The sequence below is a fragment of the Pipistrellus kuhlii genome, unplaced genomic scaffold (genome assembly GCF_014108245.1).
Source record: "Pipistrellus kuhlii isolate mPipKuh1 unplaced genomic scaffold, mPipKuh1.p scaffold_m20_p_1, whole genome shotgun sequence".
NCBI lineage: Eukaryota > Metazoa > Chordata > Mammalia > Chiroptera > Vespertilionidae > Pipistrellus > Pipistrellus kuhlii.
The window spans coordinates 83652913-83790591 of record NW_023425404.1 but is presented as its reverse complement, the minus strand read 5'-3'; the positions used below and the strand labels follow the sequence as shown (position 1 = coordinate 83790591).

General features: G+C 37.8%; 2 protein-coding genes and 2 pseudogenes across 3 annotated transcripts; all 4 read right to left on the bottom strand.

Moving 5' to 3' along the window:
* Positions 1-24553: 24553 nt before the first annotated feature.
* LOC118716508 (coiled-coil domain-containing protein 7-like) lies at positions 24554-122856 on the bottom strand. The gene is made up of 12 exons (XM_036433893.1): positions 122841-122856; positions 121182-121265; positions 102408-102491; positions 101421-101504; positions 91353-91445; positions 85360-85362; positions 83801-83872; positions 79369-79491; positions 58854-58976; positions 34557-34682; positions 32301-32396; positions 24554-24600 (listed from the first exon to the last, which is right to left on the bottom strand). Exons 1-12 carry the CDS (start codon positions 122854-122856, stop codon positions 24554-24556), a joined length of 951 nt encoding a protein of 316 aa, XP_036289786.1.
* Positions 62884-62989, bottom strand: LOC118709643 (annotated as a pseudogene).
* A 1538-nt stretch (positions 122857-124394) lies between the features above and the next one.
* Positions 124395-125887, bottom strand: LOC118727940 (pre-B-cell leukemia transcription factor 3-like). Its single transcript, XM_036454003.1, is given in 2 exon segments — positions 124395-124993; positions 124996-125887. Coding segments are annotated over 2 exon segments (1296 nt in total). The 3' UTR covers positions 124395-124589.
* Positions 125888-132982: 7095 nt separating this feature from the next.
* On the bottom strand, positions 132983-134388 carry LOC118727936 (annotated as a pseudogene). Its single transcript, XR_004990725.1, has one exon. The product of XR_004990725.1 is annotated as an elongation factor 1-gamma-like (transcript).
* Positions 134389-137679: the final 3291 nt, after the last annotated feature.

Sequence of the window (137679 nt, the reverse complement as noted above, 5' to 3'; positions counted from 1 at the left end):
GTGTCTTTTGATCTGAAGTGAGTCTCTTATTGACAACATATTTTAGGATCTTGTTATCCATTCAACCATTGTACATCTTTTAATTGGAGCATTTGATCTATTTGCATTTAAAGTAATTGTTAATATGTATTTATTGCTATTTCATACTTTTTTTGTCTTTTTTCTCTTAAAGTAGGCTAACATTATTTGTAATACTGGTTTGGTAGCGATTTACTATGCTATTTTTTTCTTATTGGGAAACTCTTTATCTCTCCTTTGATTCTAAGTGATAGCTTTGTTGGATATAATAATCTTGGCTGTTCATCCTTACTTTTCATCATTTTGAATATTTTCACCATCCCTTCTGGCCAGAAAAGGTTCTGAGAAATCGGCTGACAGTCTTATAGGAATTCCCTTGTAGATAACTTCTTTTCTCTTGTAGTGTTTAAGAGTCTGTGTCTTTATTTACTTTTGCCATTTTAATTATGAAGTTTCTTGGTGTGGACTTCTTTGTGTTCATCTTCTTTGGATCTCTCTATGTTTTTTGGGCTTGTATGTGTATTTCCTTCACCAGGTTAAGGATGTTTTCTGTCATCATTTTTTCAAAGAAGTTTTCATTTTTGCTCTCTCTTTTCCTTCCAGCACCCCGCTAATGCACATGTTATGCTTGAAATTGTCCCAGAGGTTCCAATATCCTCACTTTTTAGAATCTGTTTTCTTTTTCTTGTTCTGATTGACTGTTTTCATTTATATGATTCTCTGCTTCTGCATTCATTTCATTTTTGACTGGTTCTTTTTTGTTTATTTTTATTTCCTATCTCTGTTGAAGTTTTCACTAAGTTTTTTTTTTTACCCTTCCTCTAAGTTCATTGAGCAACCTTATTAGCAATGTTCAGAATTTTATCTATAGTAGATTGCTAGTCTCCATTGGGGTTGTGAGAGACAGGATTTTACCATGACTTCCCAATGACCTGGATCCTTGTATCAGCCCCTCCTCCTAAGTGTTTGAGGGCTTCTGAACCCGATGGGATATTATACTGTGACTTGCAGTACGGTGCAAGTTCAGGTTTTCTTTTTTTCTTTTTTTAAATAAATCTTTATTGTTCAGATTATTACGTTTGTTCCTCTCCCCCCCCCCATAGTTCCCCTCCACCCTGTTTCCACCCTACCCTCGCCCTTACCCCCACCTCCACTGTCCTCATTTATAGGTGTATGATTTTAGTCCAGTCTCTTCCCATACCCCCTACCCCTGTTCCCCTGAGGATTGTCAGTCCACTCCCATTCTATACCTCTGATTCTGTTATATTCACCAGTTTATTCTGTTCATCGCCCCTGGGAGGCATTTCCAGTTTCTTAGGATATGTTCCAGGAGTGGGATTACTGGGTCAAATTGGAGTTCCATTTTCAGTTTTTTAAGGAAATTCCATACTGTTCTCCACAGTGGCTGCACCAGTCTACATTCCCACCAGCAGTGCACAAGTGTTCCTTTTTCTCCACATCCTCACCAACACTTGTTGTTTGTTGATTTGTTGATGATAGCAATTTTGACAGGTGTGAGATGGTACCGCATTGTTGTTTTGATTTGCATCTCTTGGATAATTAGTGACTTTGAGCATGTTTTCATGTGCCTCTTGGCCTTCCTTCTGTCTTCTTTTGGAAAGATTCTATTTAGGTCCATTGCCCATTTCTTTATTGGATTATTTATCTTCCTTTTATTAAGTTGTATAAGCTGCCTGTAGATGTTGGAGATTAAACCTTTATCAGTGTTAACATTTGCTAATATGTTCTCCCATACTGTAGCCTTTCTTGTTTGTTGTTTTGTTGGTGGTTTCTTTTGCTGTAAAAAAAACTTTTTATTTTTATGTAGTCCCATTTGTTTATTTTCTCTTTAGCTTCTGTTTCCCTAGGGGCAGAATCAGTGAAGAAATTCTTTTGGCATATGTCTGAGATTTTGCTGCCTGTGGATTCCTCTAGTATTTTTATGGTTTCCCGTCTGATGTTTAAGTCCTGTATCCATTTTGAGTTTATTTTTTGTGTATAGTGTAAGTTGGTGATCTACTTTCATTTTTTAGCATGTATCTGTCCTATTTTCCCAGCACCATTTATTGAAGAGACTGTCTTGACGCCATTGTATATTTGTGCCTCCTTTGTCAAATATTAATTGAGCATAGTGATTTGGGTTGATATCTCTATTCTATTCCATTGATCTATATGTTTGTTCTTGTGCCAGTACCAGGCTGTTTTGAGAACAGTGGCTTTGTAATACAGCTTGAAATCTGGTATTGAAATCCCTCCTACTTTGTTCTTCTTTCTCAGGATTGCTGTGGCTATTCGGGGCCTTTTTTTATTCCAGATGAATTTTTGGAGAGTTCTTTTAGGTCTGTGAAGTAGGCCTGTTGGCCGAAATGGGTTTGGCTCAGTGAATAGAGTGTCGGCCTGCGGACTGAAGGGTCCAGGGTTCGATTCCAGTCGGGGGCATGTACCTTGGTTGCAGGTATATACCCAGTGGGGGTTGTGCAAGAGGCAGCTGATCGATGACTCTCTCTCATCCATGTTTCTGGCTCTCTATCTCTCTCCCTTCCTCTCTGTAAAAAATCAATAAAATATATTTTTTAAAAAAGAAAATGAAAAAAAAGAAATAGGCCTTTGTCTGGGAGGCGCCTGAGCCTCTCTTGGTGCGTTCCACTTTCAGCCATGGCCATGGCTGTGGGCCTGGAAGGCAGCCTCTCCTCCCAGGGGCGATCAGCTCCCAGCTGTGGCCAGAGCTGTACGCCTGTTAGCTGGGAGGTGCCCGTGCCTCTCTCAGTGCGATCCGCTCCCAGCGTGACCCGGGCCTTAGGCCTGTTGGCTGGGACCTGCATCCCTCTCCACGCTTTCAGCTTTCATCAGTGGCCAGGGCTGTGGCCCTGGGAAGCAGCCGCACCTCCCAGGCATGATACACTCCCAGGGCCATAGGCTTGGAGGCGCCCCTCTCAGCGTGTTTCGCTTCCAGCTGTGGCCAGGGCTGTGGGCACACCTCTCCAGTGCAATCCACTCCCAGTCATGGCCCGTGCGGTAGGCCTGTTGGCTGGGAGGCATCTGTGCTGCTCTAGGCACGTTCCGCTTTCAGCTGTCGCCAGCTTCTTCCCAACCTGCAAAGGGAAGAGAATAGGACAGGAAGTTCCCAGGAAACTGGTGACAACTGGTTGCGTGTGTGGACTGTGCTGCAGCTGTGTCCACGGCACTGTGGGAACACAGGAAGGAGCAAGCAGATCTGGCTGCAAGGATGGGGAGAGGGCCGCAGAGACCTGGCCAACCCTCAGAGGCTGAGTAGAACTTTCACAGGTAGGATTGAGATTATTAAGAGGAGAAAGGCATCTTGGAAGGCGTATTTCTAGCAGAAGGGGAAAAAATGGGCCAAAAGTTTGTGGGGAAATGGATAAGTACAGTGTTAGTAGACCTGTATGTGAAAAAGACACATTACTTAATAGACTTGGCTCCAATTGACTTTGCCCTTTCAAAATAATTTTTGGAGGGAAAGATGGACAGTTGATTACATGTCTATTGTTTATAAAAGAAAAGGAAAGTTTTAGAAAATATGAAAAAGTATGAAATCACCTATAAACCTTCTACTTATACAAATATAAGCCCAATAACCACGTGATATCACCTTTCCAAGATCTCATGAAATTCCTATTTAAAGAGTTTATTTTATGACACTTTTAGTTTGGGTTTACATTTTTACTGGTTTGTCAAGACCACGGCAAGTACACTGTCCAATATGTTAAAGAAAAAACCCTATCTAATAAAGAGGGAAAATGCAGGGGAGGGCAGTTGGGGATGATTGGGCCAGCAGGGAAACAGTTAGGTGTCAATCAGGCTGGCAGTGGAATGGTTAGGGGCAATCAGGCAGTCAGGCAAGCAGTTGGGAGCCAAAGTCCTGATTTATGAAAGTCCTGATTTAAATAGGCATTCGCACTTCTCCAGAGGGGTTCCAGATTGGAGAGGGTGCAGGTTGGGCTGAGGGACACCTCCCTCCCCTAGTGCACGAATTTCATGCACCGGGCCTCTAGTATATAATAGCCAAGATATGGAGGCAACAATGACATTTTTACATGGATAAAAATGTGATATATATTATACAATAGAATATTACTCAGCCATAAATAAAATAAAACCTTCTCATTTGTGATCACCTGGATGGACCTAGAAGGTTTTATACTAAGTGAAATAAGTCAAACAGAGAAAGACAAATACCATATGATTTTTCTTATATACTAGAAGCCCGGTGCACAAAATTTGTGCCTGGGTGGGGAGGGGTCCCCTCAGCCCAGCCTGAACCATCTCACAATCCTGGACTGTTGGCTCCTAATTGCTCACCTGCCTGCCTGGTCACCCCTAACTGCCCTCCCCTGCCAGCCTAATTGCAGCCTTGTCACCCCCCAAATGCCCCCACTGTCAGCCTAGTCACCCCTCACTGCCCCTCTGCCAGCCTAATTGGCCCCAACTGTCCCCCTTGCTGGCCTGGTTGCCCCCAACTGCAACCCCACCCCAAGGCCTGGTCACTCTTAACAGCTCCCCCCCCCCCCCCGCCCCTGCTGGCCTGGTGACCCTCAGCTACCCCTCCCCTCCTGCCTGATTGCCTCAAGCACCTGCTTGTTCAGTTGTTTGGTCGTCCCTCAGGCTGGCCCTGAGTAGCTGGGCAGCCAATATCCAAAGCTTTCCTGTGCTGCTGGGCAGCCATCATCCAAGGCTTGCCTGCATGTTGGGCTGGCCCTGGGTGGCTGGGGGTCTGAGATGACTGGGGGAACTCCAGAGGCAGGCACACGGAGCGGCCGGGTCTGGCCATGCTGAGTGTCTGTCGCCCCAGCAGGGCTGAGGGACTGGGCACACTATCTTGTGGCTGTTGGCACTGCCATCATTGAGGGTGTGGCAGTCAATTAATATATTCCCTACTTATTGACTGTGGGCACCACCATCTTTATGAGGGCATGATGGTCAATTAGCATATTCGCTCTTTATTAGATAGGATGGGATTTAAAACCAAAACAAATGTGGGAACCCTGTCGGATTACACTAGATGCAAAGCCAATTAGAGCAGCAGTCGCCAACCTTTTGGACCTCATGGACCACCAGTGGTCTGCGAACCATTGGCATAGTGGAGCAGGATTAACAAGTACTCCAACAAAAAGCAAACAAAACTAAGCAGTAATGCACTCATATCGATAGATATAGGAAACTTGTGGTTAGCAGAGAAGGGAGATGGTGGGGTGGATGTAGGTAATTTAGTTAAAGGCCTTTATGATGTACAAACTTTCAGTTATAAAATAATGGGGATGTGATGTACAGCATAAAGAATATAGTTAATGATATTGTAATAATTTTGTATGGCAACAGATGGTAACTAGACACCTCATGGGGATCATTTTGTAATGCATATAAAATATCGAATCATTATGATGTACACTTGAAATTCATAGGATGTTATACGTCAATTATATCAATAAAATATAAAACCAATAAAATTTAAGTAGAAAATCCAGCAATACTTCTGAATTTACATTAGTTCTTTGATGCTATTGTTTTTAAAATTTTAAATATATTTTTATTGATTTCAGAGAGGAAGGGAGAGAGAGATAGAAACATCAATGATGAGAGAGAATTATTGATTGGCTGCCTCCTGCACACCCTCTACTGGGGATTGAGCCCACTACCCCGGGTATGTGCTCTTGACCAGAATCAAACCTGGGACCCTTTGGTTTGCAGGCTGCTCTACCCACTGAGCCAAAACCATCAAGGGCTTATTTTTTTTTTTTTTATTTCTTTTGTTTTTTATAAGTTTTTATTGTTCATATTATTACAAATGTTCCTTTTTTTCCCCTCCACCATTGCTCTCCTCCACCAGGTTCCCACCCCACCCTCTGCCCTTTCCCCTCTCCCCATTGTCCTCATCCATAGGTGCACAGTTTATGTTCAGTCTCTTCCCACGCCCCTCTCTCCCCTTTTCCCCAAGAATCGTCAGTTCACTCCCCTTCCATACCTCTGATTCTATTATATTCAATAGTTAATATTGTTCATCAGATTTTTTTAATTTCCTTGGTTTTTAGATTCACTTGTTGATAGTTACGTATTTGTTGTTCATAATTTTTATCTTTGTTTACTTTCTCTTCTGAAAGAACCCCCTTCAGCAATTCATATAATTCTGGTTTGGCGGTGATGAACTCCTTTAGCTTTTTTTTTTTATTAGTGAAGCTCTTTATCTGGCCTTCGATTCTGAGTGATAGCTTTGCTGGGTAGATTATTTTTGGCTGTAGGTTCTTGCTGTTCATCACCTTGAATATTTCTTGCCATTCCCTTCTGGCCTGCATGGTTTCTGTTGAGAAGTCAGCTGACAATCGTATAGGTGCTCCTTTATAGATTACTACCTTTTTTGCTCTTGCTTCTTTTAATATTCTCTCTTTGTCTTTTGCTCTTGGAATTTTAATAATGATGTGTCTCGGTGTGGTCCTCTTTGGATTCCTTTTGTTTGGAGATCTGTGTGCTTCCTGGACTTGTAAGTCTAATTCTTTCACCAGGTGGGGGAAGTTTTCTGTCACTATTTCTTTCAGTATGTTTTCGATATCTTGCTCTCTCTCATCTTCTGGGACCCCAATAATTCTGATGTTGGTTCGCTTGAAGTTGTCCCAGAGGTTTCTTACATTATCTTCAATTTTCTGGATTCTCTTGCCTTCTAGCTTCTGTGGAGGAGTGTCTTCTGGCTCTTTATGTTCCAAATCTTTGACTTGATTCTTGTGATCTTCCCTTCTGTTTTTAGGACTCTGTAAAATATTTTTATTTCAGACAATGTATTCTTTATTTCTTGTTGATCCCTTATCATTTCTCGATGACTCCTTATTAATTCTAGTTGATCTCTTTTCATATCCTCATAGGCCTTATCCATCTTTTCTAGGAAATTCTTGAAAAACCTTATAAGCGTAGATTTGAACTCTATATCCAGACGCTTTTTGTCCTCCATTTCTTTCGTTTGTGATCTATTTTGTTGTCGCATTTCGCAGTTACTCAAGGGCTTATTTTTAAATTTTACATATAATTAAAATTTAAGAATATAAGTTGCTAAAATATTTCAGTAACTGAAATATAAAATGTTATATTTTTACCCTGACTGTGACTTTGAATTCTATTTTTATTGGAAAATAACTACATAAAATCATCTCCAAGCTTTAGTCTTTATTCCTCAGAATATTTTTAAAGCTTATTCTTGCTACATTTGGTCTCCAAACAAATGAAATATCCTTGAAAAGTTATAAATGAGAAAACATTATAAATCATTTTTATTGAGTAAATATTCACAGTATAAAATATGATAAGCATTTTTAACTTTAATTACAGTTTTCTCTTATAATTGTTCTATTTTATTATTATTGTTAAACTCTTACTCTGCCTATTTTTAATCTTTATTGTTGAGAATATTACAGATGTTCCCTCTTTTTTCCCCCCAATGTCCCCCTTCACCAAGTTCCTACCTCACCCCAAGCCTTCACCACACCACTGTCTACAATCATGGGCAATGCATATATGCATGTAGGTTTCTTTTTGTTAATCTCTTTTCCCACCCCTTCATGACTTCCCCTCAAGATTCGTGAGACTGTTCCATGCTTCCATTCCTCTGGGTTTATTGACTTCATTAGTTTATTTTGTTCACTAGATTCCACATAAAAATGAGATCATGTGATATTTGTCTTTCTCTCAACTAGTTTATTTTACTTAACATAATCTCAGGGTGCCTTTATGCTGTCTCAAGGGTAAGAGATACTTGTTTTTACAGCTTCACAGTATTCCATTGTATAAATATACCAGAGCTTCCTTATCCATTCATCTGATGGGCATGTCAGATATTTCCAGATCTTAGCTATTGTAAATAATGCTCTTATGAATAAAGAGGTGCGTATATTCTTTCTGATTCATGTTTTGGGATTCTTAGAATATATTCCCAGAAGTTGAATCATTGGGTCAAATAGCAGTTACATTTCTAATTTTTTCAGGAAACTCCACACTGTTTTCCACAGTGTCTATACCAGTCTGCATTCCCACCAGGAGTGTACTAGGGTTTCCTTTTCTCCACATCCTCACTAGTACTTGTTTGTTGATTTATTGATGGTAGTAGCCATTCTGGCATGTGTGAGGTGATGTTGGGTATTTTTTTTCACAAGTCTCTTGTCCATTTGTATGTCTTATGTAGGTCCTTTGCCCATTTTATCTCTCAGTTTGTTTATGTGATGTACCACTTTTATTGATTTGTGAATATTGTACCATCCTTCCATCCCCAAGATAAATCTTACTTGGTCATGGTATATGATCTTTCTGATGTACTGCTGGATCCAATTTGCTAGAATTTTGTTGAGAATTTTGGCATCTAAGTTTATGAGGGATATTGGCCTGTAATTCTCTTTCATTGAGTTGTCTTTATCTGGTTTTGGTATTAGGGTGATGCTGGCTTCATAGAAGGAGCTTGGAAGTGTTCCTGCCTCTTGAATTTTCTGGAATAGTCTGAGGAAGATAGGTTTCAGTTCTTCCTTTAAAGTTTGGTAAAACTCTCCTGTGAAACCATCTGGCCCCAGAGTTTTGTTTCTGGAAGCTTTTTGATGACTGTTTAGATTTCTTCCATAGTTATCAGCCTATTGAGATTTCTAGTATCTTCCTGAGTAAGTTTTGGAAGGTTGCATTTTTCTAGGAATGGGTCCATTTCCTCCAGGTTGTCTAGTTTGTTAGAATAGAGTTGTTCATAGTATTTTTTAAATAATCCTTTGTATTTCTGAGGGGTCTGTTGTTATTTCTTCTCTTTCATTTCTGACTTTGTTTATTTGGGTCCGCTCTCTTTGCTTTTTGGTGAGCCTGGCTAGAAGTTCATCAACCTTGTATATCCTTTCAAGGAACCAACTCTTGGTTTTATTGATCTTTTATAAATTTTTTTTTGTCTCTATGTCATTCATTTTTGCTCTGATCTTTATTATTTCCTTCCTTCTGCTCATTGTGGGCTTTTCTTGTTGCTCTCTTTCTAATTCTTTGAGTTGTTGAGTTAGATGATTTATTACCATTTTTTTCTTTTTTTTTGAGGTAGGCCTGTAAAGCTATAAATTTTCCTCTCAGGACTGATTTTATTGTGTCCCATAGTATTTGCATTGTTGTGTTTTTATTGTCATTTGTCTCCAGGATGTTTTTAATTTCTTCTTTGATCTCATTGGTAACCCAATCATTGTTTAATAGCATGCTATTGGAATTTTTTAATTGTAGTTTAATTCTAATATTATGCCATTGTGGTCTGTGAAAATTCTTTATATGATTTCAGTCTTTTAGAAGTTGAGGAGACTTTGTCTGTGACCTAATATGTGGTCTATTTTTGAAAATGTCCCATGTGCACTTGAGAAGAATGTATATTCTGTGGCTTTGGGGTGCAATGCTCTAAAGATGTCAATTAGGTTTATCTGATCTAGTGAGTCATTTAGAATTAGTTTCTTTGCTTTTTGTTTAGATGATTTATCCAGAGATGTCATTGGTGTATTAAAGTCCCCTACTATGATTGTATTGTTGTCAATCTCTTCCTTGATATCTTCCAGGAGTTATTATGTATTTGAGTGCTCCTGAATTGGGTGCATATATGTTTATCAGGGTTATATCCTCTTGTTGTATCAATCCTTTTATTATTATGAAGTGGCCTTCCTTATCTCTTGTTAAGGCCTTTACTTTGAGGTCTATTTTGTCAGAAATAAATACTGTTACCCCAGCTTTTTTTTTTTTTTTTTTTTTTTTTTTTCATTTCCATTTGCCTGATTTTTTTCCATCCCTTCACTTTCAATCTATATGAGTCTTTTTTTCTGAGGTGGGTCTCTTGTAGACAGTATATATATGGCTCATGTTTATTTGTACCCATTCATCTACTCAATGTCCTTTGATTGGAGCATTTAGTCCATTTACATTTAAAGTTATTATTGAAAGGTACTTGTTTGTAGCCATTTTTAGTTTTTGAGGCTATGTTCCTTCTTACCTTTTTATTTCTTCTTTTTACACCAATCCCTTTAGCATTTCTTGCATTGCTGGCTTGGTAGTGATAAACTACCTTAGCATTTTTTGGTCTGTGGAACTCCTTATTTTTGCTTCAATTTTGAATGATAACCTTGCTGGATAGAATATTCTTGGGTTCAGTCCTTTGCTTTGCATCACTTTGTAGATTTCCTTCCATTCTTTTCTGGCCTGATGTGTTTCTGTTGATAAATCATTCGATAACCTAATGGGAGTTCCCTTGTATGTAACTTTCTGTCTCTCTCTTACAGCCTTTAAGATTCTCTCTTTGTTCTGAATATTTACCATGGTAATTAGGATGTGTCTTGGTGTGGGTCTTTTTGGGTTCATCGTGTTTGGGACTCTCTGAGTTTGTGTGACTTTTTTCTTAACACATCAGGGAAGTTTTCTGACATCTTCAAATAGTTCTTCTAAACCTTGTTCTTCCTATTGTTCTGGTACTCCTTTATTCGAATGTTGGTTCATTTCATGTTGTCCCATATCTCCCTTAGGCTCTCTTCCTGTCTTTTAATTTTTTTCTCCAATTGCAATTCAATTTGGCTGTGGTTTGCTTTCCTATCTTCTAGTTCACTAATTTGGTCCTCTGCTTCTTCTACCCTTTTTCCACAAAAACAAGACAGTGTCTTATATTAATTTTTGCTCCCAAAAATGCGCTAGGTCTTATTTTCAGGAGATGTCTTATTTTTCCATGAAGAATACAGTACACATTTATTGTTAAATGAAAATAAAGGAAATTTATTACCTGTATACGGTACGGTAGTACGGTAGTTGTCAACACAAACCAGACAAACTGTGAATCCTACAGTATCAAGAATTTACTCATTTATTCAATGACAATCATGTCATCATCTTCTGGAACATCATCATAACAATCCAATTCCTGAATTTCCTGGTGAATTTCTTGTGACTCCATTTCTTTCAGAATCAGTGGACCAAATCTCTCATGTTTAGCAATAGCACTGTCTTTAAATGAGTACTTCACGTCAAGGTAGCCTGCTCGCAGTGCATTTGCAATGCAACTGTCAGTGATTTTCACCCATGAATTCTTCACCCAAGTCACAACTTCTTGCAGTTTAGATTTCACAAAGTTTCCACGCTGATTTCTCTCCATTCTATTTTCAATGTAGTCATTAATTTCCATGCGTAAATTGTCTTTGAATGGCTTGTTTATTGCAACATCAAGAGTCTGGAGGTAGGCCATCATTCCTGCAGGCATCATTATCTTATCTATTTTTCTTTCTTGAAGAAATGTCTTCCTGTCTTTAGCGTGGTGAGTGCTGGCTGCATCCCAGACTAGCAGACCTCTTTGGCTCCCTCGCATAACAAGTGGCAGCATTAAATCGACCCACTTCCTTATAACTGCTCGTGTGGCCCAGGCTTTTTCAGTTTCAAGAATAAAAATGCCCAAAACACGTTCAATCTTTTCCTTCTTGCCCTTAGAAATGATTAAAGGTGGGATTTTAGTGCCATCCAGATGAATTGCCAAAATACAGGAAACACTGCACTTTTGTAAGCAGTGGAGGGAATGTACACTAAGGAGGCATCCCACTGTTCAATTGTTGTTTGAGTTGATTGGCCCATAAACACTGCAGTTTCATCCATAGCAATCATGTTGGAAAGGTTGTATTTAGAGAAGTCAGCATCATCAATAAAGGACTTGAATGCAAGTGCTCGCTTAATAACTTCAGTATCTTCCAACCTAAACAATATTGTACCAGTAGATCTTTTTTTAAAAAATATATATATATTTTATTGATTTTGTACAGAGAGGAAGGGAGAGAGATAGAGAGTTAGAAACATCGATGAGAGAGAGTCATCGATCAGCTGCCCCTACTGGGGATATGCCCGCAATCAAGGTACATGCCCTTGACTGGAATCAAACCCAGGACCCTTCAGTCCCCAAGCCGATGCTCTATCCATTGAGCCAAACCAGTTTTGGCTCAGTAGATCTTTTAAAGACAGTTCAATTCACTGAAGGAAATTACCGTATTTTCCGGCGTATAAGACAACCCCCTAATTTTTACAGTTAAAACATAGGTTTAGGCCTATATTCACTGTATAAGACTAACCCCCCACTTCAAAGAAAATACTTACTTTGCCGTCTTCCACAATTCCTTTCTTGTACTCCACGGAGTAGCTTTTTCTTTTTGCGCTCATTTCTAGGGGTAAAAAAAGGGAATTGGGGTATCAAAGTGGGGGAGGGGGATCACTTAAAATAACACGGGGGGATCAGAGGGGGGAATCAAAATGGCACAGGAGAATCAGAGGGGGGATTACCATTTTAGTAACCCCTTTTGATCCTCCTGTGTTATTTTGATTGCCCCCTCTGATCCTCCTGTGTCATTTTAAGTGATCCCCCTCCCTCCATCCCTGTGCCACTGAACACCTTCACCAGACATCTCCCCTACCCTTTTATCAGACATTTATCCCCTGGGGCTTGCCTGGGGACTGTCACTGGGCTTGCTGGGGCCTGGATCTGGGCTGGAGCAGGGTCTGCCACTGACTGAGAACCTTCAGTCATCATGAGGGCGGCCGCAAGCATCAGGTAGTGTCACCAGAGACAGACAAGCACTCACCACCTTCACCACGTCCCGACCACTCTAATCCTCCTGTTCTACACGCATCTGCGAGTCTCCTCCTCTCTCCCTCCCCATGCTCACCGCTCACTCTGACCTCTGCTCCGCCTCCACACAGCAGTGACGTCAGGACTTTGCCTAACGTCACTGGTTGCAAGATGCCAGTAGGGGCAGCCCTAGCTACCAGTTTACGGTAAATTAATTTTCATTCTGAGACAGAGCACACCTCCATACGTCAGCTTTTCAGCGCTTGTGCACATCTCAATACTCTTTTCTCTTTCCTTATAGTTGTAGAGCTCCCAGTCAGCCAGCTTTCTCGTGGTTCTGGATTAAACGTTTATCATGTAGTTTTGAAGTTGTTGTGTGAGGTAGCAGTTTATCTATGCCGCCATCTTGGTTTCTCCTGACTCTGTCTCTTGATTCTAAGTAAAACTTACTCTAATAATCCCATTGAGCAATGTCACTTTTACATATATTAAATATATCATCATACTCATGGAGATAATTCTTTTGAAGCATTTTCAATGATTCTGATGATAATAATTAGGTAAAATTTTGGTGCCAGGCACTGGTCCCAAACCCTACTTTTATCATTTCATTTAATATCCTTTAAACCATTTTTAACTTTCATTCTAGCTTCAACGATAGAAATGAAATGTAAAGGTAGAATTTGACTGAATATTAAGAACCATTTCTGACCATGAAAGACTCTAGTTGAGAGTGAGATTAATAGAATGGAATGTACCTAAGTAGATGCCAAATGGTCGTCTTTGAAAATAGTAAGTAAAAGAAATTTTATATGGAATAGAAAATGCTGTGTATGATTTGCTACAACTCATGCTCTTATATTTTTAAAGAAATACATTCTATAAAATAAAGATAAAGTGGGATAAAATGTTATCTTTCACCTAGATCTCACATGTTTCAAATCAAATTATGCTGATGGAGTATGCATGTATTTGGATATAAAATGTGTATCACTGAGAGGCACCAAGGACATGTCAAACAAACCACTTTGAATCATCTCTGGGAACCACAATAATGTGTGTGTTATATGCTGAGATATATGTGAAAGATTAAATTATTAAATGTAGAAAGTATCTATTGAACTTTTTTCACTACGGCTGTAACCTATCAATGTAAGCATGTTTTGAACGAATGTAATAATTTTGGATTCTGGGAAAAAAGCTAATTAAATACACAAGAGCATTATTTCACTTAGTTTTTTTGTTTGTTTGTTTAAAGTTTTACATATCTTTCCATTTTCCCCAATTGACCTCCCTCCCACCACAGCCATTTCCACCTTGTATCCATAACCAATGGATACAGGAAAGCCCCCACCATCCCAGTGCCTGTATCCATTGGTTATGCTAATTTGCATACATACAAGTCCTTTAGTTGCTCTCTAACCCCTCCCCTCCCTTACCATTTGTGTATGGATTTATTCTTGTTCATCAAATTATGTTAATCATTATATCCCACATATGAGTGAGATCATGTGATATTTATCTTCCTCCAATTGGCTTATTTTACTTAGCATAATGTTCTCCAGTTCCATCCAGATTGTTGCAAATGTTATAAGTTTCTTCCTTTTTATAGCAGCATACTATTCCATTGTGTAGATATATCAAAATTTTCTAATCCACTCCTCTGCTGATGGCACTTAGGCTGTTTCCAAATCTTAGCTATTGTAAATTATAATTTTATGAACATAGGGGTGCATATATCCTTTTTGATTGGTGTTTCTGGTTTCTTGGAATATAGTCCTAGGAGTGGGATTTCTGAGTCAAATGGGAGTTCCATTTTTAACCTTTTGAGGAAACTCCATACTGTCTTCCACAGTGGCTGCACAAGTCTGCATTCCCACCAGCAGTGCATGAGGGTTCCTTTTTCTCCACATCCTTGCCAGCACTTCTTCACTTGTCCATTTGTTCATGGCTATCATGAACAAATATTATAGCTATTTGTTCATGATAGCCAGTCTGACAGGTGTGAGATAGTATCTCATTGTTGTTTTGATTTGCATCTCTCAGATTATTAGTGACTTTGAACATGTTTTCATATGTCTCTCGGCCTTCTGTATGTCCTCTTTTGAAAAATTTCTCTTTATATCCTTTGACCATTTTTTGATTGGATCGTTTCTCTCCTTTTGTTAAGTTGAATGAGTTTTCTGTAAATTTTGAAGATTAAGCCCTTATTGGGAATATCATTAGCAAATATGTTCTCCCATGCAGTGGGTTTTCTTATTGTTTTGTTATTTCATTTGAGTTTTCAAGTAGATAAAGAACCAAAATATTATTTAGTAATATATATAAAATATGAGAGCCCAGTGCATGAAATTTGTGCATGGGTGCATTTATGTCCCTCAGCCCAGCCTATACCTTCTCTAATCTGGGACCCCTCTCACAATCCAGGACTCTTGGCTCCCAACCATTAGCCTGACTGTTTGTCTGATTGCCCCTAATCACTTCTGCTTGCCAGCCTGATCACCCCCTAACCACTCCCCTGATAGCCTGATCAACACCTAACTGCTCCCGTGCCAGTCAGATTGCCCCTAACTGCCCTCCCCTTACATCTTGGTCGCCCCTAACTGCCCTCGCCTGCAGGCCCGATTGCCCCTAATTGCCTTCTCCTGCCAGCCTGGTCACCCCCAACTGCCCTCACCTGCAGGCCTGGTCATCCCTAACTGCTCTCCCCTTCAAGCCTAATTTCCTCCAATTGCTCTCCCCTGCTGACCATCTTGTGGTGGCCATCTTTGATCACATTGGGGCAGCCATCTTGTGAGTTGGAGTGATGGTCAATTTGCATATTACCTCTTTATTATATAGGAGGATTAGATGCTGATAAAATAGTCTAAAATTAAATTTTAAAATATGAATATAAAAAGAGGTACAAGATTAGTTTATAATAATAATGAAAAACTACCAATCAAAGGGTCAAAAGATAAAACAAGCCAAAACCGGATTGGCTCAGTGGATAGAGTGTTGGCCTGTGGACTGACAGGTCCCAGGTTCGATTCCGGTCAAGGGCATGTACCTTGATTGGGGGCACATCCCCAGTAGAGGGTGTGCAAGAGGCAGCTGATCGATGATTCTCTCTCATTGATGTTTCTAACTCTCTATCCCTCTCTCTTCCTCTCTGTAAAAAAAATCAAAAAAATATATTTAAAAAAAAAGATAAAACAAGACAACACAAAGACACTTGACTACTGAATCATTCAATATTAACACTTTTTCCTCTTCTTTTTAATGTGATTTTTAACATTAATATAAATTCACCTTGATGTTTATTAATAACATTCTCACTCTGAATAAGTTCTTTGACTTTATATATGTTTTTATAATCTATCTAGTGCCAGTACTGAGAGTTATAGTCTCAATAGGTTTAATAAATATATAAATAGAAAGATTTGTTCTAATCTCTTCAATGAATTTTCAGTTTTAATATGAAAAAACCTGAAGTGAGATATTTTATTTTCTAAATTCAATTTATTTACCTGGAATTGTAAGACATGTATGGAGATGACTTTTTAAAATAGTATCATGCAGAATAGATTTGGAAGTAATATGACACTTAAATAATTATGACATTATCAAAATATGCAGAGCACAAATTTTATTTAATTGCTTTTACACACCAGAAGGCATTATAGAGATATTAGTGACTAGAAGCAAGCTGTAACTTCAACAGAGTCCTTTCTTAAAATCAGCAACAAAGAGGTTTTGATCTTAGTGTTTCAGATTTGTTCCAGATAGTACAGAAGAGTTCTGCAAATAAACCAATTGTAATTTTTATTTAATTCAACCTCTAATATACACACATAAAAACATTTATGAAACTTTCAGTTTTGTGCATCTATTATTATTATTATTATTATTATTATTATTATAGTATACTAAACTGTTTACTGCTAGAGCCTGGTGAAGATTCGTGCAAAGAATGGACCTTCCTTCCCCTGTCTGCAGGCACTGCTTTTGCTCCCACAGCCTTTCTGCCTTCACTCCAGCCCAGAGTTGCTTTTCCATCTTCCCAAACTGCTCAGAGGTCCAGAGCTGAACCTGGGGCAGTGTGGAACACCTGCGTCATTGCTATGGCAATGTATCCATTCCTGGCCCCTGCTGTTGGTGGCTGTGTCAGTTTTGTTGAAATATTGTTCCTGCTCCAATTTTTCCAGCTGTTTTCAGTTGTACCCATCATTAATTAGCAGAAAACTTTCTATGTATCCCTCTAAGTAACTCAGTGTCTACTCAGGTCCTTTCTGACTGTTAGATCATTGATAATTCTTGAATTGTTCTGATCAAAATGGGAGCCACAAAGCATATGTAGCTATTTACATTCAAACTAATTAAAATTAAATAAAATTAAGCACATAAAATTTTCAGTCACATTAGCTGCAGTTCAAGAGCTTAATAGCCACATATGACTCATAGCTCCCACACTGGTGGGCACAGATATAGAGTACTCTTGTTATCAGAGGAAATTCTATTGCGGAGTGAGATAGAGAAGTCATCATTGCCATGAAAGATATGGCCTGGGAGAGAAACAGTTAATGAAGGCAATGCACACTGAATCTGTTCATTGGGCCCTCTATGCCAGGAGTTACAAGATCTAGATCACATGTGTCAAACACAAGGCCAGCAGGCCAAATCCGTCCCGCCAGGCCTTGCAATGTGGCCTGCACCGCGCTGTCATCACTACACTCCGCTGCGTTTCCATCACAATGACAGTTTATGACTGTTCAGTAAACCATTCGGCCCGCGATTTAGGCTGGATTTTAGATTTTGGCCCCTTCTCTGATTGAGTTCGACACCCCTAATCTAGATTGAAGGATATGGGATAGCCCAACTGATGTGACTAGGTGGTTAAGTATCCACCTAAGAACCAGGAGGTCACAGTTTGATTCCTGGTTAAGGCACATGCCTGGGTTGCAGACTCGATCCCTTGAAGGGGGCATACAAGAGGCAGCCAATCAATGATTATTTCTCATCATTGATGTTTGTATCTTTCTCTCCTTTTCCCTTTCTCTCTGAAATAAAATAAATAAATTAATTAAAAACAAACAAACAAAAATGGATACGGTACAAAATGATGGAGTAGGTAGAAGTTGCATTCACCTCTTACCAAGATCACAAAAAAATTACAACTAAATTATAGAACAATCAACCCGGAGAACCTTCTGAACACTAGTAGAATCAAGCTTTATAAATAAGGAGATATAGAAGAAACCACAGTGAAACTGGTGGGTGGGGCAGAGAAAGAAAATAGGCTCCCCTCTCTTCCCCCCACCCACAAATAAGTGTGGTGATTAAGAATCCAGAGGGGTATCTTACCTGCAAATATCCCTCCTGAAGAATGTGGGGCTCAACCCTACTCTAGACTCCCTAGCCCAAAGCACCAGTGCTGGGAAGAGGAGCCCACATAACATCTGGCTGTGAAAATCAAGAAGGTTGCTGGAAACTCATACATTCTCTTAAAGGGCTAATGCACAAACTTGCTTGCAAGCACTCATCCAGAGTTTCAGGCGAGGGATGGTGGCTCAGAGGGTATCAGAGTCATACAAGGTGAGGCTGGGCTGTATGGCTTTGGGGAGAGGGCTGGAGGGACAGCCCTCTCCTATGTTGAGTCCCTCTTCTGGACTACCCACAAACAGACACCATATTTCCTAGGTCAAGCATTCCCCTCTTAAGGCATTTGCCTAAAGAGCTACTTTAGCCCCAACCTGACAACTCTCAGAAGCCCCACTCTAACCAACTTGCTCACTGCTGGAAGCCCTGCTAACAGCAATCAGTCTAGGCCCCCATTTCAGCCTTTCTTTAAAAAGTCTCAAGGAATCCTGGGTAAGCTTGGGTAGTGGTAGGGCAGAGACACACAGGGAGAAACTGAGTTGTGTGGTTTTAGGGTGAGGCAAGTCTTCCCACATTCCTGACAAGTGCCACTTTGATGTGTTAAGTCCTCTCTCTATGCAGCCACATATTAATGTGCTTTAACATAATGAGTTCTACTAGCTTCACCATGAAGTCTGCCTGAGACCCCACTTCACTGAAAAGATCCATAGACCCCAGGCTGGTGGTGGCAGGCCTAGGTGTACTCTCAGACTTTTGCTGAGAGACTTCAGACCCAGCATTGATGCCAAGTTTGAATCTGTATTAACTTGGTGAACATCACTCTGCCCACACTGGTAACTCCCTGAAAATCTGTCTTATGCAATTTATACACCACCAGAGGCTTCTTCATTGATTGAGTCTAATAGGAAGCTGGCATCAATCAGTGGGTTTTGGGCTACCTTGGGACTTGTGCTGTCCTGTCCCAGGCCTGGTACTGGTGGCAATTAAGGTTGGCTGCTGCCACATGCATCCAGGACCAACCATGGATCACATTGTAGCTCCTAAAAAGTAGCCCATGGTGGGTAACAGGCAGCATCCGGCATTGACTGCACCAGAGTCCCTCCCAAGAAGCTCCCAAACCAACATACTAGTTGCCTGGCTTCAGACCACAACAGAAAATGATCTTACTATCTCTTCAAGAGGCACATTGAAAGAGAGGTCTCAGCAGGCATAAGGCACTCCTGGGACAAACTCTGTTTTGTGGGGACAGCCCCTGCAACAGCCACTTATACACTGGCCATGGCCAATCTTCACACCCAGCCAGCCTGAAGGTCTACCACATCTATGGACATGCCAACAATAATTGAGGCTCAACTACAACATAACCCACACAAAGGTTACTCCTGGAGCACCCATGTAAGGGGACCAGGGAGACTGTATGGGCTTCACAAGACACTAGCTACATTAAGGCCATTCTGCAAAGACTGAGAAACATAGCAGATCTATTTAACACATAGAAACAAGCACAGAGAGGCAGCCAAAATGAGAAGACAGAAAAAGACTCTTGGGAAGATGGCGGCAAAGTAAACACTTGTAAGTGCTGCCTATCACAACCATATCAGAGCTGCAACTGGGGATCTTATCTGAGACCTGAAAAAAACCACAACTGTGGAGACCACTGAACAGCTGTGGGGCCCCGACCGGTGCGGACACGCAGACTCCACAGAAAGGTTGGATTTTGCCGGGGATAACGTGAGGTGTCTGTGCCCCGGAAGCAAAAGCAGCAGGTGCAGAAGCTGCGGCAGCTATAGTGGCAGAGACAAAAGCTCCTGCATTGGGACCGCGGAAATCTGTGTCCACAAAAGCCCCCTGCTGTTGGGTCTGGCATGATTCGAGAGAGTGAACGGGGGTCCCCAAGGTTGCTAATAGTGGGGTTCTCTAGGGAGCAACCCATTCTGATCAGACAGGGAGGGAGAACATAGGAGTTGGAAAGGTATGCAGTCTGTTTGTAAGTGCGCACAGACTGGCCCATCAGGCTGGTTCCCCTACAACCCTTTGATTCTGATTACAAAGGAGAGACCACCCGGACTGGCTGGCCCAGAGATAAGACAGGGGGAAACAGCTTTTCTGGAAGCGGAGAAGCAGAGTAGGGAGAAATCATCCGGGATTCAGCTCCGAGGCAAAAAAACAACAACACAAAACGGTATTGAGTGCCATGGAAAAGAAGGCTGGAGCAGCTAAAAAGACAGGGACATCAATCCAGAAACACTGCCACCTAGGGTCTGGAGTACAAACTGACTGTGTTTATTACTAATTTTATTTGATCAAAAACCAAGAAACTAAGAAATCGCCATCTTAAAATGAAGGACTAGTTTACAACACTGAGGTGCAGTGGAACGCAGGGAACTGCAATACTGTCTGGACTGAGGAACAGGCGTGCCAAACAGAATAACAGAAGTGAATGGCCTTCACAACTGCACACTGTTTTTGGAAATTTTTTTATTTTTTATTTTATTTTCATTTTTTGCATCTTTTACTTAAGAAACAATTTTTTTTTTCATTTTTTCCTCACTTGATTTTAACTTTTTAATTATTACATTTTTAGGTTCAATCAGCATTATTACTACTGCTATTTTAAAATTTTTAAGTGCCATTTTATTTTCTCTTTATTTTACATTGGAATTAGTGTTCTTCATTCTATCTTCATTTCTCATTTGGCATCATTTACCCTATCTCAACACAACCTTTACACCATCACTCTCTTTCTAACCTCCCTTTTGCTAGCCTGTTTATCTTAACACTTTCCTGCTCTAGATTTTCCCTACTCTTTCTGTCTCCCCCCCTGCTAAAATTTCTACCCTACTTATATATCTAATTTCCAATCCCCTGTGCCAAGTGCATACACTCCCCTCCTGAGTTGTATTAACTAGCCAAAAAAAAAAAAAAAATTGTTTTTCTCTGTCCTTTTGATGCTGTTTGTGTGAATTTTGATTATATTGTATTTTTATGCTTTTTAGTGAGAGTATTTTGCTTATTCTTTTGTTGTTGCTGTTGCTTGGTATTTTTTATTTGCTTGTTTTTTTTTTTTCCCTTCTGTTTTCCCTTCCTTTACTGGATATTAGTGGGGGTGTAGATTGTATTATTCCTCAGGTACTGTTGCCAGCATTTGCTGAAGTTAGTGGTTGTTCTATTGAAATTCTCTCCCCATATATATAGTTTGTTCCCCTTTTCTCCCACAGTCTCTTTCTTTTCTCTCTCTCTCTCTCTCTCTCTCTCTCTCTCTCTCTCTCCCTCTCTTTTTCTCTTTCTCTTTCTCTCTCTCTCTCTCTCTCTCTCTCTCTCTCTCTCTCTCTCTCTCTCTCTCTCTTTCCTTCTTTTTTCTTCTCTCTGTTTCCCAATTTCATTTTGACACTCCTTTTTTTTTTAAATATATATTTTTCCTATCTTTTTCTTTTGCTCCCTCCCTCTTCTCTTTTTACTCTTCTTTCTCTCCTATCCCTAATTTGCCTTTCCCTAGTGGTCACCGTTATTGGAGGTTATTAATATCTCAAATACATTTCTGTTCAGTGCCTTGTGTGTTGTACCTGGTAGTGTTGTATTTTGTGCCTTTAAATCAATGCAGGAGAGAGAGATCTACATAACCAGACATCCTGAAAAGAGAGAACATGGAGAGACAAAGAAATAGCATGCACATGAAAGAAAAGCAGGCATCACCAGAAAAGGAAGTAAACGAGTTAGAGGCAAGCAACCTACCAGAGCAAGAATTCAGAGTAATGATCATAAGATGGGTAAAAAAAATGGAAAACAAATTTGACAATATGAGTAAGAACCAAGAGGAAATGAAGAAGAACCAAGAGGAAATGAAGATGGACCAAGAAGAAATGAAAAATGACATTGCTACTATGAAGAACTCAATAGAAAGCATCAAGAGCAGACTAGAAGAAGCAGAGTACCTCATCAGTGAGCTAGAAGACATGATGGAAAAAAATACCCAATTAGAGCAGCTTCTAGAAAAAAAAATTAAAAAGCAGTAGGACAGCCTAAGGGAACTTTGGGACAATACAAAACAAAACAATATTAGAGTAATAGGGGTTTCATAAGGAAAGGGAATTGAGGAATACATGGAAAATGTATTTCAAGAAATAATGATAGAAAACTTTCCTGAGATAGAGAAGAAAAAACCCACACAAATCCAAGATTCTCTCAGAGTCCCAAGCAAAATGAACCCCAGAAGACTTACACCAAGGCACATTATAATTAAATTGGCAAACATCAACGATAAAGTGTCTTAAAAGCTGCCAGAGAGAGACAGAAAGTTACATATAATGGAACCCCCATCAGACTAGCTACTGATTTCTCAACAGAAACTCATCAGGCCAGAAGGGAATGGGATGAAATATACAAAGTCATGCAAAGGAAGGGCTTGAATCAAAGAATACTGTATCCAGCAAGGCTATTAATCAAAATTGAAGATGAAATAAGGGGCCTCCAGACAAAAAAAGACTAAAGGAATTTATCTCCACCAAACCAGCAATGCAAGAAATGCTAAAGGATCTACTGTAAAAATAAAGAAATAGGAAATGAAGAAGGAACACAGGGGTACAGAATAAAAATGGCAACAAATAAATACCTATCAATAATAACTTTAAATGTAAATGGATTAAATGCTCCAATCAAAGACATAGGGTAACAGATTGGATAAGAAAACAAGACCCATATATCTGCTGTCTACAAGAAACCCATTTTAGAAAAAAAGACGTACACAGACTGAGGGTGAAAGGATGGAAAAAGGTTTTCCATGTGAATGGAAATGAAAAAAAAAGTTGGGGTGGCAATACTTACATCTGACAAATTAGATCTCAAAGTGAAGGACATAATAAGAGATAATGAAGGCCACTTCATAATACTAAAGGGAGCAATCCAACAAGAAGAAATAACACTTGTAAACATATATGCACACAATACACGAGCACTCAAATACATAAAAACAAACAAACAAACAAACAAACAAAACAAAACTGCTGGAGGACAATAAAGGAGAGATTAACAGCAATACAATCATTGTAGGAGGTTATAATACCTCACTGTCACCTTTGAACAAATCATCTAAAGAAAAAATCAGCAAAGAAACATCAATCCTAAATGACCCTCTAGACCAGATGGAATTAACTGACATCTTCAGAACATTTCACCCAAAGCATTAAAAATCTAGATTAAAAAATCAGTTGCAATCATTTGTATATAGGTTTGGCTATTAGTTGATTTCTCAACTCTGGCTGCATATTTGAATAATCTATAGAGAATTTGGTTTAATTGATCTGGTTATAGAGGCTGAGAAATCGTGTTTTTTAAAAGCACTTCAAGTGAATCCTATTTTGTAGACAGGCTTCAGGATAACTGATTGAGCACATATACTAGCTCATTTAGTCAAAAGATCATATGATTAACATATAAATAGCACTACTATCTGGATAGTTCATGGCAGCAAACTGAGAAGCTGGATTGGATCTTATTTAGATAATCCCAGCAATCTCCAGTCATGGGGGAATGCTGCTATGCTGAATTAAGCCTTGGAAAAATAATTCTAGAAAGAAACATAATATTTACATTGCTCACAACCCAATTGGTAAGCTTCAAGAACTAGTTTCCTATTCATTTCTGCATATATGCCTTCAAAACCCTCAAAAGAGTTATTCATTCATTTTATCTTCATATTACCTTTGGTATCTTTCAGTTTCAGAGAATAGATAGTCATTAGTAATAGATAGCCACTGATTTCCTATTGACTGATACTTATGCTCAATTCGTGGTTTCTTACTTTATAAATTTTACATTTTTACTATTATATAAAGTGTAACATAGCTTTACAATGAGAGATTTTAGAGTATAGCCATTATTTTATTAATTTTATATTACTTTATATTGTTCTATAGAAACCCAATTTTCTTATTAATTTTTTACATAAAACAGATCTCCAAAGTATTTAGATTAATACTATTGTTCATGGATCTAGTCCATGTTGGAGAAATATACTTACATTCCAGGTACAAAATAATGTTATATAAACTTAAATACCTATGCCAGTGATAATCCAGATTGCTTTCAATATAATCTCATATTTATGCTGTTCAGGCTACAATAAAAATGTGATTCAAAATAATATTTTAATGCTATTAATATTGATCAACAAAAATCATGTCTTTAAAATCTTAGCAGTTGTATTTGTGCCATTACAAATTCTACAGAATACGCTCTAGCACATTTCAATCAGGTTATGGTTATGAGGCATTTGTGTTTGCTTCTTTTCCTTTTTGAAATTGGTTGTACAATGTTCCAACATTAATATTTTGAATAGGCTTAATATTTTCATCATTTGTGATTTAAAAGATAGCTATAATTTTTTAAAAGAAAAAAAAGAAAGCAATGCAAATATATAAACTCACCTGTTGCAGATTAAGACCCTCATGATCTGAGCCTACGCTGTTTACTCAGGGTATTTCTCATTGTTGCTTAGTAAGCATCATCAACTTAAATCAGTGTTATTTTCATAAGGCTTCCATACTTGCACTTTTCATTGTTGTCTTCATTGATTTGTATATGTTGCTTAGCTTTTAATTCTCAAGAGTAAAGATATGTTGAATGTTTTCCAGCAGTGGTAGGTGGCTCTAAAAAAAAAAAGTTATATGATTTTAAAAATACTTTACTTAATTTCATTATAGTTTATGTAAATTTTATTACATAGGACATCATGGAAAACAGAATATCATCACATGTTAATAATAGTAACATTGGAAATGGAAAAGAAGTACATATCTATGATAATAAAAGCATAATATGCTAATTAGACTGGACATCCCTCTGGTTTACCTTCTGGACAAAGCTGGGGCTACAAGGGAAGCCCATGTCCTGGGTGCCAGAGGGAAGCTGGTGCCAGCAGTCAGGGAAAGGAAGGCCCCCTCTTGCACAAATTTCATTCATCAGGCCTCTAGTTTTAATCACTATCTATGTTTCTATAGAAATTATACCGGGACATACTTAACTTGGAACAGAGTATATAATATAATATAATGATTCTCCAATATTAGCCTGCATCAGAATTACCCAGAGGACTTGTTAAAATGAATTGCTTAACTCAAATCCCACAGCTTCTGATTCAGTAAGTTTGCAGTAGGATCCAATACTTTGTATTTCTAATAGCTTTCCAGTTAATGCACAGGCTGCTAATCCAGCAGTCAAACTTTTGAGAAACATTTATAGAAAAGAGAAAATTTTAAAAGTTCAAGTTCATTGCAATATTGTTTTTTTTGGTAAACATAACATGCGTATGCTTAATATGCTTATGGTTCTTCAAAAACATCAGTCAGTTTTAACTGAAAGCCAATTTTTGAACTGAATATATAAAATGTATATGTTTAATATATCTATGATTCTTTGAAAAGACAGTTTTAACTGAGAGGCCAATTTATGAACTGTAATAAAAGAGATCAAAAGAAATTAGTGCCAGGGAGAAAATAGCAGCAATTCCTTTTATGTAGTAGAAGCATTTTGAAATAATGGAAACCAAGACTGGATTATAAAATATTTATTTATTCCAATGATCTTTATTGCAACACTAGAGGCCTGGCGCATTAAATTTGTGCATGGGTAGGGTCCTTAGGCCTGGCCAGTGATGAGGACCAATCAGGGCCTTCTGGCTGCCTGCCAGGGCCTTCCTTCCCCAGCTACCAGCTGCTGGGTATGGCCAGGGCCTTCCTTCCCTGGCTGCCAGCTGCTGGCTGGGGCCTTGCGGCCTTCCTTCCACTGTTGTTGACTGCCAGCCAGGCCTTCCTTCTCCAGTTGCCAGCTGCTGGCTGGGGCATTTCTTCTTTCCATGCCGGCCCCTGGTGATCAGTGCACGTAATAGTGAACAATCGAACTCCTGGTCTCCTGGTCATACTCCAGAGGGGACACTTTGCATATTAGCCTTTTATATATATATATATATATATATATATATATATATATATATATATATATATATATATACATATATATATATATATATATATATATATATAGAGAGAGAGAGAGAGAGAGAGAGAGAGAGAGAAGAGGTCTGGTGCACAAAATATGTGCATGGGGGGTGGTGGTGGTTCCCTCAACATTGCCTGTGATCTCTCGCAATCCAGGACCCCAGGGGGGATGTCAGATCTAAACTGGCAGTTGGACATCCTTCTCACAATCCAGAACGCTATATGCACCAGTGATCATACTTTCCATATAGGTGAAAGGCACCTTGCTGTTGTATTGGCAGCTACATTTTTTGCCCTGATTATAAAAAGTAGTACATAACATGATCCTTCTGAGGCAATAATACCATTTCCCCCACCTTATGGGTAGAAAAACAGAAGCAGAGAGAAGTTAAGTAATTGGTTTGTCACACAGTTATAAGTGTCAGAATCATAGCTGACCATAAAATGTGCAAGCCAGAGTCTATGCATGTCATTGCTGCATCATCCTGATTTGTTAGTGTTAGAGGAGCCTTGCCAGGTTTTAATGTTTAAACCTAAGAGACTGTTCCTGATATATTGGGTAAGGTCCCTAGGCCTGGCTGGAAATCAGAGCCATCTGTGGGGAAACTGGCAGGCAGGACAATTGGGGGGCTCCCGCTGGCACCCACACTGGCTGGTGGCCTGACACTGCCCGCTGGCCAAACCTGCCCTTTGATTGTCGTTGCCAGTCACCTCCCTCTCTGGGGGCAGACATTCAATGCAGAGTATCTATCCTCTGATGGTCAGTGCACGCCATAGTGATTGGTCCTTCTGCCGGTTGTTCTGCCATTTGGTGGATTTGTATATTAGGGTTTTATTATGTAAGATTGTTTGTTATAAAATAACTGGAAAGAACCCATTTAACAGAGGTCTAGCTAAATATACTATAGTATGCTCAACTATAAAGGTCTTAAAAAGAATTAGATTGATTTGGATGTGCTGATATGAATTGGAAGATATATTACTATGCTTTAATAATTAATGAACAGGAAAGATCATGCTTTCTTGAATAAATAATAATAAAGGTGACATCAGCAAGATAGATGTACAGGAGGTCCCAGTGCTAATCTCTCCAACAAAAAACACAAAAACAATGAGTAAACAATGAAAATAGCTCTAGGAAGAGCTATTTCTGCCCTATAAAGAAAAGCAGCAGAAATCTTGAGGAGCTCAAAAAACAAAAATGGTTGCATAAAAAAGCATAGGGAGCATTTTGCCTGAGTCACCTTATCATCCAGTTCAGGGCAGCCAGGAGGGAATTCCTGGGAGAGATTTTACTCCAGAGGAAAAGGCGAGCAAGAGAACCACAGCATAACTCACTGCCATGGATGTTTGCAGCCTTTGCTATAGAAGATTCCCAGAGTGTTCACCAACGCTGATCCTAACTGATAGAGCTGCCTGGACTGCCTCCGAGCCCCCTATCTATTCATGGCTGAAGTTGTGGCTGTGATGAGAACTGTCCTCAGGGACACCTATAGCTGCTGCACCACATTTTCTGAGACTTGGAAGCCACACCATATTATAATTTATGGAACCAGAGGAGTTGCCACTGCTCTGAGCCTTACCCCAGGCCCTAGGTTGTGCCTTTGACTTGACATCACTGGTCAAGTTGCTGCTGATCTATACTACATCCAGGGGATGGCTTTAACAGACCATCCCCTGGACATACTGTTATTTTCTGTGACTGATCCCTCGGGCCAGAGTTCAGACTTCAACCCACCATTCCCGACCGTGATGCTACTGTATCCTGCTCCCTGAGCCCAAGCCACCACTGCACGCTGTCACCCCAGAGTCCAGATGGCTGCTAGGTTCCTTCCAATTCCTGCAGTGAATTCAAGAGACCTAGACTTTAGTTCTACTGGAAATCAGCATATGTCCACACCTCAGACACGAGTGCCACTGCCATTAGTACCTTTGTTCCAGGACCCAGGCATTGTGATAGCTCCATGTGCAACTGATCCCAGGATTGTCTCTACTGCTAATATGAGTGCTAGCACACCAGATCTGGCATCAGGAGGATCCCCAGTGAGAACTACCTCCTATGGGCAAAAAAAGGAGAAGACCACAGCAGCCTTTACCTCCAAGAACCCTAAGAGCCTTAGTTGCTACTGCCACCTACAGGACCTTTCCAGTCTTGGCCACAGGAGACTCCATCAGTGTTCCCCAACATTGCCTTCAGCTGGTGAAATGTTCTCCCAAGAACCATAGATAATGCACCCCTGCCAGTCAGTGACCTCACATCCACCTTCGAGTGAAAGAATTTATCACTCCTAGAACTGCCTTACAGAAATGCTGAAGAGAGTTCCTCAAGCTGAAACATGAAAAAAAAAAAAAAAAAAGGAAAATATAAAACTCTATAATAATAAAAGTGTAATATGCTAATTAGACCAGATGTCCTTTCAGACTTTTCTTCTGGACAACCTCCGGACAAAGCTGGGGCTGTGAGGGAAGCCTGGGTCCCAGGTGAACTGCCAGTGGCCAGAGGGAAGCTGGTGCTGGCAGCCAGGGGATGTTAAAAGTAGCTAGCAAAGCAATAAATTTGGAGGAGTTTAATAACCCACCTTCAAGAATAGACTATTTAGAAATAAAATTAATTAGTAAATAATGGACTTGAACTATACTTTAGACTATATACATTTAATAGACATGTAGAGCACTCAAAGCAACAGAAAAAAAGTATCTCTCCTACCCTGCCTCCCATTATTCTTAGATTTGGATGTGCTGATGTATTTTGGAAATAGCTCTTCCTAGAGCTATTTTCATTGTTCCAAGTGTACATGGAACATTCTACAAATTAGAGCATATATTAAGTCACAAAACAAGTCTTAAGAATTTAAGAAGATTGAAATTATATCAAATATTTTCTGATCACAATTTCATGAAACCAAAAATCAGAAGGAAAGCTGGGAAGTTCACAAATATTTGGAAATTAAACAACATACCAATTGGTCAAAGAAAAAAATCAAAGGAAAATTAAAAAATCTAGTAGTACACAAAAAAGAAAACATAAAATACCAAAACTTATGAGATTCAGCAAGAGCACTCCTGGTTTTAGAGACAAATGACTAGATCAAGAAACAAGGAAGCTCTCAAATAAATATCCTAAGTTTACATCTCAAGAAACTAGAAAAGAAACAACAAATTAATTCTAAATTTAGCAGAAGGAATTTAATAATACAAATTAGAGCAAAATGGAAAAAAGAAAAGAAAATGACTAGTAAAACAATAGAAAAAAAATCAATAAAATTAAGACTTGTTTTTTTGAAACATAAAATTGACCAACTTCAGGAAAACTAAGAAAAAAATAGATAGCTCAAATTAATAAAATGCTAAACAAAAGAGAAAGACAATACTACTTATACTACAGAAATATAAAAGATAATAAAGCTACCATTAATTATATACCAGCATATTAGGTAAGTTAGATTAAATGAATAAATTCCTAGAAATATACAATCTAACTAAACCGAATCATGAAGAAATGGAAAATCTTAATAGACCAAAATTAAATAAGGAGATTAATTTTTCACAGTAGCTTAAAAATCCATTTAGCACTGTTGGACACTTGGATTGCTTCTATCTTTTGGCTGTCATAAAATATCTGTTCATATCTCTGCATTTTATTCTTTTGGGTATATATCTGGAGTGGAATATTTGAATCATATGGTAATGCCATTTTTAATATTTTGAGGGATCACCATACTGTTTTTTTCATTACAGCTGCACCATTTCACAACCCAGCAAGAGTGCTAATTTCTTCACATCTTAGCCAACTCATATTTTTTCTCTTTTTCCTTTCCTCTCTTTTTTATTTCTTTATTTTCAGTAATAGCTATACTGTTAGGTATGAAGTGATATATTATTGTGGTTTTTATTTGCATTTCCTTAATGAATAGAAATGTATACCATATTTTCATGTGCCTATGGCTCTTTGTATATCTTCATTGGAGAAATACATATCTATTAAAGTTTTTTGCTCATTTTTTAATCAAGTATTTTGTTTGCAATTATTTTGTTTCATTGAGTTTTATAAGTTCTGTCTATATTTTGTATATTAGCTGATCAGATATGTTATTTATAAATATTTTCTCCCATTCTGTGGTTTGCCTTTTACTTTATTATTATTGTCATTTGTTAGGAAATTTTTAAATTTTGATGAAATTTGCCTATTTCTTCTTTGTTTGACTGTACCTTTGATGTCATATTCAAGAAAATATTGCAGCATTATTCATGGTGGCCAAAATTTAGAAACAGCCAAAGCGCCCTGCAATAGAGGACTGGATAAAGAAGATGTGGTATATATACACACAATGGAGTACTACACGGTCATAATGGACCTTTACCTGAATGGACCTTGAGAACATTATGCGAAGTGAAATAAGTCAGACAAAGCTAAGAACTATATGATTTCACTCAATTGTGGAATATAAAACTCAAACTTCTGAACACAAACAGCAATGTGCTGGTTGTCAGAGGGAGGAAAGTAGAGGGAGAATGAGGTGACAGGAGAAGATTTGACTTTGGGTGGTGGGCACATGGTCCTATATACAAATTTTTTAAATTAATAATCCACACACAAAACCTATATGTTCATGATGACTAATGTCACTCCAATAAAATTTAATTAAAAAAAGAAAAAGATTGCCATATGTTTTCTTCTAAGAATTTTATAGCTCAGCACTTATTTTTAGGTCTTTAATCTATTTTAAGCTAATTTTTGCATATGGTGTAAGGTAAAGGTCCAATTTCACTCTTTTGCTTGTGGATATCTACTTTTCTTAGCATGTTATGTTGCTACAATTCTCCTTTTCTCATTGAATAGTCTTGGCATTCTTGTAAAAAATTATTTCAGTATATATGTGAGGGTTTTTGGTTTTTTTTTGAGTCCTCTATTCTATTTCATCGATTATATATCTGTATTTATGTCACTACCACACTGGTTTGATTAATGTAGATTTGAAGTAAGCTTTGAAATATGAAGTACCTTAAGATTGCATATAAATTTTAAAATGGATATTTCTATTTCTTCAAAAAATATCAGTGAAATTTTGATAGAAATTGCACAAAATCTGTAGTACAATACTTCTTAACAATATTGTTTGCCATTCTATAAAAGTCTAGTACTGACTAATATGTGGGAAATAAATCTTTTATGAATTTGCTAGGAGAATTATTAACTAAATTTAGTAAGTAATTTGTCAATATGTATATATTAAAATAAAGACACATATACCCATTAATACAGTAATTCCAGTTTATATGGCCTTTAGAAATACAATTATCACAGTATAAATATTTAGGCATAATGATATTTATTTCCCGATTGCTTGTAGTAGTAAAAATAATTTCAAAAAATTCTCACTAGAGGATACATGTTCCATTGATTTTTTTAAAGAGAGAATGTAGGGAGGGAGGAGTGGGAGAGAGAGAGAAAAAAAAAAAAACACATTGATGTGAGAGACACATTGATTAGTTGCCTCCCACAAGCACTTAAATAGATTGGATAGAGCCTGCAACCAAGTATGTGCAATGGATTCTAACCCATGACCATTTGGTCTGTGGACTAATACTCTAATCACTGAGCCAAACTGGCCTTGGAGTAAAAAAATTGGTAAAAATTATAAATATCATCCAATAGAGAAATGGTTGAATAGCACATTTATATTATAAAATATTATTCAATAATTTAAAGGTTCTGAAAGATTAAAACATATCTATATCCATATACCTGGATTAGAGATAAGGAGGATCCATGCATATGATCCTATCCTCTATAATAAAAGGCTAATATACAAACGGATTGAATGTGGAATGACCATCACTATGATGCACAGTGACCACCAAGGGGCAGACGCTCAATGCTAAAGCTGCCCCCTCGTGGTCAGTGCACTCCCACAGGGGGAGCGCCATTCAGCCAGAAGCAGGGCTGATGGCTTGCGAGTGCAGTGGTGGAGGTCGGAGCCTCTCCTGCCTTCACAGCAGAGTTAAGAATGTCTGACTGCAGCTTAGGGAGTGGGCTTAAGCCATCAGTCAGACATCCCCCAAGGGCTTCCGGATTGAGAGAGGGCGCAGACCAGGCTGACTACTCCCACCAAATGCACATATTTCACGCACTGGGCCTCTAGTTATTGTATAATTAGAAAACACACACACACACACACACACACACACACATACATACACACAAGTTTGAAGAAACGTTTGGAAAAATAACTTGGCTCATAAGATTAGTTGTCTGGGAAAGGGGTCCATAGTTTTGAGGTGATTAGTAAATAGACACTATGAAAACAGTACAATGCTTTATTTCATATATTGCATTAGAAGTGATTCTTTACCTTTATAGATAGATTTCCTTTGTTTAGGGATCACAACAGGCAGAGTATTTGTCTCTTCAAAATTTTTTTTGTTTGAGATTAATTTTTTTGGATGCCCTAAAAAATAAAATATTATTAATAAATTACCCTAGAAATGACCTAATTTGAACCTTTAAAATGTTAAAAATAAATTTTAATCCACTTCTAAACCATAACTTCCTTATGTTTTTCTAATTATTTAGATAACACAGCTTTACTAACAAAAATATTTTCTCTCTGCTTTTTCCTTGCTCAGTACTTGATGTTTATGAACATAACTAGTAAGAATGCAAATAAAGAAGATATTCTGCAAATAAAAATGCCAGGTAGATAACTTTTTTTTTATAGTAGGAAAGTAAAAAAAACCCCAAACTTTAATAATTCAATAAGTAAATTATCAGATAAAGTTGTTATTTCTATTTGCAACAGCATATACTCACTTAAAAAGAAATTTATAGTCCCATAGTAAAAAATTCAGTCTATAATAGAGGGAGTGATGCTTAGAAATGATGTAAAAATACATATTTTGAGCATTGTAATAAACGGTGCAATAATAAAAATAGTTTGAACATGCTCATTTAGAGAAAAATACATTATAAAAAAGCAGAACATGGGCATTTTGAAGAAACTTTTTCAGCTTTAATGTGAAAAAGTACTATCTTTTATGTGTTACTGTGTTGAATTCCCATAATGCATGTCTTGCAAAGAAATAGATCATTCAACTTTTCAATTTTAAGGCAAATATTTATTTTAAAATGTTTAGCTGCCACTACTTTTAGATTAAAAACTTATGCTGGAAAATAGATTCATGTATGTATCATCATTTTCATTCAATCCACACCATGCACACACACAAAAACACACACCATTATTATTGTTCTCTAAGTATGGAGTAAAAATTTGGATAGTGGATTATTTGTTAATTCTTACTCTCTTTTTTTTGTTTTGTTAGGCAATACTACTGTTTATAATTAATAATTCTGTCAAATAGAAGGCTTAGAAGAGAAAACCAGAATTGTAGGCAAAACTAGGAGGTACATAAATGGAAAGCAGTATTGTAAGTGATATAAAATGGATGGTGAATGTAAAATCAATTACATTTTTCTAAAATGTGCTAAAATATTCTGATTTCACGATCTTACAGTAAGTAGGAAGAAGAATATAGCTTATTTGAACATAAAAGCATATAATAATTATTTTTTAATTTTGCAGGTTTGTTTGCCTAATATATCTTACTTTAATTACCAGTCAAATTTAAGTTATCTCTGAATTATACAGGGTGTGCAGCGAAGTTAGTTTTATAGTTATTTGTATGGAAAATAGTACAAGAATTAATACATAATAATATGAGAATAAACTGTTTTGCATACTCATTACTGTAAACCTACTTTTGCCCAAACCTGTAAAACATAGATTCGTAAAATGTAAAATGTAGCTAATAGAGATGATAGTAAGAGAAATGGAGATAGAATAAAAACTGGCAAAAATATTGCTAGCATATATAATTACTAGAGTCCTGATGCATGAAATTTCTGCAAGGAGCTTCACCCTTGCAGCTGTGGCAGCTTCCTCAGCCCTGGCATCCCTGGCTTCATCTGGAAGGTCATCCAGAAGGTCGTTTGGCTATTTGGTCTAATTAGCATATTACATTGTTATTATTATAGATTTTGGGTTTTAGAGAACATAATAGATCAAAGAAATATCATCTACATTTAAAAAAAATTCAAATTCAATATCTGTAGGAAACATACTAGGCTAATGTTTAAGTAATGCTTTTGGAGCAATGGATAATAAATAGGGTCTGTAAATAAGTTAGATATTAGTAGATTAGATGGATGAGGAAATGGTAATGAAGGGAAATAAACTTAATGTTTATTTTTCTTCCCACCAATCCTCATGTTAAGTCTTTATATTGCAAACCCTATCTTAGATTGGATAAAAGAGAAACATATAAGGAAGAGGATTATAAGCTGAGTTTATCTCAGTCATCTGCAAGATCTATCATGGAGCAAGAAAGCAATGTTGCAGAAAAGGAAAAACAGTGTTTTAATTTAGTGATAGTGGTGAAGGAAGAGCCATGACAGACACTAATCATCCACTAAGAATGCATTTACCTCCACTTATGTTTTGCTAAACTATTATATTATTACTAAGGATAACACAATCTGATTGTTTTCATAATTAAAACTTTATAAATTTAAAAAGTCATATTTTACACTAATATATATTAATTCTTACCTGGAGATTCTTTAGTCAGTGAAGGAAAACGGATAGTTTTATAAATGCTTGACCTAGTACTAGATGTTCTCTGATGTAAGTATGAAGGTTCATTCATGTGGGGTGAAATTTCTTCATAAGTTCTGCCTAGAAATATTTAGAAAATATGTTAGATATAATATAGATTGTTTATAATTACTTTTAACACACAGTGAGTTAGTTGCCAATAGCAATATAACATTTAAAAATTTGGAGGTATAAGAATATTGGAATGTGATGGTTAAGGGGTGTTGAGGTTTTCTTCCCCCCATAATTAAAATGTTTCAAAATTGAGTATGGTAATGAAAGCACAACACTGTGAATGTGTACTAAAATCCATTGAATCATGCATATTAAATGAGTAAATTGTATGTGAATTATCCTATCTAATAAAAGAGTAATATTCAAATTAACCACCACTCCCTTACACCCACGAACCACGCCCACTAGCCAATCAGGAGCGAGTATGCAAATTAACCCAAACAAGATGGCTGCAACCAACGAAAGAGCAGGAAGGTGACTTGGGTTTCCCCGTGATAGAGGAAGCCAAGCTTTCAGACACCCTGGTTGGCCCAGGCCTCTGCTTAAAGCTACAAAATTTCAATTATAGAAGATAAATAAATCCCCTGTCACCATAGAACAGGCAAAAGGCTTGACTCTGCTCCAGGTTACAAAGTTTCAATTGTAGAAGATAAATAAATCCCAGATACCAGAGCTTCTGCTTGGATTTCCCTGTCCTGCAAACCACCACAGGCCCCTCACCAAGGTTGCCCCACACCCCAAGGGAACCCCCACTCTGATCTGGGACACTCTTCAGGGCAAACCAGCTGGCCCCCACCCATGCACCAGGCCTCTATTTTATTTAATAAAAGAGTAATATGCAGATTGACCATCACTCCAACACACAAGATGGCTGTCCCCATGTGGTCAAAGATCCTGCCCCATGTGGACACAAGATGGGCACCACAAGATGGCCAGCAGGGAAGGGCAGTTGGGAGGGACCCAGGCTTGCAAGAGAGGGCAGTTGGGGGTGATCAAACTTGAAGGGGAGGGCAGTTAGAGGTGACCAGGCTGGCAGTCAGACATTCCTCAAGGGGTCCCACATTAGAGAGGGTACAGGCTAGGCTGAGGGACACCCCTTCCCTGTGCATGAATTTCATGCACCGGGCCTCTAGTATCTCAATAAAACTATTAATAAGATTAACATCTGACTTATCATTACAAAGAGTGTAGAATAAAGGTAGTGGAATAATATTTTCAAAGTGCTAAAAACAAAATTCACAACCAAGATTTTTATACCCAGAAAATTATTAAAAATAAAGATAAAACAAAGTCATTCCCAAGTAAAAAGAAACTAAGAAATTTTGTTGTTATATTAGCAAACTTGTCTTAAAGAAATACAGGAGGAAATACTTCAGTGTGAAATAGAATGATATTAGGTGGTAACTCACATCTACATGAAGATATAAAAAAACAGCTTTTAGGTAATTATTTCAATAAATATAAATGACACTACATTTTTTACACTTTTCTTCAATTAACTAGTTAAAAGACAAATGCATAAAATTTTACTGCTGAACACATAAAACAGAGCTCAATTTTACTTCTATATATGAGAATAATCCAAAAACTAAATTAGATAAATAATTTTACTTTCAATAGCATTGCAAATAATGATATAGTGATAAATTTAACAAAGGAAAAAGGCTTATACTAAAAGTTCCAAAACATTCCTGAGGAAAATAAAAATTTAAATCAGTGGTTTTCAATCTTTTCCATCTCATAACATACATAAACTAATTACTAAGATTCTGAGGCACACACAATATATATATTGACTAAGGTATTATATATGTGTCCTTATCCCCTCATTATCATCCCCCCACTCATGTCCTCACCCCCGTGGCAAAAAAATATTCTTTCTCATCTGACAAAAAATGGTATAATTCCACCCTAGCCAGTTTGGCTCAGTGGATAGAGTATCGGCTTGCAGACTGAAGGGTCCTTGTTTGACTCTGGCTAAAGGCACATGCCCAGGTTGTGGGCTTGATTACCAATAGGGGGTGTGCAGAAGGCAGCCATCAACTATTTTCTTTCATCATTGATGTTTTTATCTCTCTCTCTCCCTTCCTCTCTGAAATCAATTAATTTTTTTTTCTTAAAAATATATAATTTTAATCCACTCATCTGCTGATGAGCATTTTGGTTGTTTCCAAATCTTGGCTATTGTAAATTGTGCTGTTATGAAAAGAAATAAATCTTACCATTTGCAACACCATGCATGGGACTGGAGAGCATTATGCTAAATGAAATAAGCCAGTAGGAGAAAGATAAATATGTACCTTGAAAGGCGGCCCTGCAAAAATCTGCACCAAAAGGGGAAAACAGCTCAGTGATAGGAGGAGAGAAAATCGTGGTTTCATTGTTGTTTTTGTTTTGTTGTGTTTTTGTTTTTATTCTTTAAATTCAGAAACAGGACCTTTCAGTGGCATCACCCACCTGAGGCTTTGGCACAGAGAAGGAGACATGGACTTGAGGTGCTGGAGGAGAGGTGGAGAAGGAAGCAGGGCAGAGAGAGGTAGCCAGGAGTCTTGCCTTAGAATATTCCTAGGCTTCCAAACCTAAGTGGCCATTTCTCCCCAGAGGATCTAGCCCCTCCCAGTAACCTCAGGGCAGGACATACAGCCTGCCATACCCTGCATTTTGAGCTTTACCAAGGAAACAAAGGCAAAGGTCAAGCTTATGGGTCTGAATAGTCTCAAGAAAGCCTTCGTGACTGAATTGGAAAAGGGGCTGCCCACCTGACTATTCTGGGAACCAGATTGACAAAAAAAAAACAAACAAAAACAAACAAACAAACAAAAAAAAAAACCCAGGTTGCCAGCCAACCTCATTAGTCTACCATATTTTCCGGTGTATAAGATGACTTTTGAAATGAAAAAAAGCCTGCTCAGATTGGCCAGAGTCAGAGAGGTGGTCTATTAAAAAAAGAACTGGTGTTGCCTCGGAAGTGGGGGGTAGTCTTATACAGCGAATATAGGCCCAAACCTATGTTTTAACTGTAAAATTAGGGGGGGTCGTCTTATACGCCAGAAAATACGGTACATACAAGGATCTCTGTTCAACCAAGGGCAGAGTAATGTTTTGGGCCACTCACGGAGTTGCTCTTGGATAGGAAAAAACTAAACAAAGAACAATCATATTCCCTGATATCAAAACTCAATTTCACCTAAAGCCCTAAAGCTTGGTCAGATAAAGAGAGCAGATTGCCCTTCCTGTTTGCAGCCAAGGTCTATGGATATAGAAATAAGCAGAGGACCAGTGGATTTCCTAGAGCTTCAAGCAGGGTGCTAAAAGTCAAAAGACAGGGCCTGACAATGATTAGCACCTAAGTAACAGGAAGCCCAGAATTGGCAGACAGACAGAAGAGTTAGGGTACTAAACCATCTCCCATGGGGCATTAAAATGTGGATGAAACATATCATTAAATTTTTTTTTTATTTTCTTATTATACACTAGAGGCTTGGTGCACAAAAGTCATGCAAGCGGGGGGGGGGGGGGGGGGGTTGTGTGTGTCCCTCAGCCCAGTCCGCACCCTCTCAAATCTGGGATCCCTCAAAAGATGTCCTACTGCCGGTTTACCGGGATCAGGTCTAAACCACCAGTCAGACATCCTCTCACAATCCAGGACTGTTGCTTCCTAACCACTTGCTTTCTGCCTGCCTGATTGCCCCTAACAATTTCTACTTGCAGCCTTATCACCCCCTAACCACTCCCCTGACAGCCTGATAGACACCCAACTGCTCCTCTGCCATCCTGATTTCCCCTAACTGCCCTCCTCTTACAGCCAGGTCACCCCTAACTACCCTTCCCTGAAGACCTGGTCACCACTAACTGTCCTCCCCTCCTGGTCTGGTCACCCCTAACTGCCATCCCCAGCTGTCCCAATTGCCCCTAACTGTCTTCCCCTGCAGTCCTGGTTACCCCCTAACTGCCCCCCCCCAATGGCCTGGTACCCCCAACTTCTCTTGCTTACCTGGTGCCCCCCAAACTGCCCTCCCTTGCATGCCTGGTCACTCTTAACTGCCCTCCCCTGCAGGCCTGGGTCCCCCAACTGTCCTCCCCTACAGGCCTGGGTCCCTCCCAACTGTCCTCTCCTGCAGGCCTGGTTACCCCACTGCCCTCCCATGCAGGCCTAATCATCCGAAACTGTCCTGCCATCTTGAGGCAGCCATCTTGTATCCATATGGGGATTGCCATCTTTGACCACATGGGGTGGCCATCTTGTGTGTTGAAGTGATGCTCAATTTGCATATTACCTCTTTATTATATAGGATTTTATTTTTAATTTTTCTTTTTTTTTATCCTGTTTTTCTTCTCCTTTGTTGGTTTTTTTTTTTTTTTTTTTTTTAAATATATTTTATTGATTTTTTTACAGAGAGGAAGGGAGAGAGATAGAGAGATAGAAATGTCGATGAGAGAGAAACATCGACCAGCTGCCTCCTGCACACCCCCTACCGGGGATGTGCCTGCAACCAAGGTACATGCCCTTGACCGGAATCGAACCCGGGACCCTTCAGTCCGCAGGCCGACGCTCTACCACTGAGCCAAACCGGTTTCGGCTCTCCTTTGTTGGTTTTAGTTTTCCCTTTCCTTTCTTTCTTCCCCCTCTTTAAAATTGATCTTTATTTGCTTTGTTGATGTGTTATAATTCTGGTCTCTGTTGGTTTATTAATATATATAATTTCCTTTTCCCTGATCCTACTCCATTTCCCCTCCTCATTTCTTTTTCTTCCTATGCAATTTTTTTCTATCTTCCCATTCCCTATTCTTCTCCTAATTTTTTAACTTGTTTCACTTCCTTAATTTAGTTCTATCTGCTTTCTCCTCTATTTTCCTTTTCAAAAAATATTTTTTTCCTCTTGCTTTTTCTTTTCTCTTTCCTCTATTTTAAATAGTTCTTCCACTATTCATCCAATTCCTTAACCTTATCTTCTCTACTTAAGCTCTATATTTACAGTTTCTGCCACCCCTTGTATTATATCTATGTGCTTTTTTTCTGTTTTGGGGTTTATTTGTTTGTTTTGTTGTGTTTTCACTCTATGTTCTTTATTTTTTTCTTTCTCTAAAATTCTTGGTCTCTTTTCACTTTCCTAATTCTTTTTATTCTGGTGGTCACTTTTGTCAGGGTTATACAATAGTTGTCTCATGTACATTTATGTTCTGTTTCTTCTGTGGCATTTCTTGTTGTGTTTTATTTTGTACTGTTTAGTCAACACTTCCACAAAGGCTGGAACAATGTGTCAAGGAGTGAGCAACATAAAGAAAAAAAAAATTAAAAAGCAGGAGGAGAGCCTAAGGGAACTTTGGGACAATACAAAACAAAACAATATTAGAATAAAAGGTGTTCCAGAAGGAAAGGAAACTGAGAAAGACATGGAAAATGTATTTCAAGAAATAATGACAGAAAACTATCCTGAGATAGAGAAGAAGAAACCCACACAAATCCAAGATGCTCACAGAGTCCCAAGCAAAATGAATCCTAGAAGACCGATGCCAAGGCATATTATAATTAAACTGGTAAACACCAATGACAAAGTAAGAATCTTAAAAGCTGCCAGAGAGAGACAGAAAGTTACATATAATGGAACCCCCATCAGACTAGCTACTGATTTCTCAACAGAAACTCATCAGGCCAGAGAGAATGGGATGAAATATACAAAGTCATGCAAAGGAAGGTTCTGAATCAAAGAATACTGCACCCAGCAAGGCTATCAATCAAAATTGAAGGTGAAATCAGGAGCATCACAGACAAAAAAAAGACTAAAGGAATTTATCTCCACCAAACCAGCAATGTAAGAAATGCTAAAGAGTCTACTGTAAAAATAAAGAAATAGAAAGCAAAGAAGGAACACAGGGGTACAGAATAAAAATGGCAACAAATAAGTACCTATCAATAATAACTTTAAATGTAAATGGATTAAATGCTCCAATCAAAAGACATAGGGTAACAGATTGGATAAGAAAACAAGACCCATATATCTGCTGTCTACAAGAAACCCATTTAAAAAAAAAAGATGTACACAGACTGAGGGTGAAGGGATGGAAAAAGGTTTTCCATGTGAATGGAAATGAAAAAAAAGCTCGGGTAGCAATACTTATATCTGACAAATTAGATCTCAAAGTGAAGGACATAACAAGAGATAATGAAGGCCACTTCATAATACTAAAGGGAGCAATCCAACAAGAAGAAATAACCCTGGTAAATATATATGCACCCAATACGGGAGCACCCAAATACATAAAAAAACTACTGGAGGACATTAAGGGAGAGATTAATAGCAATACAATCATAATAGGAGATTTTAATACACCACTGTCACCTTTGGACAAATCATCTAAACAAAAAACCAGCAAAGAAATACTAATCTTAAATGACGCACTAGAACAGATGGAATTAATTGACATCTTCAGAACATTTCACCCCAAAGCCACAGAATATACATTCTTCTCAAGTGCACATGGGTCATTTTCAAAGATAGACCATATGTTGGGACATAGGCAAAGTCTCTTCAAATTGAAGAATATAGAAATCGTATCAAGCATCTTCACAGATCCTAGTGGCATAAAACTGGAAATCAACTACAATAAAAATAATCCAAAGAAATCAAACACATGGAGACTAAATAGCATGCTATTGAACAAGGACTAGGTTACCAGAGAAATCAAGGAAGAAATTAAAAACATCATGGCAACAAATGACAATGAAAACACAACAATCCAAAATCTATGGGACACAGCAAAAGCAGTTTTTGCAATAGGCTTGTAGAGAAGTTCATATCTCTACAAGCCTATTGCAAAAAACAAGAAAAAAAATGGTAAAAAATTATCTAACTTTACAACTCAAAGAGTTAGAAAAAGACCAATAAGAAAAGCCCAGTGTAAGCAGAGGAAAGAAATAACAAAAATCAGAGCAGAGATAAATGACATAGAGACCATAGGAACAATACATAAGATCAACAAAACCAAGAGCTGGTTCCTTGAAAGGATAAACAAGATTGATGAACCTCTAACCAGGCTGACCAAGAAACAAAGAGAGAGGATCCAAATAAACAAAATCAGAAATGAAAAAGGTGAAATAACAACAGACTCTGCTAAAATACAAAGGATTGTTACAAAATACTACGAACAACTCTATTCCACAAACTGGAAAACCTGAAGGAAATGGACACATTCCTAGAAAAATATAACCTCCCAAAACTCAATCAGAAACAATCTGAAAGTCTCAATAGACCAGTGACTTTGGAAGAAATTGAAATAGTCATCAAAAAGCTTCCAGCAAACAAAAGCCCAGGGCCAGATGGCTTCACAGGATAGTTTTACCAAACATTCAAGGAAGAACTAAAACCTATCCTCCTCAGACTATTCCAAAAAATCCAAGAGGAAGGAACACTTCCAAACTCCTTCTATGAAGCCAGCATCACCCTAATACCAAAACCAGATAAAGACAACTCAATGAAAGAGAATTACAGGCCAATATCCCTCATGAACATAGATGCCAAAATCCTCAACAAAATTCTAGCAAACCGGCTCCAGCAGAACATCAGAAAGATCATATACCATGAGCAAGCAGGATTTATTCTGGGAATGCAAGGATGGTACAATATCCGCAAATCAGTAAACGTGATACATCACATAAACAAATTGAGAGATTAAAATCATATAGTCATATCAATCGATGCAGAAAAAGCATTTGATGAAATCCAACACCATTTCCTGATAAAAACTTTCAACAAGGTGGGAATAGAAGGATCATACCTCAACATAATAAAATCTATATATGATAAACCCACAGCCAACATCATACTCAATGGGCAAAAACTAAAACCATCCCCTCTAAGAACAGGAACATGACAGAGATGCCCACTCTCACCACTCCTGTTTGACATAGTACTGGAAGGACCAGCCATTGCAATTAGACAAGAAGAGGAAATAAAAGGCATCCAAATTGGAAAAGAAGAAGTAAAATTATCCTTATTTGTAGATGACATGATATTGTACATTAAAAATCCAAGACTCCATCAAAAAACTAATTGACTTAATAAATGAATTTGGCAATGTAGCAGGATACAAAATTAATGCCAAGAAATCTATGGCATTTCTATACACCAATAGTGAACTTACAGAAACAGAGACTAAATAATCAATCCCATGTATCATTGCACCTAGGAATAAAATTAACTAAGGAGACAAAAGACCTATATGCGGAAAACTTCATAACACTGAAAAAAGAGAGAGAGGAAGATGTAAACAGATGGAAGAACATACCATGCTCATGGATTGGTAGAATCAATATCAGTAAAATGTCCATACTTCCCAAAGCAATTTCTAAGTTCAATGCACTCCCATTAAAATACCAATGGCATACTTCACAAACCTAGAAAAAACTCTCCAAAAATTCATCTGGAACAACAACAACAACAACAACAACAACAAAAAAAAAACAAAAAAAAAAAAAGACCTCTAATAGCCACAGCAATCCTGAGAAAGAATAATAAAGTAGGAGGGATCTCAATACCAGATTGCAAGCTGTATTACAAAGCCACTGTTCTCAAAACAGCCTGGTCCTGGCACAAGAACAGACATATAGATCAATGGAATAGAATAGAGAATCCGGATATCGACCCCAACCTCTATACTCAATTAATATTTGACAAAGGAGATATGAACATACAATGGAGTCAAGACAGTCTCTTCAATAAATGGTGTTGGGAAAATTGGACAGACACTTGCAAAAAAAAAAAAATGAAACTAGAGCACCAACTTACACCATACATAAAAATAAACTCAAAATGGATACAGAACTGAAACATAAGACAGGAAACCATAAAAATACTAGATGCATCCAGAGGTAGCAAAATATCTGACATATGCCAAAATAACTTCTTCACTGATACTGCCCCTAGGGCTATAGAAGCTAAAGAGAAAATAAACAAGTGGGACTACATCAAAATAAAAAGCTTTTTTATATCAAAAGAAACCATCAACAAAACAAGAAAGCCCACTGTGTGGGAGAACATATTTGCAAATGTTATCACAGATAAAGATTTAATCTCCAAGATCTACAGACAGCTTATACACCTAAATAAAAGGAAGATAATTGAGCCAATTATAAAATGGGCAATGGACCTAAATAGAATATTTTCAAAAGAAGACAGAAGGAAACCTCAGAGGCACATGAAAACATGCTCAAAGTCACATCCTCAAGAGCCTTCTAGGCAAATCTTCATAGTAGGCCCAGATCTACTTGTCACTTCTATGGTACATGAGCTAATTCAGGCCAGAGTTAGGAGTGTAGATATATCCAGTACCAGGATGGCGTTGGTCAGGCAATGCAGGATGGGGAGAGGAACTGTCCCTATCCCAAAGCCTCACAAATCAGTTTCCTTGTGTCCTTCAATATTCCCTAAGACTTCCCAGACTTCCTTAAATAGTTCTCCAATAAAGTCTGCAGCACAAGTCTATATTGGCTAATGCTAGCAGACTCCTCTATAGGGTGGGATTTCAGCAGGGTTGGTCCACCAGGAGAAAAGGATAGTGGCAACTGCATCTCTCATGGGGGATAACAATGTCTGGCAAGCAAGGAGAAAAATGGTTGCTTCACAATTCAGTTTCTCCCTCAACCTATCTCTGACAATCCCTGAGTCCACCAGACTACCTCAAGAGCTCTTCAAAATAGTCTTCATCAGGTTCCCAGGCTGGCTGCAGCCAGTAGAATCCTCTATGGGGCACAAGTTTGATAAGGTGGCATGTCATAAAGTATTTTATTGGAATGATAAAATGTCCTAAAATTGAATTTACTAAAATTCTTGACTCAATTAAGATGGGTGAATTTTATGGCATACCAATTGTATCTCAATAAAGTGTTTTAAAAATAATTGCTATGCCTAGGCTATGTGCCTCAACTGGTTGGAGCATCCTATATAATAAAAAGGTAATATGATAATTAGACCAGATGCCTTTCAGATATCATTCCTGACAAAGCTGGGCCTGGGACAAGGCGCCTGCCAATGGTCCCAGGTCCCAAAGGCTGTGGCTACGGCCCAGGCGAAGCTGCCCGCCCCCAGTCCTGGGTGCCTGTGGCTGGCCAGAGAGAAGAAAGCCTGGGTCCCAATTCCTGCAGCTGGCCAGAGGAGGGAAGCCTGGGTCCTGGGTGAAGGGCTGAGACAGAGGCAGTTAGGGGTGATTAGGCAGGCAGAGGTGCTTAGAGATAATAGGCAGGCAGGCAGAGAGGTTATGGGTAATAAGACAGGCAGGCAGAGGGGTTAGGGGCAATCAGGTGAGTGGTTAGGAGCCAGTGGTCCTGGATTGTAAGAGGCATGTCTGACTGCTGATTTAGTGTGGGATCAGGCCTAAATGGGCAGTTGGACATCCTCTGAAGGGTCCTGGATTGGACATTGTGCAGGCTGGGTTGAGGGATCCTCCCCACCATGCACGAATTTTGTGCACTGGGCCTCTAGTTGTCCCATAAATGGGTTCAATTCCCAGTTGGGGCACATATAGGAGGCAACTGATGGAAGTTTCTCACATTAATGTTTCTTTCTATTTCCCTTCTTATTTCTCTAAAATCCATAAACATATCCTCATGTGAGGATTAAAAGATAATAATAAAATAAAATAAAATAAATTCTATGGCACAAGCATGGTGGCATAAGAGTTCCTTCTGGTCTCTCCCCTTGAAGTTACAACAAGTTGAAAATATGTAATTCAACAAAGAATTCCCTGCTCAACTCACTAACACATCTGAGATCTTAGCACAATGAAACATCTTAAGATGGGTAAATTTGAGAAAATAAAGTAGGAAGGAAGAGGAAGGAACAAAGATGTGTAGTACCACTGACAGTCCATAGCTCACCATATAGCCAGGAATAAGGGACAAATCAGGTTTATACGCTGAGTTGAATGGTAGAATAAGCATTTCTGCCTGAGTGTTCAGCAAAAACTGTGGCTGAACCCCACAATAGATAGACATAAAACAGATAGGTGTGGCAGCTGTTTTCTAGCAGCTGACATTACCAGGCTGGAAACAAAACCACTGAGCTTAGCTGCCTCCCCTTACCTTCCTAGAGCCCAGCCTCTCCTCACCTTCCCTAAACTTAGAGTGCATAGCAGAAGTTGCAGCATTGAGTGTAGGATTATAGAGAACACTATATCTATATCTGAGACCTGATCATAGAGGAGATGCCCACCTCCACGAGAAATACAAGGTATTTCCCATGGTTTAATGACAGTTGAGAAGCCAGAAGGATGAAAGAAGAAAGAAGAGAAATGGGAGCCAAATAGGCAGACATGTCCCAGAGAAGAAAAAGGGAACAACTAAATCGAATAACATTCATCCAGAATTGGCCAATTTGACACAGCTGGTAAGACAATTAGTTACTGGAAAGGGCAGAGAATGCCTGAAGAATGGTAGGTTTGGGCTTCTGGGCTGGAGAGAGATGCATGACCACTGGGCTGAGAAAAATCTGCACTGCACCAAGTCTGTGTCCCTTGGGGACATGTATAATATTTAACTGTGCAAAGGAAGCCACAGGGCTGCTGGTAGCTGGGGAATCCTATCTAATAAAAGAACAATATGCAAATTATCATACCTCTGCTATATCCACACCCATAAGCCAATCAGGAGTGAGTATGCAAATTAACCCAACCAAGATGGCTGCAGCCACGGAGCAAACAGGAGGCTTGGAGCAAACACCGTGGCTAGCCAAGGCCTCTGCTCAAGGCTACAAAGTTTCAATTATAGAAGGTAAATAAATTCCAACAAAAATGGCTATGGCCATGAAGTGAACAGAATGCTTGGGTTTCCTCTGTGATGGAGGAAGCAAAACTTCCTGGCTGGCCCTGGCCTCAAATCATGGCTAAAAAGTTTTAATTATAGAAGATAAATAAATCCCAGATACCAAGGCCTCTGCTTGGGTAGCCAGAGGGCATGGCCAGTGTGCAAACGGCCACAGGCCCCTCGTCCAGTCTGCCCCATGCCCCAAGGGAACCCCCACCCTGAACCGGGACACCCTTCAGGGAAAACCAGCTGGCCCCCACCCAAGTACCAGGCCTCTATCCTATATAATAAAAGAGTAATATGCAAATTAACTGTCACTCCAACACACTAGATGGCTGTCCCCATGTAGACATAAGATGACTGCTATAAGATGGCCAGCAGGGAAGGGCAGTTGGGAGGGACCAGGCTGGCAGAGGAGGGAAGTTGGGGCTATCAGGCCTGCAAGGAAGGGTAGTTGGGCAGGGACCCAGGCCTGCAAGAGAGAGAAATTGGGGGGAGAGGGGGCCTAGGCCTGCAGGGGAGAACAGTTAGGGGCAATTAGGCTTGCAGGGGAGCAGTTAGGCATTAATCAGGCTGGCAGGGAAGTGATTAGGGGGTAATCAGGCTTGCAGGCAGAAGTGGTTAAGGGCAATCAGGAAGGCAGGCAGGCAAGCAGTTGGGAGCCAGCAGTCCTGGATTGAGAGAGGGATGTCCTACTGGGATCGGGCCTAAACGGGCAGCTGGACATCCCTCAAAGGGTCTCAGATTGGAAAGGGTGCAGACTATGGAGAGGGTGCAGACTATGCTGAGGGACACATTCGTCATGCACAGATTTCATTCACTGGGCCTCTAGTCTAGATATGAGTCCATAGTCATGGAAGGTTATGCTCAGAAAGGTGGCCTAAAGAGCTGCCCAAGTAGCATGGTGCCAGTGAGGAGAGAAACTTGCAGTCATATGGTTGTTTTATCTTACTTTTATCTTTACTTATATTTATTTAACCCAGTTCAGAGGACCTTTCCATTACAAACACACACCTGAGGCTGTGGTGCAGGTAGAGGTGCAAATTTGTGGTGTCTGGGGAGAGGCTATGGAGGAGAGCAGAGCAGGGAGGGATGGCCAGGAATCTAGCATGGAGACATTAGTGAGACTCAAAATCGAAGTGGCCATTTTTCACCTGAAGAGCCAGCCCTTACCTGCAGCCTCAAGGAAGATAATACTTCTACACCCAGCTTACACCTTTAGCTTTACAAAGAAAACAAAGACTCCGAAGAGCCCCCAAGAGTGCTAAGGGGGGCTCTAGATCGAAGGAGCACTTTAATTTCCAGAAAGTGATATATCAAAACCCCCACCTAAAACCCTGTCAGAAATAGACACTTGAGTGATTAAGATTAGCAGGCAGACAGGCAAAGCAGGTAGATTGGTCCCACATGCTTGTAGCCTAGGCTTGTGGACAAAGACACAGAAGATTAGTGGATCACATGGAACTTCAACATGGTGCTTCAACCACCTAACTGGAAACTCAGAAATGGCAGACAGAATAGAAAAGTGGGGTCTTAAACCAACCCTCATGGGACATTAAAACTTGGCTGAAGTGAATGACACATAACTTATTTATTTTTTTAAGTTTGTTTTATTTATTTTTTAGTGTTATTTTTTCTTTATTCTATTTTTCTTTTTATTGTTATTTTAGCTTATTTTTAATTTTTCTTCACCTTTTACTTCCTCGCTTCTCCTTTTTTTCATCCTATTTTCTCTTCTCCTGTCCCTGCTTTAGTTTTTCTCTTTCCATTCTTTTTACTCCTTGATCACCTTTATCTGCTTTATTTATTTTTTTAAAATTTTATTGGTTTTTTACAGAGAGGAAGAGAGAGGGATAGAGAGAAACATCAATGAGAGAGAATCATCGATCAGCTGCCTCTTGCACACCCCCTACTGGGGATGTGCCTGCAACTAAGGTACATGTCCTTGACCGGAATCAAACCCAGGACCTTTCAGTGCACAGGCCAATGCTATCCACTGAGCCAAACCGGTTTCGGCTTTATCTGTTTTAGTGATGTGTAATTATTATTGTAGTCTCTGTTGGTTTACTCGTATATCTAATTTCCTCTCACCTGCTCAAAGTCCATGCACTCTTCTCTTTTCTCTTCACTAGATAACATTTTTTTATGCTTTTGTTTTTTCTCTCCTCTCTTGCTCTCCTTTTCTCTAAAATGTTTAATTAATTTCACTTTCTAAAACCAACTGAGAAAACCTGAAATATTGAACCACTGGGTCCTACAAAACATCTACTATGTAAGGCAGACTAAAAAAGTCTGGGTGGCATAGCAGTTTGATCTAATACAGAGAAACAAGGATAAAGTAACAACAAAAATGTAAAGACAATGAAAAAAAAAAAAGCATATGAAAGAAAAGGAGAACTCACCAGAAAAGGAAATAAATAAAATGGAAGCAAGCAATTTGTCAGAGAAAGAATTAAAAGCAATGGTTATAAGGATACTGGTAAAGCTAGAAGACAGTCACCATGTGTAAGAATCAAGAGGAAATGAAGAATGACATAGCTGCAATAAGGATCACTGTGGAAGTTTTCAACAGCAGTCTAGAAGAAGCTGAAAACCAAATCTGCAAGTCAGAAGACAAGGTAAAAAATGACAAGAGTACCAACTTGAAAAACACACACAAAAAACTTAAAAAGCAGGAGGAGAGTCTAAGAGAGCTTTGGGAAAAATGAAACAAAACAACATCCTCATAATGGGGTTCCAGAAGGAGAGGAATATTAAGCAAGGAATAATAAACGTATTTGAAGAAATAATGACAGAAAACTTCCCTGACTTAGGGGATAAAAACTCACACAAGTCCAAGAAGCACAGAGAACCCCAAACAAGATGAATGCAAAAAGTCAGACTCCAAGACACCATAATTAAATTGGCAAACATCAACAACAAAATAAGACTCTTAAAGGTTGCCAGAGAGAGACAGAAAGTAAGCTACAAGATCTCCCATTGACTATGAACTGATTTCTCAACGGAAATACATAAGGCCAGAAGGGAATTGAATAAAACATGCAAAGTGATGCAAAGTAAAGGATTGAATCCAAGAATACTATACCAAGCAAGGCTATCATTCAAAATTAAAGGTGGAATCAGGAGTTTCATAGACAAAAAAGGATAAGAGAGCTTATTACTACTGAACCAACAATGCAAGAAATGCATTAAATGCTCCAATCAAAATATATAGAGTAGCCGAAACCGATTTGGCTCAGCGGTAGAGTGTCGGTCTGCGGACTGGGGGGTCCCAGGTTCGATTCCGGTCAAGGGCATGTACATTGGTTGTGGGCACATCCCCGGTAGGGGGTGTGCAAGAGGCAGCTGGTCGATGTTTCTCTCTCTTCGACATTTCTATCTCTCTATCTCTCTCCCTTTCTCTCTGTAAAAAATCAATAAAATATATTTAAAAATATATATATAGAGAGTAGCTGAATGGATGAGAAAACATTACCCAGATATAAATGCAGTTTACAAGAGACACATTTCATAATACTAAAGGGAGTAATTAACCAATAGTATAACTTTGGTAAACATATATGCACCCAATACAGGAGCACCCAAATGCATAAAAAGCTTCTGGATTATATTAAGGGAGATATGAACAGCAATACACTCAAATTAGAGGATTATATATCCAATGACACCATTGGATAAATCCTACAAACAAAACATTAGAAAGGAAATAGGAATCCTAAATGACTCACTAAATCAGGTGGAACTAATTGACATCATCAGAACATTTCACTCCAAAAGATACAAAATATATTCTTCTCAAGTGCACATTGGGCATTTTCAAAGGTAGACCATATATTGGAACACAGGCAAATTCTCTTAAAATTCAAGAAGACTGAAATCATATTAAACATCTTCTGAAATCACAATGGCATAAACTTACTAATCAACTGTAATAAAAACAACAATCAAATACTTTGAAGCTAAATAGCATGCTATTAAACAATGATTAGGTTACCAAAGAGATCAATAAAAACACAATGATCTATAATATATGGGACACAGTGAAAGCAGTTCTGAGAGGGAAGTTCATAGCATTACAGACCTATCTAAAACAAACAAACAAACAAAAAACAAAACAAAACAAGAAAAACTGGTAATAAGTTGTTTAACAACTTAAAAAATTACAAAGAGAGCAGCATGAATATCCCAGAATAAACAGAAGGAAGGAAATAATAAAGATCAGAGCAGAAATAAATGACATAAAGACCAAAAAAAGCAATACAAAATATAAATAAAACAAAGAGCTGGTTCTTTGAAAGGATAAACAAGATTGATGAGCCCCTATCCAGGCTCATGAAGAAGCAAAGAGAGAGGACTCAAATAATCAAAATCAGAATGAAAGAGGAGAAGTATCAACTAACCCTCAGAAATACAAAGGAGTGTAAAAAGAAAAAATATATAATATGAACAACATTATTCCAACAAAATGGGAAACCTAGATGAAATGGACATATTCCTAGAAAAAATATAATCTAAAACTAAATCAGGAAGAATAAAAAAGTCTGAATAAACCAATAACTATAGAGGAAATTGAAGCAATAACCAAAACTCTTCCAGCAAACTAAAACCCTGGGCCAGAAGGCTTTACAGGGGAGTTTTATCAAACATTCAAAAAGAACTAAAACCTATCTTCCTCAGACTATTCCAAAATTTCAAGAGGAAGGCACACTTCCAAGCTCTTTTTGTGAAGTCAGAATTAACTAATCCCAAAATAAGGTAAAGACACTACAAAGAAAGAGAATTACAGGTTACTATCCCTCATAGATACTAAAATCCTTAACAAAATTCCAGCAAATTGGACCCAGCATTATATTAGAAAGATCATATACCAAAGAACAAGTGGAATTAATTTCAAGGATGCAAGGCTGGTACAATATTTGCAAATCAATAAACTTTACATCACATAAACAAAGTGAGAGACAAAATCACATAATCATATCAACTGATGCAGAAAAAAATCATACCTCAACATAATAAAAGTTTTATATGACAAACCTATAGCTAACATCATACTCAATGGGCAAAAAATAAAACAATTTCCCCTAAGAACAGAGATGCCCACTCTCACCACTCCTGTTCCACATAGTACTGGAAGTGTTAGTCATAGCGATTAGACAATAAGAAGAAATAAAGGCATCCAAATTGGAAAAGTAAATGTGTCATTATTTGCAGATAGCATGATATTGTACATAAAACTCTAAAAACTCCATAAAAACTATTGGATTTAATAAATAAATTTGACTATTTATCAGGATAAAAATTAATACCCAGATATCTTGGCTTTTTTATACCCCAATAATGAACTCACAGAAAGAGAAATTTAAAAAGCAATCCCATTTACAATTGCAACATAAAAGTTAAAATACCTATGAATAAACTTAACTAAGGAGGTAAAAGACCTGCCCTCGGAAAACTATAAGACATTGGAAAAAAAAAAAGATATAGAGGAAGACATAAACAAATGGAAGAATATACCATGTTCATGGGTTGGTAGAATCAACATGATTAAAATTTTCATACTATCCAAAGCGATCTATAGATTTAATGCAATCCCTATTTAAAAAAATATATTTTTATTGATTTCAGAGAGGAAGGGAGAGGGAGAGAGTGTTAGAAACATTAATAATGAGAGAATCATTGATTGGCTGCTCCCTGCACGACCCAAACTGGGAATCAAGCCTGCAACCTGGGCATGTGCCCTTGACTGGAATCAAACCCGGGATTCTTCAGTCCACAGGCTGACGCTCTATCCACTGAGCAAAACCAGCTGGGGCTGCAATCCCCACTAAAACACCAGTTCCATATTTCACATACCTGGAACAAACTCTTCAAATATTCATCTGGAATAAAAAAGGACTGAATAGCTGCAGCAATCTTAAGAAAGAAGAACAAAGTTGGAGGGATCACATTACCAGATATCAAGCTATATTACAAAGCCACTGTTCTCAAAACTGCCTGGTACTGGCACAAGAACAGACATATAGATTAGTGGAACAGAACAAAGAACCCAGAAATCAACCCAAGCCATTTTGCTCAATTAATATTTGACAAAGGAGATAAGAGCATACATACAATGGAGTCAAGACAAAAATCTATAGGCAGCAAAATATCAGAAATATGTCGTATTAATATTTTTACCAATACAGCTCCTGGTGCAATAGAAATTAAGGAGAAAATACACAAATGGAACTATATCAAAATAAAAAGCTGGCCATATGTAAGAAAGAATTAGTGTTATCAAAGATAGAAATCTAGAAATTATGCAGATGGAAGAAGAAATTTGAGAGTAAAGAAAATAAAAAAAAAGAAATAACTCGAGAACTATCTGACTCAACCAGCAAGAGCAATATGAGAGTAATGATATACCAGAAGCCAAAGAGAGAAAGAGCAAACAAATAACTTATCTATATAGTCAACAAGAACTTCCAAAACCTATGGAAAGAGCAAGTCAGCTGTATTTTCTAAGCTCAGCAGTTCATACTTCATTTCCTTTACTAAGTTTTCAGCTTCAGAATTTCTATTTGCTTCTTTTAAAATGTTTCAATCTCTATGATAAACATTCTGGTGCTGGGAGAACTGGACAGGTAGATTTAGAAAAATGAAACTAGACCACCAACTTGCACCATACATAAGAATAGATGAAATACTAGATGTAAGTCAAGAAACCATAAAATTATAGAAGAAAACATAGGCAGTAAAATAGAGATAACACATAGCAGCATTTTCATTGATACACCTCCTACGGCAAGAGAAACAAAGAAATTAATAAACAAATGGGAATACATCAAAGTAAAAAACTTCTGCACACCAAAAAAACCCATACTGAAAATTCAAAGGCAACCCACTGAATGGGAAACCATATTCACCAATGATATATAATATCTGATGAGTCAATTTCCAAAATATATAAAGAACTCATAAAACTCAACAAAAGGTAGATAAAGAATCAAATTACAAAATGGGAAAATTAGGAACAAATAGATAAAATCAGAAATGGCCCAGCTAGTTATGGCTCAGGGGTTGAGTGTCAACCCAAGAACTAATAGGTCACTGGTTTGACTCCTGGCCAGGGCATATGCCTGGATATGATCTCTAGTAGGGGTCATGCAGGAAGCAGCCTATAAAGAATTCTCTCTTATCCTCTCTGAAATAAAAAAGAATATATATTAAAAATTCAGAAATGAATGAGGAGAAGTAGCAAGACACCACAGAAACACAAAGGGTTGTAAGAGAGATGCAAATTCTAAGTACAATGACATATCACCTCACACCTGCCAGAATGGCTACTTAGCAACAAATCAACAATCAACATGTGCTAGTGAGGATTCAGGGTAAAGGGATCCCTAGTACATTGATGGTATGAATACAGAATGGTGCAGCCACTGTGAAAAATAGTATGGAGACTCCTCAAATAATTAAAAATGGAATTGCTCTTTGGCCCAGTGATCCCTCTTCTGATATATCCTAAGAATCGTGAAACACCAATCAAAAAGAATATATGTATTCCTATGTTAATAGCAGCATCATTTATAATAGCTAAGATCTGGAAACAGCCCAAGTGCCCTTAGTAGATGAGTGGATAAAAATGTGGTGGCACATTTATACAGTGGAATACCATGAAACTGTAAAAAGTAAGAATCTTTTACCCTTTGTGACAGCATGGAGGGTCCTGGAAATTATTATGCTAAGCAAAATAAGTAAGTCAGACAAAGACAAATATCACATGATGTCAGACAAATATCACATGATGTATATGTGGAATCTAATGAACCAAGTTAACTGATGAACAAAATAGGTTCAGAGACATGGAAGCATGGAAGATATTGACATAGAAAAAGATTAAACAAAGAACTTATGTGCATTGCCCCTGGACACAGACAATGGTGCACTGACGGCCTGGGGTGGGAGCCAGGTGAATGGGGACCATGGGGGAAAAATGGGGACATCTTTAATACTCTAATAATAAAAATCAATTTAACAAAACTCAATCCATGAAAATAAAATTCTTTCCACTTCTTTGTGTCTTAAATTTTATTTTAGTGATGTCTTGTAACTTGTTTGTTTTGTTTTTTTGTATAGAGAAAGAGGACAGAGAGCGAGAGAGATCATTTGCTTCCCACACATGCCCCGACCAAGGATCAGACCCACCACTTTTTGATGTATGGGATGATGCTCCAACCAACTGAGCTACACCAGTGAGAGCTCTTACAGTTCTCAGAGTACAGGCCCTTCACATGCTTTGTCAGCTTATCCCTCACTATTTTATCCTTTTTGTTAAAATTTCAAAAGGAAGTGTGTGTGTGTGTGGGGGGTGTTCATTTTTTCTTATGAAATTTCATTGTTAGTATGCTTTTTATTTCTTTCTCTTGCCTGATTGTTCTAGCTAGGACTTGCAGTACTATGTTGAATAATAGTTGTAATTGGGCATCCTTGCTTTGTTCTTGATTTTAGAGAAAAAGTTTTCAGTTTTTCAGCATTGAGTATGATATTCTCAGAGGGTTTGTTACATGTAGCCTTTATTATGTTTAGGTTATTTCCTTCTATACCAACTTTATTGAGTGTTTTACTCATAAATGTATGTTGTATTTTGTCAAATACTTTTTCTGCATTTATTGATATGATAATATGATTTTTATCCTTTGTTTTGTTAATGGTGGTGTAGTACATTGATTGATTTGTGTATGTTGAACCATCTTGCTTCCCTGGATTGAACTCCATGATATATTGTTTTTAATGTATTGTAGTAAACAAATTGCTAGTATTTTTATGATTTTGCATCTGTATTCATCAGAGATGTTGGTCTGTAGTTTTCTTTTTTATGTTGTTCTTGCTGGGGGTTGGTTCCAGGATTATGCTTTTACAAAATGAGTTAGAAAGTATTGCCTCTTCTTCAATTTTTATATGACTTTGGGGAAGATAGGTATTAAATCTTCTTTGAATGTTTGGTAGAATTCTCCAGTGAAGCCTTTTATAGACTCTTACTTTTGAGAAGGTTTTTTATTGGTGCTTTAATTTCCTCAATGTTGTTCACTCTAAGTAAATTTTCCAGTCTAGGAATTTACCATAGTTCTAGGAACTTGCTCATTTCTTCTAGGTTATTGAATTTGAATGAGAAATGGATGCACCTGCTCAGACCTTGAATGGATATACCTGCTCCATGCTACTTACTCCCTTATTGTGGCAGAATTCTTAAGCTTGTATGTTTTCACTAACTATAAGCTGCTGACAGCCTCCCTCTTGTTTTCCCAATGGTGGCACTACAGCTCAAGTTTGTGGTTTCTCTCCGTCCCACATACACTTGGTCTGCAAGTGCTCAGTAGCTGTCCACTAAAGCTTACTCTCACGACCGCCCGCAAGCGCATACACATAGAACTGGCTGCAGAATGGTGGTGATGCATACCTGTCACTGGGAGTGCCCATGGGACAATTGGGGGGATCTACAGGTAAGATTTTCTCAGAAGCTTCCTGATGGAATACACAATACATCTCTTTTAATGCTGAGAATCTTATCTGCCATATTCCTGATTTCCTCCCCCCACACACTTTAATACTCTGGATGCTACAAGAGAGAAATGAGTCTGTTTGGCAGCTGGAGAAGCTTGGGGCTCATTCACATGCTCTCCCTTTCCCCTAGTGGGGAGAAATCATGGAATAAGAAAGTCTCACTTGGCTCTAGCTATGCCACCATGGGGGAGGTGAGATGCAGGCAAAGTCAAGTTGTGTCTAAACTCTTTATTTTATTTTGTTTTATTTGTTTTATTTTATTTTATTTTATTTTATTTTATTTTATTTTATTTTATTTTACTTTTTGCTCCAATTTTCTAACTTCTCTGGAGAATTGCATAGAATCTTTCTTGTTTGTGGGTAATTGCCCATGTCAGTGTTCTCTGTGTGCTCCAAGACCACAGCTGAGAGGGCCTGGAACCAGTTCATGTGCTACTGCAGGTTACATAGCTGGGATGAAGATCTGTGTGCCTATTGCCTCATGAAGAGGTGGGCAGACATCCTCTGGGTCCCTTTAGCATTTGATGATGAATCCCACAACTCCCACGAAAGTACTTTTGTTTATGGGTAAATGCCAAATTTTTGTTGTTGGGGGGTGGACAAAAAAAACAAGGGGTTTCTTATGCCTTTATGATGCTGATACATTTGTAATACAATCAGTTTCATCTGTCTCAGTCTGCATTATATCCTGGGATCTTCCAACATCCTGGTAATTGCTTTTTCATTCATACTTTTATTGGAAAAAAAAAGAAGTAGAATTTAAATAGAATATAAATAAAAGACATCCTCTTACTGGTAGGTCTTCTTTAATATTTATTGATCATTGACTGCTACGCGCCTGTTTTCTTTTGCCTTTTTGTAGAAGAGAGCCTATCTGGCACCTATCCCTGTCTTGCTAGTATACTGTGCAGGGTGTGTGTATGTTTGATGGGAAGTCACATCATAGAAACTGCCTTTAAAAATTATTATAGATGGCCGAAACCGGTTTGGCTCAGTGGATTGAGCATTGGCCTGTGCACTGAAAGGTCCCGGGTTCGATTCCGGTCAAGGGCATGTACCTTGGTTGTGGGCACATCCCAGGTAGGAGTGGTGCAAGAGGCAGCTGATTGATGATTCTCTCATCAATGTTTCTAACTTTCTATCCCTCTCTCTTCCTCTCTGTAAAAAATCAATAAAATATATTTTTTAAAAAATTATTATAGATCACAATATTGTGGTCTTTTGCCATGATGCTAAATTTCTAATGAAAATTTAGGAGGTTCTGGAAAAAGCACATACATTTTGCATTTGGGCAGGTCAGGATTATTTGCAACCAGAGGCAATACTGGTGGATTGGTCTCAGTGTGTTCTGTTCTTGACTACTGCCCTCCCACCAATATACCTTTAGTGAATGGAACAAGAAGCAGAAACTTTAAAATTGCTTGTACATCAAGGCTTGACCAGATGCCACTCTTAGAATCTGAGGTTTCACCATGTGTCTCCTAAGGTGTGATGATGAGAGACCTGTAGCTAGGTCACCTCGTGTACCACCTGAAAAGTTGATTTTCTTTTAACTCCCTAGCCACCCTTTTATACTCTGCTTTGTATTCTGGATCTTGAACTCTGAAAACCATATTCTTGCTTTGCCAGGTAGCTCCAAGTAAGGCAGTGAAACAGGGTATGCTAGAGGGAGACTGAATTTAGAGATCATGGGATTTATTTCTCCTATTTGATTACCAATGAGCTTCCTGAGAGATTCATGTCTCTTTTCAATTTCTGTGAACATCTTCCCAGCAATATTTCTTTATCCCAGGAACAAAAGTTCTTTCCATAATGTAATGGTTTTTATTTTTTCCAACATTTAAGAATCAGTTTTATTTGAACTCTCATCACCTGATATATTGTAATATTAGCAGTGACTCTCTTCAGAAACATGTCTGGGCTCCTACTTAAAAAGTTAGGCACAGTATCAGCCAACTGCATCATCTACAGCCCTAGGTTTGGCAACCTTTTTCCTGAAATTGCTTCTTCCATGTTACTTTACAGATTTTTTATACTTTCATTTACCTCGTTAACAAATTTGTACTTAATTAGTTTTTTTTCCCATTATTGCTCTTTTTTCAAACACCTATGAGGTTTCTATTTATTGATGGAACCCAAATAATAGCCAGCAAATTGCCAGACATGTGAGTAAAACCGCTGACCACTAGTTAACCAAAGATGCATAAGTTAGCCCAACCCAGTCTACACTTCTACCTCCTAAATATGAGCTATGCAAATAGTTACTGCTTATGCTAAATATGTTTGGGGTAGTTATATAGTAAAAAAGATTACTAGCACATATGAAAAAATTAAAATAAGATTGACATATGAGCATAAATGAAAAACCCTCACATCACCACAAAAAAAAAAAAACCACTGATCTGTATGGCTCATGGTTATGCAGAGAAAATATTTCTCTCCCCAAATTGCTGGTGAAAATGTGCATTTTAAAAGCTTTTAGGGATGCAGTCTAAAAGTGTCCTTTAAAGTTAAAATGCTTAACAATCTCACTCCTGGAACTTTATCTCAAAGAGATGAAAGTACCAATATGTAAGGATATGCTTAAGAATACATTTACTAGTGGTAAAAAGCAAAACAAACAAACAAACAAAAAAAATAAAACACAAAAAACAAAATACAAAAAAAACCCATGCCCTTTAATAGAAAAATATCTGAACAAATAATTCTATTCCATGAAATATCATCCTGCCAGTAAAAATAAAAATAAAAGAGAGAGATTAAACCATTTCATTTTTAGTCTTGCAAGGATTACCTAAGATATTTTAATAAAATGTAAGATGCAAAATGAGTAAAAAAATACTACAAAACTGTTTTAATTACATACTTATTTTATGTCTTTAAGTATAATTTTTTACCTTGATTGTCAAAGGGTGATACATTGACCACTTTTGTTGGGAATTTAATTGCTGAGATGTCCTTGGAGGATAAACGTTTTTGATGATGTGAGAACTCTTTTTTGTTTTTAAATAAATTCATACCTAAAATAAAATTTAAAAAGAAAATTACATGAAGTCTTTGGATATTCACACTACTCCCCCAAATCCATGTCTTTAGTTATGGATACAAATTGTTTTCTTCCCACACATTTATTACTCCAATTTCTATAAATTATTTCATTATTTTTTTATTCTGTGCTCCTAGATAGCATCTTATTTTAAAGCTTCATCAAGGTATATGTAGTATATAAAATTTTATACGTATTTAATGTATATATTTTGATGTTTGAACATATTCATACACCTGTGATATCATCATCACTCTCAAAGTAATAAACATCAGTCACCTCCAAAGACATTTTATATTTCCCTGCTTGTGTGTATAATAGGAATTCTTAATACATGTACTTCCCTCTTAACAATTTTAAGTGCACAGCCCTGTATTGTTAACTATTGACACAAAGCTATACATGGATTTCTAGAGCTTCATCCAATGTAAACTAACTTTATGCCTATTGAACAACTAATTTCTTCCTAATCCATCCCTAGAATTTGAGTATTTTACATCTCATGTAAGTGGAATTATATAGTATTTGTACTTCTGTGACTGGCTTATTTTACTTAGCACTAATCTCTTCCAGATTCATCCATGGAAAAGTTTTTTTTAAAATATATATTCTATACAAAATTTTATTTATTTATTTATTTATTCTTTTATTTATGTAGATATGAATTTATTTTTTCATTTTTCTTTTTAAATTTAATATTCTCTTTAAAAATATTTATTGTTGAAAGTATTACACTCATTTGTGGAATCTAATGAACCAAATAAACTGATTGTCAAAAATAGACGCAGAGACATAGAAGCATCCCAGAAAGAGAGAAATATGGATATGAGAGAGAAACTTAAACTGGTTGCTTTCAGTATGTGCCCCAACTTCGGATCAAATCCACAACCTAAGTATGTGCCCTCACCTGGAATTGAACCTACAATCTTTTGGTGTATGAAACAACGCTCCAAATAACTGAGGCACCTGACCAGGGCAGAACTGATTCATCTTCTAACTGAAAGTTTGTACACTTTGACCAACATCTCCACATTTTCTGCACCCCACCACCCTTAGTAATCACCATTCTACTCTGTTTCAAGGAGATTAGTTTTTTTATTTTTTATTTTATTTTATTTTATTTTATTTTATTCTATTTTATTTTTTAAATATATTTTATTGATTTTGTACAGAGAGGAAGGGAGAGAGATAGAGAGTTAAAAACATCGATAAGAGAGTCATCGATCAGCTGCCTCTTGCACACCCCCTACTGGGGATATGCCCGCAACCAAGGTACATGCCCTTGACCGGAATCGAACCTGGGACCCTTCAGTCCCCAAGCTGATGCTCTATCCATTGAGCCAAACCGGTCTTGGCGAGATTAGTTTTTTTAGATTCCACATATGAGTGAGATCATACAAATATTTTCTGTCTCAATATATATAATAATGACCTCTGTCCACTTATAATAATCACATTTTTTATTTGTTTTTTGCTATTGAGTTTATTAGCCCCTTACATAATTTGGAAATTAACAATTATCCTAGATAATAAAAGGGTAATATGCAAATTGACCCTAATAGCTGAACAACCAGGGGGCAGATGTTCAACACAGGAACTGCCCCCTGGTGGTCAGAGCCCTCCCACAGGGGGAGTGCCACTCAGTCAGAAGCCAGGCTCATGGCTGGTAAGTGCAGTGGTGGTGGCAGGAGCCTCTCCCACCTACACTGTAGGCAGGTGGTGAGGAGTGAGGGTCCTGGACTGTGAGAGCCCTGGAGTGCAAGAGGGATATCTGACTGCTGGCTTAGGCCTGATCCTCAGGGCCTATGAGAGGGCGCAGGCTGGGCTGAGGGACACCCTCCCCTCCGCCAAACCAGTGCATGAATTTCATGCACCAGGCCTCTAGTAAGATAGATAGTTTGAAATATTTTTCCCATTTTGTAGCTTACCTTTTTATTTTGCTGATGGTTTCTTTTGCCAGAAGGTTTTTTTTAATTTTTTAATTTAAGAATAAATCTTTGATGTTCAGATTATTACAATTGTTCCTCTTCCACACACCCCCATAGCTCCTCTCCACCAAGTTCCTACCCCACCCTCTGCCTTACCCTCCTCCCCACTGTCCTCATCCATAGGTGTACGATTTTTGTCCAGTCTCTTCCTGCACCCCTCCACCCCTTTTCCCCAAAGAATTTTCAGTGCATTCCCTTTCTATGCCCCTGATTCTATTATATTCACCAGTCAATACTGTTCATCAGATTTTTTATTCACTTGATTTTTAGGTTCACTTGTTGATAGATATATATTTGTTCATAATTTTCATCTTTACATTTTTCTTCTTAAAGAATACCTTTTAGCATTTCATATAATACTGGTTTGGTGGTGATGAACTCCTTTAACTTTTTCTTATCTGTGAAGCTTTTTCTTTATCTGTCCTTCAATTCTGAATGATAGCTTTGATGGGTAGAGTAATCTTGGTTGTAGGTTTTTGCTATTCATCACTTTGAATATTTCTCGCCACTCCCGTGTGGCCTGCATAGTTTCTATTGAGATGTCAGCTGACAATCGTATGGGTACTCCCTTGTAGGTAACTAACTATTTTTCTCTTGTTGCTTTTAATATTCTCTGTCTTTTGCTCTTGGCATTTTAATTATGATGTGTCTTGGTGTGGTCCTCTTTGGATTTATTTTGTTTGGTGTTCTCTGTGCTTCCTGGACTTGTAAGTCTATTTCTTTCACTAGATGGGGGAAGTTTTCTGTTATTATTTCTTCAAATAGGTTTTCAGTATCTTGCTCTATCTCTTCTGGGACACCCATAATTCTGATGTTGGTATGCTTGAAGTTATCCTAGAGGCTCCTTACATTATCTTCATATTTTTGGATTCTTTTAGCTTTTTGTCTTTCTGGTTGGGTATTTTTTGCTTCTAAGTATTTCTAATCTTTTACTTGATTCTTGCAATCATCTTGTCTGTTGTTGGATCTCTGTTTATTATTTTTTATTTCAGTCAGTGAAATAAATACTTAATTTCTAGTTGGTCCTTTTTCATTTCCTTGAGGGTCTCACTAAATTTATAGGCCTTTCCTAGAACATTCTTGAAAAACTTTAAAACCATGGTTTTGAACTCTATATACAATCATTTGCTTTCCCCCATTTCTTTCATTTGTGACCTGTTTCTTTGTCTCCAAATTTTGGCTGCTTCTCTGAGTTAATAGAATGGCCTTGTGTGCTAGGTGTCCTATAGGGCCTAGTGGTTCAGTCTCCCCAGCTACCTGAAGTGGACACTCTTGGTGCACCCCTTTGTGGGCTGTGTGCACAGTCTTGTTGTAGTTAAGTCTTGATTGCTGTTGGTATCACTGGGAGGAATTGACCTCCAGGCCAGCTGGCTCTGAGGATCAGCTGTGTCTATGCTGGGAGAACTTCTGTGCTGGAGACACCCTTATGAGACAAGACTTGCAAAACCCTCTGTGTTGAGCTTGGATGGGGCAGAATCTCAGGGCAGAGCAGACAGTGTTGGCTTCTCATCAGTCCTGACCTAAGAGGCTCCTGGGTCTCAGAGTCCCACAGTAATTGCTGTAAACACCTCTGAGAGAAAGCTGCCCTTGAGTTTTGCCCACTGCTAGCCAGTCCAGTTTCTCCTTGAATGAGTCTGGGTCCCCAGAGTCTAGCCAAGAACTGGAGTTCAGAGCAGTCAGGAGCTTTTATCTCCCACTTGATAAACCCTCGGTACCTCTGTCTTCCACAGTTCCTCTGAGTGTTAGTGTGCTTTTCTCTTTCCTGACAGTCCAGTTTCTCCCCATATGAGTCTGGGTCCCCAGAGACTCACCTGGAACTGGAATTCAGTGCAGTTGGGAGCTTTTGTCTCTCTCTCGCTTGAGGAAGCCAGCCACATTTGTGTGAGGCAGTTTAGGTGTTTGCCTATGTCACCATCTTGGTTTCTCCTCTTGCCAGAAGTTTTTAAACTGATATAAACAGATACTACACTTGATCTTAGCCAAAAGGCCGAGAAGTGATTGCCAGTTTTTAAATTTGATGTTGTCCCACCTGTTGATTTTTGCTTTTGTTGCATGTGCTTTCGGTGGAAGGTTCATAATATTGTCACCAAGACTAATGTCAAGAAGATTTTCTTTTCTTCTGTGTTTTCTTGAAGAAATATTAAGGTTTTAGGTGTCACATTTAAGTCTTTAATCTATTTCAACTTTATTTTTGTAAATGATATAAAATATGAATAAATTGTATTCTTGCATGTGGATATCAAAATTTTCAATCCATTTATTAAAGATAATATCATTGAGTATTCTTGGCTCACTTGTGAAATATTAATTGTCAACATGAGGCTATATTCAGGCAATTGATTTTGTTCCATTGGTGAATGGTCTGTTTATGTGTCAGTATCAACTTGTTTCGATTATTATAGCTTTGTAATAGTTTGAAATAAAGAAATGTAATGCTCTCTACCTTTGTTTTCATCTCACAGGATTGCTTTGGCTATTCAGAGTCTTTTCTGGCTCCAACAAATTTTTCCTTTTTTTTTTTTTTTAAAGCCATTAGAATATTGATAAGGATTGCATTGAATCTATAGATAGATGAGGGTGGGTATTGACATTTTAAAAACATTAACTCTTCTAATGCATAAACCCAGGATATAATTCTACTTATATGTGCTTCTTCAAAAATTTCCATCAAAGTGTTATAGATTTTACTGTTTAGATAGATCATTCTCAAGCTTGCTTAAATTTATTCCTAAGACATCTTTGTGTGTGTGTGTGTGTGTGTGTGTGTGTACATGTTCAACCTTTATTATAAAGTGCATTGTACCCATCTGACAAGGAAAACTCTTTTTATCATAAAGGATGGGTATGAAAGGGCCCTCTCAAAGCATGCAGCCACCAGCCCATAGTGCTTTCAAGGAAATGCCATTAGAATAAAGCCTCACCCTTAGGCACTCTCAACTTAGGGGCCAAATGGAGTCCTTCCCTGTCTCCCATCACTCTTCCCCAGGGCAATCCAAATCTGGACTTGAGTCAACCAAATGGGGCTAGGGGTCCTTGGAGGACTGGTTTTCTCATGTTGAGGATGTGCCCCTTCTTCCAACACCAGGTCCTGATATTTCATTCACAGCCCAACTGACATCTGGAGTGCTAGTTTTTAAGTATGCACCCCAATATTCTATTATTTTTTATGCTATTGTACATGGAATTATTTTATTTCTATTGCAGATAGTTCATTCTTAATGTATAGAAATGAAACAGATTTCTACATTTTATTTTCATATCCTTCAACTTTATTTGCTTATTAGTTCTAAATGTTTTATGGTGGAATTTTTAGAATTTTCTCTATATTATTTGCAAAGAGAGACTATACCATACTACTTTGTCCTTTTTAATTGTCCATTTTCTTTATATTTTTTGCCAGATTACTAGGAATTTCAGTACTAAGTTAAGTAAGAGTGATGAGAGTAGGCATATTATTTTTAATATTACAGAAAAACCATTTAAACTTTCATCATTGACTGTGATTTAGCTGTGGAATTTTTGGGTATATCCTTCTATGCCATATTTGTTGAGAGTTTTTATCATCGAAAGATCTTGAACTCTGTCAAAGGCCTTTTCTGCATCCATTGCAACGAGTATATGATTTTTACCCTTCATTTTGTTAATGTTGTATATCACATATATTGGTTTAGGTGAGTAGAAACTATCTTGTATGTCATAGGTAACTCCAAATAGAGCATGGGGTATGATCCTCTTGAAATGCTGTTAAATTTGGTTTGCTAGTATTTTGTTGTGAATTTTTGCATCAATTTTTATCAGGGATATCATTATCTGGTTTGTAGTTTTATTTTCTTGTGGTGTCCTTATCTGGCTTTGGCATCAGAATAATGATAGTCTTGCAAAATGAGCTTGAGAAAACGTTCTCCTTTTTGTTTTGGAAGACTTTGAGAAGGATTGGTATTAATTTGTCTTTATTTTTTATTTTTAAAAAATATATTTTATTGATTTTTTTACAGAGAGGAAGGGAGAGAGATAGAGAGCTAGAAACGTCGATGAGAGAGAAACATCGACCAGCTGCCTCTTGCACACCCCCTACCGGAGATGTGCCCGCAACCAATGTACATGCCCTTGACCAGAATCGAACCTGGGACCTTTCAGTCCACAGACCGACGCTCTACCACTGAGTCAAACCGGTTTGGGCGGTATTAATTTGTCTTTAAATGTTTGGTAAACTTAATAGTGAAACCATGTAGGTGGACTTTTCTTTAATTTTTTTAAAAAATTACTGATTAAATATTATTGCTTTTGGTGTGTTTTGATTTTCTATTTCTTTTTTATAATAAATCTTTATTTTTCAGATTATTATAGGTGTTCCTTTCCACCCCCCCATAGCGCCCCTCCACCTGATTTCCAACCCCACCCCATGCCCTTACACCTGCCACTGTATTCATCCATAGGTGTAAGATTTTTGTCCAATCTCTTCCCGCATCCCTCACACCTCTTTCCCCCTGAGAATTGTTAGTCCAATCCCTTTCTATGTCCCTGTTATTATTATATTCACCAGTCTATTTTGTTCTCCAGTTTTTTTTTTTAATTCTCTTGATTTTTAGATTCACTTGTTGGTAGTTATGTATTTGATGTCTTTTCCAAAGTGTGGTATTCGTACCCCTAGGGGTATGGGAAGAGTTTGGTGGGGGTATGTGTTGCACCAGAGTTTGGTGGGGATATGCACTGCTCCGTGCTTAGCTGTGCCTAATTCTATGTTCTCATGAGTACGAGGGATACTCAGTGTTATGAAAATTATAGAACACATACTCTAATAGATTGGTAAGAAGTTTTTTTATTATTTTCACTGATGCACACGGTGGTGGGTTTTTTGTTTTTGTTTTCTTTGTTTGTGTGTGTGTGTGTGTGTGTGTGTGTGTGTGTTTAATCCTCACCCAAGGATATTTTTTTACATCGACTTTTAGAGAGTGGAAGGGAGATAATAGGTGGAAGAGAGAGAAAAACATTGATGTGAGGGAGACACATGAACTGGTTGCCTCCCACATGCATCCAGACCAGGGCTGGGGATCAAATCTACAACTGAGGTACATGCCCTTAACTGTGAATCAAAGCTGTGACCCTTCAGTCTGTGGGGCAACGCTCTAACCTAGGGGTGTCGAACTCAATCAGAGAAGGGGCCAAAATCTAAAATCCAGCCTAAATCGCGGGCCGAATGGTTTACTGAACAGTCATAAACTGTCATTGTGATGGAAACGCAGCGGAGTGCAGTGATGACAGCGTGGTGCGGGCCACATTGCAAGGCCTGGCGGGACGGATTTGGCCCGCGGGCCTTGTGTTTGACACATGTGCTCTAACCATTCAGCAAACTGGCTAAGGCAAAGCAGAAGATTTTCAGTTTCTCTTGCACTAATTTGGTTTTTCAGATCTCTTTGGGGTGGTGGAAGATGTCCTGTGTTCCTTTGGAAGATGATTGTCTCTTCAATGATCAACTCACCTTGGTGTCAGGGCACTATCACCATGTGGAATGTAATGGAGAATGGGATTCCAAATGTGTGATACCACAGTGCTGTCCCCTGAACCAGATGCTACCATATGGGTGGGGGTCGCATGATCTGGGGGAAGCTGGCTGGTGCCTCTGTGACTTTGTTCTCTCAGTAACAGTGACTGGCAGACTTCCCTTCTGTATTTCCCCCTACCCCTAGCATTAGTCACAGAGTGCTCCTATCACAAGGAAAAATGTTTTGGTAGTTCTGTTTCTCAGGTTTGCAGGTAATGTACACTACAACCCAGTACTTACTGCCATAGCTTCATTAGTGGCCTGTTGCTAGCTCTGGTGGGCGAGGGAACATGGCCAGGCTCCACTTGCTTTGTTTTTCTGCTTGGCAATAGCATTTGCCAGATAATCCTGACTGCACCTTTGTGCTTTGTCTCTGTTCCTGCAGAAATACTGTACCTCTCTGAGCTGGAACAAGTTTGCTTTATCAAATGCTGGGCTAAAGTGAGTGTCAATGACAACCTGATTCCTCCCCTCTGTGGGATGAGACCTGCAGTGAGCTCAGGGGTGTGAGCTCTAGGCTATATCCCTGACACCATCCCAGTTCTTCTCCTTTCCCACCTTCTGAGTTCACTCCCACTTGCCCACCTTTATGTGTTTCAATGTGCAAGTCTCTCAAACCTGATTGTGTATTGAACAGGTGATCCTTTGTTGAATTATAGTTGTTCAAATTGTTGAAACTTCAAAGGGAGAGATCAGTGGGACCTCTCACACCACCATTCTTCTGATGTCCACTTCTTATTTTGCTTACCATTTTCCTGCTTTTGTTGAACTGTCTGTTTCTGTTTTCCTGTAGCTCACTGAGATTACATATTTTTTAAATTTCTTATTAGTTAAGTCACAAATATCCATTTTTTGGGGGGGTTATTAGGAAAGTATTGTATCTCTTGTATGATAACATCTTTTCATGTTCCTTCATGTCCTACACTACTATAATTGCATTTTAGAAGCAAGTTCCTTCTCCAGACTTTACTCACTGGTTTCTGGAGAGAAATCCTTCTGTCATCACTGTTAAGGATTTTGAGGCTTTCTTACACTTTTTCTATGGGTACAACTGCTGTACACTTTTTGCCTCTTTTGTAATAGAATTTTAAAACATTATGCCTTTTCTCTGTTTTGTAAAGCAGGCTCATTGTTGATAGCTCTTGCTTTATCTTAAGTGGTGCTAAATGCTCAAATTTGTGGTTTATCCCATGTATGCAAATCAGGCCCATTTTCTATGTGTTTTCACTAGCTTTCTATTAAAGCTCACTTTTGCTACTATTAGGAGAACACATAGGTAGCCATTTACAGGGTGGTGGTTTGTGTGTGTGAGGCACATAGAGTTTGAAGAGGGTGCCTGTGGGCCATTTTGTGGGGCTACACATATAATGTTTGCAGCAGTTGATGTGCACACCTCCTGATGAGCCTCTCATGTCTTTGGACACAATTACCAGTATTCACATCCCTTTAAACATTCCATTTTGTGTTGTGACTATTGTTCTCTCAGCCACTGCAGTCTCCCAGTCATGCAGCTTGTAACTCAGTCTTCTGAGTGGGAAAGATAAAAATGGGCCTTTTTGACAGTTTCCTGCCCAACTAGAGACGCTAGGTACTCAGTCACATGCTCTCATTTTCCCCATAGGATACATTATGGGATGAGAACTGCTGTTTTGGCATTGAGATATGTTTCCAGGGGGAGAAATGATGCAGGCAAAGTTAAACTATAACTCTTACCCCTTGCATGCACCCAATCTCAGATATTTTTCTCCAACAGTGTGCTTTTAGTTTTCTACCAAGCCCTGTCATCTGTGAATGATTGTCAAATTGGTTCTCTCTGGTGTTGGGTAAGATGGTAGAAAATTCTATTGATGTTAGCTGTAATTTTCTTTCTCTCCTGCCAAATATTTTCTATAGGAAATGTTGCTTATTGTTTTAGGTTGCTGATATGTACAATTCTTTCAAATTCATGTAGAGTTTTCTCCCTTCAGGTTGAGAAAGCTACTTTTGTAGAATTTTGATGAAGTAGATTTTTAATTTTGCCAATGTAGATGCACAAAACCCCTTTTTTCACTTGTTAGGTAAATTAAAATAATTAACAGCAAAGCTTGCATTGTTTTCTTTTCTTATCTGGAAGGTAGCATACATGGGTTTTGTCTGAGGAAAGGATATCTCAGCATCTGCCTTAATTTTGATCTTTGCTCAGACCAGAATATTCATTTCTATACTTCATCTGTACTTTACATGTTGAAGAGTACATTCACAATGATTGTTTTGGAGATCAGAACTCTAGGCATAAACTACTTACTATCCCCACCCATTCAATTAGTTTTTGTTAGATTTTTTTCATAAGTCCATTTATTACTAAAATGGCATGTGCTATTATTGAACATATCAACTTAAATAAAGAATTATAAGTTACATGCTATTTAATCATTAGCTAGAGATTAAACTGAAGTCTCAGGCTGAGAGATTTAGTTTGAGGTAGTTATTAAGAAAATAAAATTTTGTGGACACAATGTATTTCAGAAGCCATAAGTCCAAGCTAGCTTTTCACATTTATACTGATAAGGGTAATATGCTAATTAGATTGGGAGATCTTTTAGGAGACCTTTCAGACATCTTTACAGACAAAGCCATCATGGCGGGACTGAGGCAGAGGCAGTTAGGGGAAAGAAGGCTGGCATGGGGGGCAGTTGGGTGCAAGCAGGCAGTGGGGGGGGGGTAGTTGGGGGAGAACAGGCTGTCAGGGTGGGGCAGTTGGAGGTGATCAGGCCAGCAGGGGTGGACAAGTTAGGGGTGATCAGGCTGGCAGGGGAGGCAGTTGGGGTTGAACAGGCTGGTGGGGGGAGCAGTTGGGGTGATCAGATCAGAAGGGGGGCAGTTGGGGGCGATCAGGCTGGCAGGCAGAGTAGTTAGAGACAATCAGGCAGGCAAGCAGGTGAGTGGTTAGGAGCCAGTGATTCCGGATTGTGTGAGGGATGTCTGACTGCCTGTTTAGGCCCAATCCCACAAGCATCAAACATCCCTTGAGGGGTCCCATATTGGAGAGGGTGAAGGCCGGGCTGAGGGACATCCTCCCCATGCATGAATTTTGTATACTGGGCCATTAGTTTGTCATATAAGAGTAAAAGTTGCAGATAATTTTTACATCATTAAAAATTGTATGTTAGTATAATGACCCCATACTTAAGTTTATTCTTGATCTTAATTGCATGAAAGCATGAAAGCTAAATTGTTTTCATGAATATATTTTGTAGATGTTGGTATTAAAAACTGAATATAGAATAAATTTAGCACAGCTGGAGAGACAACTCACAGTAAAGAAGGGCAGAGAATGCCTGGAGACTGGCAGGAAGGCTTATTTTGGCTTGAATAGAGTGGCTGGGTGAGAAGTAGAGGAGGAAGCTGAGTTATGGAAGTGTCAGTTCCCTCAGAAAAATAGAAGCCTGGCCAAGGCTAATTACCAGAGCCATATCCTTTGGCGGCAGGTATGAAAAGGAGAAGCCACAGGGCTGCTGGATATCTGAAAAGGAGTGCTGTGAGGGGAAAGTAATTTGGTGCTGGGGGGAAAAAAGTTGTGGTTCCCTTCTTATTTTTGTTCTGTTTTGTGTTTATTCTATAAACCCAGAACACAGGACTTTTAATTGCAACCATACACCTGAAATTTTGGTGCAAGGAGGGAGGCATGGACTTGAGGTGCCCGAGGAGACTGGGGAGAGAAGGAGGGCAGGGAGATGTGGTCAGTAGTCCTGCTTTGGGCTGTACTTAGGCTTCCAAACATAAGTGGCCATTCCCTCCTCTCCCCATCGCCCCCAGAAAAGATAGCACCTCCCATTAGCTTCAGGGCAGGTAATTTAGCTTCCACACTCTGCATTTGAGCTTAACAGAGAGAAAAAAGGCAGAGTCCAAGTTTACCAGTCTAAAGAATCTAAAGGAGCCCCCAGTGACTGGATTGGAAGAGGGGCCATCCACCCAGATATTCTGGGAACCAGCCTATAAAAACCCCAGGTTGTAAGCCAACCCCACTGGTCTCTATACAAGGATCTCTGACCAACCAAGGCTAGAGTAATATTTTGAGCCTTTTTTTTTTTCTGGGACAGAAAAAAACAAAACAAAACACCAATCTGAGACAGCAGCAACCCCACCTAGAGACCATCCAGAAACAGACACTTGAGTGATTAAGATTGACAGCTGACAGACAGGCAAAGAGGGCAAATTGGACCTGCCTGCTTGCAGCCAAGGCCTGTGGAAACAGGTACAAGCAGAGGACCCAGTAGATTGCTAGGAGCTTTAAGCAGGTTTCTAAAAGCCAAAAGACTGTGCCTGACAGAGTTTAGCACCCAAGTAACAAACAGGAAGCCTAGAATTGGCAGACAAACAGAAGAGTTGGGTCCTAAACCAGCTCCAATGGGGCATTAAAATTCAGTTGAAGCAAACAACACTTTTTAATTTTTCAAACATTGTTTATTATTATTTTATTTTTATATGTTTATTTTTTATTTTTGGCATCTTTTTCTTCCTTTATTCTCTTTTTATTTTGTTTTCTTCTCATTTGTCTGTTTTAGTTTTTCTCTTTCCTTTCTTTTTTGCTCTCCTTTAAAAATTGATCTAATTTATCTGTTTTATTGATGTGTTATTACTCTAGTCTCTATTGGTTTATTCATATTTCTCATTTTCCTCTTCCATGATCTTACTCCATATCCCCTTCTTTTTTTTCTTTTTCTTCACTACTCATTTTGTTCTCTCTTCTCTTTCCCTATTATTCTCTTAATTTTTTAAACTTGTTTCACTTCCTAAATTCAGGCCTTTCTGTTCTCTTCTATGTTCCCCTTTAAAATATTTTTCTTTTACTTTTTGTATTCTCACTCACTCCTCTATTCTAAAACATGGTTCTTTTCCTAGTCACACTTAACCTTATTTTCTTTATGTAGGCTCTGCATCTAAAGATTCTTTTCCTCAACCTTTTGTTTTTTTGTTTGTGCTTTTTGGTTTATTTGTTTGTTTTGTTTTATTCCCATTTTTTTTTCTTTTTCCTCTTTTCCCCCCATTTCTCCCTATTATTCTTGCTCACTTTTCACTTTCATAATTCTATTTTCTCTGGTGGTCACTTTTATTTAGGTTATAGGGGTCTTGTGTACATTCATGTTTTGTTCATTCTGTGCCATGTCTTGTCATGTTGTACCTTATGCTGTCCAGTTAGCACCTCTACAACAGTTGAGATGACATGGAAGAAAGTGAACCACATAAACAGAAATCCTGAGAGAAGACTCCATTCATAAATGGAACAATAAAATTCAAGACTCAACTACATCAGGAGAACCCCAATATATTAAGTAGGAGACCTCCCTAGAACACCCAGCACAGGAGTTCTGAGAGACTGTACCACAGATCCTACAAAACATCTACTATATAAAACCAATTCAAAAACTCTGGATGACATATCGTTTTGATCTAATACATAGGAAAAATACAAAGGAACAGGAAAAGTGAGGAGGCAAAGAAACAAGGCCCCCCCCCCCCAAAAAAAAAGGAATAAACAGAAGAAAAACTAAATAAAATGGAGGCAAGCAATTTGTCAGAGAAAGAATTCAGAGTAATGGTTATATGGATGTTCAAACATCTGGATTAGAAATTCACCAACGTGTGTAAGAATGAAGAGGAAATGAAGAATGACATAGCTGAAATTAAGAACACAATGAAGGTTTCAACAGTAGACTAGAAGAAGCTGAGGATAAGATCAGCAAGTTAAAGATAAGGTAGGAAAAACTCCCAAGCAGAGCAGCAACTGGAAAACTGAAAACACCTTAAAAAACAGAAGTAGACTCTAAGAGAGCTTGGGGACAACTCAAAATAAAACAACATTCTCATAATAGGGGTGCCAGAGAGAGGAAGATGAGCAAGGAATAAAAAACCTATGTGAAGAAATAATGAAAGAAAACTTCTGACTTAGGGGAGAAAAAACTCACACAAGTCCAAGAAGCAGAGAATCTCCCCCCATTCAAAAAAAAATAAAAAATAAAAAACAACAACAACAACAAAAAACACTGAGTCCAACACACACACAAAAAAATACTGAGTCCAACACACACCATAATTAAATTGGCAAACATCAACAACAAAGAAAGAGTCTTAAAAGGCTGTCATAAAGAATAGAAAGTTACGTACAAGGGAACTCCCATTAGACTATGAACTGATTTCTCAACAGAAACACATCAGGCCAAAAGGGGATGTAATGAAGTATACAAAGTGATGCAAAGCAAGGATCTGAATCCAAATTTATTCTACCCTGTTACCCTGTACGGCTATCATTCAAAATTGAAGGTGAAATCAGAAGCTTTATGGACAAAAAAAGGCTAATGGAGTTTATTACCACCAAACCAGGAATGGAAGAAATCCTAAAGGACTTGTAAAAAGAAGAAATAGAAAGGGAAAAAGGAACACAGGAATAAAGAATAAAAATGGCAATAAACTAGAACCTGTCAATAATAACCTTAAACATAAATGATGACATGCTCCAATGAAAAGATGTAGGTTAGCTGAATGAATAAAAGAAAACATGACTCATCTATATGCTATCTACAACATACCTACCTTAGAAAAAAGGATTCACACAGACTAAACATGAAGGAATGGGGGAAAAATTTCAAGCAAATGAAAATAAAAAAAGCTGAAGTAATAATATTTATATATGACAGAATAGATCTCAAAGTGAAGGTCATAACAAGAGATAAAAAAAGCTCACTTCATATTATAAAAGGGATCAATACAAGAGTCTGTAACTCTAGTAAACATATCCCAATACAGGAGGATATATTTCTGGAGGATATCAAGGGAGAGGTTAACATTAATACAGTAATAGTAAGGGTCTTGAAATACCTCATTGATATCACTGGATAATTATTCTAGACCAAAAAAAAAAAATTAGCAATTAAACAGTAAGCCTAAATGACACTCTAGAACAGATGGAACTGACATCTTCAGAACATTCCATTACAAAGTTACAGAATATATATTCATTTCAAGCACACCTGGGGCATTTTCAAAGATTGACCACATGTTAGAACACAAGTTAAGTCTCTACAAATTCAAAAAGATTGAAATTATATCAAGCATCTTCTCAGACCACAATGGCATGAAATTAGAAAATATCTACAATAAAAACACTCAAATATATGGAGGCTAAATAGCATTCAATGAATGAGTTACCAAAGAGATCAAAGAAGAAACAAAAAACATCTTAAAACAAATGAAAATAAAAATGAACACACAACAATCCAAAATCTATGGGACACAGTGAAAAATATTCTGAGAGGGAAGTTCATAGTACTATAATACTATCTCAAAAACAAACAAACAAACAAAAACAAAACAAACAAAAAAACAACAACAAGAAAAACTGGTAATAGATTATCTAGTAATACAATGTAAAGAAAAAGAAAAGCTAGGAACAAGTAGAAGGAAGAAAATAAATATCAGAACAGAAACAAATGACATAGAGATAAAAACAAAACAAAACAAAACAAAAATCCAGCAACAAACAAATAATATAAACTAATCAATAAAACCAAGTGCTGGTTCTTTGGAATAACCCCATAAATAATGATGAACCTCTAGCCAGACTCACCAGGAAACAAAAAGAGAGGACCCAAATAAACAAAATCACAACCAAAAGAGGTGAAATCACATCTGACCCCACAGAAATACAAAGGATTGTAATAAAATACTATAAATGACTTAATTGTAACAAATGGGACAAATTCCTAGAAAACAACAACCTTCCAAAACTTAATCAGGAAAAGTCAGAAAACCTGAATAAGCCAATAACCACTGATGAAATGGAAGCAGTAATAAAAAAAAAAATCAAGAAAACAAAAACCGTGATCTAGATGGATTCACAATGGAGTTTTAACAAATATTCAAAGAATAACTAACATCTATCCTCCTCAAACTCTTCCAAAAAATTCAGGAGAAAGGAACACTTAAAACTGTTTCTATGAGTCCAGAATCACCCTAATTCTAAAATCAGATAAATACACAACAAAGAGTACAAGCCACTCTCTCCGATGAACACAGATGTCAAAAAAAAAAAAAGAAAATTTTAGCAATCTGGATTCAACAATACATTAAAAAGTTCATATGTCATAACCAGTGGCATTTATTCCAAGGATAAAAGTCTGGTACAATATTCACAAATCAATAAATGTGACACAGCACATAAACAGATTACAAGACAAAAAAACACATGATCATACCAATCAATGAAGACATCCTTTTTAAAAATATATATATTTTATTGATTTTTTTTACAGAGAGGAAGGGAGAAGGATAGAGAGTCAGAAACATTGATGAGAGAGAAACATCAATCAGGTGCCTCCTGCAACACCCCCCACTGGGAATGTGCCCACAACCAAGGTACATGCCCTTCACCAGAATTGAACCTGGGAACCTTCAGTCTGTAGGCCGATGCTCTATCCATTGAGCCAAACCAGTACAGGCCAGACATCCTTTTTTGATAAAAACTTTCAGCAAAGTGGAAAAAGAGAGAACATATCTCAACATTATAAAGGTCGTATATGACAAACCTACAGCCAACATCATGCTCAATGGGCAAAACCTAAAACCATTTCCCTTAAGAACAAGAACAAAACAGAAATTCCTTCTTTTACCAGTTTTACTATACATAATTCAAGAAGTCCTGGCCATAGCGATCAGACAAGAAGAAGACATCCAAGTTGGAAAAGAAGAAGTAAAACTCATTTTTCGCAGATTACATGATGTTGTACCCAGAAAACCCTAAAGACTCCATAAAAAAACAACAACACTACTAGATTTAATAAATGGATTTGTCAATGTATCAGGATATAAAATTAACACCCACACATCCATAGCATTTTTATACACCAATAGTGAACTCTAAGAGAAACTAAAAATAATACAAAATAAAACCAATCCCATTTACCATTACAACAAAAAAGTAATGATACCTAGGAATAAACTTAACCAAGGAGGTAAAAGACTCAGAAAACTATAGCATACTGAAAAAGAGTTAGAGAAAGATATAAACAAGTGGAAGAATATACTATGTTCCTGTATTGGTAGAATCAACATCATTACAATGTCCATACTCCCAAAACAGTCTATAAATTCAATGGAATCCCTAGTAAAATACCAATGGCATTTTCACATATCAAGAACAAACTTTACAAAAATTTTTATAGAATCAAAAAAAGACCCTGAATAGCTGCAGCAATATTGAGAAAGAAGAATAAAGTTGTAGCCGAAACTGGTTTGGCTCAGTGGATAGAGCGTCAGCCTGCAGACTGAAGGGTTCCGGGTTCAATTCCAGTCAAGGGGTCAAGGGCATGTACCTTGGTTGCGGGCACATCCCCAGTAGGAGGCGTGCAAGAGGCAGCTGATTGATGACTCTCATCGATGTTTCTAACTGTCTCTCTTCCTTCCTCTCTGTAAAAAATCAATAAAATATTAAAAAAAGAATAAAGTTGTAGGGATCACAATACCAGGTATCAAGTTATACTACAAAGCTACTGTGCTCAAAATAGCCTGGTACTGGCACAAGAACAGGCATACAGACCAATGGAACAGAACAAAGAACCTAGAAATAGACCCAAGCCATTATGCTCAATTAATATTTGACAAAGGAGGCAAGAGCATACAATGCAGTCAAGACAGTTTCTTCAATAAATGGTGTTGGGAAAATTGGTCAGATACATGCAAAAAAATGAAACTAGACCACCAACTTTCACCACACACAAAAATAAACTAAAAAATGGATAAAGGACTTAAACCTAAGACAGGAAACCATAAAAATCTTAGAAGAATCCATAGGAAGCAAAATCTCAGACATATGTTGTAGCAATATCTTTATCAATATAGCTTCTAGAGTAATGGAAACTAATAAAATAAACAAATGGGACTACATCAAAATAAAAAGCTTCTGCATAGCAAAAGAAACCATCCACAAAACAACAAGAAAGCCCAATGCATGGGAGAACATATTTGCAAATGTTATCTCCAATAAGGGTTTAATCTCTAAAATTTACAGAGAATTCACACAACTTAACAAAAAGAAGATAAAAAATCCAATAAAAAAAATGGGCAAATGATCTAAATAGATACTTTTTGAATGAGGACATATAGAAGGCCAACAGACACATGAAAATGTGCTCAAAGTCATTAATCATCAGGGAGATGCAAATCAAAACAACACTGAGGTATCATCTCACACTTGTAAGACTGGCTATCATCAACAAATTAACAAATGACAAGTGCTGGTAAGGATGTGGCAGAAAAAAGAACCCTCATGCACTGCTGGTGGGAATGCAGACTGTTGCAGCCACTGTAAAAAAAAGTTTTGAGTCTCCTCAAGAAATTAAAAATGGAACTCTTATTTGACCCAGTAATTCCTCTTCTAGGAATATATCCCAAGAAAACATAAATACCAATCATTAAAAGGCATATGCACCCCTGTGTTCATAGCAGCACAATTTACAGTAGCTAAGACTTGGAGACAGCCTAAGAACCCATCAGCAGATGAGTGGTTTAGAAAATATACATCTACACAGTGTAATGCTATGCTGGTGTAAAAAAGAAAAAGAAAAAAAACTCTTGCCATTTTCAGAAACATGGATGGACATGGAGATCATTATGCTAAGCAAAATAAGCCAGTCAGAGAGATAAATATCACATGATCTCACTCATTTGTTGAATATGATGAACAATATAGACTGATGAACAAAAATGGATCCAGAGACAGAGAAGCACTAACCAGACTGTCAAACCTTAGAGAGAAGGCAGGGGAGGTTGGAGTGGGTAATGTAAGAGATCAACCAAAGTACTTGTATGCATGCATATTAGCATAACAAATGAACACGGACATTGGGCTGGTGTGGGCTTGTCCTGGGTCATGAAAGTGGCATGGAAGAGGTTGACAGGGGAAAAAGGAGACATATGTAATACTTTAAACAATAAAAATAAATAAATATAAAATAAATGATGCTGGGAAATTTGTATAGATACATTAAAAAAAAATAAAAAGGAAATAGACCACCAACTTACACTATACACAAAAATAAGCTCAAAACGGATAAAATACTTAAATGTACTTAGTGAAACCATAAAAAAATTTAGAATAAACCAGAGGCAGCAAAATTTCAGCCATCTCTCATAGCAATGTGTTTAGAGATACATCTCTTAGGACAATGGAAACTAAGGAGAAATAAACAAATGGGACTACATCAAAATATAAAGCTTCTGCACTACAAAAGAAACTGTCATCTAAATAATAAGAGATCCTACTTTATGGGAGAACATATTTACCAATGACATATCTGATAAGGGTTTAATATCCAAAATATATGTGGAACTCATACAACTTAACAAATGGAAGACAAAGGATCTGATTAAAAAATGGGCAAAAAACCTAAATAGACACTTCTCCAAAATGGATATCCAGAAAGCCAAGAGACAAATGAAAAATGCTCAAAATCACTAGTTATCTGAGATATGCAAAACAAAACAACAATGAAATATCACCTCACACCTGTCAACAAATCAACCAAAGACACTGTTGGCAATATTGTAGAGAAAAGGGAATCCTAGTACATTGCTGGTTGAAATGCAGTCTTGTGCAACCACTGTAGAAAACAGTATAGAATTTCCTCAAAAAGTTAAAAATGGAACTCCCATTTGACCCAATTATCCCATAGCTAAGAATATATCCTACAAAACTGAAACACTCTTCAGAGAGAATATATGCATCCCTATGTTCATACTAGTACAATTTACAATAGCTAAGACTTGGAGACAGCCTAAGTGCCCATCAGCAGATGATTGGATAAAAACCTGTGGTACATTTACACAATAGAATGCTATGAGGCAATCAAAAGAAAGAACTCTTACCATTTGCAACAGCATGCGTTGCAAATGATGAGTTTACCATTTGGACCTGGAGATTATTATGATGAACAAAATAAGCCAGTCAGATAAAAATAAGTATCACATTATCTCACTCATATGTGGAATCTAATGAACCAAATAAACTGATGATCAAAAATAGATCCAGTGTCATAAAAACTTGAATGACTCTTGAACATCAGAAGGAAGGCAGGGGTGTATAGGTAGGAAAAAAATCAATCAATGAACTTATGTGTGTATATGCATAACATTGGAGATAGATAATGTGGAGGTGAGAGCCTGGGGCAGAGGAATGAGCTGGAAGAAGTATATGAGGGGAAAAGAAGAACATATGTAATACTTTCAACAACAAATATTTTAAAATAAATTAAAATAAAATAGAAACTGAATGTATGTTTGAATACAGGTGTTATGGAAGACTAGCTATTCCAAATGTCCTGATTCCAGCAACAAAACTGCTACATTTAAAAATGTATTTCATAAAGTGAGTGTAATAGCATAAAAATACTCTAGAGAACAATGTAATAAAAACATTTAAGTTAGGAATTTCTTCTAAAACTGTGCATGTGTGTGTGTGTGTACACTTTAAAATTAAATTAATAATATGTGTTGTGGGGGAGAAGATAAGGTGGGAATTCCATAATAAAAATTAAATATAAAGAAAGCACAATAAAATATTTTGAAAAATACTTGTATAGAATATCATTATGTATATGCTTATAACTACATATGATAAAAGCTGAGAAAGAGGAAATGTGATTTTAACAGAATAGAAAGGAAATCATTAGAATATAGTATTTTTATATGTGTCAGGTATTTTATGATGTTTTAAGTATTTTATAAAGGGTAAAATTAAAAAGTATACTATAAAACATTCTGAGCAATTAGATACTTATTTTACATTATTATGTATTATTTTTTACCTTGATTGTCATAGGATGAAAAATTGATGACATTTGTTGACAATTTAGTTGGTGCAATAGGACTGGTTAAAAAAAAATCATCTTGAAATGTGGACATTTCTTTGTTTTTAAAGAAATTCATACCTAAAATTTAAAAAATTTAAAAATTATACAAAGATACTATGATTCTTTGCATGCTAGTTATTTCCCATGTATTATTTTTTATTTCTGAAATTATAATTCTTTATTCATATGTTTGGTGGGCCTTTTGTCTATAATTCCAATTTCTATAAAATCTTCATTCATTTACTAATCTTTTATTTGCTCTGGGTTCTTAGATAGCATTTTCCTTAATTTTGACCTTTAAACCAACCCCATTTTTACCTTAAACAAGAGTATTCAGTTCTATTTTTGACCTATAGTCTCCTTTCAGCTCTTTTCCTCTTGACAATTTCTATCAAATAAATAGAGCATTTAATTGTTTAGAGCATTTAATTATAAATTCACCATATATATATATATATATATATATATATATATATATATATATATATATATACACACACACATATATATATACATATGCCTAAGCAACCATTTTGACCGAATGACTGGGATGACCAGAACGACTAGTTGACCATTTGCTATGATGTGCACTGACCATCAGGGGGAAGATGCTCGATGCAGGAGCTGCCCCCTGGTGGTCAGTGTGGTTAGCCAAAAGGCAAGCTGGTGAGCACTGCTGAGACTCTGCAGCAGTACTACTAAATGGCAGCAGCAGGCACAGTAGGCTGGGATGAATGCCAGCAGTGTGGTGCTGGCTCAGGCTCCTCCCTGGCTGCCTGCCACTTGGCACACTGTTACATCCCTTGGGAGATATCCAACTGCCAGTTTAGGCTTGACCCCCAAAGGCCACGCACTTGGGGGGATGTCCCGTAGCCTGGCCCATACCCTCTCGCAGTCTGGGAGCCCTCGGAGGATGTCCAACTGACTGACGGCTTAGGCCTGCTCTCCATATAGAGAGCCTAGCTTCTGGCTCTCTGGCGCTCCCCCTGTGGGATCACACTGACCATCAGGGGAAAGCTCCGGCATTGAGCATCTGTCCCCTGGTGGTCAAGTGTGCATAATAGCAACCGGTTGTCCTGCTGCTTGGTTGATTTGAATATTAGCAATTAATTATATAGAATGTTACCATCATAAATTCAATAAAAGGAGAAAAAATAAGTAATTGGATGTACCTAAGCAAAAACATGAAAATTATTGACATAGAAAAATAGTTTATCATAATTTACCAAATTTGTTAGAGTAAATCACAAAACAAATTACTTGGTTCAAAGAATTTTATATTTACAGCATCATCTTTTCTCTGTTATCAGCTCTTTGAGTAAATAATTTTTTATCTATTTGTAATAATACTTTTTTCAGGAATAGAAAGTATGAACAGAATAAAATAAATGATAAAGCATTTAAAAGAAACATTTTGGAAATCTTGCTCTCATCTTAAATTTCAGTGAGAACACAGTGCTTATATATGAATATTCAGCTACTTCCAAATCTATCACCAACAATTCTGCAGTAAAGTTCATAACTACAGTATTTCTTGCATCAAAGAGAAATTTATCTAATACTGTTATTCTAGGACTAAAGGCAGTACTGTATTTGTGAAATATGTAACATAGCTAGAGTCTATATATATAAAAGTCTAAGTGACTGTCCAACCATTTGACCATCTGACTGGTGGCTATGATGCTCAATGATCACCAGGGGACAGATACTCAATGCAGGAGCTGCCAAGCCGTGGTGACATTGGCCATTCTCAGGTGATGCAAGGGGAACCAGAGTGGAGGGAGCCCAATTCCAGGGTTTGCCATCCTGGAATTATGCTCTTACAATCTGGGACCCCTCAGGGAATGATGAAGAGCCGGTTTTAGCTCAACCCCCACAGGCCAGGCCAAGGGACCCCAGCAGTACATGAATCTGTGCATTGGGCCTCTAGTAGAGGTATACATATATGGGCCAACTTAATTACTTAGAGGGAGTTGTATCCAATATAATGCCTATTGGTTATATTTATCTTCTTATAAGACATATTAAATAGTCTTTTTTTTCACATTCAGATCAACTTTCCTTTCTAATCCTTTTAATAGAAAGTGAGTGGAATAGCAGCTGGAAATATTTACATAAAAAATATTCCAAGGTAGAGAGGAAACCAAGATGGCAGCATAAAGTAAACATCTAAATGCAGCCTACCACAACAATTTTAAAATTACAACTGCTGGCTTACTTGCAGCGAGCACAGAAAGGGCAGGCAGCTAATGCACGGAGAGCTTGCTTGTTCTAGAGGAAAACAAAACCTCTCTGTTGCACTGATAGCCAGCTTCAGTCAGAAAGTAATTGAACTGTCAGGCAGTGGGCAAAACTCTCTCAGAGGTGCACGCACCAGCAGTCATTACTCTGGGACTCAGGAAAAGGACCCTCTTAGGGCGGGGCTGATGGGAAACCAAAGCTTGTCTATGTCACCCCAAGACTCTGCTCCATCCAAGTAGAGCACAGAAGCCCTTCCAGTGGCTAGCTTTCTCATCTGGGAGAAAAACAAAACCTCCCAATTGCACTGACAACTAGCTCTGGTCTGGGAAGAAACTGAATGTCAGGGAGCAGGCAAAACTAGAGAACAGCCTTCCCCCAAGTATTTCACACACCAGCAACCAGTGTAGCGGGACTTGCTGAATAGGACCCTCATAAGGCGGGGCTGAAGGGAAACCAAAGCTTGTCTGCACCAACCTGAGACTCCGCCCCATCCAAGCTGAGCACAGAAGCCCTCCTAGCTGAGACACTGCTGATCCGCACAGCCAATTGGCTTGGAGATTAATGCTTCCCAGTGATACCAACAAGTAAGGCTTACCAAGACTGCACACACAGCCCACAAAGGGCTGCACCAAGACTGTCCACCTCAGGTAACTGGGAAGGCTGAGCTACTGGGCCCTGCTAGGACACCTAGCACACAAAGCTACTCCATCAACTCAGGGAAACAGCTAAAATGCAGAGAAGAGGCAGGCCACAAAGGAAGGAAATGGAGAAAAGCAAAAGAATGAACATAGAGTTCAAAACCACAGTTATAAGGTTTTTCAAGAATTTCTGAGAAAAGGCCGATAAAATAAGTGAGACCTATGAGGATATGAAAAGGATACAACTAGAAATAAAGAATACATTGTCTGAAATAAAAAAAATATTATAGAAAGTCCTAAAAACAGAATGGAAGATCATAAGAATCAAGTCAAAGATTTAGAACACAAAGAGCCAGAGGTCACTCCTCTGCAGAAGCAAGAAGACAAAAGAATCCAGAAAGTTGAAGATAGTATAAGAAGCCTCTGGGACAACTTCAAGTGAACCATCAGAATTATGGGGGGTCCCAGAAGAAGAGAGAGAGCAAGATACTGAAAACATATTGGAAGAAACAGTGACAGAAAACTTCTCCCATCCGGGGAAAGAAATGGACTTACCAGTCTAGGAAGCGCACAGAACCCCAAACAAAAGGAATCCAAAGAGGACCACATCAAGACACATCATAATTAAAATTCCAAGAGCAGAAGACAAAGAGAGAATATTAAAAGCAGCAAGAGAAAAGCAGGTAAAGGAGCACCCATATGATTTTCAGCTGATTTCTCAACAGAAACCATGCAGGCTAGGCGGGAATGGCAAGAAATATTCAAGGTGATGAATAGCAAGAACCTAGAGCCAAAATTACTCTACCCAGCAAAGCTATCACTCAGAATCGAAGGCCAGATAAAGAGCTTCACAAATAAAAAAAAAGCTAAAGGAGTTCATCACCGCCAAACCAGAATTATATGAAATGCTGAAAAGTATTCTTTAAGAAGAGGAAGAAGATAAAGATAAAAATTATGAACAACAAATACATAACTATCAACAAGTGAATCTAAAAACGAAGGGAATTAAAAAATCTGATGAACAGTATTAACTGGTGAATATAATAGAATTAGAGGTATAGAAAGGAAGTGAACTGAGAATTCTCGAGGATAAGGAGAGTGGGGGGTGAGGGAAGAGACTGAATAAAAATTGTACACTTATGGATGAGGAGAGTGGGGGTGGGGAAATGGAAGAGGGTGGGGTAGAAACTTGGTGGAGGGGAGCAATGGAGGGCAAAAAGAGGAACAATTGTAATAATCTGAACAATAAATATTTATTTAAAAAAGTATTCCAAGGTCATTAGAGCATTGGATTTTATGGATTACTGTATAACTTTGTGAATTTAAAGCCAATAAAGCCTTGCTAGCTTTCTATTGATAGTAAACACTAGAGTTTACCTAATTATAAGAGGGAATTCATTAAAAATTTTACCCACGTAGTTACTGTTGTTATTAAAGATCCATACTTAGTTAAATCTTGGAGGAGACATAATCTATAAATATTAAACTTGAAAAATTCTTATTCTTACCAGCATAACTTTTAAGTTGTTCCTTGATTTCAGCAATTATTTTTTCTTTTTTAACAATATCTGTCATAGGTTCTGTAACAGTCTCTATAAACATAAAACATATTTCAGAAACACTTTTTATGGTAACCATTAATAAATAAGTGTGATTGTGTCTGTGGTACTACTTAATTAGTATTTTCTATTGAAAAAAAATGATCAACTTCTGACATTATACATTCAGAAAAACTTGGAATTTGAAGAACTCTTAGTAATCATATAAGCCTCATTATTTGAAGGCTTAGAGATTTTTTGTGATTTGATCAAGAACACATATCAAGATAATGATAAAATTGACATATAAACTGATGTCCCATAATTCATTCATTTTTCTATGCAATGCTATTTCCTATACAAACTTAAAATCATTTTGGTGAGTTTACATTCATAATACAACCTCCAAGTTTATACTCAGTGGACATTCATACTTGTAAGAGAATACCCCTTGAGGTGGAGCATAACATTTTTTTCACAAGTCAAATCACAAACAAAGGTCCCACATCGCAGAAAGTTACTGTGAGGCAGAAATTCTTTGACTTTCTTAAGACTATTTTATGCACTTTTCAGGCTATGTAATTGTAAATTAAAAGAAAAATAATATATTCTGTGGTCTAAGAACAAGTGCCTACCAGGTTCCTTTAATACATATACATTATAGCTGGGGAGAGGTAAAATTTACAGCAATATAGTTAATCCTCAATTTCATAGACTTCAATTTAACTGACTTTGGATTTAACAAACAAAATTCCAGTCCATATGTCATATGGGAAAATTTACACATTGTTAATTTTAAAATGCTTTTAATCAACATTTGCTTATAATTAAATTAACAGGTCATTTTCTTATTATTCACTGTTACTTTTTTAAAACAAATTTCAGCAAATAGGCCATAGGTTAGAATAAAACACCGTAGCAATTTTGCTGACATAAATATTACATATCTACAGCTATAGTCTACATATTTAAATCCAAGAGTCACCATGTGTAAACAATGGTCAGTGAATGATTATCTCATGACCATGTTGCATGGCACAACTTTTTTCAGCAGTTTTAACATGTGCTGGCTGGCCAATGTTCTGACTTGCACAGGCCATGCCCCAGCCATATGCATTTGTTTACTCACAGTGACTGGTGAATGTATACATTCAGTATGAATTTAAAATTACTGTATTAGCCAAAACTGGTTTGGCTTAGTGATAAAGCGTCGGTCTGTGGACTGAAAGGTCCCAGGTTTGATTCTGGTCAAGGGCATGTACGTTGGTTGCGGGCACATCCCCAGTGGGGGGTGTGCAGGAGGCAGCTGGTCGGTGTTTCTCTCTCATTGACGTTTCTAGCTCTCTATCTCTCTCCCTTCCTCTCTGTAAAAAAATCAATAAAATATATTTTAAATTACTGTATTAATTTTTGTGAAATTAAACTTTTCATATATACTTAATTTTAATTACACAAATGTGTCTACATAAGTAAAAACAGATAAACGTTATCTAATTTGTCAATTTTTTAATATATGTATTTGGAAAAACCTACTTTTTTATATAACAGAATTTCAGCTTTATTGGACACCCCCTTGCCTGAATTAGTCCATTATATTGAGGTTTTACTGTACCAACATTGTGATTGCAGCTATTTGATTTTTAATTTGATTTGACATTTGCTGAATTTAAAAGCTAACTAGATAATATGAAAATATATGAGTGTTATTAAAGAGGAATTTATATTGAAAATGGGATTATTAGAATAGGTGACTTTTGCCAAACACTGTATTTAAAGTTTTGTGAATGCAAGTTGGTTGTAGGAGAACGAGTACCAAAGGTAGTAAACCTGTTATGAACCTGACAATATAAGGTGGATAGATGTGTTTTCTGAAACGCTTGAGACCATGAAAGGGAGAGACAAAATGGTGGTAGAACAGACAGATGTTTCCCGAGCCTTGTCCCAGAGCAGACAGAACAGCTGAAACGAATAACATCCAACCCGAATTGGCAAAGGAGACTTAGGGCACTGCAACCACATGAGCAGCAGACACACGAGCAACCCACTCCTGTCCAAAGAGCAGCATTCCCATGAGCAGCCCATCCCCTGAGCAGCAGCCTCACATGGCCTGCCCCTGTCCAAGGAGCAGCAGCTGTATAAGTGGCCCACTCCCTTATCTGAGAAGCAGCAACAACGTGAACAGCCTGACCCATCTGAGGAACAGCAGCCACAAGAGCAGCCCACCTGCATTTAAGGAGCGGCAGCCCTGTGCAGCCCGTCCCCATTCGAGAAGCAGCAACTGTGAGCAGCCCACACCCTGCACCTGTCCAAGGAGCAGCAGCTGCTTGAGCAACCTGCCCTTATCCGAGGATCTGCAGCCACACAAGCAGCCTGCCCCCATCTGAGGAGCAGCAGCCACACGCAGCCTGCACCAGTCTGGGTCTGACGAGTAGCAGCTGGCTGAGCGGCCTGCCCTCAGCCAAGGAGCAGAAGCCACATGTGCAGCACACTCCTCCCTGAGAAGCAGCAGCCACACAAGCAGCCCATCCCCTGTCCAAAAAGCAGCAGCTGTGTGAGAAGCTGAGCTCCATACGAGGAACAGCAACATTGTGAGCAGCCCACCCACATTTGAAGGAGCAGAAGCTGCACACACAATCTGCCCCAGACCAAGGAGCAGCAGCCAAATGAGCAGACCACCCATGTCCAAGGATTGGCAGTACTGTGCAGCCCGCACTAGTCCAAGGAACAGCAGCCACACGCAGCCTGAACCTAACTGACAAGCAGCAGCTGAGTGAGCTGCCCACCCATATCTGAGTAGAAGCAGCCACAAGAGCAGACTGCCTATGTCTGAGGAGCGACAGTCCTGCGCAGCCCACATTAATCCGAGGAGTAACAACCACACATAACCTGAACCTGTCCAATGAGCAGTAGCTGGGTGAGCGGCCCACTACCATCCAAGAAGTAGCCGCATGTGCAGCTCACTCCCACCTGAGGAGCAACAGCCAAGCAAGCAGCCAGTCCCCCATCTGAGGATCAGCAGCTGTGGGAGGAGCCTGTACACATATGAGGAGCACCAGCCCAGCAAGGAACCTGTCCCTGTCCAAGAAGCCGCAGCCTCATGAGCAGTCAGCCCCATCTGATGAACAGCATCAGTGTGCAGTCATCCCTGATCCATGGATCAGGAGCTACGAGAGTAGTGCACCCCTGTCCAAGGAGCAGCAGCCACACAAGCATCCCACTTCCCAACCAAGGATCAGCAGCTGTGAGAGAAGCCTTCCCTACCAGCCAAAAGAGACACCGCTGCTGCTAATAGCACCCACCAGAGGAGCCTCTGCCATTTGAGGAGCAGACATTTCAACGACCACCTGAGAAGCAACCACAGCCTGAGGAGCCACTGCCACCCAAGAAGCAACCCCTGCATGACTCTACATCTACATCAATCGGCAAAACAAAAAATGGGTAGACAGAGAAACCCCCAAAGGAAAGAAAAGGAGAAATTGCCAGAAAAGCAGCTAAGCAAAAACAGAGGCAGCAATATGTCAGAAAAAGAATTCAGAATAAGGGTCATACAGTTCATAAACCAGATGGAGGAAAAAAAATCAACAACTTAAAAATTAATAACTTATGTAAGAATCAAGAAGAAATAAAGAGTGATATAACTGCAATAGAAAACACTATGGAAAGTTTCAACAGTAGACTAGGAGAAGCGGAGGACTGGATTAGCGAATAAGAAGACAAGGAAGCAAAACACAGCCAAAACAAACTGCAATTGGAGAAAAAAATTAAAAGACAGGAAGAGAGACTAAGGGAGCTATGGAACAACATGAAATGAAGAAACTTACGAATAATAGGGGTGCCAGAACAACAGGAAGAGGAACAAGGGTTAGAAAACCTATTTGAAGAAATAATGTCAGAAAACTTCCCTGATGCGGGGAAGAAAAAAGTAACACAAGCTCAGAGAGTCCCAAACAAGATTAACCCAAAAAGACACATAATAATAACAATGGCAAATGTTCAGGATAAAGAGAGAATTCTAAAAGCTGCAAGAGAGAGACTGAAAATTATATACAAGGGAGCTCCCATAAGATTATCAAATGATTCCTCAACAGAAACACACCAGGTAGAAAAAAAAAGAAAGAAAATTTACAAAGTGATGCAAAATAAGGGACTGAATCCAGCAGGGCTATCATTCAAAATTGAAGGGGAAATAAGCAGCTTCACTGACAAAAAAAGGCGAAGGGACTTTAACACTACCAAGCCAGCAATGCAAGAAATGCTAACGTGACTTGTATAAAAAGAAGAAATAAAAAGGTAAAAAATAAAACAGGCACAGAAAATAAAAATGGCTATAAGCAATTACCTTTCAATAATAACTTTAGAAGTAAATGTTCTAAATGCACCAATCAAAAGACATTGAGTGAGTGAATGGATAAAAAACAAACAAACAAACAAAAAACATGACCCATATACATGCTGTCTACAAGAGACCCACCTTAGAACAAGGGACTCACACAGACTGAAAGTGAAGGGATGGAAAAATACCTTTCAGGCAAATGGAAATTAAAGAAAAAAAAACTAGTGTGGCAATACTTATATCTGACAAAATAGACTTCAAAGTGAAGGCCATAACAAGAGATACAGAAGGCCATTTCATAATACTAAAGGGATTGATACAACAAGGAAATATAACCCTAGTAAACATATATGCACCCAATGGAGGAGCACCCAAATACATAAAAAATTGGAAGATATCAAGGGAGAGATCAACAACAATAAAATCATTGTAGGGGACTTTAATACACTACTGACATCACTGGATAAAAACTCCAGAAAAAAATATCAGCAAAGAAACAGAAATCCTAAATGACTCACTAGGTCAGATGGAATTACTTGACATCTTTAGAACATTTCACCCAAAAGCCATAGAATATACGTTCTTCTCAAGAGCACATGGGACATTTTAAAAAATAGACCACATATTGGTCACAAGCAAAGTCTCCCTAAGTTCAAGAAAATTGAAATCATATCAAGCATTTTCTTAGACTACAATGACATAATAATAGAAATAACCTGTAATAAAAACAGCCCCAAATTTCAAACATTTGGAAGCTGAATAGCAAGCTATTAAACAGTGATCAAAGAGATCAAAGCAGCAGAAATTATTCAAAGAAGAAATTAAAAATATCCTAACCAGTGATCATGGACAACAGGGGGGTGGGGGCATGCATGGTGAGAGGTTTGGGATGGGAATGGGGGGGATGAGGACAAATATGTGATACTTTAATCAATGAAGTAATTAAAAAATAAAATAAAACATAAAAAATAAAAATATCCTGGAAAGTAATGACAATAAAAACACATCAATCCAAAATTTATGGGACAAAATAAAAACAGTTCTGAGAGGGAAGTTTATAGCGCTGCAAGCCTACCTCAAAAAACAAGAAAATGGTAATAAACTACTTAACCCAACAACTCAAAGAGTTGGAAAGAGATCAACAAGTGAAATAAGCCAGTCAGAGAAACATAAATATCACATGATTTCACTCATTTATGGAATAAATGAACAACATAATCTGATGAAAAAAAGAGATTTAGAGTCAGAGAAACATTGATCAGAACATTAAACCTCAGAGGGAAGGTACCCTGTTTCCCCGAAAATAAGACTGTGTCTTATATTAATTTTTTCTCCCAAAGTTGCTCTAGGTCTTATTTTCAGGGGATGTCTTATCTTTCCATGCGCTAGGTCTTATTTTCGGAGGATGTCTTATTTTCGGGGAAACACGGTAGGAGAGAGTGGTGGTAAGGGGAGAGATCAAACAAAGGACTTGTATGCATGGATAGAAGCCTAACCAATGGACACAGACAACAGACGGGTGATGGCATGAGTGGGGGTATGGGGAAATAAGGACACATATGTAACACCATAATGAATAAAGAAATTAAATAAAAATGTTAAAGGTTGCACTATGACCTTCGCAGCTCAAATAGACATCTAGTACAGTCTAAAAAAGAGATGGAAACTACCTTGATTTTCATCATTATAAAAATGAATAAAAACACATAAAAAAGAAAGAACAACTTTGAGTAAGTATAAAACTACATTTTGTGAAAGTAATATGAGTTACAGCAATGTAAAATTAGATATTAGTAAATGTATTTGAGGCTCTCTGGTTCTTTTTCCAACTGGCATAAGTAAAAAGGAATTGGCCATAGAAAGAAGCATGCAGAGATGCTTAAATAAACAAGGAGGCATTATAAAGAGTATTTGATAGGAAGTAGGATAAGGATTAGGAAATAAAACATGTGCTAAACAATATGGTAAGAATCACAAGCTCCCATCTTCACAATATCCTTCCACTACCTTATTACATTTTTTAAAACCAATATTCCCTGGAGTTTTCACTTCACTGTCTCTTTTTAGGTCTCATATATTTTGTGGTAAATACTGAGCATTTTACTCAATGTATTACAGCAAGTCTTTGTACTGGGTTCCCCCACCCCAGTTGGAGAATTTTGTCATTGTGTGGCTGGTCATTTATTGAGTGATGAGGATGGACTATTTTATATTTTATTGAAGTGTCTTTCCTTGCTATGTCAAGCTTCTAGTGTGTTTCTCTGAGGGCATGGACTTGGGGCAAGAATACTATCACCTTTGGATGACTGGTGCTATTAAAGCCTTTCTCTGATTGTCTCCTTTCCTGATTGCTCTGTTAACCTGTCTGCATCCATTGGTACCATGTAAAAGATCATGATGAAGTGTATTAAGCACTGAAATAACAGAACAGGAAGCAGTAGACTATAATATAAACTATATTTGAAAAACTCCTAAAGGTTGCTACTTCACTTTAGATATTACAAATTTGCCTGATAGTTTAATCACATGGATGGACTTAATAACTGATGCAATATCCCTTTTCTAAATTTCTCCTCTACTCCCATTCATCAAGTAGCTTTTCTGCCTTTGCAAGTACAATGCAACTATCTGATAGGACCTGAAAAAGACTGTGAGAAGAACATCATTTTATAGGCTTCCAACAACCATATTCTAAGCTCACAACAATATTGTGTTTTTTTTTATGGATCACTTTAAATGGATGAATACTAAAACATATATGTAGCTAATTATCTACTGATTTAACTGCTAGAATTCCATTAATTATAAAGGGAAATTATGAAGTTCTACCATGTAATAATAGCATATAGGTGCCATGCCGGTGTGGTTCAGTGATTGACATTGACCCATGAACCAAGAGGTCACAGTTTGATTCCTGGTCAGGGCATATGCCTAGGTAATAGGCTTGATCTCTGGTAGGTGGTAAGGAGGCAGCCAATTGATATTTGTCTCTCATCATTGATATTTATGTCTGTCTGTCTCTCTCTCCCTTTCTCACTCTGAAATGAAGAACAAAATATGAAAAATATTAGCATAAAGGTACTGTGGTCATTTAAGATCCAAACTTAAATTTTTGAGAAGATAAATAAACCATAAATAGACTTGAAATATTCTTGTTCTTACCAGCATGACTCTTTGATTCAGCATGACTCGTTGATTCAACATGTCTCTTTGATTGTGTCTTGACTTTCTTCTTTATTATACCTCTTCCTGCAGAATCCAGTATTTGTGCTGTATCAGGCTCTATAAAAATAGACAATTATTAACAAGTATGTGAGTGTGAAGGTTGTAGTACTAAAAATAGTATTTTTTTATTATAAGAGGATTATAATGAAATAACTAAATTTGGCAAAATGACTGAGAACATTAATATCACCATGGCAGTACACACACACCACCACAGGGATCTAAGCAGAGGTGAAGTCCAAATGGGGCATCATTAGCAAAGCCAAAGATACACTGGATTGGGCAGAACAGCTTTGCCATAGTAAGTTATGACATTTGTGAAAGTAACACCAGTTATAGCAGCACATGATAGGACAACCCTAGCAGACATGTGTTATTCCTTTGTCTTCCTCTAATAAACAAAAAGAATTGATTCATTTGAATTGAGGGAGAAAAAATTCTTAGATAATCAGGCAGATTGGTTTTAAAACAATGAGCAAAAAAGGTATGTGGTGGAGAAACCTATAGTTTATTAAGACGCACAATTTTCTTATTTCAAAAATTCCTACCACTGTTTTCTTTCTTTTTAAAAAAATTTTGACAGTATTATAGATATCCCCAACACCACCTCCCCCCGCACCCCCTATTCCTAGGCCATCTCCACTCAGACCTTGCCCAGCCCATACCTTCACTACTCGATAGTCTGTGTTCATGTTCTATGCATATATGCATTTACTATATATGCATTTAAGGTCCTTGGTTAAACTCTTCTTGTATCTTCCAGCCCCCTCTCCTCTGAGATCTGTCAGTTTTTTCATGTATCCATATCTCTGGGTCTATTTTGATCATCAGTGTGTTGGCTCATTAGGTTCCACATACAATGTGAGATTATGTAGTAACTTGTCTTTTTCTGACTGGCTTCTTTAACTTAGTATAATACTTTCCAGGTCTCTCTATTCTGTCTCAAAGGGTAAGAGACCCCTTTTTACTACTGCATAGTATTCCATGGTATAAATGTATCACAGAATTTTTATCAATTCATCTACTGATGGGCACTTTGGCTGTTTCCAGATCTTAGCTATTATAAATAATGATGTTATAAAATAGGTATGCATATATTTACTTGTGTTTCAGGATTCTTAGGATATATCCCCAGAAGAGGGATTGCTGGATCAACAGGCAGTTCCATTTTTAATTTTTTGAGGAAACGCCATACTGTTTTCCACAGTAGTGTACTAGGAAAAACAGTTCTCCACATCTTCTCCAGCACTTGCTGTTTGTTTACCTATTGATAGTAGCCATTCTGACAGTTGTGAGGTCATACCTCAAGGTGGTTTTAATTTGCATCTATGATGATTAGTGACTTAGAGCATTTTTTAATATGTCTACTGGCCATCTGTATGTCCTCTTTGGAGAAGTGTATATTCAGATACTTTGCCCATTTGAAAAAATCTAATTGTCTTCTTAGAATTAGGTTTGGGCTATATAAGTTCTTTATATATTTTGGAAATTAACCACTTATCAGAGGTATCATTGGTGAATATGTTCTCCAATACAGTAGTCTATTTTTTCATGTTGTTGGTTTCTTTTGTTATGCAGAAGCTTTAAAAAAATCTTTGTTGTTGAAAGTATTATAGATGTCCCTTTTCTCTACCCATTGACCTCCTATAGCCTGCACCCACCACCGTCTCAGGCCGTCACTACTCTATCATCTGTGTCCATGGGATTATGCATATATGCATACAAGTTTTGTGGTTAATCTCTTCCTACTCACCCAGTCACCCCTACCTTCAACTCTGAAATTCCATGGTCTATTCTATGCTTCTGTTTCTGGATCTATTTTGTTCATCAGTTTATTTTGTTCATTAGATTCCATATTTGAGTGAGATCACACGACACTTATCTTTCTCTGACTGGCTTATTTCATTTAGTACAATAGTCTTCAGGTCCCTCAATGCTGTCTCAAAGGGTAAAAGACACTTCTGTTTTACTGCTCCATAGTATTCCATGGTATCAACGTATCACAGCTTTATTATCCATTCATCTCCTGATGGAGAATTGGGCTGTTTCCAGATCTTATCTATTATAAATTATGCTGCTATATATTCTTTCTGATTCATCTTTTTGGTTTCTTGGAGTATATTCTCAGAAGTGGGATCACTGGGTCAAATGGTAGTTCCATTTTTCATTTTTGAGGAAACTCCATACTATTTTCCATAATGGTTGCACCACACTCTGCATTCCCACTAGTAGTGTAGTAGGGTTCCTTATTCTCCATTTATCATTTGCCGATTTGTTAATAGTAGCCATTCTGGACAGGTCTGAGGTGATACCTCATTGTCACTTTAATTTGCATATCACTTATGATGAGTAAGTTTGAGCACTTTTTCATATGTCTCTTGTCCATCTGGTATGTCCACTTTGAAGAAGTATTTATTTTGGTATTTTGCCCATTTTTAAATTGGATTGTTTGTCTTTTGTTAAGTCATATGAGTTCTTTATATATTTTGGAAATTAAACTCTTATCTGATGTATCATTGGTAAAAATGTTCTCCCATGCATTGAGCTCTCTTCATTTTGTTGATGATTTCTTTTGATGATAAGCTTTAAAAAAATGTATATATTATTGATTTTTTACTGAGAGGAAGGGAGAGGAGAGAGATAGAGAGCTAGAAACATCGATGGAAGAGAGACATCGACCAGCTGCCTTTTGCACACCCCACACAAGGGATGTGTCTGCAACCAAGGTACATACCCTTGACCGGAATCGAACCTGGGACCTTCCAGTCTGCAGACCGACGCTCTATCCACTGAGCCAAACCGGTTTTGAGCCAAACCGGTTTTGGAGAAGTATTTATTCAGGTTCTTTGCCCACTTATTTTCTTGATGTTCAGTTGTATAAGTTGTATAATTTCTTTATATATTTTGGAAATTAACTCTGTATCAGATGTATCATTGGCAATCCATATAGTGGGTTCTCTTTTCATTTTACTAATGGTTTCTTTTGCTATGCAGAAGCTTTTTAGCTTAATGCAGTCCATTGTTTTTGCCTCTTTTATTTTTTTAAAATATATTTTATTGATATTTTACAGAGAGGAAGGGAGAAGGATAGAGAGCTAAAAACATCGATGAGAGAGAAACATCGACCAGCTGCCTTCTGCACATCCCCGGTAGGGGATGTGCCTGCAACCAATGTACATGCCCTTGACTGGAATCGAACCCGGGACCCTTGAGTCCACAGACCAATGCTCTACCACTGAGCCAAAAACAGTTTCGGCATGTTTTTGCCTCCTTTTATTGCACTAGAATATTGTTGACAAAAATATTGTTATATGAGCTGTCTGAGATTTAACTGCTTATGTCTTATAGGATTTTCATGGTTTTGTGACTTACATTTACTAGTAAGTATTTTATCCATTTTGAGTTTATTCTTGTGTATAGTGTAAATTGGTGGTCAAGCTGCATTTTTTTGGCATGTACCAGTTCAACTTTCCCCACACCATTTATTAAAGACAGTGTCTCCATTGTATGCTCTTGACTATTTTTCAAATATTAATTGATCAAAGAGGCATAGGTTGTTTTCAGGGACCTCTGTTATTTTCCATAGATTTATTTGCCTGTTTTTGTGCTACTATGAGGCTGTTTTTATTACAATGGCTTTGAGTATTGTGATCCCTCCAACTTTGTTTTTCTTTTTTAAGATTGCTGAGATTATCTGGAGTCTTATTTGATTCCATATAAATTTTTGGCATATTTGTTCCAGATCTGTGAAATATGCTATTGATATTTTAATAGGGATTGTTTTGAATCTATAAATTGCATTGGGTAGTATGGACATTTTAACGTTTACTCTATCAAATCATGAGCACAGTATAAGCTTTAACTAGTACCTTTCAAAATTTGTTTCTTCAATGTCTTATATTTTATGAGTATAAGCATTTTACCTTCTTGGTTAAACTTATTCCCATGTACATTATTATTATCACTAGAAGGGGAGTACCCTCAGCCTGGCCTGCCCCCTCTCACAGTCTGGGAGTCCTCAGGGGTGGAAGGCGACCTGGTGATAAGGGGAAGGCAACACCCCATCACACCTCTGCTGCTGTCACTGTCGGCAGCACAAGCTTTGGCCAGCCGTGATTACCTGAGCCTCAGGCTGGCCCTGGGAGGCTGGACAGCTGACAACTGAGGCTTGCCTGCACCTTGGGTTGACCCTGGGCACTTGGGGGGCAGAGGGGACTGAACACCACTATCTTGTGGATATGGGTGCCATCATCTTTGAGGGCGGGGCAGTTAATAAGCATATTCCCGCCTTATTGGCTGTGGACACCTCCATCTTTGTGATGGTGTGAGGGTTAATTAGATAAGATTATTAACTAGGGGCCCAGTGCATGAATTCATGCTCCTTGAAGGGAACTGTGGACCATGAAGCTGCAGAAGGCACATGGGTGGGTCTCAGCCCATCCTCTGCACTCCCGTATGGCCCCTCTCACAACATCTCCCAGTCCCCTGTCTGCTGGCAGCCCCGCTCCTGTTGCTGCTGCTCCCATGTGCTGACAGTGCCAGCCCCACTTACACCCACTAATGGCATGGAGTCATTGGGGTTGGCACCAGTAATGGATGCAAGCAGGACTGGTGCCATCAGCAGGTGCAAGTGGTGGCTGCTGCCCTGATCACCCCACAGGAGCTGGGGGAAGTAGAGAAACCTTCAGGGGCAATCAAGGCTGACAACTACTTCTCACAGCTGCTGATGGCACCGAGTGGAGTGGCACCCGGGCACTGGCAGCAGGGTGAGCAGGGCCAGCACTGGCAGTTGGTGCAAGCAGCGGATCTGGCACCTGCAGTGGATATGAGCGAGGCCAGTGCCAGCATCAGGTGTGAGCACCAATCAGGACCACGGAGCGTGAGAGCAAATAATTTTCAGTAACTATTAGAGGCTCACCCCCATGACAGTGACTGGTACCCACCTTGGTCTGGCATCCCTGCTCATCTGCTCCACCATCCTGCTGTGGCCAATTCTTGCAATGTTCCACATACACTCCCTGCTGGTCAGCACATGTCATAGTGACTGGTTGTTTGGTTGTTTGGTTGTTCCACCATTTGGTCTATTTGCATATTAGTTTTATATTATATAGGATTACTATTTCTGGAATATTAAGTGGAATTCTTTTCTTAGAATCTCTTGCTGAGATCTCTTTATTGTCGTATAAAAATGCCATTGATTTCTGGATATTGATTTTGTATTCTGTTACTTTTCCAAATTAATTTATTAGATTTAGTAGTGGGGTTTTTTTGTAGAATCTTTAGGGTTTTTGATGTACAGTATCACTTCAACTGTAAATAATGACAGTTTTACTACATCCTTTCCAATTGGGATGCCTGTGATTTCTTCTTCTATCTGGTCCCTGTGCATAGGACCTCCAGTACTATGTTAAATATGAATGGTAAAAGTGAACATCTTAGTTATTTCTTGATGTTAAGAGAAACACTTTTAGTTTTTGACCATTGAATATAATGTTGGGCTGTAGGTTTTTCATATATGGCATTTACTATGTTGAGGTATGATCCCTTTATTCCCACTTTGCTGACTGTTTTTCTCATAAATGATTTCTGCATCTATTGATAAGATCATTTAATTTTTGTTACTTTTTATGTGAGGTATCATATTTATTGATTTGTGAATATTATACCAATCTTAGATCCTAAGAATTAATCCCAGTTGATCCTGGTGTATGATCTTTTTAATATATTGCTGTATGAAATTTACTAATATTTTGTTGAGAGTTTTAGCATTTTTGTTCATTTCCTTTCTTTGTGATGTCTTTATCAGCCTTTGAAGTTAGGGTAATGCTGGACTCATAAAGAGAGTTTAGAAGTCTTCCTTCCTCTTGAATTTTTTGGAATTGTTTGAGGAGGATATGTGTTAGTTCTTTGAATGTTTGATAAAATTCCCCTGGATAGCAATTTGGTGCAGGATTTTTGTTTGTTTGGAGTTTTTATTTTTTTATTTACTTTATTATTTCTTCAGTTTCATTAGTTGTTATTGGTTTATTCAGGTATTATAATTTTTTCCTTATTTTGATTTAGAATACTGTGTATTTCTAGGGATTTTTATATTTCACTTTGGTTGTCCAATTTTTTCATAATATTTTCTTACAATCTTTAGTATTTCTGTGATGCCATTTGTTACCTCTCTTTCACTTCTGATATTATTTATTGGGATCATCTCTCGTTGTTTCTTGATTTGTCTAGTTAAAAGTTCATCTTTTGGCTGAAACAGGTTTGGCTCAGTGGTAGAGCGTCGGTCTGCAGACTGAAAGGTCCCGGGTTCTATTCCGGTCAAGGGCATGTACATTGGTTGCGGGCACATCCCCGGTGGGGGGTGTGCAAGAGGCAGCTGGTCGATGTTTCTCTCTCATCGACGTTTCTAGCTCTCCATCCCTCTCCCTTCCTCTCTGTAAAAAACCAATAAAATATATTTAAAAGAAAAGTTCATCTTTTTAAAGAACCAGTTATTGTTTCATTGATTTATTGTATTGTTGTTGTTTTTTTTAAGTTCGATGCTTTTATTTCTTCCCTTATCTCTATTGTTTTCTTCCTTCTATTGTACTTACTCTGGGCTTTTTCTGTTGTTCTTTTTCTATGTGTTGTGTTTTGTGTGTGTGTGTGTGTGTGTGTTGAGGTAGATTGTTTTCTTGAGATTTTTTCTTATTTCTTGATATAGACCTGTAATGCTATGAACTTCCCTCTCAGTACTGCTTTCACTGTGTTTCATATATTTGGGGCTGTTGTGTGTTCATTTTCCTTTATTACCAGGTAATTTTTAATTTTTCCTTGATCTCATTGGTAACCTATTAATTGTTCAATAACATGCTATTTAGCCTCCATGTATTTCAATATTTTTGAGTTGTTTGTATTGTGGTTGATTACTTCTAGCTTCATGCCATTGTGATTCAAGAAGATGTTTGACATGATTTCAATCTTGAATTTGTTAAGACTTATTTGTTTTCAAACATGTGGTCTATCAATGAGACTCTCATGTACACTTTTAGAAGAATGTGTATTCTGATGCTTTGGGATTAAGTAAATATCAAATAAATCTATCTCATTTAGTGTGCAGTTTAAGGTTACAGTTTCCTTGTTGATTTTCATCTGGAAGTTCTCTCCATAATGACAGTGGGATGTTAATGTCTCCAATTATGACTGTCAATCTCTCCCTTAAAGTTCTCCAAGAGTATTAAATATATATTTGGGTGCTCTTATATTGGGTGCATATATGTTACAAGGGTTATATACTCTTGTTGGATTGATCCCTTTAGTATTATGTAGTGACGTTCTTTGTCTTTTTTATAGCCTTTGTTTTGAATTCTATTTTGTCAAAAATGAGTATGGCTACCCCAGCTTTTTTGTGTGTTTCCATTTTGCAAGAAATATTTTTCCCCTCTTTTCACTTTCATTCTGTGTGAATCTTTTGTTCTGTCTTGTAGACAAAATATATATGGACCATGTTTTCTTATCCATTCAGCTACCTTGTGTCTTTTTATTGGAGCATTTAATCCATGAATATTTAAGATTACTATTGATAGGTACTTAATTATTGCCTTTCTTTTTTTCTTTGCCTATATTCCTCTCTCTATATATTTCTCCTTCTTAAAGTAGTCCCTATACCATTTCTCGCAAAGTTGGTTTCATGGTACTGAACTCCTTTCATCTTTTTTTGTTAGGAAGCTCTTTATTTCACTTTCATTTTATTTATTTATTGATTGATTGATTGATTGATTGATTGATTAAGGTATTACATATGTGTCCTTATTTTCCTATTGCCCCTCCCCCCCACATTCCCTCCTCATGCCCTCACTTCCTTAGTGTTTTTGTCCATTGGTTATTCTTATATGCATGCATACAAGTCCTTTGGTTGATCTCTCCCCCTTCCACCCACTCTCTTCTGCCTTCCCTCTGAGGTTTGATGGTCTGATTGATGCTTCTGTCTCTGGATCTGTTTCTGTTCATTATATTCCACAAATGAGTGAGATCACGTGATACTTATATTTCTCTAACTGACATATTTTGCTTAGCATAATTCTCTCCAGGTCTATTCATGCTGTTGCAAGTGGTAGGAGTTCCTTCCTTTTTATAGCAGCATAGTATTCTATTGTGTACATATGACACAAGTTTTTGATCCATTCATCTGCTGATGGGCACTTAGGTTGTTTCTAAATCCAAATATTAATTATTGCAAATTGTGCTGCTATGAACATAGGGGTGCATATATCCTTTCTGATTGGTGTTTCTAGGAATATTTTACAATATATTCCTAGAAGTGGGATCACTGGGTCAAATGGGAGTTCCATTTTTAGTTTTAAATTATAACCTTGCTAGATAAGCAGTCTTTGTTGGAGGTACCTGCTTTTCATTACTTTGAATAATTCATTCCAATACCTTCTGGTCTGAAGTGGCTCTATTGAGAAATCAGCTGACAGCATTATGGAAAGTCTTTTGTAGGTAACCAACAATTTTTCTCTTGCTGACTTTAAGATTCGTTCTTTCTTTGTATTTAAACTTGGCCACTTTAATTATGGTGTGTATTGGTACTTGAACCCAGGTGATGGTGCCTAAGGATGGTGTGGGATGATGACGCAGGACAGTGATCTCAGTAACTACCTTCCAGATCTCTGCAGTATGCTACAAAAATTTTCTCTTTATGGATTCTGTATGGTCTGAGTCTCCTTTCCTCTACCAGAGTCCCAGATGAGTGTCCAATAGCAATTCCCTGTTTATGGGCCCTTAAAGAGAGAACTCAGGGATTCTAGGAGACTTCCTTTTCTTTCCAGTAGACAAAATCCCCACTTATTTTTTCTCCCAAATACTATGCAGGGTCTTCTTCCTGGCCTTATAGCACTAATTTATGGACTCCAGGGTGGGGTTGAGTACCCACCTTCCTCAGGGTGGAGTTTTTCAGCCACAATATTCCTCTAGCGTCTTAGCCAATGCACCTGAGTGTAGAGACCAACCTGCTCTGGGTCTACGTTCTTCTTACCGGTTTCTGTGTAATTTCTTTATTTTTGATCCTTGGATAAAATATTCCAGTTATGGTGTCCTTAATTTTTCCCACTCAGGTAGATTGCTCTAAATTTTAGCTGTAAATCAGGTTTATTGCCAGGTATATGTTGCTTTTGCTTACATCATATCCATCTTGAATCTCTAAAGCTTCATTTTTGGGAGATAGTTTGCTTGATACAAAATTCCTCATTGACACACTTGAACTATTCCACTCATGCCTTATAGCTCCATCGTCTCTTGTGACCAGCTTACCTGACTTGGGTTCTTTTTTTCATATTCAGTTGTTTTCTCTTCATCTTTCAATATTCTTACTATACTGGGTCTGGTTGTAGATTTTTGGTGCTCATTCTACTTAGGTTTCATTCTGCTTAGATGTGTTTGTAAATTAACAACTTTCATTGAATACTGTTAAAATTTTTCAGCTTTCTTTCTTCAAATATTTTTTCTGCTCATTTCTTTCTCTACTCTCCTCCTGGTATTCCCATTACCCTAATTGTGCTGGTTCTTTCTGTCTTCAGTCCAATTAAATATTCCTTTGAGCATTTTCTTCTGGCTGATCAAAGATAGTTTCTTGAGATGGCATCTACTCTTAGAAATGATGCTGAGAAAATTGTTGGATTAACCACAAAGGCTTTAGAACAATACTTAAACTTAGCTGAAAGAAAGGTGGCAGTTTTTGAGAGTACTACTCAAATTTTAAAAGTTCTACTGTGGTCATAATACTATCAAAACCTTGAACGCTACAGAGAACTCATCCATGAGCAGAAGAGTCAGTTGATGTGGCAAACTCTATTGTTGTCTGATTTTAAGAAATTGCCATAGCTATCTCAACTTTCAGCAACCACCAGTCTGATCTAGCAGCAGCCATCAACATTGGGATAAGATCCTTCATTAGCAAAGAGAATACAACTCACTGAAGGCTCAGATGACAATTAGTTCAACTTCAAAAATAAATAAATAAATCTGTAATATTTTATTTTTTAAAATTCTTCTTACCAGTGAGTTCCATTTGGTATGCCTTGAATTGTTCCTTTATTTTACCATGTGCAAATGCATCTTTTGAACGTACTTCATTAATTCCTACAGAAATAAACATACTTTAATAACACATCATATTATAATTTACACACAAGTCATTTACATAGGAATATATGTTTCCATAAGGATTTGTGTATGTTGGGTGCAACTAGCATGTTGTATTACAAAGAACAGCATTACATTGAAATATCTGGATTACAGATTCACAAAAGCTTAAATTGGAACAGATGGATCAATGATATAAGCCATATTATATTGATGTTCAAAGATGAATAGTGACTTTTCCAAAACCAAATATCCAGGAAATAACAACATTTATACACACTTTAGGAGCTATGCCACATAATTCCTTAAACAGTGTTTATTCCACACAAATTTTCTCTTATGCAAATTGAAATCATCTCAGAATAATTATGTTAATAAAATTATTTCCATGCTTACATTAAATGCACTCTTTTTTTAAGGGATAGACCTTGTGAAATTGAACTTCACTGTTTGTTTGTTTATTTATTTATTTATTATTTTTCCTGATAAATAATTACCTAGAGCGAATTAACCAATGTAATATCTATGTTCTAAATTCCTTCTCTAATCCCATGTATAAGGTAGCTTTCTGCTTTTGCAAATGCAAAACAGCTACCCAATTGTGTCTGAAAAAGAACGTAAACAGAACAGCATTTTAAAACTCCCTATAAGCATATTCTAAGCTCAGAATAACATTGGATTTTTGAGGATCACTTTTAAAATCCTAAAACATATGTTATGTAATTAATTTTCCATTGATGATAACTGCTAGAGTTCTACTAGCTATAGGAAGAAATTATGAAGATGTTTTATCATGTCATAAGAGCTTATAAGAACTGTGGTCATTGATGATCTAAAGTAAATAAACTTCTGAGAAGATAAATAAGGCATAAAAAGAACTTGAAATATTTTTGTTCTTACCTGCAACTTGTGTTGATAATGTCTTGGCTTCCCCTTTGGATATACCACCTTTTAAAGCACTCAGTAAGTAGTCTGAGTCGGTCTCTAGAAATAGGCATTTTCAAATCAGTTTTGTAGGGTAAATATTAGCATATGTATGTTGATATATATGTGTGTGTCTGTGTTAGTTTGCATGTGTAAGTGTATTTGTGATTAATACTTCTTTAATTAACATAATTTTCACAGGAAAAGGATTATACTGAAATATCTGTGTTTCTGAAGTAAACCCTTAAAATCATTAGAGCCACTAGCTTAATGATTGTATAGAGCCATTGTACTGAGGCTTATATGAGTTCAGTGATTTGAACAAGGTGACATATACAGCTAATGACAAAATTAAATCACAAACCAATGTCTCATAATTTTTTAACTGGGTCTTTTCTCATAACATACAAATGTTTTTCCAACTGAAATCATCCTAGAGAGCTGATATTAATAACATAACTTTCATGTGTAAAAAAATATACATTTATATTTCAAGGCTAAACATAGTTGGGCAGGTTCAAACAATTTTTCCCAGGTCAGGTTGCAAACAATGGTCTTCATAGTTACGGAACCGAACTGTGAGGCAGAAATTCTCCAGGAATATATCTTTTTGTTATATAAGTGTAAAGCAGTTATGCATCAGCTAGCATTGGGAAAGAATAACAGGTAATTTTGGTCAGAGGTAAAGCTTATGCCCTCTCAAGTCTTATAAGCATGAGTACCTAGCTGGGGAAGGAAAATAGGTAATTTGCAATAATGTGAGCATTGGTGTTGTGTTCATTTCCTTTTCAGTCTTTAGGTGATTTTCACCTTTTGCTGCATATGAAAACTATAGAAAACCCTCAATTTTGTGGACCTTGATTGAATGGACTTCAGATTTAAAGTATAAAATTTCTGAAAATTGGAGAAACCAAAATGGTGGCATAGGTATACGCCTAACTGCAGCCTTGCACAACTTGTTGTATTTCAAAAAAATACAAAATGGACACTATACTGAACTACAGGAAAGTTGACTGACTGGAAATTCTACAACTAGAAGGAAAGAGAAAACCAGAAGGAAAATCAGAGGAGCTGTAAAAGCCTAAGGTACGGTGATACGGAGAAAGCTTGGGGAGAGGACTGAGCCAGAGAGGAGGGCACGGCTGAGTGCCTGGCTGGCGTTCCCTAGTGGGAAGGAAATAAAAGCTCCGGACTGTGCTGAACCCCAGTTCTGACTGCACTGAACCCTAGTTCTATAATAGGCCAGACCCTGGGGACCCAAGCTCATATGGAGGGAATCCGGGCTGTAAGGTGGAAACTCAGTGGAGCAGCAACAGGAAGAGTCCCAGAGATGCACACATTGCACGCAGAGGACAGACTGTTGACTGTGCCGCGGGATTGCCCTAGCAGGAAGGAGACAAAAGCTCCGGACTGCACTGAACCCCACTTCCAACTGCACTGAACCCCAGTTCCGGGCTCATTGTGGGAGAGACTAGACTATCTGATAGCAAGCAAAACTCGAGGGCACTTTTCTCTCAGAGGTGCTTGCAGCGAATACCAAAGCAGCGAGTACCAAAGGACACTGAGGAACACTGAGACTCAGGAACCTCATAGGGTGGGGCTGAGAGAAGCCAAGGCTGTAGGCTCGACCCTGAAACTCCACCCCATTCAAGCTGAGCACAGAGGCTTTTGCAATTTTTCAAGTCTAGTTGAATAAGGCTGTCTCCCAGCACAGACACAGCTGATCCTCACAGCCAATTGGCCTGGAGGTCAGCTCCTTCCAGTGATACCAAGAACAATCAAGACTTAACTACAATAAGGCTGTTTACACAGTTCACAAAGGGGTGCACCAAGAGTGTCCACCTCAGGTAACAGGGAGGCTGACCCACTGAACCATATAGGACACCTTAGCACACAAAGCCACTCTACCAACCCAGTGAAGCTGTGAAAATGCCGAGACAAGGAAACAAATCACAAACGAAAGAAATGGAGGACAACAAGCAACTGGATATAGAGTTCAAAACCACAGTTATAAGGTTTTTCAAGAATTTCTTAGAAAAGGCAGATAAAATAAATGAGACCTATGCGGTTATGAAAAGGGATCAACTAGAAATAAAGAATACATTGTTTGAAATAAAAAATATTATACAGAGTCCTAAAAACAGAAAGGAAGATTGCAAAAATCAAGTCAAAGATTTGAAACATAAAGAGCCAGAAGACACTCCTCCACAGAAGCAAGAAGACAAGAGAATCCAGAAAGTTGAAGATAATGTAAGAAACCTTTGGGACAACTTCAAGTGAACCAACATCAGAATTATTGGGGTCCCAGAAGAAGAGAGAGAGCAAGATACCAAAAACATACTGGAAGAAATAGTGACAGAAAACTTCCCCACCTGGGGAAAGAAATAGACTTACAAGTCCAGGAAATGCACAAAACCCCAAACAAAAGAAGATCACACCAAGTTTCAAGAGCAAAAGACAAAGAGAGAATATTAAAAGCAGCAAGAGCAAAGCAGGTAGTTATCTATAAAGGAGCACCCATATGATTGTCAGCTGATTTCTCAACAGAAACCATGCAGGCCAGGCAGGAATGGCAAGAAATATTTAAGGTGATGAATAGCAAGAACCTACAGCCAAAAATACTCTACCTAGCAAAGCTATCACTGAGAATTGAAGGCCAGATAAAGAGCTTCACAAATAAAATTAAAAAAAAAAAAGCTAAAGGAGTTCATCACCGCCAAACCAGAATTATTTGAATTGCTGAAGGGGGTTCTTTAGGAAGAGGAAGAAAATAAAGATAAAAATTATGAACAAAGAATACTTAACTATCAACAAGTGAATCTAAAAACCAAGGGAATTAAAAAATCTGATGAACAATATTAACTGGTGAATATAATAGAATCAGAGGTATGGAAGGGGAGTGGACTGATGATTCTCAGGGAAAAGGAGAGTGGGGGGTACGGGAAGAAACTGAACATAAACTGTGCATCTATGGATGAGGACAATAGGGGGTGGGGAAAGGGCAGAGTGTGGGGTAGGAACCTGGTAGAGGGGAGGAATGGAGGGGGAAAAAATGAGGAAAATTTGTAATAATATGAACAATAAAGATTCATTTAAAACAAACAAACAAAAAAAATCCTGAAAATTAACACCTTATTAATTTTATAATGTTTTTAACAAAAAATTTCTTATAATTAATCAGGTTATTTTTGTTAGTATTTATTGGCTATTTTTATTTTTTATTGTTTAAAGTATTACATGTAGTAGTACATATATCTCCTTTTTTCCCCCCATTGACCTTCTCCCAGCCTCCCCTACCCACTGTTGCATGCCCTCATCTCCCCAAACTTCCCCTCAGTGTCTTGTGCCCATTTGTTGTGTCTATATGTATGCATACAAGTTCTTTGGTTGATCTCTTCCCTCCTCCCCACTCTCTCCCCAACACTCTCCAGCCTTCCCCCTGTAATTTGACAGTCTATTCAGTGCTTTACTGCATTTGTATCTATCTTTTGGTTCATCAGGTTATAATGTTCTTTATTTTCCATAAATGAGTGAGATCATGTGGTATTTTTCTTTTATTGCCTGGTTTATTTCACTTAACATAATGTTCTCCAGGTCCATTCATGCTGCTGCAAATGATAAGAATTCCTTCTTTTTTTATAGCAGCATAGTTTTCCATTGTGAAGATGTACCATAGTTTTCTATTCCACTCATCAGCTGATGGGCACTTGGGCTGTATCCAAATCTTAGCTATGGTGAATTGTGTTTCTATGAACATAGGGATGCATATATTCTTTCTAATTGGTGTTTCTAGTTTCTTGGGATATATTCCTAAAAGAGGGATCACTGGATCAAATGGGAGTTCCATTTTTAGTTTTTTAAGGAAACTCCATACTGTTCTCCACAGTGGCTGCACCAGTCTGCATTCCCACCAGCAATGAATGAGGGTTCCTCGCCAGCACTGTCCTTTGTTGATTTGTTGATGATTGCCATTCTGACAGGTGTGAGATGGTACCACATTGTCATTTTGATTTGCATCTCTCTGATGATTAGAGACTTTGAGCATGTTTTCATGTAACTCTTGGCCTTCCTTCTGTCTTCTTTTGAAAAGATTCTATTTAGGTCTGTTGCCCATTTTATTTATTGGATCATTTATTTTCCTTTTATTACATTGTATTCATTCCCTGTAGATGTTGGAGATTAAAACTTTATCAGTGATATATTTGCAAACATGTTATCTCCCATACAGTTGGTTTTCTTCTTATTTTGTTGATGGTTTATTTTGCTGTGCAAAAGCTTTTTATTTTGATATAGTCCCATTTGTTAATTTTCTCTTTACCCTAAGAGCAGTATTGGTGAAGAAGTTGCTTCAGCATATGTCTGAGATTTCTCTAGTATTTTTATGTGTTTTTTTTTTGTCTCATATTTAAGTCTTTTATCCAATCTGAGTTTATTTTATTTTTTGTATGGTATAAGTTGGTGGTCTAGTTTTATTTATTTATTTATTTATTTTGCATGTATCTGTCCAATTTTTCCAACACCATTTATTGCAGAGACTGCCTTGACTCCATTATATGCTCATGCCTCCTTTGTCAAATATTAATTGGGCATAGTGGTTTGAGTTGATTTCTGGTTCTCTATTCTATTCCATTGACCTATATGTCTATTCTTGCATCAGTACCATGTTGTTTGGAGAACAGTGGCTTTGTAATACAGCTTTAAATCTGGTATTGAGATACCATATACTTTGTTCTTCTTCTTACGGTTGCTGCAGCTATTCGGGGTCTTTTATTTTTTAAATATATTTTATTGATATTTTTACAGAGAGGAAGGGAGAGAGATAGAGAGCTAGAAACGTCGATGAGAGAGGAACATCGACCAGCTGCCTCTTGCACACCCCCTACCAGGGATGTGCCTGCAACCAATGTACATGCCCTGGACCGGAATCGAACCCGGGACCTTTCAGTCCGCAGACCGACGCTCTACCACTGAGCCAAACCGGTTTCGGCATATTCAAGGTCTTTTTTTTAAAATTCCAAATGAATTTTTGGAAAGCTCTTTGTAAGTCTGTGAAATATGGCATTAGTATTTTAATGGGAAGAGCATTGAAACTATAGATTGCATTGGGTAGTATGGACATTTTGATGATGTTGATTTTACCAATCCATGTACACGGTATGTTCTTCCATTTGTTTATGTCTTCCTCTATCTCTTTATTCAGTGTCCTGTAGTTTTCTGCATATAGGTCTTTTACCTCCTTAGTTAAAGTTATTCCTAGGTATTTAATTTTTTTGGTGTGATGGTAAATGGGATTGCTTTTTTAGTCTCTGTTTCTGTAAGTTCACTATTGGTATATAGAAATACCATAGATTTCTTAGCATTAATTTTGTATCCTGCTACATTGCTTAGTTCATTTATTAAGTCTAATAGTTTTTTTTTATGGAGTCTTTAGGGTTTTTTATGTACAATGTCATGTCATCTGCGAATAGGGGCAGTTTTACTTCTTCCTTTCCAGTTTGGATGCCTTTTATTTTTTCTTCTTGTCTAATTCAATGGCTAATACTTCCAGTACTACAGTCAAACAGGAGTGATGAGAGTGGGCATTCCTGTAATGTTCCTGTTCTTAGGGGAAATGGTTTTAGATTTTGCCCATTGAGTATGATGTTGGCTGTGGTTTTTTTTTTTTTCATATATGGCTTTTATTATATTGTAGTATGATCCTTCTATACCTACCTTTCTGAGAGTTTTTATCAAAAATGGGTGTTGGATTTTGTCAAATGCTTTTTCTGCATCAATTGATATGACTATGTGGTTTTTATCTCTCAACTTTTTTAATGTGATGCATCATGTTTATTGATTTGCAGATATTATACCATCCTTGCATTCCTGGGATAAATCCTACTTGGTCATGGTGTACGATCTTTCTGATGTACTTGTAAATCTTATTTGCTAGAATTTTGTTGAGGATTTTGATATCTATGTTCACGAGGGATATTGGCCTGTAATTCTCTTTCATTGTGTTGGCATTAGGGTGATTCTGGCTTTGGTATTAGGTTTTGGTTTTGGTATTAGGGTGATTCTGGCTTCATAAAAGGAGCTGGGAAGTGTTTTTTCCTCTTGAATTTTTTGGAATTGTCTGTGGAGGATAGGTTTTAGTTCTTCCTTGAATGTTTGGTAAAACTCCCCTGTGAAGCTCTCTGGCCCCGAGCTTCTGTTTGCTGGAAGCTTTTGGATGACTGCTTCAATTTCTTCCAAAGTTATTGGCCTATTGAGAGTTTTAGATTCTTTCTGATTGAGTTTTGGAGGGATGTATTTTTCTAGGAATATGTTCATTTCCTCCAGGTTTGTTGGAATAGAGTTGTTCATAGTATTTTATAACAATCCTTTGTATTTCAGTGGTTTTTTTTTTTTTGTTATTTCTCCTCTTTCATTTCTGATTTTGTTTATTTGGGGCCTTTATCTTTGCTTCATGGTGAGCCTGGCTAGAGGTTCATCAATCTTGTTTATCTTTTTCAAGAACTAGCCCTTGTTTTATTGATCTTTTCATATTTTTTTTTGTCTCAATGTCATTTATCTCTGCTATTATCTTTATTATTTAATTCTTTCTGCTTACACTGGGCTTTTCTTGTTGCTCTCTTCCTAACTCTTAGAGTTGTAGGTTTAGGTAATTATTACCATTGTTTCTTGTTTTTTGCAGTAGGCTTGTAGAGCTAAAAACTTCCCTCTTCAGAGTGTTTTAACTGTGTCCCATAGATTTTGAGTTGCTATGTTTTCATTGTCATTTGTTGCCATGATGTTTATTTATTTATTTTTTTATCTCTCTGGTAATCCAGTCATTGTTTAATAGCATGCTGTTTAGTCTCCATGTGTTTGATTTTTTTTGATTGTTTATGTTGTAGTTGATTTCCAGTTTTATGCCACTGTGATCTGAGAAGATGCTTGATTTGATTTCTATCTTCTTGAATTAGAAGAGACTTTGCCTGTCTATCTTTGAAAATGATCCATGTGCACTTGAGAAGAATGTGGCTTTTGGGTGAAATATTCTGAATATATCAATTAATTCCATTTGGTCTAGTTAGTCATTTAGGATTAATGTTTCTTTGCTGATATTTTGTTTAGAGAATTTATCAATGGTGGTAGTAAGGTATTAATGTTCCCTACTATGGCTGTATTGCTGTCAAGCACTCCCTTGATATCCTCCAGCAGTTTTTTTTTTTTTTTAATGTATTTGGTGCTCCTGTATTGGGAGCGTATATATTTAGCAGAGTTATTTCTTCTTGTTGGATTGTTCCCTTTAGTATTATGAAGTTTCCTTCCTTGTCTCTTTTGAGATCTAATTTGTCAGATATAAGTAGACTAGAAGAAGCAGAGCACCACATCAGTAAGCTAGAAGATGAGGCATGAAAAAATACCCAAGCAGAGCAGCTTCTCGGAAAAAAAATTAAAAAGCATAAGAAGAGCATAAGGGAACTTTGGGACAACATGAAGCAAAACAGCATCTGCATAATGAGGGTTCCATAATAAGTATTGCTACCCCAGATTTTTTTTTTCATTTCCATTCACCTGAAAAACCCTTTTCCACCCATTTACCCTCAGTGTGTGTTCCTCTTTTTTTCTGAGGTGGATTTCTGGTAGACAGCAGCAATATGGATCATGCTTTCTTATCCAATTCATTACCTTATGTATTTTTATTGGGGCATTTAATCCATTTACATTTAATGTTATTATTGATAGGTACTTATTATTTTTTCTCCTACATGCCTTTTTCCATTCCTATTTCTTTGATTGATAGTCTTGTTGGGTAAAGTATTCTTGGATTCAGAACCTTCTTTTGCATGACTTTGTATATTTCATTTCATTCCCTTCTGGCCTGATGAGTTTCTGTTGAGAAATCAGTCACTAGTCTGATGGGGGATTCATTGTAGGTAACTTTCTGTCTCTCTCTGGCCACAAAGATTCTTCCTTTGTCGTTGGTGTTTGCCAATTTAATTATAATATGCCTTGGTGTTGGTCTATTGGGGTACATTTTGTTTGGGACTCTGTGAGCTTCTTGGATTTGTGTGGGTTTTTTCTTTCCTATATCAGGGAAGTTTTTTGTCATTATTTCTTCAAACAGATTTTCTATTCCTTCATCAGTTTCCTCTTCTTCTGTAACCCTTATTATTCAGATGTTGTTTTGTTTCATGTTGTCCCAAAGTTCCCTTATGCTCTTCTTATGCTTTTTAATTTTTTTTTTTCTAGAAGCTGCTCTGCTTGGGTATTTTTTCATACCTTGTTTTCTAGCTCACTGATGTGGTTCTCTGCTTCTTCTAGTCTACTCTTTTTGGTTTCTATTGAGTTTGTTACAGCAGCTATGTCATTTTTCATTTGTCTTTGGTTCTTCTTCATTTCCTTTTGGTTTCTACACATATTATCAAATTGTATTCCATTCTTTTTATCCAACTTATGACTGTTTCTCTGAATTCTTTCTCTGACAGGTTGCTTGCTTCCATTTCATTTACTTTTTTTTTCTGATGATGCCTGCTTTTCTTTCATATGCAGGCTCTTTCTTTGTCTTGCCATGTCTCTTCTCCAGATGTCTGGTTATATAATTCTCTCTCTCTTTTCTGTGAGGGAGTGTAGAGCTCCTCTGAATCCTCATGCTTGCACCAATTGGGGACCTTTGTTCTTGGGTTTGCAGCTGTTCAGTGGATGCTGTTTTTGTAGATCCCTAGGCTTTTCAGGTTCCCAATAACATCCACTTTCCCGATCAAGATGGTGTGGTCTCTGCATCTGAGCTGGTTGCTCCCGGAAGGAACCCAGAAGGAGTGGGGGCTGCCTGGTCAATGGAGCCCTGTCCAGCAGTCTCCCACAGTCTCCTGGAGTATAGCTGTCCCTCAACTCACCAACAAACACTCCCCGCACTACCACACATTCTCCCATTGTTTTCTTACTCGCACACCATCTTGCAGTTTGCCTTTTTATCAGCAGTCATCTTCTCTTCCTTATTGGCTATTTTTAGAGAAATTTTAGTGAATGGGGCAGATGTTGGAAAAACAATGTAGTAATTTCATCAAAACACACACACACACACACACACACACACACATATGTTATATGTCTACAAGTGTGGCCTATATATTTAATTCCAAGAATGACCACTCATAAACAATGTTCAGGGAATGATTATCACATTATCACATGGCCCATAGTAATTGGTCCTATCATTTGGTGGCATGACTTTCTGTAGTAGTTTTAAAACTTTATAGCCAATGTTCCAACCTGTGCTAATCTATTTATATGAGTTTATTGTGAAATTAAACATATGATACATTCTTAATTTAAATTGCACAAAGGTATCCACATAATAAAGACAGGTAAACTAGTTTGTTGATGGATCTTTTATTTTACTTTTGTAATTGTTTAGTAAAATAAAAGATGACATACCATCCCAATATAAGATGACAAACTTAACTGAAAAATGTGGTGCATTATCTGACTGCTCCACTCACTGATCATTTCTGTCTTTGTCTTCTAGTCCCTGAGACACAACAATATTGAATTAGACCTATTAATTCCACATTGGCTTCTAAGTGTTCAAGGAAAAGGAAGAGTCTCACACCTCTCCCTTAAATCAAAAGCTAGATACAATTAAGGAAGGCATGACAAAAGCTAGGCCTCTTGTGCCATTAAGCCATATCATGTATACAAAGGAAAATTTCTTGAAGGGAAATAAAAGTGCTACTGCAGGGACCACAAGAATGATAAGATGCGAAAATTTTAGTGGTTTGCATACAAGATAAAGACAGCCACAACATTCCCTTAAGTTTAAGCCTAAGCCAGAGCAAGACCTAACTGTTTAATACTATGAAAGTGACAGATAAAAGCATTAAGCTACCAGAAATTATTTCAAGAGGTTTAAGAAAAAAGCCAACTCTGAATATATAAAAGTGCCAAGGGAAGCAGCAAGTGCCCACAAAGAAGCTACATCAAAGTGTCCAGAAATTCTAGTTAAGACAGTTGGTGAAGTTGGCCACACCGCACAACAGGTTTTCACTGGTGACACAGTAGTTTTATATTTGAAGAAAGCAGCAATAGGAACTGCATAGCTATACAGGAAAAGTTAGTAACTGCCTCCAGAGTCTCAAACAACAGGCTGATTATAAAGTTAGGATTTAATGCATAAGATGAGTTTATTTTGAAGTCGATGCACATTTGTCATTCTAAAAATCCTAGGACTTTTCAGATATATATTCAATATCCTCTGCCTATGCTCTATAATGAGAAAAACAATGCCCAGATGACAGCACATCTGCTTACAACACAGTTTTCTGACTATTTTGCCCAATTATTGAAACCTACTATTCAGAAAAAAAGAGAATATTTTAAAAATATTACTGGAAATTGGTCACTCAAGTGCTCAGAGGGGACAGGCAATGAGATTAATGGTGTTTCACACTAGCCAACACTATGTCTCTTCTGAAGCACATAGGTGAAGAGAAGTAATTTTGAGTAATTTTAAGTCTTATTATATGAGAAGTGCATTTCAAAATGCCATAGCTACCATACATAGTAATTGCTCCAATAGATCTGGAAAAAGTGAGTTGTATATTTTTAGGAAATGAACTTATGATATATGCCATTAACAAAACCTGTGATTAATTGGAGAGGTCAAAATATCAATAGTAAGAAGAGTTTGAAGGACATTGATTTTGACCCTCCTTAATGACTTTTAAAAGTTCAAGTTTTCGGAGAAGGTAAGATGGCGGAAGAACAGATGGGCGGATTCTGAGCCCTCTCCCGAAGCAGAAAGAGAGAGCAACTGATGGTCTTGTGCTGTGAGTGTTTATTAGCAAGCTGGGAGACAGCGAACACCAGAAGAAACTGCTGGGGGGCAGCTGACAGAGGTACCCCTCACAGGGAAGCACCCACGCGGGCTATGTCCCTGCCTGGAGCTATCTACCGGCTTGGACGGGGAAAACTCGCCATCTTAAGAGGAAGATTGGATCGTGTCAGAGGCCTGAATATCCACAGCCACAGCGACCACCAAGCAGCTGTGACCCCCAGAACGCGGAACCCAGGCGGCGCGAACACCTGGCCTCACAGGAGTGCCCCACTGCTCGGTGAAAAGGTCAGATTTCATTTGATTATATATATATATATATATATATATATATATATATATATATATATATATATTAATTTCAGGATTACTGTTCTACAGTCTTTATCTATCCTTCTTTCTCCAACGCTTTATTCTATCTCAACCCTACCTTTATGCCTTCACCCTCTTTCCAATCTTTTCCTTTGATACCCTGTTTATCTTAACCCTTTCCTGCTCTAGATTTCCCCCATTCCTTCTGTCTACCCCTCCTAAAATTTCACCCTACTTGTATATATCTAATTTCCAACTACCTGCTCCAAACCCATTCACACCTCCCTCGCAGTTGTCCTAAAAACAAAACAAAACAAAACAAAACAAAACAGTCTTTCTCTCTAACTCTTTGAAGTTGTATGTTGAATGTTAACTTTACTGAAGTTGTATGCTTTTCTTTTATAAGATTGATTTGCCTATGCTTTTTGTTTGATTGTATGTTTTTGTTAGCTGGGTTCTAGTCACCCCTATTGGTGGTTATTAATATCGCAAACACATTTCTATTCAGTGCCTTGTGTGTTGTACCTGGTTGTGTTGTATTTTGTGCCTTTAAATCAAAGCAAGAGAGAGAGAACTACACAACCAGACATCCTAGATCATGGGGAGACCAAAAAACAGCCCGCATATGAAAGAAAAGCAGGCTTCACCAGAAAAGGAAGTAAACGAGATAGAGGCAAGCAACCTACCAGAGCAAGAATTCAGAGTAATGATCATAAGATGGCTAAAAAGAATGGAAGACAAATTTGACAATATGAGTAAGAACCAAGAGGAAATGAAGAAGAACCAAGAAGAAATGAAAAATGACATCGCTACTGTAAAGAACTCAATAGAAAGCATCAAGAGTAGATTAGAAGAAGCAGAGGACCGCATCAGAAGTCAAGATGGAAAAAAATATCCAATTAGAACAGCTTCTGGAAAAAAAAATTAAAAAACAGGAGGAAAGTCTAAGGGAACTTTGGGACAATACAAAACAAAACAATATTAGAATAATAGGGGTTCCAGAAGGAAAGGGAATTGAGGAAGACATGGAAAATGTATTTCAAGAAATAATGACAGAAAACTATCCTGAGATAGAGAAGAAAAAACCCACACAAATCCAAGATGCTCACAGAGTCCCAAACAAAATGAACCCCAGAAAACCGACCCTTAGGCACATTATAATTAAGCTGGCAAACACCAATGACAAAAAAAGAATTTTAAAAGCAGCCAGAGAAAGACAGAAAGTTACATATAAAGGAACCCCCATCAGACTAGCAACTGATTTCTCCACAGAAACTTATCAGGCCAGAAGAGAATGGGATGAAATATACAAAGTCATGCAAAGGAAGGTTCTGAATCCAAGAATACTGTACCCAGCAAGGCTATCAGTCAAAAGTGAAGGTGAAATCAGGAGCTTCACAGACAAAAATAGACTAAGGGAATTTATCTCCACCAAACCAGCAATGCAAGAAATGCTAAAGGGTCTACTGTAAAATTAAAGAAATAGAAAGCAAAGAAGGAACACAGGGGTATAGAATAAAAATGGCATCAAATAAGTATCTATCAATAATAACTTTAAATGTAAATGGACTAAATGCTCCAATCAAAAGACATAGGGTAACGGATTGGATAAGAAAACAAGACCCATATATCTGTTGTCTACAAGAAACCCACTTCAGAAAAAAAGATGCACACAGACAGAGAGTGAAGGGATGGAAAAAGGTTTTCCAGGTGAATGGAAATGAAAAAAAAGCTGGGGTAGCAATACTTATATCTGACAACATAGATCTCAGAGTGAAGGACATACCAAGAGATAATGAAGGCCACTTCATAATACTAAAGGGAGCAATCCAACAAGAAGAAATAACCCTGGTAAATATATATGCACCAAATACGGGAGCACTCCAATATATAAAAAAAGTGCTGGAGAACATTAAGGGAGAGATTAATAGCAATACAAACATAGTAGGAGATTTTAATACCCCACTGTCACCCTTTGACAAATCATCTAAACAAAAAATCAGCAAAGAAAGAAATATCAATCCTAAACGACTCACTAGACCAGATGGAATTAATTGACATCTTCAGAACATTCCACCCCAAAGCCACAGAATATACATTCTTCTCAAGTGCACATGGGACATTCTCAAAGATAGACCACAATTTAGGACATAGGTAAAGTCTCTTCAAATTCAAGAAGATAGAAATCATATCAAGCATCTTCTCAGATCATAGTGGCATAAAACTGGAAATTAACTACAATGAAAAAAATCCAAAGAAATCAAACACCTGGAGACTAAACAGCATGCTATTAAACAAGGACTGGGTTACCAAATAAATCAAGGAAGAAATTAAAAACATCCTGGAAACAAATGACAATGAAAACACAACTATCCAAAATCTATGGGACACAGCAAAAGCAGTTTTGAGAGGGAAGTTCATATCCCTACAAGCCTATTTCAAAAAACTAGAAAAAATGGTAACAAATGATCTAAATCTACAACTCAAAGAGTTAGAAATAGAGCAACAAGAAAAGCCCAGTGTAAGCAGAAGGAAGGAAATAACAAAAATCAGAGCGGAGATAAATGACATAGAGACCAAAGAAACAATACATAAGATCAACAAAACCAAGAGCTGGTTCTTTGAAAGAATAAACAAGATAGATGAACCTCTAGCCAGGCTAACCAAGAAACAAAGAGAGAGGACCCAAAAAAAACAAAATCAGAAACGAAAGAGGTGAAATAACAGACCCCGCCGAAATACAAAGGATTGTTACAAAATACTACGAACAACTCTATTCCAACAAAATGAATGACCTGGAGAAAATGGACATATTCCTAGAAAAATACAACCTTCCAAAACTCAATCAGGAAGAATTTAAAAATCTCAATAGAGCAGTGACTTGGGATGAAATTGAAACAGTCATCAAAAAGCTTCCAGCAAACAAAAGCCCAGGGCCAGATGGCTTCACAGGAGAGTTTTACCAAACATTCAAGGAAGAGCTAAAACCTATCCTCCTCAGACTATTCCAAAAAATTCAAAAGGAAGGAACACTTCCAAACTCCTTCTATGAAGCCAGCATCACCCTAATACCAAAACCAGATAAAGACAACTCAATGAAAGAGAATTACAGGCCAATATCCCTCATGAACATAGATGCCAAAATCCTCAACAAAATTTTAGCAAATTGGCTCCAGCAGAGCATCACAAAGATCATACACCATGACCAAGTAGGATTTATTCCAGGAATGCAAGGTTGGTACAATATCCGCAAATCAATAAACGTGATACATCACATAAACAAGTTGAAAGATAAAAATCATATAGTCATATCAATTGATGCAGAAAAAGCATTTGATAAAATCCAGCACCTTTTCCTAATAAAAACTCTCAACCAGGTGGGAGTACAAGGATCATACCTCAATATAATAAAAGCTATATATCAGGGGTCCTCAAACTTTTTAAAGTGGGGGCCAGATCACAGTCCCTCAGAGAGCTGGAGGGCCGGACTATATGAACTACTAATTCCTACTGTAACACCTCGGCTGCGCTCACTGCCCAAAAAACCTGGCGGACCGGATCAGACTCCTTTGCGGGCCGCATGTGGCCCGTGGGCCGTAGTTTGAAGACACCTGCCACAGCCAACATCATACTCAATGGGCAAAAACTAAAACCATTCTCTCTAAGAACAGGAACAAGACAGGGATGCTCACTATCGCCACTCCTGTTTGACATAGTACTGGAAGTACTAGCCATTGCAATTAGACAAGAGGAGGAAATAAAAGGCATTCAAATTGGAAAAAAAGAAGTAAAGTTATCCTTATTTGCAGACGACATGATATTGTATATAAAAAACCCAAAAGACTCCATTAAAAAACTAATTGGCTTAATAAATGAATTTGGCAATGTAGCAGGATACAAAATTAATGCCAAGAAATCTATGACATTTCTATACACCAACAGCAAATTTATAGAAACAGAGACTAAAAAAGCAATTCCATTTACTATCACACCAAAAAAATTAAGATACCTAGGAATAAACTTAACTAAGGAAGTAAAGGACCTATACGCGGAAAACTACACGACACTGAAAAAGGAGATAGAGGAAGATGTAAACAGATGGAAGAACATACCATGTTCATGGATTGGTAGAATCAACATCATAAAAATGTCCATACTTCCTAAAGCAATCTATAGGTTCAATGCACTCCCCATTAAAGTACCAACGGCATATTTCACTGACCTAGAAAGAACTCTCCAAAAGTTCATTTGGAACAATAAAAGACCCCGAATAGCCACAGCAATCCTGAGAAAGAAGAGTAAAGTAGGAAGGATCTCAATACCAGACTTCAAACTGTATTACAAAGCCACTGTTCTCAAAACAGCCTGGTACTGGCACAAAAACAGACATATAGATCAATGGAATCGAATCGAGAACCCAGATATCAACCCAAATCACTATGCTCAATTAATATTTGACAAAGGAGGCACGAATATACAATGGAGTCAAGACAGTCTCTTCAGTAAATGGTGTTGGTAAAATTGGACAGATACATGCAAAAGAATGAAAACAAGATCACCAACTTATACCATACACAAAAATAAACTCAAAATGGATACAGAACTTAAACATAAGACGGGAAACCATAAAAATACTAGAAGCATCCACAGGCAACAAAATCTCAGACATATGCCAAAAGAACTTCTTTACTGATACTGCCCCTAGGGCAATGGAAGCTAAAGAGAAAATTAACAAATGGCACTACATCAAAATAAAAAGCTTTTTTACAGCAAAAGAAACCATCAACAAAACAATAAGAAAGCCCACTGTGTGGGAGAACATATTTGCAAACAATACCACTGATAAAGTTTTAATCTCCAACATCTACAAACAGCTTATTCAACTAAATAAAAGGAAGATGAATGATCCAATTAAAAAATGGGCAATGGATCTATATAGAATATTTTCAAAAGAAGACAGAAGGAAGGCCAAAAGGCACATGAAAACATGCTCAAAGTCACTAATTATCGGAGAGATGCAAATCAAAACAACAATGCGGTACCATCTCACACCTGTCAGAATGGCCAACATCAACAAATCAACAAACGACAAGTGTTGGCGAGGTTGTGGAGAAAAAGGAACCCTCGTGCACTGCTGGTGGGAATGCAGACTGGTGCAACCACTGTGGAGAACAGTGTGGAGTTTCCTCAAAAAACTGAAAATGGAACTCCCATTTGACCCAATAATCCCACTCCTAGGAATATATCCCAAGAAACTAGAAACACCAATCAGAAAGGATATATGCACCCCTATGTTCATAGCAGCACAATATACAATAGCTAGAATCTGGAAACAGCCTAGGTGCCCATCAGCAGATGATTAGATCAAAAAACTAAGGTACATCTACACAATGGAATACTATGCTGCCATAAAAAAGAAGGAATTCTCATCATTTGCAGCAACCTGGATAGAAGTAGAGAACATCATGCTGAGTGAAATAAGCCAGTCAATGAAAGAGAAATACCACATGGCCTCACTCATTTATGAATATTAAAAAACATTATAAACTGACAAACCAAAAGATAGATACAAAGACAGTAGAGCAACAAGCAGACTGTAAAATTATAGCGGGGAGAGTAGGGAGATCTGGGGGAGATAAGAGATCAACTGAAGGACTTGTATACATGCATATAAGTACAACCAATGGACACAAAACTCTGGGGAGGGAGGGAATGTATGGGAAGGGGGGCAATGTTAAAATAAAAATAATAAATAAAAAGTAAAAAATAAAATAAAATAAAAATCAATGGAAAAAAAAAGAAAAAAATTATAACTTTCTGAAATCGACTAAAGAAGATATAGAAAAGCTGAATAAAATAATTTTAGCCCTAAAAATATTGATTTGACAATCAAATGTCAACATCTCCTAGAAAAGACATTAGTATTAGATGATTTTAGCAGTGAATTTTACCAAACCTTCAAGGGAAAGATCATCTCTATCTTCTATGAACTTATGGACAATAGAAAAGGATAGTAGGCCTCTTAATTTGTAAAACTACTACAGTCTTGACACAAACATGAAATAAGGACTGTATGAGAGGGGGGGATAAACTATAGCATAATCTCACTTATAAATGAAGGATTTTTACTTAAATCAGATTAAGGATTTTTCGCAAAAACCTAGAGCAATCATATCACTTCCTTCTGGAATATTCCCATTAAAAGCAAGTACAAAGCAAGGAGGCAATTATTGTAGCCACAATTTAACATTATACAGGAAATGCGAGCAAATGCATTAAAAAGGAAGAAATGGAGAGAAAGAAAAAATGTGTGAGGTTTGCAAAGAAAATGAAAAAATTTTGTAGGCATAGTAAATGCAGGGACATCAATAGGATTCATCAAAGTTGCTGATTACAAACTCAACATATAAAACTCAATGTATCTTTACTTTTATGTCAAAAACAACAATTTAAGAAATAAAATTGAAAAAATTTAGCCAAAGAAAAAAAAAAGTTCAAGTTTTCCATCAAGGAAATAACTGTTGAGGTGGTAGAAATAGCAAGAGATCTAGAATAACAAGTGGAGCCTGAAGAACTGCAGTCTGGATTTCTGTTGTGATCTCATGATAAAACTTTAATGGATGAGGAGCATTTTCTTCTGGCTGATCAAAGAAAGTGGTTTCTTGAGACGGCATCTACTCTTAGAAAAGATGCTGGGAAGATTGTTGGATTGACAACAAAAGATTTAGAACATTACCTAAACTTAGATGAAAAATAAGTGGTGGGTTTTGAGGGTATTACTTCAATTTTAAAATAAGTTTTACTATGGGTATAATGCTATAAAAAAGCCTTGCATGCTACAGAGATCTCATCCATGAGAGAAAGAGTCAGTGGATGTGCAAAACTCATTGTTCTATTTTTTTTCAAAAATATTTTTATTGATGTTAGAGGGAGAGAGAGAGAGAGAGAGAGAGAGAGAGAGAGAGAGAGAGAGAGAGAGAGAGAGAGAGAGAGAGAGAGAGAGATCAATGATGAGAGAGAACCATTGATTGGCTAACTCCAGTGTGATCCCTACTGGGGATGGAGCCTGCAACTTGATCATGATTAGGAATCAAACAATTATCTCCTGGTTTGTAGGTCGACACTCAACCCCTGAGCCACATCAGCTATATTAATTTTTGTTTTATTTTAGGAAGCTTCTACAGCTACCCCAACCTTCAGCAACTACTACTCTGATCCTTCAGAAGCCATCAACATTGGGGTAAACCCTCCATCAGCATAAGAATTATAACTCACTGAAGGCTCAGATGATTATTAGCAGCTTGTAGTCATAAAGTATTTTTAATTAAAGATGTGTATTTTTTGTAGATAAAATGCTATTTTACACAGAGTTGACTACTGTATAGTGTAAATTTCAGGTGATTTTTTTTTGTGATAGTCATTCTATTGCTATGTTTTGGAAACAAACCCAAAATATCTTCAAAGTTTGCCTGTACTTCACAAAAGATGTTAACTAATTAAATGAGGGTGTTCATGAAATCTTTTCTGCATGTAATAGTAACCTAGAGGTACTTTTGTTCTTTAAGTTCAACACTTAATCCAACACTAAAGAGGATAAATAAACCTAAAATATTATATTTTAAAAATATTGTTCTTACCAGGGAAATCGATTGCCCGTGTCTTGAATTGTCCCTTTTTTATGTCAGGTGCAACTGCAGATGTTGAGCGTTCCTCAGTACTGTCTAGAGAAATAAAACCGATATGGAAAAACATCATATGATGATTTACATAGATATTATTTACATATGAATACATGTGATTTGAGTGTGTGTGTGTGTGTATGGTGGGTATCACTAGCATGCTTTATTATATAGAAAAGCATTATATTTAAATCTCTGGATTGCAGAATCACAAAACCTTACATTTAAACAGATGGAGCAAGGATATAACCCATATTATGTTGATGTTCAGAGATGTTTAGTGACTTGTCCATTAATTTAATAATTTTGACACATAATTTCTTAAGCAGTGCTTATTCCATCCACTTTCTCTCCTGCAAATTGAAATCATCTCAGAGAAGTAATAAAAATAAAATTAATTCTATACTTACATTAAATGCAAACTCTTTATATAGGAATGGACCTGATGAAGTATAATATTTCTATTTGATTGCTTTATTTATTTATTTATTTATTTATTTATTTATTTATTTTTACCACAGGACAATTATAAAACCAAAGAATGTACCATGAGCTAGAAATACTTTGACTCACCCACCAAAATTTTAGTTCCCCCTTAGACTTTGTAGCTGTTAACCATGTAGATATCAGAAAATAAAAAGATGTCGACTGGTTTCAGATAAAGTGTCCTCTGAGATTTCTTTGATATGGAGACTTTGTGACTTGTAAGGAGAAAATGTTTAAGTTTGCAGCAGTACCGAGGGTTCTGATGGGATCATTTGCCACATGAATTTACATATGGTTCAAAGCTTTTGCTATAATTAACAACTATTAACTTGGTCCCATGACATAAAAAAATTCATGAAAGGTATTAAAGAGAAATTATTATTGTGGTAGGGATAAATTGGATTCAGGATCTAGAGTGGACTTCAAGGCCAACAATATATGGAGTAGAAGTCAGTTCTAGTGGACCCTGCAAGTATAGTTGGAGACATCTCAGGGTCCTGACACTTCACAGCAGACCTCTTGCTTTGAAGAAATGCCTGAGCCCATGAAGAAATATAAAAGGTCACACTATGACTCTGTCAACCAATATGTACCATACCAGTTTCTTTACAGAGAGTATCCCAGCTGGGTTACCATAACAAAATAAATAAAAATACCTCATATTGAGCGGAACAAATGTTTATTAATTGTTTAGAAACATTTTGTAAAAATACATGTACCACAGCAACACAACACTGGGCAACATTAGTCAATATATTTTAGTTGTTCTGGTCTTTTTCCAATAAGTATAAATAAGAAACACCAAGTATGTAACATACTAAGATAAATGGGAGGTAGTCAGAATAGCATTTGAGGGGAGAAATGCTGGAGAAATTTATCCTATCTAATAAAGAGGGAATATGTTAACTGTCCCCCATGCCATTGCAAAGATGGTGACACCCACAGCCAATAAGGAGGTAACATGCTAATTAACTGCCATGCCCTCAAGGATGGCAGTGCCCACAGCCACAATAGGGCAGTGCCCAGTCACCTCAGCCCTGCCAGGGCCAAGCCCCTTGCACAAATTTCATGCATCAGGCCTCTAGTTTTGAATAAGAGTGATGAAAGCACTCCTATTCTTAAGGGAAATACTTTTAGTTTTATCCATTGCGTATGATGTTGGTTTTAGTTTTGTTGTATATGGCCTTTATTATTTTGAGTTTTGAGTCCTCTATTACCACTTTGCTGAGAGTTTTTATAAATAATAGGTGTTGGACTTTGTTGAATGCTTTTTTCCCCATCCATTTATATGATCATGTGATTGTTATATTTTATTTTATTAATGTGATGTATCACATTTATTGATTTGTGAATATTATTCCAGACTTGCATCCTTGCAATAAATCCCACTTGGTCATTGTGTGTCATCTTTTTATGTATTGCTGAATCCTATTTCTTTTCTTTTTTAATCATGAAAGTAAAAGGTTTATTCATGTTTGAAACTACATATAACTACCACGAGGAATACTTTTTCAATCCAGGGTGTAATCCAGTTAGAAAGGAACACGAAACACTTTTAATACATTAGAATCACCGCCACAAATTAATTATTTTCATGACTCAATCAGTTTCAGAATCGCATACAATACAAAAAGAGAGAAAGGAAGGGGCCCCATCACACAGGGTGAAATATATAGTACTGAATACTGAAACCCAAATGCATCACAATTAGTTGCCGCTTTTTTTTTTCTTCTCTTTTTTTGCATGAATTAGTAACAAGATGAAGAACATTCAAAATGTTTCTCAGTATTTACAACAGTTTTACTGATTCTGTGTTAAAGACCCAATGTTTCCACTCTCGGTTTTTTAAAAGTTGCAAATGCAACCCTGATTTTTCTTTTAAAAGATTACAATGTATATTACATTTTATGAAGGGAAACAAAGAGTTAATTACAAGATGCAAAAAGATAAGAAAGAGACAAACTATAGCGTGAGTATTGTTCAGAGGTAGTAAGTGAGTGAGCACTCTAAGCTACAGAACGTGTTGAAATTCTATTGGTTTGTATGAGTTCACATGAAGTAATAAAGCTGTGTTTTGATTGGTGAGATGTATAAATACTCTTTTGCTACGCTATATACAACACTCCAGAGAGCAGGGCCTTGGTCAATGCCCAGAGGACGTAGCAAACCTTGGCAAGTCTGTGCAGCACCCAGCACACATTGTGAAACCCAGATGGATCTCATGTTCACCTCCATCAGCAGCAAGTACTTTCATCTCCCAGGATAGTCTGGATCCATGATTTAATTACCAAGCAGACTCTGGGCACTGAAAAAATGCTACCAGTCTCTGATCTAATTAAAACATAAGAGATCGCAACACAATGTGACGAGTTAAGAGTCTTAAGCACAACCATCATTAACAGAGATAGCCCAATGGCTCCTTTATTCCAGCTCCGTTAGCGATATGAAACAGAGACAAGCAAAGTCTGCGATGGAAACACGCGAGAAGTTCTATGTAGAAGAGTCTTTGCATCTGCTTTAACCAATGAGGTTTAGCATCCATTGTACTTTTTTTACCCTTAAGGCCAAGTAATTGGCAACTGTGAAACCATTAATGTAAAATATTGATAATAAATTATGATAAAATAGCTACAGGATGGTCAACAATGTTAAATCTTGGTCTAATTAGATAAAGTGCTTTAAAAAAACACATTGTGTGTGTTTTTAAGTATAAATACAAATAACTATGATTCTTTAAAAAACAGATGACCAAGTTCTCTAAGAAGACAAGGTTTTACAGTAATGCTGTAGATGGTGGGCCACAGAACCGTGTTCCTTCTCCTCCTATTGCTCTGAATGCACTAGCGAGGCGTGTCAGCTCAGGGGCAAGTGTTGCCAGGATTAGTTAGAGGTATCAGAGTACACACTTCCTGGGCCTTTTGTAGGAGAAGTCACAGAAGATTGAGTTGTTGAATCCTGCCAGCCTCCATTAGCATTTAAATTATGTGGACTGTACAGCGAATTTCCTCCCATGCCATCACTGTAGCCTCCCGTCTGATTGATAACACGATTGAGGGTATCCACCTCTGACTGCACATTGGCTCCGACCTGGGACCCTTGGTAAGAATCCCCATTCAGACTCTGCATGTTGATGAACATGTCCGCAGAATTTGGGAGGTTAAAAGAACCAGAAGAACTGGAATTTGGCGTGGTGGGCGAGTTGGTCTGGTTGTGCTGCACAGCTGTGGCCACTGCGTGTGCGGCTGTCACGGCTGTCTTTGCAGCGTAGAGGTTGGCTTCTTCCTGAACTTGCCAATATTCTTCTTGTACCTGATTCGTTTGTTGCCAAACCAGTTGGATACCTGGGACACCGTGATGCTGCATTTCTTAGCCAGCTCCTCTTTGGCTTCTTCACTGGGGTAGGGGTTGCTGAGGTGTGAGTAAAAATATTCATTCAAGATTTCTGTGGCTTGTTTACTGAAGTTACGCCTTTTTCGTCTGGCATCAAGGAACCTTGATCTTAAAATCATAACTGCTTTACAAGTGTTTTGTTTGAGCTGCATTTGAATGGAACTAAATTTTCGATGGATGATGCCCACCATTCTCTCAATCTCTTTTGGGGAAATGGGACGTGTTCTACTCTGCTCTCCAAGAAGGTTCATCACATGTGTAGTGAATGCATTACATGCCTGTTCATATTTCTCCAGTTCTGTGTGATAGATTTGTCTGATCTGGGTCAACTTGGCTCTGTAATCTGAGTGTTCAACAGAATTATCTGAAGAGCCTCCAGAGGCTGCTGCGGCTGCTGCCGCCGATCCCCCACCTTTCTCAAGACCTGAAACCCCTTCTGCCAAAAGCATATTGTCCAGTCTCATTAGCTGGGGATCGGGAGGGTCCTCCTCCTGGGCTCCTCTGATGCTGAGACCTGTTTTCTCTTTGATCTCGCACAGGACGCTGAAGAGCGCGGATTTCATTCGGTGACAGTTCAGGGCATGTTTCTTTGCTTGCTCCTTGTCCAAGCTCTGGTCACTGATGGTCATGATCTGGTGGAGGGTGTCGCCGATGTCCTGCTTCCTGCCGTCGCCGTCTGCCCCTTCGTGGACGTGCAGGGGAGGCGGCAGGGCTATGCCCCACTGCACCCAGTGGCCGGCCAGGTTCACCCCGGCCAGAGTCTGCAGCATCCTGGATTGATAGTCCATCCCGCTGCGCGCGGGCGGGCGGGAGCGGGCCGTGGCCGCGGCTGAGACTGAAGGCTGAGGCGGCGGTGAATCCTATTTCTAATATTTGTTGAGGATTTTAGCATCTGTGTTCATCAGGAATATTAGCTTGTAATTTTTTTCTTGTAGTGTTAAGATAATGCTGGCCTTGTAAAAAGAGCTTGAAATTCTTCCTCTTGAATTTTTTTTTGAATAGTTTGAGGAGGAGAGTTATTAGTTCCTCTTTGAAGGTTTGGTAATAATTCCCTGTAAAGCCATTTGGCTCAGGACATTTGTTTACTGGAAGCTTTTTAAATTAATGCTTCAATTTCATTAGACGTGGCTAGTCTATTCAGGTTTTCTAATTCCTTCTGATTCAGTTTTGGAAGATTGTATGTTACTAGGTATTTTTTCCATTTCTCCCTGGTTGTCCAATTTTTAAGCATATAGCTGTTTGCAGTATTTCCTTACAACCCTTTGTCTTTCTGTGGTGCCAGTTCTATGTCTCCTCTATTAACTTGGGTCCTTTCTCTCTTTTACTTGATGAGTTTAGTTCAATATTGTTCATCTTTTCAAAGAACCAGCTCTTGGTTTCACTGATCTTTTGAATTTTTTTTACAGTCTCTGTGCTATTTACTTCATTCTACTTGCTCATGGCTTTTCTTGTTCTCTTTATAATTCTTTTAGATTTAGAGTTAGGTAATTGATTATAGAATTTTAATTTTTTGAAGAAGAAGACCAGTAATACTATGAAGTTCCCCCTCATGTCGGCTTTAGCTGTGTCCTGTAGATTTTGGTTGCTATATGTTCATCTTTGTTTCCAAGAAGTTTTTAATAAATTTATTTCTTCCTGATTTCATTGGTAACCATGCATTGTTCAATAGCATGCTATTTAGCCTCCAGGTGTTTGAATGTTTTGGGGTGTTTTCTATTGTAGTTGATTTCTAGTTTCATGCCATTGTTATAAAGAAAGATGCTTGATATGATTACAATCATCTTGTACTTGTAGAGATTTATTTTGTGTCCTCTATGTTATCTATTTTTGAATCTGTCTCATGTGCACCTGAGATAGTCTTTGACTATCTCTCTCTTTCTGTCTTTTAAGATTCTCTCTTTGTTTTTAACATTTGACATTTTAATTATAATGTGTTTTGTAATGAGTCTATTTGGGTTCATATTGATTGGCATCCTCTGTGCTTCCTGAACTTGTGTGGCTTTTTCCTTTACCAATTTAGGGAAGTTTTTCTGTTATTATTTCTTCAAACAAGTTCTCTATCCCTTTGTAACTGTCTTCTTTTGTGGTACCCCCTATGCTGCAGATGTTCTATTTTATGTTGTCCCATAGTTCCTTTAAACTGTTGTCATAATTTTTTTAAAAAAAATATATATTTTATTCATTTTGTGCAGAGAGAAAGGGAGAGAGATAGAGAGTTAGAAACATCGATGAGAGTCATCAATCAGCTGCCTCTTGCACACCCCCTACTGGGGATATGCCCGCAACCAAGGTACATGTCCCTGACCGGAATCGAACCCGGGATCCTTCAGTCCCCAAGCCGACGCTCTATCCATTGAGCCAAACCGGTTTCGGCTGTTGTCATAATTTTAAAGAATTTTTACATTTTGCTGCTTTGATTATATTTTTTTCTACCTTCCTTTCTCATTTGCTTATTTGATTTTCTGCTTTATTAAGCCTGCTTTTAATTCATTTTAGGGTATTCTTGATGTCAGATGTACTATTGTTCATTTCTGCCTGTTTCTTCATCATAATTTCTAAATACACACACACACACACACACACACACACACACACATATATATATATATATATATATTCAAGTTTAAGTAATTTTTATCATCTAAAGTTTTACACATATCTCCTTTTCCCCCAATTGACCCTTCCAACCATCCCCACCCTGAGCAGACACCCACTCCCATCCCCATTGTCTGTATCTATTGGTTATGCTAATATGCATTCATACAAATCATTTGGTTGCTCTCTAACTTCCCCACATCACCTGCCATTTGTCTCTGGATCTGTTTATGTTGATTATTATATTCCACATATGAATGAGATCATGTAATATTTATGTTTCTCTGACTGGCTTATTTTACTTAGCATAATGCTCTCCAGTTCCATCCATGCTGTTGCAAATGGTAAGAACTCCTTTTTTACTGCAGCATAGTATTCCATTGTGAAGTTGTACCACAGTTTTTTAATCCATTTATCTGCTGATGGGCACTTAGGCTGTTTCCAAATCTTAACTATTGTAAACTATGCTGCTATAAACATAGGAGTCATATATACTTTCTGATTTGTGTTTCTGATTTCTTGGGATATAGTCCTAGCAGTGAGATCACTGGGTCAAATGGGAGTTCCATTTTTAACTTTTTTTAGGAAACTCCATATTGTTTTCCACAGTGGCTGCACCAGTCTGCATTCCCACCAGCAGTGCATGAGGGTTCATTTTCTCCACATTCTCGCCAGCACTTGTTTTTTGATTTGTTCATGATAGCCATTCTGGCAGATGTGAGATGGTATATCATTGTTATCTTTATTTGCATCTATCAGATGATGAGTGACTTTGAGCATATTTTCATATGTCTCTCTGCCTTCTGTATATCCTCTTTCAAAAAGTTTCTACTTAGCCGAAACCGGTTTGGCTCAGTGGATAGAGCATCGGCCTGTGGACTGAAAGGTCCCAGGTTCGATTCTAGTCAAGGGCATGTACCTTGGTTGCGGGCACATCCCCAGTGGGGGGTGTGCAAGAAGCAGTTGATCAATGTTTCTAACTCTCTATCCCTCTCTCCTTCTCTCTTCCTCTCTGTAAAAAATCAATAAAAAGAAAAGTGTCTACTTAGGTCATTTGCTCATTATTTGATTGGATCATTATATTTCTTTTATTAAGTTGCATGAGTTCTCTGTAAATTTTGGAGATTAAACCTTATCTGAAATAACATCGGCACACATATTCTCTTATATAGTGGGCTTTCTTGTTGTTGTGTTGATGGTTTCTTTTGCTATGCAGAAGCTTTTTATTTTGATGTAGTTCCATTTATTTATTTTCTCCTTAATCCCCATTGCCTTAGGAGCTGTGTTGGTAGAGATATAACTACGGCATATGTCTGATAATTTGCTGCCTATGGAGTCTTGTAGGATTTTTATTGTTTCTAATCTAACATTTAAGTCAGTTATCCATTTTGAGTTTGTTTTTATGTATGGTGTAAGTGATGATCTAGTTTCATTTTTTTTCATGTATCTGACCAAATTTCCCAGCACTATTTATTGAAGAGACTCTCTTGACTCCATTGTATGCTCTTGCCTCCTTTGTTAAATATTAATTGAGCATAATGGCTTGTGCCGACTTCGGGGTTCTCTGTTCTGTTCTATTGGCCTATATGTCTTGTGTCAGTACCAGGCAGTTTTGAGAACTGTGGCTTGGTAATATAGCTTGATACTTGGTATTGTGATCTCTCCAACTTTGTTCTTTCTCAGGATTGCTGTGCTATTTTGGTTCTTTTTGTTTATTCCAGATGAATTTTTGGAGAGTTTGTTCTAAATCTTTGAAATATACTGTTGGTATTTTAATGGGGCTTGCATTGAATCTGTAGATTGCTTTGTGTAGTTTGGACATTTTAATGATGTTGATTATACCAATCCATGTACATGGTATGTTCTTCCATTTCTTTATGTATTCCTCTATTTCTTTTTTAATGTCCTATAGTTTACTGAGTATAGTTTGTTTGTTTTTTTTACCTCTTTAGTTAAGTTTATTCCTAGGTATCTTAATTTTTTGTTGTTGCAATGATAAATGTGATTGTTTTTTAGCTTCCATTTCTGTGAGTTCATTATTTGTTTATAAAAAGGGCATAGATTTCTGGGCATTAATTTTGTATCCTGCTACATTGCCAAATTCATTTATTAGGTCTAGTAGTTTTTTGGTGGAATATTTGGGGTTATCTATGTATAGTATCATGTCATCTGCGAATAAGGACAGTTTTACTTTTACTTTTCTAATTTGGATGCTTTTTATTTCTTTTTCTTATCTGATCTCTAGGGCTAGCATTTCCAGTACTATATCAAACAGGAGTGGTGAAAACAGGCATGTCTTGCTCCTGTTCTTAGGGGAAATAAGTTGAGTTTTTTGTTATTGAGTATGATGTTGGATGTAAGTTTGTCATAATTGTTTGTATTTTTCATTGTCATTTTCATTGTATTGTTTTCATTCCTCTTAATATGTTGAGATATGATCCCTTCATTTCCAGTTTGCTGAGAGTTTTTATCAAGAAAATGTGTTGGATTTTGTCAAATGCTTTTTCTGCATTGATTGATATAATTATGTGATTTCTGTCAATTTGTTTATGATGTATCTCATTTTTTGATTTATAGATATTGTACCATCCTTGTATCCCTGGAATAAATCTCACTTGGTCATGGTATACTAATATGATCTTTCTAATGTAAGGCTGGATCCAATTTGCTAGACTTTTGTTGATTTTAGCATCTATGTTCATCAAGGATATTGGCCTTTAGTTCTATTTTTTTGTGGTGTCTTTATCTGGTTTTGGAATTAGGGTAATGCAGGCTTCATAGGAAGAGCTTGGAAGTGTACCTTCCACTTGAAAAAAAAATTTTGAATAGTCTGAGGAGGATAGGTTTTAGTTCTTTGAATGGTTGGTAGAACACCACTGCAAAGCCGTCTGGACCAGGGCTTTTGTTTGCTGGAAGATTTTTGGTCATTGTTTCAATGTCTTTGGTAGTTATTGGCCTACTCTGGGTTTTTTTATTCTTCTTGGTTGAGTTTTGGGAGCTTGTATTTTTTAAAGAATGTGTCCATTTCATCGAAGTTGTCCATTTTGTTGAAATAGAGTTGTTCATAGTATTTTCCCCCCATAATTGTTTGCATTTCTATGGGATTGATTGTTACTTTACCTGTTTATTTCCAATTTTGTTTATTTGGGTCCTCTCTCTTTGCTTCTTGATGAGCCTGGCTAGAAGTTCATCAATCATGTTTATCCTTTCAAAGAACCAGCTCTTGGTTTTGTTGATCTTTTTTATTTTTATTTTTGTTGTTGTTGTTGTTTTTATCACATTTATTTCTTCACTGACCCTTATTATTTCCTTGCTTCTGCTTTTCCTGTTGCTCTCTAACTCTTTGAATTGCAAGGTTAGATAATTTTTTACCATTTTTTTCTTGTGTTTTGAGATAGGCCTGTAGAGCTATGAACTTCTTTCTCAAGACTGCTTTCACTGTGTCCCATAAATTTTGAATTGTATTGTTTTTATTGTCGTTTGCTGCTATGATGCTTTTTATTTCTTCTTTGATCTCTTTGGCAACCCAATCATTGTTTAATAACATGCTATTTAGCATGTAGGTATTTGATTTTTTAAATTGTGTTGATTGTAGTTGATTTCTAAATTTATGCCATTATGATTTGAAAAGATGCTTGATATGATTCTATCTTCTTGAATTTGTTGAGACTTTGCCTGTGCCCCAATATGTGGTCTATCTTTGAAAATGACCCCATGCACTTGAGAAGAATTATATTCTGTGGCTTTGGGGTGAAATGTTTTGAAGATGTCAATTAATTCCATCTGATCTAGTGAGTCATTCAGGATTGTTGTTTCTTTGCTTTTTTTTTTTTTCACCAGTGGTGCTAGTGGAGTATTAAAGTCTCCTATTATGACTGTATTACTATCAATATCTCCCTTGATATCTCCCAGAAGATTATTTATGTATTTGAGTGCTCCTTTATTGGGTGCATATATAATTACCAGAGTTATATCTTCTTAAATTGCTCCCTTTAGTATTATAAAGTGGCCTTCCTTATCTCTTTTTATGGTATTCATTTTGAGGTCTAATTTGTGAGATATAAGTATTAGTACCCCAGCTATTTTTTTTCCATTTCAATTCGCCTGAAAAACATTTTCTATCCCTTCACCATCAGTCTGTGTGAGTTCTTTGTTCTGAGATGTATTTATTATAGACAGCAGATAGATGGGTCATGTTTTCTTATCCATTCAGCTACCCTATGTCTTTTTATTGGGGCATTTAATCCATTTACATTTAAAGTTATATTTGATAGGTACTTGTTTGTCACCATATTTATTCTGTATGCCCATGTTTCTTCTTCCCTGTCTATGTCTTCTTTTTATAGCAGACCCTTTAGCATTTCTTGAATTGCTGGTTTGGTGGTAATAAACTCCCTTAATCATTTTTATTTTATTTTTTTGTCTGTGAAGCTCCTGATTTCACCTCCAAGTTTGATAGATAGCCTTGCTGGGTACCACATTTTTGGATTCAGACTCTTGCTTTGCATGATTTTGTATATTTCTTTCCATTCCCTTCTGGCCTGATGTGTTTCTGTTGAGAAATCAGTCACTAGTCTGATGGCGGACCTATTGAAGATAACTTTCTGCCTCTCTCTGACTGCTTTTAAGATTCTTCCTTTGTCGTTGGTGTTTGACAATATAATTATAATATGTCTTGCTGTTGTTCTTTTTTGGGTTCATCTTGTTTGGGACTCTGTGAGATTCTTGGACTTGTGTGATTTCCCCCCATTTTTTCCCCTCAACCCTGGCCAATATCAGGGAAGTTTTCTGTCATTATTTCTTCAAACAGGTTTTATATTCTTTGCTAAGTTTATTCTCTTCCTGGCACCCCTATTATCCAAATGTTGTTTCATTTTGTGTTATCCCAAAGTTTCCTTAGGCTCTCCTCCTATTTTTCAAGTTTGTTTTCCAGTTGCTGCTGTGCTTGGGTATTTTTTCCCTACCTTGTCTTCTAGCTCAATGATGCAGTCCTCCACTTCTTCTAGTCTACTTTTGATGCTTTCAAATGTGTTCTTTATTGCAGTGATGTTCTTTTTCATTTCTTCTTGGTTATTCTTCATTTCCTCTTAATTTTCACACATATTGTTGAATTTGTCTTTAACCCTTTACAGCATCCTTATAAACATTGCTCTGAATTCTTCTTTTCCTTCTCCTCCTCCTCCTCCTCCTCCTCCTCCTCCTCCTCCTCCTCCTCCTCCTCCTCCTTCTCCTTCTTCTTCTTCTTCTTCTTCTTCTTCTTCTTCTTCTTCTTCTTCTTCTTCTTCTTTATATTCAGTTTTCTTTAATGACTCCCAGCTCCCTGGAGGATGGGTGCAGGCAGCTGGATGATGGCAAGAGATGTTCACTTTAATATCTTGCCCTGATTGAAGGCTTTGCCCATTTGCTGGAAGGCCTACTCTCAGCAAAAGTATTCTCACACTAGTATCTGGGTCTTCACACTGCTAGGATACAGCTTCCACCATGTGTATGACTTGTAGTCCACCTGCCAGTCTGGAGTCAGTGGAAAGACAAGCTCCTGGCTTCAGAAGACCCAGACTCCAGAAATGGAGCTGCTGTTGGTTTCAAAGAGGATGGTACTGGCAAAGGAGTTCTTCCTCAGCTTGTCCAACTGTTGGAACATTCCAGTGATGAGGTTGCAGATCATGAAGGTCTGGGTGAGCTCTTCAGGGAAGCAGCACTCAGAATACCTTAGGGACCTGCTGTCCTTATCAAAGTACTCCCAAAAATATGGCAGCGCCACTGACAGCAGGTCCTCATTGCAGTACTTGTGTTTGAATTTACCCAATACAAAGGTACTCCTGGGCAGGTGAGGAAAGGGGTCCTTGGCCATCGGCTCTGCCACCAGCACTTGCTCATACTCATCCATCTTCTCCTCGGAAGTGGATGCAGCAGCCTTTTTCCCTCCTCTTTCTGCTTGGGCTAGGGTTTTGGCTTCTCCTCTCAAGGTTATTTCTCCTTCCAGGGTTTGCCCTTTTTAGGCTAGCTCTCTCAAACTTTTTTAGCATCAAACTGGGCCACCTTCTCACAGAGCTTTACCTCCCCCAAGACTGCGCAGAACTGGGGCTGGTTAATGCAGGTGAAGAAACAGTGGTTGTTGTTGGGGAAGGCCTGGTGGAAAGATGGCTCCAGGATCTGCTTATAGAGCCATAGCAGGGTGCAGACAACTGTGATGTCAGCCGGTGTCACACGTTCACCCACCAGAAAGGTCCTTGTCTTCAAGTGAGCATCCAGAAGCCCTAGTATTCACCTCATGTTCTACTTTGTAGTCTCTGTGACCTGCTTATTATAATGCATGTTGCTCAAGGTGGGGAACACCCAGATACTGGCTGGGAGCATTATGTCACTATCAGCAAAGCTCACCTACCTGGACTGCTGCTTCTGGACTACTTACCCACAGGTCCTCATTGCTCACATAGTAGGCAATGACATTGCTCTTGAACACACAGAATCCATAATTACCTTCAAATGCTGGAAACTTGCCAGCAAGAAACTTAGGGAGAAATTCAGGGGCGCTGTTGGTTTGGCCAAAGTGGAAGTAGGGTGGTGCAGAGGGTACCTGGACCCGAGCTCCACTGTACTGCATGCAATGAGGGCCTTGAAGGCCCTCCAGTTTTCAGGGTATGTGTACAGGATCCCAGCCACCATTGTGATTCTGCAGAAAAAGGAGTGGGGCTCTCAGTCGATCTGAATTCTTTCTCTGACAAATTACTTGCCTCCATTCCGTCTAATTCTTTTTCCAGTGATTCTTCCTTTTCCTTTGTATGGGGGCTATTTCTTTGTCTCCCATGTTCACTTTTCCCAGGGTATTGGGTTATGCAGCTCTCTCTCTTTTGCACTGACTCTCTCCAGGTGACCTTTGACCTTTCTGTTCACCGAGTGCCTCACTAGCTGTGTTTTAATTCACCAGTTTTGGGTGGGTGTTATTTGATTCAGCTGTTCCTTCTATCTGCTTTTGTGAAAAGGTGCAGGACCCAACTGGGTATTTGGCTGACACCTTGTCTCAGTGTTTGTTGGTTTGTAGCTGAGGCAGTTGGTCTCTGGGGATTGTGGTTGTAGGGTCCCTGATGTATCCAAGGTCTCATCAGTTAAAGGTAAGGCTGGGCTTTTTATCACAGCTACTCTCCCCTTCAAAATGGCATGGTCTCTGTGATAGAGCCAGCAACTAGGAGAGATTTCAGCAGTAGTAGATACTGCCCATCCAGGGGAGCCTGGTCCACCAGTCTCCAACAGTCCTGTGGAATATAACTGTCCCTCACTCACAAATACAATCCCTGCACATCCATGCACTCTCTTTTTGTTCTCTCACTCACACACTGTCTTGCAGCCTACCATCCCATCAGCCACCATCTTCAAGCCTCTCCTATATATTTTTGAATGATAGACTTGCTGATAAAGTAATCTTGGTTTTAGATTCTATTGATAGCTTTTCATTACTTTAAATATTTCATACTATTCCTTTTTTTGTCTAAAGTGTTTCTGTTGGATTTTTCCTTCACCAGTTTAGCAAAGTTTTCTATAATTATTTCTTCACAGAGGTTCTCTATACTTTACTACCTGTCTTCTTCCTTTGGTACCTCTATGATGCAGATGTTGTTCTATTTCATGTTGTCTCATAGTTCCCTTAAACCATTCTCATGATTTGTAAGTATTTTTACTTTTTGCTAGTCTGATTGTATATTTTCTACCTTCTCTTCTAATTTGCTTATTTGATCATCTTTTTCATCAAGCCTGCTTTTAATTCCTGTTTCTTAGTAATAATTTCTATATATTTTTTTCATACTGAGGCAACTTTCTCTAAATTCCTGCAGTTCCCACTTTAGTTATATTAAGTTTATTGTTTTCACTGTTACTTGAACATCCTAATAACCATTACTCTGAACCCTATATCTGATAATTTGCTTATCTCCATCTTGTTTAGGTGTTGTTGTTTTTTTGGTGATTCTTCATATTTTTAAATTTGGGGGTTGTTCCTTGTCTCTCCATTTACTTTCCTCTTTGTGTTTGTTTCTTTGTATTAGATATACTTCTATGACTCTCAGGATTTGTAGTGTTGGCTTTTGCAGTAAATGTTCCATGGGTGTCCTATACTTATAATTACTGAACTGTATGCTCTAGTCATACTCATTTTGAGGATTATTTGGGTTCTTTTACTGTAATTGGATCTTGATTGTTATTATGCAGTTTATGGATAGGCTCTCTTCTCAGGCCAGCTAACTATGAGACTCAACCATTATGATGTTATGTGAGCTTTTGTTACAGGTGCTTACAAACCAAAACAAACACCCCCTAAAACAACAACAACAACCAACACACAGGAACATACAAAAAAATACTGACAACAATGGCAAAAACCACTACAAAAGAAAAAAGAATTAGGAAAGAGAAAACATGAATACTAAAGTAAAAATAAAGATAGAAAAAGATAATATTGCTAACATTGAAATAAAGAATAAAAAGGATCTGGAAGAGAAAATGGGCAGGAGCAAGATTCTAAGAGGAAAGAATGGAGAGAAAGAATAAGAGTAGAGAGTAAGAAAAAGAATATGATAAAAAAAAAAGACAAGAAGATAGAGTAAGAAAGCAAAAATGTTATGCAAAGGTAACAAGAAGAGAGAGAAAGGAAAAGCAAAAGAAAGAATGGAAAATAAAAAATGGAAAAGTGCTTAACAAAAGGAAGGAGGCCAACAAAAGTGCTTAACAAAAAAATATATGAAAGAAATGAGAGAAATGAGCAAAAAATCTTTAATAATAATAATAATAATATCAAAGTAATAAAGAAGAAAATAAGGAAAATATTGCAAAAAAGAAAAAAGAACATTAAAAAAAAGACAGTCATAGGAAGTTTTTCTAGACAGTTTATATTGTCTGAGGCTTACTTCTTGTCTGCTGATTTCAGGCCTCCTGGGAGGTACTTTTGGGTCAGCCAATTTCAGGAGCTAAGTCTGGCTTTCAGTGTTCTGTTGTAGCTATGGTCAGTCTGAGGTTCTCTGAAAATATCTTCCATCTGCCCCTCTCCTGAGGTGTCCTAGCCTTCCTGCAGTGTCAGCCAAAGAAGGTCTTAAGGGTGGAGGCAAGAAGGCTAGCATAGCTTCTTATAGATTTCACCATCAGGCACTCAACGAGTGTAAATTAATCTCTGCTTCAAAACCAAACTACTCAGTCTCTGTCATATTCTCCAAATATAGTTCCATCTTAGGCGGCCTGTTGTATGTTCAAGTTGGATAGAGCTTGCTGTCTTTTCTGAAAGAGCAGATTCAGCTGCCCAGGCTCAGTGGGATTGATCAAAAAAGTCACTTGTGAGCATATTACCTACCCAACCCACAGTAGAACGACTAAGCATTTCTTCCTTGTCCCAGGCAAGAGCCTTTGAGGGTCTTATTCTTGGAATGCTTTTCTATGAGATGTTCTCCTTATCCCCACCAAAGTGTAGGGGTATCTGAGGCTTCAGAAAGCAGATCCAAGGCTTTTCCTGTTGTGGAGTGGCGCTTCAAGCCTGCAGGATGGGTAGACATGCTCCACCCCTCCTTCCTGGGATGGCTGACTGAAATCACCAGGAGCTTGGATCAGCCTCTCCACAATGCATTCACAAAGTTCAGCTCTGCTTCCCCAGTATAAACCTTCCTTGGGGATGCTGTCTAAAAATACAAACATACAAACAAACAAAAAACCCATGTTTTTTTGAGGCCCCAGTACCCTTGGACCACAAGTCCAAGCAAAAGGGGCTACGAAGTCAGCCCCACATAGGACTATGATCTATCAGCACAGCTGGTCTCTGTAAAAGTGTGGCTGAGAATCCCAGCTCCATTCATGGTCCCACTCTCCTCAGTGCAGATCAAAATCCCCATCTGTCCTTCTACCAGCTCCACAGGCTGAGCAGTCCATGAACTCTACAGGGAAGGGAGGAGTTCCAACCCATCTCAGGAGGTGGGAGAGTTCCCCTCCCCTTCAAAGGCCACACAGTTTT

Bases quoted from the DNA above. Each gene is read 5' to 3' on its own strand.
- LOC118716508 (XM_036433893.1), bottom strand. The intron at 101,505-102,407 runs GTAAGAACAAAA...TTATTTCTGTAG, and splicing joins ATTATCAACACAAGTTGCAG to GAATTAATGAAGTACGTTCA. The intron at 79,492-83,800 runs GTAAGAATAAGA...TTTAAATTTTAG, and splicing joins ACAACTTAAAAGTTATGCTG to GTATGAATTTCTTTAAAAAC.